Below are 125,408 nucleotides of genomic sequence, written 5' to 3' on the forward strand. Positions count from 1 at the left end.
AAGACAGGTGATGGAAAAGAATCTCCGCAGACACGGTTAAAAGTGTAAATACATCTTTATTTACCAAAACAGTGTCTTATGGGTTCTTAAGGATCCCGTGAGAGAGTGTTCAATTGCGAGCTCAGATCATCTCCTCTTCATGTCTAATAATCTCTCCTCCATGTCAAAAAAAAATCTCTCCTCCACATCTGGCTAGGACCCAATCTATATAGTTCTCTCCTTTCCAAATAAGGCAAACATAGAGGATAGTTTACATTTGCATGTTCTTAAGGGAGGGTGTAAAATTGATAGTTTCCTACCTTCACTGACAGCTTATTCTAAACATTTCTCTCTGTGGAACACAGACATAGAGCATATGGCTGAACATAAAAAAACACTGAACATTCCTTAATACTGCACTTATGAGGCCTTCTGATTTAATATACCTCAATGTCAAAAGAATAAGTGATCAAATATATACTGTTGTGTGTACATGTCATTGAATAAATATGCACTACAACGCGCTCAGCTTTTCATCAGAATCATCTTCTTATCACTGGTAAAGATGCGGCTTTCCCGCAGTTTCACAGTGATTTAAACAGTGAGGACACTGTGCGTCCAGAGTTCAACAGCGAAGCAGCGAAGTGCAGCGAAACGAGACGAGTCATTGGATAAATGCTGGGCTTTGTCCCGCCCATCGGGCGCTCAGCGTCTCTGGGGGTCTATGGGGCAGTGGGCTGGCCTCGGCTGGCCTGGACGCTCAGCTTCTGCATGATGATTGGATGATCAGTCTGAGGCCTCAGCGGATTGACAGCGGAATGAGCGAATCAGCGATCCTTCGGTGTAGAGATCTGTGGGAGCATTACATTTTTATTCTGTTCTGAGTTGAACCGCAGATTTTCTTAATCCTATTAGCGGCATTTTCTTTAAAATGACTAGCGAAAAATCGAGCTTCTATTTCTGGTGGGTTTTTTGTAGCTGCTTGTGTTTGGAGACTGACTTCTATCACTCTTTCTGACTTCTATCGCAGTTTCTGTCCAGCGGGTGCTGCTGAGCCCCTCCACCATCACAAAGCACTCACAGGCGGACACACTTCACATGGGCCAAGGCCGTTTAAGCAGCATAGCTCTGCTGGCCATTGAGAGGACACTAGTCAAGTCCCTGGAAAAGGCACCTTGTTGGTACGACAGGGTCACAGACCATTTTGTTGAAAAGGAACGTAGGGTTGAATTTACGTATAAATAAACCGACACATTTTATGATGTAGGCCGAAATTGAGCTTCCCCTCCTTGAAAGACCAGCATCCGCCACTGTAAAGACTGAAAAGTAAGTTAACGGGCTAACTGATTTTTATGATATTGTAAACATGTGCATGATTGTAGAAATGTACTGTTCATTTTATTTTTAATTAAAACAAGATGCCTCAGGCAAATAAAAGCATTCTAAACAGAAATACAAACCTGCCATCAGTTCCATCTTAAATGGTACAACTGTCCATTCCAACTTAAATTACGCTATATTTATATTTGAGTGTTTTTTCCCCATACTAAATTGAGAATATAGCACAGAGCTTCTTTCCACATTAAAAGGTGATTGATAAAATTCTGCTGCCAACATTCCACCCTAAATCCTTCATGTGCATTTCCTTTGTGCACTAGGAGCTGTTGGAAATGACATGCTTATTAAAAAGGGACCACAGTTTTGTCTCTGTAGCAACCATATTCTCAAAAAACTTTGATTACAATCTTAATCTCACATGAATCTTACAGTTTTACATAAGGCAGACAGAAAAATAATTTATTATATATCTAAGTCTATTTTTGTTTAAACTTTATTTAAATGAGTATACATTAGGAATGTGGTATCCACTTTTTTTCATACTGTCCTTAATCTCTCAAAATATTTAGATGGCATACTGTATTAACAGGGTCTGTGTTTGTGCTAAGTTGCATTGCACACATTGCGCTGAACCCGACACACGCGTTTAACATAAAAACTGGTGTCTGAGATTGCTAATTCCAGTGAAAGGGGTTAGAAGCAAACACTAAGCTAAACAGGCACTTGTGGTTTAGTACAGCGACACAGACCATGTTCCAGAGAACTGAGGCTGAAATCTAGGGCTGGGTATCATTGATTAAACTATAAAAGGCTTTTCCCTAAGCATATTACTTGATGCTGTAAATTTGATAAATTTGTATTCCCCTGGTGCATTTTACAATCTTAGCTTACTGTTATTTGCTTCAGCATTCCAACATTTCTGAATCAAATGTGCAAAAAAGTATAAATATATAAACAATTTATTATTACAATAAGTACCTTATCTTCCCCCTCATATGGGGATTTAGGCTCCTGCTTATACTTCAGTTGGGAGCATTTTCTGATATAATTTGTCTGTATTATAAATAATTTGTCACATTGTCTGTGTTTAAAGTTTGTATTCCTATCCTATCAAAAATTTTATTTGCATTAGCGAAAATATTTCTGATATCAACAATTTCATTTTTCCTAATGGAAACTGAAATTTTGATATCAATAATTACATATTTACAAGTGACATTTGAAATCATACTAGTAAAAATATAAATAGAACTCGTGAAACTTTCAATTGTGATATCAAAAATTATAGTTCTGACTAGTCATATTAGCTTTGCAGATATCTCCAATTATGTTATGGAGCTCTAAAATATAGTTTAGTTATATATAAATATAGTTTATAGTTATAGTCCACAATTCTGATTCTTATTAGTCAGAATTATGTTTTAGAGCTCTGTATTTATGGAGGGATCATTATGAATTTGCATCTTATGCATATTTGTGTCAGTGTTCCTCACAATAATAATAATAATAAAATAAAGTACAAGTTGCTGTACTTTTCACTAGTAAGAACTGAATTGTAGAAATTTCAAACTGCATTTATCACTAGACACAACTTCATTTTTGCTAGTAATAATTATTATTGAAAAAGCAACAATTTCATAACGGAGCTGTAATGTTCATTTTTAGTAAGAATGTAATTGATATCTTTGTTATCTCTTATTACATTAGAGAGCATTAGAGAGTATCATTATTTAACTAGTGAAAATACAGTTTTTACTATTGAGAACTAAATTATAGATATCTATAATTCTCATTTTTACTAGTCAGAATTTCATTTTTACTAGTAACAATTATATTTGAATTAGAATTTTTATCACTGGTGTCATTTTTAGGCTAAAACAGCTTGCCATAGTTGTAAAGTATCTAGCCAAGATTCTCTCGTCTCTGGCAGCACTATCTTGAGACATTTGCTGGGTTAAAAAAAATAAAACATTTGCTGGGACACCTGCAGCTGCTCTCAGACACTCTTTGAAAGTACAGCCAGACTTTCAACCACTTCGACATATTTAACTAACTGTGTGTGCTGCCGGTGTTTCTGTGTGTCAGGGTGCCTGTCGTGGTTTTTTTTTTTTTTTGTGTGTTTTATGCAAAGTCCCTAAAATGGGCACCAAAGGGATGTTTGTTTGTTTATTTTTTTTCCTTCAGAACCCGGACATAATGAGACGTTTTGATATGTGCCTTTTTGGTATCAAATTTCAATTCCCAGACAGACTAAAATCACACCTTTTGAGGGAAAAGCCTCATATCTGTCTGCACAAAGTCCTGTGAAGTGTCTTCAGAGTGTGTTGTCTGTTTTCAGCTTCCTTTCTCTCAATTTCAAGTCAAAATTTGCATTAAACTCATGACTACAGAAGGATACTGGGTTTGTTTTTTATTTCACCACCCATTTTTTAGAGCATGATATCATCAGTTAATGATCTTGCACAGTGCTCCCTCCCTGTGGCACTCTTGCACATGAATGACCCCATTTTACTTTGTATTTACCTAAAGCCTGAGGCAGCGCATCAACTTGAACCCTATGCTGTACCCTAGGCATAGCCTGATACTCACCATTCCAGAATGGTAACTACGCATTGCAACTACTGTGATTGGTCCACGGTCAGATGGACATTGTTCAACTTGAACAGAAAAGGTCCAGAAACATGAACACCTCCACACTACAGAGACTGTAGACAGCAGCAAATTAAATGTGAGTGATTTTTTCTGACATCAATTTTTGACTTCACAGAATGAATAGTGACACAAGGGAAAAGTACAGATGCCTCCAGGAAAAAAAACTACAAGGAGTTGGAATGTGGGGAAAAAGTGCCAGCATTGCATTGGTTTCTTTGTTTATTTAATTGTAATTCATGGGAGTGAGCAGTTAACCAGTGTAGTGATCGTGGGAGCAGGACAATGAAAACGTGTTAAATAATGAATGAAACGCAAATTAATAAATATGTGTGTAAATTATTTTAATCACACGGTAATTATCATGCACAATCAACATAAGACAAAAAAGTTAAATAACCAATAATGAATTAAACTCATTCTAAATATTTGTAAACCAACCAATCACATGGACACAACATGAACTGTGCATTACTGTGTCATTCATCTTCTGTAACTGCTTAATCCTGATGAGGGCCATGGGTGTCTACAATCTACCTAGAACAATCTGGGAACAGAAACCTCTACTGTTCCATTCCCCTTACCTGTTCCTCTTGGCTGTTTATGACCACCAGGTCTCCTGTTCTCATTCTACAGTCTTCTCTGCTCTCACTCCAGCTTTTCTTCTCATTAGAGATGAAGTAGACATGAAAGTTGAAGTATCGCAATCCCTCTTTGTTGAAGTTCTCTTTGAAAGGAAGGGAAAACCAGTTACCTGTGCCCATGTGTCTTTACAAGGTCAAACATATTCAGAGAAATTAAAATGCATTCAGAATATTCAGATCGTTTCACTTAAAATTTGGCGTTGTGTGGAAAAAATAAAAAAAAACGTCGCCCTGTTTTCATTCTATACTCATTACTGCATAATAAGTGAAAACAGAATTTAAGGATTTTTTTTTTAAATTATTATTCAAATATCGCATTGACATAAGTATTTAGACCCTTTATTCAGTACTCAGTTTCGGCAGACATTACAGCCTCCAGTCTTCTTGGGTATGATTCCACAACAGTTGTACACTTGGATTTGTGGATTTTCTACCATTCTTCTCTGAAGATCCACTGAAGCTTTGTCAGGTTGGATGGGGACCATCTGGCTGGGCCAATGAAAGTGTTGTCACAAAGCCAATCCTGTGTTGTTTTGGCTGTATGCTTAGGGTGATTGTCTTGTTGGACGGCACACCTCTGAGGTCCTGAGTGAATCAGGTTTTTATTAAAATTATCTCTGTACTTTCCTCCATTCATCTTTCCCTCAACCCTGACCAGTCTCCCTGTCCCAGCTGCTGAAAACCACCCAACAGCAGTATGCTGCCACCACCATGATTCACTTTAGGAATGGTACTGGGCAGTGCCTGGTTTCTTTCAGGCATGATTCTTAGAATTAAGGCCAAAAAGTTGAATATTGATTTCATCAGACCAGGATGAGTTTGCAGGATGAGTAGGAGTAGGAGTTTGCAAAAAAAGCACCTACAGCACTCTCTGAAGACCTGTCAGGAGGGCGTTGCAATAGTCTAGACGGGAGATTACTAACGTCTGAACGAGGAGCTGTGTTGTATGTTGAGTTAGGTATGGCCTAATCTTCCTTATGTTGAATAGGGAGAAGCGGCACGATCGAGCTACAGCGGTAACGTGATCTGCGAAGGTCAGCTGGTCATCAACCATGACACCTAGGTTTCTTACAACCTTGGTGGGAGCCACTGATAGGGACTCTAGCTTGATGCTGATGTTGTGGAGAATAGCTTGCTTGGCTGGGAGGACCAGTAGTTCAGTTTTGGATAAATTCAATTGGAGGTGATGTTCCTTCATCCATGTAGATATGTCAGAGAGACAGTCAGAGATTCGAGTTGCCACTGAAGTGTCTCCTGGAGGAAAGGATAAATAGAGCTGTGTGTCATCTGCATAGCAGTGATAGGAGAAGCCGTGCGAATGTATGATTGGGCCTAGAGAGGTGGTGTACAAGGCAAAGAGGAGGGGTCCCAGCACTAAGCCTTGGGGCACACCTGTGGTTAGGTGGTGTCGCGCTGATGTTTGTCCAAGCCATGACACACTGAAGGATCGTCCAGTGAGATAAGACTCAAACCAGGAGAGTGCATTGTCCTTGAAGCCCATGTCAGTGAGTTTGTTTAGTAAGATGTGGTGGTTGACCGTATCAAATGATGCTGTTAGGTCGAGCAGAATGAGAACTGAGGACTGACCTGTTGCTTTGGCATCTTTAAGAGCTTCCATTACTGACAGAAGTGCAGTTTCCGTTGAGTGGCCTCTCTTGAAGCCGGATTGGTTCGAGTCAAGAAGGTTATGTTGGGAGAGGAATTTTGTTGCCTGCTTAAAGACAGCTCTTTCAATGATTTTAGACAGGAAGGGGGGGGGAGAGACTGGTCGGTAGTTCTCTACTATAGAAGGAGCAAGAGCAGGTTTTTTGAGTAGAGGTCTTTCTTGAGCTTGCTTGAAGTTTGGAAATGTTCCAGAGGTTAGTGAAGAATTGATTACATGAGTGGCTGCGGACACAATGGACGGGGCTATGGTTTGCAGTAGGGTGGTAGGAATGGGATCCAGTGGACAGGATGTGGGACGGCCACCTCTAAGAAGATTTGATACCTCGTCTTCTGTGAGAGGAGTGAAAGAAGGGAAGGAAGCAGTAGGTTTAGGAGGATTCGAAGGGGGAGCCGGAGGCTGTGTAGAAGGGTCAGAAAACCGGCTGCTGATTGCAGCAACTTTGCTGGTGAAGAAGTCAGCAAAGGCATCAGCGGTGAGGTTGGTTGCAGGGGGTTTAGGTGGAGGGTTCAGTAGAGACTTGAAGGTTGAAAACAGCTTCTGGGTGTCAGTAGCGTTGTTGATTTTGTCTTGGTAGAATTTATTTTTTGCAATGTTGACATTTGTTGAGAAGGCTGAGAGCAGGGATTGTAGTTGTGTCAGGTGTGATAGGTCTTTTGTTTTTCGCCATCTCCTCTCAGCAGCTCTGAGGTTAGTGTGCATTGATCGAAGGGAGTCAGTAAGCCATGGGTGGGGCTGCATGGGTCTTGCCGGTCTGGTAGTCAGAGGGCACAGGTGATCTAAGCAGGAGCTCAGTGTTGTGCAGAGTGACTCTGTGGCGTCATTGACCTCAAGAGATGAGAAGGTGCTGGGGGGTGGAAGAGCAGAAGTCACAAGGGCAGAAAAGTGGGTGGGAGATAGGTTGCGGAGATTGCGCCGGAAGGGGACAGAGGGAGCGGACACAGTGGGTTGCTGAGGGAGACAAGCATAGAGTTGAATAAAGTAATGGTCAGAGAGATGTAGAGGAGTAACATTTACAGAGTTAATTAGGCAGTGTTTGGTGAGAATGAGATCAAGTGCATTACCTGCTTTGTGAGTTGAGGGGGTGCATACCTGCTGTAGGAGAGCTCTGTCAAAGTCAGAGAGAAGAAGTCAGCAGCAGCCGGAGTGTCAAGGTGGATGTTCATGTCACCGAGAATGAGCATGGGACAGTCATGTTCAGGGATGGATGAAAGCAGGGTGTCTAGTTCTTCTAGGAAATCACCCAGTTGCCCTGGGGGACGGTATACAACGACCACATACATTTTTACTGGTGCAGTCATCAGGATGGCATGGAATTCGACCTTGCATCTACAGTTCAATGTAGGCATGGAACATGGCCCATTGGATTTAATGTCTCCAGCTTCCACAAGAATGTAGCCAAAGCTCTGCCGGATGTGGGAGTTAAAGATCATTGGCAGGTTCCTTTGCCAAATGTTCCCAGCAAACTCTTACTACACGTTTGGACCTGCCAAGCCTGTCTGGCATCATCTGGTTCCATCTGATCCAATTCACAACTAGGTGGTATTCAGTTGACAGCTCAACACTTCTCTTCAACAGAGTGTCTAAAAAATATATGGCAGAAATAAGGATGCGACTATGAAGTTGATCACTGAACTGCAGCCTAAGATATCTTGATGCCATATGCATTTATGGAAACCATTATGCTCATTATGGATAAACTGTGATAAGCAAAGAAATCCAATAACCGAACACCATGTATCAGGCAAACCGTTCCTACCAGTCACACCCCTCCAGGTCTCAATTATACACATGAGCTTCGAAATCTCAGAACAATGGAGTCCCCAGAGTGAGTACATTCCAACACACCCTCTAGAGTCACTAATAAGGTCTGGTACTTAGAGGTACCAGATTTTTCAGTGCATAAGCACAAACAACACTCAGAGCCCCTGCTCAAACCTGAAGGCAAAGACAAACTACATTATTGTCCACTGGGGCACAGCCCAATGTACAGGCCCCGAGCCGAGGGTTTAGGAGTAAGCCCTACACCTCTCACCCTGGGTCAAGTGTAATCAAGAGTAAACCCATATCCAGCCCCTATTGAGGTTCCAAAGCCCATGCTAAGTGTTGAGATAAGCCAGACTATATCTAGCCGCTAACTTTCAACCTCGCACATCAGCTAAGGCTCATTTTCCACCATGGAGATTGCATTCCATGCACCAAGGACCAGTTTCATTAACCAAGGATTGGAACACCAGGGTCTCCGCCCTCGGCCAATACTCATTCATAATGTAATAAATATTTAAATGATTGATTTGAAACCATTATTGAATTAGGACACAAAAATGTTAATCTATTCTGAAAAGCATCTGGATCTCTGTAAAAATGAAAGTCCTGGTTTACCAGAATGCAAATTTAAGTAATGAATTGAAACAAAAGAGAACACTGGATTGGGAAATTTATATTCAACTCTTTGAATACATCGCAATGTTATCTGTTATGTTAGCATTTTTACATGGCATTACAGTGGCATTCGAGACTTGTTGTTCTGTGCAAATGGATATACAGCATGAAGAATGCATGATTGTGAAAATTATATTTAAAAATAGGTTCACTACACTGCTTTACATTTTCTTTACAGTTTATTTTGAGACACTATATATATATAGCATATATATTCTATAAATTTAAAAATACTCACTCACCCAGTTCAGATAATTTTTTATGAAGGCCATATTTTTCCTGCTGTAACTGGTCTCTCTCTGCAGTGAGTTTATTCCACAGCACTGGGAACAAAGTCAGCAGGAGAACACACAGCAGCCCCAGGCACACTGTAGACAGTCTGTAACATTTATGTGCTGCCAAATCCACTGCTGAGACATGAAATGAATACAAACTACTGTGTTACACTCGAATATCTGACTAGAATTTTTAGATTAAAATAAATAAATAAATAATAATGCCAGTATTAGGATATAATCTGCAGTCGTATTTTGTACCTGATGTCATGGTTCTGGTCATCTTAGTCCCCTCAGTTTCTTCATTCAGATACAGTTCTTCATATGGATTCTTGTATTTGTTTGATTGGCTTGACCTGTAGTCTTCCATAATTCCTGAATTTTCGTATATTTGCTCACTCACATCCATATGTGCACTTTTCCCAAACAATGCAGGAACAGGTTGAAGCAGTGCTGAAGATTTCAGTCTTGTTTATATAAAAATCCAGTGCTCAAAGAGACTCTGATGGAATATAAAATATAATATTTGTTCTGCTCTCAAAATAAGGAAAGAAAAAGAGGAGGTAAGAGGTAGAGCAACAGTTTCAGTAGGGTGTCGCTATATGTGCTGAGGTTGGTATCAACCACAATCTGTGTTTTGACCAAACAACCATAAAATGTTGCCACCTCTATAGGCTGTGTGTGAGAGTATAGGTGAGAATAAATAACAAAGATGAGATGAGAAAAAGAAACAAGAGGTACCTGTTGTCATAGTTTTTTATGGCAGTGGTTCCCAAAACAGGGGCAGGCACAGAGGCAATGTAAAGGTAATTTTTGACTTTATCTTTTGTTGTTGTTGTTGAAGATGTATCGATTTTGTGTGAATATGTTTTTTGAATAAATTACAGTGATGTCTGGAAGCAAAAGACTTGTGTTGGAGTAGGTGGTGGCTCAAACATATTCACATCTAAAAAACGAAACTGCTGCAGGATAATTTTGGGGAATCACTGCTTTATTGCTTCAAGTCACTCTAGGTCTCCATGACATATTGGCTTACATTTCTTGTGACATCTGTCTGTTATTTGAACCAGCTGATTTCTTCACTGCTGTGTTTGCACAGATATCCTCACTTAGGATACCACCAGCTCTGTTCTCTTCTGTAAATGCATGCTTAACTCTCTCTGTATTTGTGTTAATATTGCATCAGTAAATTGAGGTGGTCGGAAAGCTCCTCACCAAACACCTCCCACACCCATTTTTTTTTTTTTTGCATTTATGACAGCTGAAACTGCAATATGCTTGGACTTTTGGTACCCTTCAGATGCCTCTGGAGTCCCACAAGCCAACTGTGTTTGCTAGGGCTCTATAAATATGTCTACACACTGAATTGTGAACTGAATTTTGTTCAAACAAACTTGGTCTATATTAAAGAGATTAGTGTTATACAGACATGTAGTGCTTGCTACAAACACTCTCAGACATCACTAACGAGTAACTTTGTAAGGGAGCTTTTGCATCAAACACTTTGAATGTCATAAAATACCGGGAGCAAGCCTTTGTATTCTGTGAAGTAGTTTTATCTAGAAAAGTGCAGTCCACATTAAATCACTCTAAATGATTATTAACATCTTAAAAAAAACGGAATCCTGGATAAACTTAAGAGAAATGGTGGAATTCCCATTTAAATGTAAAGTTCTCTCCAATTTAGAACTATCCCTCATAACAAACAGTGTTCTAAGTTCAATATTCAAATAACTAGGGGACACGGTGTAATTCATGTTAAGCACCAAATTGAAGAATACCGGCATTAGACCTTTTTTTAATAGTGCACAAAATCAGACTGGAATGCAGCCAGAAAATACAATAAAAGAACAACTGAACCAGTTACATTCCGAATGTGTTAAAAGTTCTTTGGGCTTCACCTGAGAGAGTGTTACTGGAAGGAGGAAGAAAAAAATAAAATCGTAAGAAAAGTGAGATCACGCAGGCTGATAAAAAAACGATTACAATGGCAGCTGCATGTGTATGGTGTTACTTTAATATTAAGGTATGCACATTTTTCCCGTAACTTGCTTGTCCCGTAGTTTTCATTGCCATCCGAATGCTAGAGCTTTATCACAGAGGATCCATGTAAATATTTTTATTACAGATGTCCCCCTGAAAAACATATCCAATCCAAATGGAGCTTTGCAATAGTTTAATGATATTATAGAAGGTCTACAGTCAAAAACTGTGGACTGTTTATCTGTCAGATCACAGTTTTGCTGGTTTGAGTTGTGGGTTTGGCACAATTATCCTTTACTATTCTGTCCAGCACTTATTACAGACTGCCCTGCAGATTTTCTTTTAATTTTTCGCTGGTTAAAATAAAACAATGTATCGATATAGCTTATAGTCAATAATATTTCATTTACAAATTACATGAAAATGATTTTCATTATTTTAGATTTTGTCCTCAACACGTGTAATGGAAAATCCAATTGATTGTATATACAGAAATCATTCATTCATTTATTGCCTGTAACCAATTATCCATTGCAGGGTCACAGGGTCACACGGCATGAACACACTCTGGAAGGGGGCACCTGTCTTTAACAGGGCAACACAAACTCTCACATTCACACCTACGAACACAAGAGTAACCAATCAATCCACCTGCCAACATTTTTGGACCCTGGGCAGAAACCGAAGCACCTGGAGGAAGCACAAAGCACAGGGAGAACTCACAGACAGTCACCCAGAGTGGGGCTTGAAACCACAACCACAGGACCTTGGAGCTGTGTTACAGTGACACTACCTGTTGCTCTACCTTGTTGCCCCTATATGCAGTATTGTGTAAAATAATTACAATAAACACAAAAGCATAAAGACAGCAGAACTAATGGTTTGGTTTTATCTAAATAAATTGTAGACTGTTGTGAGCGAGTGTGAAGATCAAAGTTTGTCACTACAAGATATTGATTTGTTATTTACTTTGATTGATTGAGTATTTACTAACTGGTAAAACTAGGTGTCAAATACTGGCCACAAGGAAAGATTAAGTAAAAGTTAAACCAAAACATTCACACAGAATATCTCTTCTGTAATAATGATAATTTCATTTTAATATTATTTTATATGTAATATATTGGCTGTAAAACAAAGACATTGTTCAAACCGGATTCCAAAAAAGTTGGGACACTAAACAAATTGTGAATAAAAACTGAATGCAATGATGTGGAGATGGCAAATGGCAATATTTTATTCGTAATAGAACATAGATGACAGATCAAAAGTTTAATCTGAGTAAATGTAACATTTTAAAGGAAAAATATGTTGATTCAAAATTTCACAGTGTCAACAAATCCCAAAAAAGTTGGGACAAGTAGCAATAAGTGCCTGGAAAAAGGAAATTGAACATATAATGAACAGCCGGAAGACCAATTAACACTAAATAGGTCAATTGACAACATGATTGGGTGTAAAAAGAGCTTCTCAGAGTGTCAGTGTCTCTCTGAAGCCAAGATGGTAAGAGGATCACAAATTCCACCATTGTTGCACAGAAAGATAGTGCAGCAATACCAGAATGGTGTTACCCAGCGTAAAATAGCAAAGACTTTTAAGTTATCATCGTCAACCATACATAACATCATCAAAAGATTCAGAGAATCTGGAACAATTGCTGTGCGTAAGGGTCAAGGCCATAAAACTACTGGATGCTCGTGATCTCCGGGCCCTTAAACGTCACTGCACCTCAAACAGGAATGCCACTGTCAAGGAAATAAAAGAATGGGCTCAGGAATACTTCCAGAAAGCATTGTCAGTGAACACAATTACCCATGCCATCCGCTGTTGCCAGCTGAATCTCTACAATGCAAAGAGGAAGCCATTTCTAAGCAAGCTCCACAAGCTCAGACGTTTGCACTGGGCCAGGGGTCTTTTAAAATGGAGTGTGGCAAAATGGAAGACTGTTCTGTGGTCAGATGAGTCACGATCTGAAGTTCTTTATGGAACACTGGGACGCCATGTCATCCGGACTAGAGAGGACAAGGATAACCCAAGTTTTTATCAACGCTCCGTTCAGAAGCCTGCATCACTGATGGTATGGGGTTGCATGAGTGCTTGTGGCATGGGCAGCTTGCATGTCTGGAAAGGCACCATTAATGCAGAGAACTATGTTCAGGTTCTAGAACAACATATGCTCCCATCTAGACGTCATCTCTATCAGGGAAGACCCTGCATTTTTCAATAAGATAATGCCAGACCACATTCTGCAGCAATCACAACATCATGGCTACGTAGAAGAAGGATCCGGGTACTGAAATGGCCAGCCTGCAGTCCAGATCTTTCACCTATAGAGAACATTTGGCGCATCATAAAGAGGAAGGTGCGACAAAGAAGGCCCAAGACGATTGAACAGTTAGAGGCCTGTATTAGACATGAATGGGAGAGCTTGAGAAACTTGAGAAACTGGTCCCCAGACGCCTCTGTCCCCAGACGCCTGTTGAGTGTTGTAAGAAGAAGGGGGGATGCCACACAGTGGTAAAAAATGGCCTTGTCCCAACTTTTTTGGGATTTATTGATCCCATGAAATTTTGAAACAACATATTTTCCCTTAAAATGATACATTCTCTCAGTTTAAACTTTTAATCTGTGATTTGTGTTCTATTCTGAATAAAATATTAGATATTGCCATCTCCACATCATTGTATTCAGTTTTTATTCACAATTTGTTTAGTGTCCCAACTTTTTTGGAATCCGGTTTGAAAATGCAACTGTGATGGGAAGATGCAATCTAACATTGTAATGATATAATAATGATGATAACCCACCAATACACTCTATAATGATTGTTATACACAGATACATCATGATTGGAGTGTAGAAGTATAGAACATATTGTGCTTAAACTCATAACCTTAAAGTGGTTAACAATGCACTTCTGTAGATAGATTAGAGAAGTCTAATGAATATGTTGAACATCCTGAGTGGAAAACTTGACCTAACCATCTGCAAATATTGTGCTGACAAGAGAAAACAAGATAACAGAAATCTGTATAGCATAAGATTTGGGAGTTTGAGAGTGTCTGAGTTTTGAGCAATGAGACGTGATGTAATAATGACCAAATGGTTCACATGACCATTGGTGTACATGGCAAAGATCCTATATATACTGCAACAAATGTTTGAATAAACCAGAGATTTGACTGAATACGTGACTCTGATTTCTCTGATTTCTTCTTGGACCTGAGATCCATTTTGGAACTCGGTCTTCCTTCCTGGTGGCACTTGGACAGTTGCCATAATAGCAACATCTTTCAAAAATAGCAAAACAGGAACAAAATCTATTTTGTTCTCTAAATTGTAAACAAAAAAATGTTAGTTAAAGACATATACGACTTCCTTTAGAACTACAAAAGAATCAGATAGTAAGGAAATATAAATTAATTGGCTTGGATGCCATAATGGGGACTGACTGGTTTCAGAGCACAGCACTAATATAAACAGATAGGAAAATGGACACAGCTCATCTTCTTGCGCTGGAGAACATTTTACAACACTCAGAAACACAGAACCCCACCTGGTATCTTTCAGATGAGTAAAGGGTCGCACAGTGCAATATATGTTGTATTCTTTTTCTTTTTTTTTTTTTTTTTTTTTTTTTTTTTTAAATTGAACCATTTCTTCTTGCAATCACACATTCTCTGACCTAGACAAATCTGGTTAACTTTACAACAGTGCACCAGGAACTCAGATGATGTTGTTTAGGCCTAGGTTGTTTATGGCTTGTTTACGACAGTGATGTGTTAAGAAAGTTTCTCCTGTTTTCAGATCCTGTTTAGTTAATGATCAATCCATTTGTTAGGTTGTAAAATGTGGTATAAAGATTTGTGCCTCTTACAGACATTAGATCAGTCTGAGATTCAGCCTGTGACCAGATCAGTCTGAGATCAGTCTGAGGTTCAACCAGAGCGCTCAATAATCAGCATTATTATCAAGACTGGTCTCCTCTCTTCAATTTGAAACTACGAGAAGACAAGATTACAACATATAATGAGGAAAAAAAGGTAAAATCATTTGGCCACGTTAGCATTTTCATCAATATATTGATTTAGTATCTCAATATATTGACTACGTGTCTCAGAATAATGAAATAGAATCTCAAAATATTGAGATAATAACCTATATGATTTAATAAAAAAAAAAATTGGTGTCTTTTTTATTATAATTTAAGTGGAAACAGGCTTCCATAAGTTGCCCTTTCAAATGAGCATCTATTTATTGTCTGTATGATTAGTTTTATTATCTGAGGTGTACGGTACTTTACGACACTGACACAAACCGACAAACATTTACCAAATGGGTAAGGGATCCAATATCTTTTTTCCAATTTCAGTGTCTAAATTAGGACTACAAACAATAAAATAATTTAAATATCACAATTTCTATTTGAGTTGTGATGATTATAGGTTTCCAGTATGGCTCTCCCCTCACTCGGATGTTGGATTGGCCAGCCTTTGATTTCTGCCTCATGCCTGTTTAACTCACATCCCTACAAAACAAAACAAGTAAAGACTGTAAAAAACTATCAACTGTAAAAAACAGTTTGATAGTTTTGTTGCACCCACACATATATTAACCTCACAAACTGCTTGTATGGGTCCCAGTAATTTCCACAATACATAGAACATTGATGGAATCATAGTAAACAAATAATTGTTTAATATCCATATTTTTCTTTCAGCGCCTGTATTTACTAGAAATCTCAACATCATTCTTTTCCGCTTAATCCAGTCCAGGGTCCTGGTGAGAAATCTCAACATGCTTCTTGTTTTTGTGAATGTACATCACAGCGGAATACAGGTTTTACATATTTCTTCTTCACAGAATGCAAACTCAGGACTCAGGACACTTTGCATTCTTTGCATCTTGCAGAGTTTAACAAGGCTCTGTCAGGTGTAGATGCACACACACTACATTGTTTTTCATGTCCTTAAATGTATTTAGAAAAAGTAAATTCTTTGCATGTACTGTATACATTACAAGGCAAATCAAATTATAAATTTTGATTTATTTTGAGACCAATTATTCACATATACAGTAATGTGTAGAAGTCTTAGGTACCGAAGATAATTATATATATTTAAACTAATGCCTTCTCAGTAAGCATGGTGCTTGTATAAATTATATACAGTGGGTACAGAAAGTATTCAGACCCCTTTAAATTTTTCACTATTTGTTTCATTGCAGCCATTTGCTAAAATAAAAAAACTGAAGTCTGACATGATCATAAATATTCAAGACTAATATTCAATAGTCTTGGGAATGATACAACAAGTTTTTCACACCTGGATTTGGGGATCCTCTGACATTCTTCCTTGCAGATCCTCTCCAGTTCTGTCAGGTTGGATGGTGAACGTTGGTGGACAGTCATTTTCAGGTCTCTCCAGAGATGCTCAATTGGGTTTAGGTCAGGGCTCTGGCTGGGCCAGTCAACAACGGTCACAGTTGTTCCGAAGCCACTCCTTTGTTACATTAGCTGTGTGCTTAGGGTCATTGTCCTGTTGGAAGGTGAGCCTTCAGCCCAGTCTGAGGTCCAGAGGACTCAGGAAGAGGTTTTCGTCCAGGATATCTCTGTACTTGGCCGCATTCATCGTTCTTCAGTTGCAACCAGTTTCCTGTCCCTACAGCTGAAAAACACCCCCATAGCATGATGCTGCCACCACCATGTTTCACTGTTGGGATTGTATTGGGCAGGTGATGAGCAGTGCCTGGTTTTCTTCAGACATAAGGCTTAGAATTAACACCAAGAAGTTCAATCTTCATCTCATCAGACCAGAGAATCTTATTTCTCATAGTCTGGGAGTCCTTCATGTGTTTTTTTGGCAAACTATGTGGGGTTTCCTTGCCTTGCCACAATTCTGTCTCTGAGCTCCTTGGGCCGTTCCTTCGACCTCATGATCCTCATTTGCTCTGACATGCACTATGAGCTGTGAGGTCTTATATAGACAGATGTGTGCCTTTCCTAATCAAGTCCAATCAGTTTAATTAAACACAACTGGACTCCAATGAAGGAGTAGAACTATCTCAAGGAGGATCAGAAGAAATAGACAGCATGTGGGTTAAATATGAGCGTCAGAGCAAAGGATCTGAATACTTTTTTAATACATTTGCAAAAATTTCGACATTTCTGTTTTTTTTTCTGTCAAGATGTGGTAGTGAGTGTACCTTAATGAGAAATAAAATGAACTTTTTTGATTTTAACAAATGGCTGCAATGGAATAAAAAGTGAAATATTTAAAGGGGTCTGAATACTTTCCGTACCCACTGTACAATCACATTATATACAAAATAATATGAAACAAATAAGAAATATAAGATTTTTTTTTCTATAAAGTAGTAGGTGTGAGTGAGTTTGAAGAACAATGTTTTGTTCAGATTATTCTTAAATGCATGAATTTGTTAAATCAACAGCACACATTATTTAAAATAATTATTTATTAATCAGTATACAAGGTATTGGATGATAACCTCAAATAATATGGACTCCACGAGGAGAGATTTGGAAAATATTAAGCCAACACATTCACACACAGAATAATACACTTACTGGAATAATGTTATTTGGTTTTATTCTAATGTTGGGGCGTCATTTGTTGTTTGTTTGTTTGCTTTTTAGCAAATTAACACGTTTGCACAGTACTGTATGTAAGTGGGACCTACCAAGATTTAAATTATAGAATGAATTGGCCATTTGTACATACATTTTTTTATTATTATTTTTTGGTGCATAGTCATCTTTACATGTTCGACTCACTTATTCAAGTTATTGATGTTAAAAATACTCAACCAGTTAAGATGGTTGGACACCTCTTTCCTTCTGTAAACGATCTCTCTCATTTATCACCTCAATGTAACTAGTCTCCAGCTGGTGTTTCTCTATAGACAAGTTGTTGTTTCTTCCCTGTAACTGGTCTCTTTCTACAATCAGAAAGTTGTACTTAATCCACATCACAGTGATGGCAGCCATCAGGAGAACACACAGTACCCCCATACACACTGCTGCCATTTTGTAGCATCTACTTCTTACAGACTTCTTTGTTAAATCTTGAAAGAGTACAAACAACATGCTTAAAGTTATAACATTGAATTTGAATTTTCATAAAAATTGGAAGTATGTACTGTATTAAGATATAATCTGCTGTTATGTGTTTGTACCTGAGGACATGCTTTCCTTATGGCTTCCAGTCACTTCAGCCTCCAGGAAGTCTTCATTCCCATAGATTTCTTCATATGAACTCTTGCTGTTGTTTTGTTGTCTTGGTCTGCTTGCTTGTATAATTTCTGAATTTGCATATATGTCCTCACTCATCTCCATGAGACTTTTTTTTTTTTATATATACATCCGCGTTTGAAGAGAATGTGACCTGGTGATGCACAATATATGTGGTGCCTTCAGAACAGGAAGCTGAAGTGAGAATTTTATCACTCAAACCTGATAACAGCTTCAGAAGGCCATCTCAATATCTGCTCTTTTCCACCCCACCACATTTAAGTTAATGACAATGGAACACACTCTTGGGTTACATTATTAAAGCATTTAGGGACTTTAAGTGTTTGTGGACTTAAAGAGGAGTCTGTCTCTTCACCACATATTTTGCTTGCATTATTGAAACAGCATTAATTTGTTCATTCATTCATTCAATCAATCATTCTAATTAATTCAGGAATGATATATACATTCACTACTTTCCTCTGTTCACTCATTATGTTTGTTCCTGTATTTCAGATCAGTTCATTATATATCCTTGTGCTGACCCTAATGTTAGTAGTCTCAACTAAAAACCACAATGAAAAGGAAGCTGAAAACCACACAATGCATCTGAACTTTGTACGGTTGGTACAGTTGGTCATAAAATTAGAATATCATGAAAATGTTTATTTATTTCAGTAATTCCATTCAAAATGTGAAACTTGTATATTATACTCATTCATAACACACAGATTGATATATTTCAAGTGTTTATTTCTTTTAATTTGATGATTATAACTGACAACTAAAGGAAACTCCAGTATCAAAAATTCAGTATCTTAAAAAATTAGAAAATTACTTAGGGCCAATACAAAAAAAAAAAAAAAAGGATTTTTAGAAATGCTGGTCAACTGAAAAGTATTAACATGAAAAGTATGAGAATGTGCAGCACTCAATACTTAGTTGGGGCTCCCTTTGCCTGAATTACTGCAGAAATGTGGCATGGCATGGAGTCGATCAGTCTGTGGAACTGCTCAGGTGTTATGAGAGCCCAGACACCAGCAAATGATATGGCACCCCAAACCATCACTGACTGTGGAAAATTTACACTGGACCTCAAGCAACATGGATTTTGTGCCTCTCCTCTCTTCCTCCAGACACTGGGGCCTTGATTTCCAAAGGAAATGCAAAATTTACTTGTATCAGGGAACATAACTTTAGACCACTCAGCAGCAGTCCAATCCTTTGTGGAAGCAAGACGCTTCTGACTATCTCTTGTTCAAGAGTGGCGTCACATAAGGAATGCGACAGCTGAAACCCATGTCTTGCACATGTCTGTGCGCGGTGGTTCTTGAGGCACTGACTCCAGCTGCAGTCCAGTCTTTGTGAATCTCCCCCACATTTTTGAATGGGTTTTGTTTCACAATCCCCTCCAGGGGGCGGTTATCCCTATTGCTTGTACACTATTTTCTACCACATCTTATCAGTCATGCTAGGACTAAGCTACAGGTGGTGAACTACCGTCCAGGAAGAGCCAGACATATCGGCTAGACATGCAGAGATCCGACTGCAAACCTGCCATGAGAGGAAATTACATCACCAAGAGAATGGGTGTGTAGCAAGAAAAGAAGGGGACCCAACAGAGACCCTTGAGGGACACCGGTGGTAAGTGTGGTCTGGCAGATAGGAGTCAAACCACTTCCATGCATTGCCAGTAATTCCTAGGTCATATAGGACCAATGTGTGTCACACAAGTGCATCACTTCCCACATTTTGAGGTTGAAGAAAACTGAATGAACCAGCAAGAGATGTGTTTAAGAACTATGCACTGTAATAGCTGAGAAGAGTGTGCCATAACCAGCATATTTACACAGATATGTGTTCATCACTTCACTAAAACATCTACCTATGCAAGAAAAAAGACAAATAAGTGAACAAACAGCATTTCCCTGCATTTACAAGCCTTTACTGTCCAAATCCACATTGAATATTTCGACTAGACAAGGCTGGTGTTACTTATCAATATTCTCTTCCATCATAAATGTTGTTTAGGAGGCAAAAATGTGCTTCTTATTCATAATATTCGTAGTCAAATATTTAGACATTTGAATACTCATTTCCACCTTGAACAGGTATGCGAAGCTAGCACTGGGTTTTTAAAAACAAAGTTCATTTTTAAACACTTCTTATTTCCCATTTAATCCATTTAAAACACACAACCAAATGTATATCATGTCACTAAAACATTTACCTACTAGTGAACACTTATATTTGCTGTGTACTACCAAGCTTGATTTCTCTGTTCCACTTTAAATAGGTGAACGTGCTAGACTTTTCAAACACAATTCTTATTCCTTAATTTGTTTAAAAAACACACACACCATAAAGAAACACACATGAATCTGCATCAATTTCTTTAAAACAAACAATGGTATTTAAACCTTTTAATTATATTGTTATTCATCTTCTTCATATAAAACACACAACACCGTCCTGACACCATTCAAACATCGCTACGCCTCACGTTCTTTATATGAAACACAAAACCTATGGTATTTACGCCTTTTAATCTCTCTCTATATATAGGCATCTGTACTTTATTTGTTTCACAAATGATTTGCTGTTTTCTATTCAGGAGAAAATAAGCCAGCTCTGACTCTGTTCTGTAGTGTTACTGCTTCTAAACAACCTCCACCTTTTAAACACATGGCCAATATTTCCTCTTATTTTACACCATCTCTGGTCATGGAGATTTTAATAGGGTTTTTGGGTCCAGTAAAATATAATTTTAACTCTGCTCATTTGGCCATTTCATGGCTGCAAAGGGAATATACTGCTTCAGCAGTGCTTTAAGAGGCAGCAGTGTTTTAGTTTTGACCATTTCCTTAATCTATGGTCACATACCCTGGATTTATGACTAAGTACAGCAAATATCTTACAGATTGCTCCTTTAAACTCTGATATGTACTCTGAGATGGTAAAAGGCAGATTTTGTTATTGTATTCATTTGGCCATTTAAGTTCAGTTGTGAGTCCAGTATAACGCCAAGATTTCTGACCTGATCTAGTGACCTCAGGACTTTGCTCTTTACTGCCAAAAAAAATCACCTCTGTCTTTTCTTTGTTTAACTGGAATATACTCTATTTAGTTAGAGGATCAACAAGACTATAGTCACCTGGTGACAGAGCTAAATAGATCTGAGTGCCATTTGCATAACTTTATTATTTCAAAGCATTTGTCCAAGTGTAAACATGTTTAGAGTCATTTTTGAGGCAGTTCACATTCGGTTTAAAAGTTAAAGTCTGCTTTAAGAGTGGCTCATTATAGTCCCAAGAATAGATCCTTGTGGGACACTGCCCACTCCTTGTGGGACACGGTCAGAATTGTTCGTATTGATTTGTAGCTACTGATAGCTATAATGTATCCTCCAGATACCATCTAAACCAACTGAGAACTGTTCCAGAAAACCCTGCTGAATTTTGTAGTTTTTCTAAAAGTATGCTTTGATCGATAAGATCAAATGCAGCACTAAGATCAAGAACATAGATATTTTACCGGCTTCTGAGTTCAGACAGATGTTGCTTAGGACCTTTACATGGGTAGTTTCAGTGCTGTGATGTGGATGGAAGCCTGACTGGAAGTCATCATAATAACAATTTACTGGACTGGCTAAAAACTTTCTCAATAAACTTGCCTATGAATAGATGATCTAAATATGTCTGTAGTCATTCAGAGTAGTGCTGTCTAAGTTGCTCTTTTTTAAAGGAAAGGCTCTTCTTTAAAGGAAGGCAACAAAAGACTTTCTTCATAAAGCAAGTTGGCAACACTCTAATATGTATGTATGTATGTATGTGATTTTAGCTGATGGACACTTTCCTCTTGGGTTTTCTGATCAATAGCAGTGAATTCAAACAGGGCGCATTGGTGATTTTTCGGGCTTTCCTGTCATCTAATAATAATCATACACAGGATAAGATGTAAAATATCCTATGCCAGTCAATTAGAGATTCACCCCAGTCTTTTCCTACCTGCGGCCACAGCATTCCTGTAATCTTTGGACATTTAAATCCAAAGGAGATGGTGTGGCTCTGATCAGACCAGCAATTAGCTACACCTAACACCGAAACTTACTCACTGGACCCAGCCCTTGTTTACCCAACACTACATTTGCACATCCCCTTTTCGATGAAAAAAATTACCCATTTACTTTCAGAGTACAACACTATTTCTGACCTATGTGTACACAATTCACTCTGTGACCCATCTCTGCGATGCTGAGAACAGCATGTCAGTGCAGAAACACAGCTTTATTAGATAGAAATAATGTTAGCGCTGTGTCCTGGAGAAACTACCATTCATTCTCCCTCAACACATCTGTGATGACAATAAAGCTGCCTGACCTTTAAAATCAAAGTAATTCTGATCCATAAAAACCACATTAGATAATTTATTTCATGTAAGATTAACAAATCTTACATAACATAGATGTGGTGGGAGCGCAAGGTGTGCACCTGGACCACGTTCCACCTATTTGTGAACACTGGCCTACAGGTTCCATTTCTGCAGCACAGTAATTTATGTATGTCCATGTGATTGGTCGGTTCACAAATATTTAGAATGAGTTTAATCTATTATTGATTATTTAGTTATTTCTTCTGATGTTAATTGTGCATGATGTAGATTTTTTTAGACAATAAAAGTGTTTTTATTCATTTGCGAGATTCTTCTACATGTTTTTGTTGTCCTGCTTTTATGGTCATGGCACTGGTAACCCGCCCGATATTGACATGGGACCCATGAGTCCTGCAGTACTCCTGCAGAAGTGCAGAACTTTACACTGCCGCACTCACGTAATCTGTTCTGTACTTTCTGTTTTGATAAGTACTTGAAGTGGACAAGGTCCAAACTTGGTTTGAAAACAATGCCAGCTGACATTAATAATGTAGCAGCACAGGCCCAAAAAGTATCAATCATTCTGATTACATTAGGTGGCCTCTTCTGTTTGATGCAGGAAGGTGGGTGGTGATCCTGTTGACAATGAGGTTAAGAGCAAAGCTGCCCGTCTGATAGCTATGGAGCTTATCTTTGGAGATTTGTTTAACTCCATCTGTGTGGAGGAGGGGGGTTGCTGTGTCCTCAGGGCAATAGGTAATAGCAGAGGTGAACCTGGGATGATTTTTCACTGCACCTGTGGACTAACTGACAAGGAAAGTGACAGCTTTGTCCCAGCAGATTTGTTTTTGCTGGGAAGTTCAGGTGGGGTGATGATGAGGTAGAGATGGGGGATGGTGCAGATAGCTCTTGCAGATTTGGTGTCTCCAGTAGCTGGTGGGGTAGAGCATGGCTCTCATCCAATAACTCTGTACTGTCAGTAGGGGGAGGTCTTTCTGGAGGGATAGAGTTGTTCTGGAGTGATAGAAAAAAAAAGATGTAAAATGATATAATATATGAACAGTGATATAAGAATTACATTGACAATTTGAATAACAATATTGTGGGAGTTTGAAAATTATAACACAGTGATACAGAGTGCAAACATATTAATAAAATGTATATATATATTTTTACAATTGCTAATAAGTGTTTACCAATGATTTAGATATTTTTTTTTTAAAATAGCAACACAACTACCTCACACAAGTAGCCAAATACTTCATTTTCTGCTCAAAACCATTCATTCATTTATTCATTATCTGTAACCACTTAGTATTTAGTATCACATTTCGTTAATCAAATATCAAGTCTGCATTTCATTTTCAAATAAAACATTCTTTACTTACACTAACCCTATCAAAACATGGCAAACTTGCCTCAATATCGAGTCATTCTTTCAAAACACTTGCACAAGTTTTCTATCCAACACGAACATATAGTTAACATCAGCACAGCACAGCAAAACAATTCTCATAATTCCAGCAGTTGATGGCTTTACAGAAACAGTATCACTTTTCATGTTTTAGTTCTACCACCAAAGAGTAGAAGTTATGACATCCACTGTCTTTTTCCTGGAAACCAACACTTTTGTTTGCTTAAATGTAAAATGTGTGCATTGTGGTAATATACTATCTACAGGTGAATGACTAATATTTACTGTAGAGTAGACAACAAAGAGTTCAAGGCAGACTTAGTGCGGTTAAAGTGTTTACTTCATTACAGTTACATCATTGTCACTACAAAGGTACAAACTTTGTAAATTTTCCGTTTAAAGGTACAACAGAGTTCAGTTGTGTTCCCTAAAGGTACATTACAGTCTCTTCTCCAGAAGGAGAGGTGAATATTTGTAAAAATAATTATCGAACTGTATCAAATAAAAGAACAGTCCGGGAGATGAAATGGGACGTATGAAATCAACAAAACATTAAAATCTACAATAACAGTATTTTACAATCGCTAACATCACTTTGTCCAATCTGTAGTCACATTTTCAAAACTCTAAACAGAATTAGCACAACATCTGTCAGTTGTGAACTATATCAGTGACACAGTCCATGTTGTTTTCACAAAAAATGCAGTAAATTAATATATTTCTAAAATGCTTACATATTCTGCACATACAAGCTTTCCCAAAACTAAAACTATGGCTCTTTCTTGACTCATTTACAGATGCTTGCACACAGCACGACAAAGGTGAAAACCTAATGTTCAAAACCTTAAATACGGTATAAAACACCTTCTTCTGGAACATCAGCAGGTGAAAAGCTTTATTGAAACAACTAATAAACTAAATAATACTGCAAATTAGTAGGAAAATTAAATTTATAGGATATTTATTTAAATATATTCTGAGACCATGAATATTTCAATGAACTATCCATGATTACTCACCTAGTTCAGATAGATTCTTCTGTAACTTGTCTCTCTCTGCAGTGAGTTTGATCCACAGCACTGTGATGGCAGTCAGCAGGAAAACACACAGCAGCCCCAGACACACTGCAGCCGGTCTGTAGCATCTACTTCCTGCAGGACCCACTGTTGAGACTAGGAAGGAGTACAAGCTACATTCTTATAACTTTTCATACAATTTAACGAGACTGAAAAAATATGCCAGTATAGCTGGTATTAGGATTTCATCTGCAATTGCATTGGTACCGGAGGTCATGGTTCCCTTGTGGCTTTTGGTCACTTTAGTCTCTAGGATGTCTTCATTTGCATATACATCTTCATATGAATGGCTGCTTTCATTTGATTGATTTGATATGTTGTCTCCTATAATTCCTGAATTTGCGTATATGTTCTCACTCATATCCATGTCTGTCATTCCAAGTCAAACCAGTAATGAAGATTTCAGTCTTCTTAATACAACTCCAGCTCTCAAATTGTCTCTGACGCAGAAGAATACAACATGTATGTTGCTCTCAGGACAGGAAGTTAGAGTGAGAGTGATGTCATATAAACCTTGCAACAGTTTCAGAAAACCATCTGTGTATCAGCTCTCTTTGCAAACTTTAATTCATTCATTCATTCATTTAAATATGACTGATTCCGTCCACAGTTCACATGTTTGCTGTATATCAGCTCAGTTCAGTATTTATCACTGTGCTGAATTTAGTGTTAGTAACATTAAATGAATACACCTTGAAAAGGAAGCTGAAAACCACAGAACATGTCTGAGCTGTGTTTGTAGGTCTTTGGTCAATACCCTCCCCCTGCTTATTCTCACCCTCTGCTCACATCACAAATAAGCCTGCAAGTGCCCTATTATATTATGTTTATAATATAATGGGTGCTAGTGTCTACTTCGTTCTGAGGTTACACCTCAAATCTACTAGGGCTGAATCACAAATATGTTCCTCATGCAGTTCCATGAATTTAAAACCAAAGTCTGAAGAAATCTCTAACTATGAATTTGCAGCAAACAGGAGTGAACACATTTCTGAACTCCTTTGGTTATCTCTTTTTCATCTGAATGCAGACCAGTTATAATGGTTGCCGTCTTTGTCAACATTTCTGGGGAAGTGGCAGGTAGCATGAGGCATGTTGCAGTCAGATAATATCAAGGTGTAGTTTGTTTGAGGCTCTACATTTAGAACAGTTTAAAGGTGCTTGAATGTTTGTACAAAGTGTTCAGTAAGTCCATTTTTTCCTGAATGAAATGGAGCAGAACACACGTCAAAATCCATTAGCCAGAAAAACATGACTTGTCTCAACTGTGGGCGGTTATCACTCACTTAAAGCTCTGGAATGTCATAGTGACTAAACAACCCCCTTAGCTCCTGAATAGTTTTTGTAGCCATAGTCGAATCCAATTTCTGTGCTTCCGTATACTTCAAGTGTATTTCGTGTCCATGAACACTAAGACCAAAGATGTAGTGGTGAAAGGGTGAGTGATTTTTGTGTAAGCTGGCAGGCTCAGTAGGTTTTGGCCAACTGTTTGATGTCAGCATCTATAACTAACTAAAATCATATAGTTAAATAAAAAAGCTAAACCTATGGTAGTAAGACAGGGTTAATACAAGGTTGTCATAATGTCAAAATAAACCAACTCCTCCTTTCTGTAAATGAAATGTGGGCACTCATTCAACCTCTCATGGACCAGTGGAAGACTCCCTGTAACGGTCATGTCCACCACTTGTGAAAGTGCCAAATCAGATTGCCTATGTTTGTGACAATCGCAGGCGTATCTTTCAAGTGTCTCACATAAAACAAACGGGCGAATACATTTTGAGTTAAACTTTGGTGTAGTTTGACACTACCAACAGTCTTTGTTGAGCCAACATGGAGGAAAAGAATCACTGTAAATATATTTTTAATCTTTTTGATATTTACCTTACTTCATCAAATTAAGTTTTTTTTTTAAGAGTTTTAGTAGGCAGTTGGATAGTTGTTTCAAAGCCAAACTTGACATAAAATAATGAGTTGAAATCAATAGTAATTCTAATCTAATTTAACTTAAAAGGTTAAGGCCTTTTAGGATGTAGACCTAACAAAACTCCACTCTGAAAGCTTATAATGTGAGGCATTTTTGAACTGGATCATATATTCATAAGCTGCCATCAGTAGAGCCCAGTTTTACATATGCAGCTGCCATAGAAGGAATGCATTTTAGCTCAGAATGCATTCAATTCATATATGAGGTAAGTGTATAATGGTCAGTCAAAAGAATACATTTGCAGTACTGCTGAAATATATGTTGTTGTTTTTTTATGGGGAAATAGTAACAAGCTTGTTTAATCTATTTCTGCTTCTGCTGTAGCTTTCAGTGTATAGAAAATCACATGCACCTGACAGAAATGTGGCTGTTGTTACTTTTTCACATATATATCACAATATATTTCTTAATTTCAGTTGATATGATATAATCCAGCCGCACTCCAGATGACTCTTTGTGAGGACTTGGGTGTGTTCTACCCATGTCCTTGTGGGTTTCCTCCCATGGTCCGAAAACACACGTTGGTATGACTCAAAATTGTCCGTAGGTGTGAATGTGTATGTGTGTGTGTGTGTGTGTGTGTGTGTGTGTGTGTGTGTGTGTGCGTGTGTGTGTGCGTGTGTGTGTGTCGCCCTGTGAAGGACTTTACAGTCCTTTAATGTGTTATTCCTCAGTTTTCAGTCACAAACATACGTGCTGGCTGTGGGTTCAAGTCCCACTCCGGGTGACTGTCTGTGAGGAGTTTTGTGTGTTCTCCCTGTGTGCTCCTGCCTTCCACCCAGTGATTCCGGGTAGGCTCGGGACCCACCGTGACCCTTAACTGGATAAATGGTTATAGACAACGAATGAATAAATGAATAAACAGAACTGATTAAACACATCCTAGTCATTAAAAGCAGTTTAAGAATCAAGAATAATAAATAATTTTGTAGCAATTTAATTGGATCATCTTTAAAGAAAATTTAATACATTAAATAGAATAGCTGATACATTCTACATTGAGACACATCGCTTAAACTATACCATTTGTTATTTACTTAAAACTAACATTGCCCTCACAGAGTCCCACTGCAGGGTCAGTGCAGGGGTAATCAACCCTGGTTGATACATTACTGCGTGGAGAAAGCTTGTAGCCATTTCTAGCACAGTCCTCATTTCCGCCATAGTCGCTGGGTTCCTCCTGCCACCAGAAACTGAAACACACAGAGAATCAGTGTCCTCTTGTATATTCAGACTGGAAAGGAAGTGTGAATATTATCATCAGAAATCAGTTTGGCGACCTCTTACCTAATGGTCGTTGTCCACCCATTTCCAGACCCACTCTAATTCACTGTCTGTTAGACCAATCCAAGCTTTTATGACACCAAAATTACTAGCAATAAACTCCTATAAATTATAGGACAACATAAACTTTCAATTTATCTTTTGTATAAAGTAAAATAGTACAAAGACAACAAATTGTATTAAAATGTTTGGGACTGGGAACATAAGACTGGTAAAATGCTACAAAAAACAAATTAGGATACAGGGCAACCGGGCAGTGAGATGACTAGGTTTAAAAGAGTCAGAAATAAAGAAGGGGACAGGTTCGCTCTGTGCATTGGTAAAGAGCAAAACATTTCAGGAATCAGGTTTATCAAATTAAAAACTGTAAAGACCTAGGTTTTTTTTTTTATCTGTACCACATAGTATCATTAAAAGTCTCAGTGAATTGGATCAAATCTTTATATGAAGAGCCTTCAGGCTCTCAGGTGGCACTGCATTAAAAACAGACATGTTTCTGTAGTGGAAATCACAGCAAGGGCTCAGAAAAACCACTGTCTCTAAACACAGTTGCTGCAGCCACAAATGCAAGGTAACCACACTTTGTAAAAGTTTGGGAACGGGTCAGACAAAAAGTGAAATTGCTTTAGGATTTCAGCTGCTCAACAGATCTGACACTCTGTTATAATGTTATTTGATTCATAACGCAGATCTTGATTAGCCCCTGGACTAATTACTAAGGGGCCATGATGTTGTTCTTCATGCAGAATGTGAATTGGCTTTTTCTTACTCAAATAAGCAAAGCCTTCCCTGAAAAAAAGACATTGTCTGCATGGCAGCATGTTGCTCCAAGTCCTGTATATATCAATCAGCTTTTTGATTTGTCAGACCACAGTATAATTCTGGGTCAATGGCAACATTCATTCATTCATTGCCTGAAACCACTTATCCAGTTCAGGGTCACAGTGGGTCCAGAGCCTACCTGGAATCACTGGGCGCAGGGTGACACACACACTCACGCCTATGGACACTTTTATGTCGCTGATCCACATACCTACGTGTGTTTATTTTGGACTGTAGGAGGAAACCGGGGCCCCCGGAGGAAACCCAGGCAAACACGGGGAGAACACACCAAACTCCTCACAGACAGTCACCCGGAGTGGGACTTGAACCCACATCCTCCAGATTGCTGGAGCTTTTTGCACCTCCAGCCCACAAAGACTGATGCATTAGAGAACAATATATGTACTGCTCTCAGGACAGGAAGTTGAGGTCAAACAACCTTGCAACAGTTTCAGAAAACCATCTGTATAGCATTATTTCACTCATTTATAACCTATTAATAAGTGATTGATTCATTCACTCAATTCCACATTTCTCTAAAGCTGAGGTTTGTTCATGCATTTGCTGCATTTCAGATCATTTTAGTATTTATTACTGTGCTGAATTTAGTGTTAGTAGCATGAATAAAAAACACATTGAAAAGGAAGCTGAAAACCACAGAATGTATCTGAGCAGTGTGTGTAGGTTTTAGGTGCATTTATTGGTCACCCACCTTTCCTTGTCTTACTTTCACACTTTGCTCGCAAAAAAGCCTAATAATCTTATTATTATATATATTATATATAATATTATGATATTATGTGTCTGAAAGATATGGTGGCCCTAAAGGGCAAACACACACACAAAAAAAGCAAAACAACTGATGCACAAAAAACCCAGATGCACACAAAATAAGAGATGTGCAGAAAAAAAACCTGATGTACACAAAAAGTAAAAAGTGATGCACAACACTAAAAAACATGCACACAAAACGTTAGAAGAATATATGGTGCATATTAAAATAATAGAGATGCACATGCAAAAAAGAAACATGAAAAAAAGACATACAATCTTTCTGCTGAGATGGGGTGCTGCTTTTCCCAGAAATTTGCTGCTGCCAACAAAAAAGCAACGAAGCTAATTGCTAAAGCCAGCATACAAAGCATTATGGTAGTTATGGAGTTTGTAAAGCCACAACAAATGTGGCCGCCATGACAACACAGGAAATGGAAAATACTCTTGTAAGTATGATTCATTTTGAGCAAGGTATATATATATATATAAGATAAATTATCTGATAATGTTTTCCCTTATGCTAACTATATGCTTTTTAATTAAACTACTGAATCTTAACATTGAGTTAGCTCAGAAGCTCAAAGTTGTATTGCAACTCTTCGCTTCCACCTTAAATTACCTGTCACTGGAATATAACTTACTGCTGAACATAAATCTTGGGCATGATTTAAATGCGTGAAATGTGTGACTATATGCATGAAGCAAGAAACGTATAAAATTTTTGCTTCCACCTTAAGTAATGCAGTAGTAACTTTAACTGCTACTGCCACAGTATTTAATGTGGATTTGAAAATAAGACGTTCGGACAGAAGTAATTTCAGCAGTGCAATCTGGCTCACTGTGGTTAGGTGTATGTCAATTTACTGTCATTATAAATATATCAGAGATAGTAGGAAAGTAAAGTTTGTGAAATATATTTTGTGTTGCCTTGTCAAAGCAGCTAACACTCTTTAAAATATTAACGTTTTTATGGATGTTTTACTTTAGTGTTGTAACTTTAACGTTATAATGCAGAAGGTTGTTTGGTCCAAATGAGGTGCAAATGCCAAAGGTTTTGTTTCTTAATATCTGGCACCAGCTCCTTCCTCCCCAGTGAGGTTGCATTCCACCTGCCAAGAGCTGTCTCTTCCATTGTCCAGACCCCCAACCTTTATCCAGTGGGTATTGCAGCACTAATCTTGTGAGTGATATGTCCACATGATCCTTCCATGTTGCCTTTTTGAGATATGCCTTGCCAAGTTATGCATACTGTCCAGCCACCAGACACTCACCATATGACTGGCTCCAGGATTAGCTCCTAGTACTTTCTCAACGGCAGAGTACACAGAGTACATGTTTGCTATTCTTTGTTAGGGTTTACATACTGCCAGTAAAGGCTGGGACAAACTATATGAACACAATATGCAAGATACTGTAAGACGATGAGATATATTTGTCATGTTTCTATTCTGGATGGAAGTTTGGATGGTGGAATGCTTTAACAACTTTATTCTCAGGCCAAAAATGCAGTAATTGACTTCATAAGACTAACAGCTGAGTTAAGGCTATGAGATGTCCCCAAAGAAGACAGACACAATATTTTGAATGAATTGTGTTGAATTCCATACTAGGAGAGTCACTGGATGGGCAGTATCCATACTTTTCATACAGTCACACCATTTCAAAATATTAACATAATATAAGTTTTTTTTTTACCCAGGTTACAATGTATAAATGAAAATGTTTTGCCCCCACCTGTTTTCAGAGCATGACATCAGCAGACTCCCACAGTGCCCCCTCCTTGTAGCTCTCTTAAATGCACAAGCACAATCTCATTTGGCAATGCACTGACTAGACTGACACAACAGAATCAGTACACACCAGACACATCATTATTTTGGAATTTTGTGAACGTTTTGAGGAACCGTCCTCATTTTTAAATGCTGTTGTATACAGTATTACTGTTATACCATCCAATGGCGTAGATTTGCTGTTGACATAGGTGTGGTGCTGTGTATCTCCCTACACTTAAAGAAAATGTAACACATTAAAAAGGGTACATGATCTGTTCTGTAGACGGAAAAAACTGAGACACAGTTTACAGTAAACAGCACATAACTTAATGGATTCAAACTTCAAAAAAAGTTACAAATATTTGCGTAATGTTTGTGCAAAGCATTGAGGAGATGGACATAGTTTCAGGTAATTATTTAAACAAAAACAAAATAAGGTATAATCAACTGTATACTGATGTGGAGATAATCAAACACATACACAGACAAGACAATGGAACACCTGGGAAGGATAACAAGAAGGCAGAACCACAAAGGAGGCACAGGTGGGAACACTAAAAACAAGGCATGTCAAAGGTAAGGTGAGGCTAAGGCTAAGATACTGAGACAAGGGAGTAGACACATTTAAAAAAAAAAAAAACAAAAACAAAAAAAAAAAAAAAAAAAAAACAAGCAACGTGTTAAATGACATCTAGGAAACTCATAAAAACAGAGCAGGAGACACAAAATAAGGCAAAAGTGTGACAATTTGTTGTTCACTTTAATATAGGTTTTCTCTCACAGAGTCCCACTGCAGGGTTTGTGCAACTGTAATCAACCCAGGTCGATAAATGTTTGGGTGGAGAATAACTGTAGCCAGTTCTAGCACAGTCCTCATTTCCGCCTAAGTTGTTGGGTTCCCCCTGCCACCAGAAACTGAAACACACAGAGAATCAGTGTCCTCTTTTGTCGCTTTTCCACTGCATGTGTCTGGCTCTAATCGCTCTGCATGCTTAAAACTTGTCGCTTTTCCACTGGCAGGTCTCCTCTGCGAAATGGACCCGGTGACATTGCAAAACCCTGTCTTTAACAGGAATGGTTTTCTTTTCAAAACCCACAACAACAGCAGCTGAAAAGTTAGGCACTGTTTACTCATCATGTATTCGCGGGTTGTTTTTGATTTTTGGACTGAACATGGCTCCGTGCTCAGTTCTCATCACTGGAAATTTTCGTCGGCCACCGACTCAAGGAGCATGTAAACCTCTTGAAAACACTTCAAGATAAAGTTATGAGCTGCCGTTGTGAGATAAAAATAAACGTGAAACCTACGTGGTTCCGGGGACCAGATACCAGATTTGGCCAGTGGAAAAGTAAAAGAGCCGTGCAGAGTCGTGTAGGTTCTATGCAGTGTAAAAGCACCATTTGTTTCTTTAGACTGAAAGGAGAAGTGAATCTGAGATCAGTTAAGTGGCCACTTACGCAGTGGTCGATGTTGAATTGTCCACCCATTGCCAGACTCCCTCTGAATCACTGTCTGTTAGACCAATCCAAGCTTCTTTGCCAACAAAATTTCTAGTGATGAACTCCTAAGATAATAGAAAAAGGTGAACATAAAATTGATCTTTTGTATATATACAAACACCATTTCCAGAAAAGTTGGGACACTTGGTAAATAAAAACAGAAAGACAATATTTTAAATGTTGAAACTGGGAATTTTTATTATTTATTTAAAAAAATGATTTGCCCATTTTTGAATTTGAAGCTAGAAACACATTCCAAAAATTTTGTACACAGGGCAAGAATATAGTGGTAAAATTGTGTTAGCTGAAAAGAAACTGCCCAGTGACACCATTATCACTGTTTATGCCATTATCTGACTCTGGTCTCATGTGAGTATCACCAATTATCAAACCAAAACCTCCAAGTGCCGCTATACTTTTTACCACAGAAACGTGTGCCCATGGTTCTTCCTTTGTTCCCGGGGCATAAGGCAAAATCATGCTTAAATTTTTGCATATTTTTGTTGCTTTTTATTTCTTTGAAATAAATTCGTGCTTAACACAAAATTACCTAAAATAATTATTTAATATATATATTTAAATATAGAGAGAATACAAATAATTATAGGCCTAAATTGAATGTTTTAAATAAAATCCTACATTCATGAGAACATATCAAATTTATGGGCAATAAGAGTTTTGAAAGAAATAAAAAAATAAGAGGTCACTTTAATATCAGTTATGTGCTTTAACAGCACATGAAAACAGCGCGGCGGGGGCTTGGGGAAGGAGCTCACAGCAGCTCTCTGCGCTTGTAGCAGTAGGTGAAGGAGGGGCGCTGTGTTAAACCTTGCTTTAGGGCTGTAATGATGCAAAGAACGGCTACGTTTTCCTTCAGCCGAGTGTTTTCTTCTACTTTGTCTTCACGTGTACAGAATTCTCGCTTAATTTCTCTCCAATTTTGCCTTTGGATTTAGTCTTTCTGGCTTCGGTCTGTTTCTTGGGCTTGGCCTTGGCTTGTTTTTCTCATTTTTGCTTTGACCTTTTTATAATAAAGTCCAAATTGCTCATGTTTGTTTTGAGCCTTTGCTTACGTTCAGTAAGCAGCTGAAACTGGGCTTTCTTTACATGGAAAACTTGGGGATCGTGTCCCCTCTCTGGAGAAAATATGGAGGAACAAAGGAACGTCCCTTACAGACATAATCAACTGTATGCGTAGCACGTTGTATTTTTCAGCAACACAAAGTTCATTGGGGCATAATTATGAAAACTGTGAAAGATTATATAATTTACACATTCAAACTTTAGACTTTAGTTATGAATAAATTGCGTGATTAAGTGGTACATTTCTCAAGGGTTTGTGAATCACTGTTGTAACATATCACTTGTCAGTATTAAGAGGACTGAACTCATAATTCCTTTGTTTATTCTTTCTCTAATTTTAAAATTTGACCCACCATTGCATTTAATCAATGAAAATATTTAGAACTTAAAACTGTAATCTACCAGTTTCTCCCCATGGATGCTGAGGGTGTGTATAAAAATGGGGAGGAGGAAAAGTAGCATTTGACATGATACCTCTCATGATGTATCATGTGCTCTGTCTCTTGATTATTCAGGAGGTTTTAATTTGTGAACTATTCTTCACGGTTGTTTAGATGCTTTGTGCTCAATAAATGTGTTAAGTTGGGGTTGCTATTGTCTATTCTCCCCTTTTGTTTTATCCATTATATTGTTTTATATCCCGTGTGGTCATTTGATAACATGTAGAGCTGAGTGTCAACTTTAGGTCAATGTCCATGTCGGTTTGGACTGTAAGAATATTCATTCATTATCTGTGACCGCTTTTGCAGTTCAGGGAAAAGTGGTGGGTCCAGAGGCATTGGGCGCAAGGCACAAGGCCAAGAATACACCCTGGAGGGGGCGTATTGAGTCTTTTGGCGTATTGGGACTTTTGAGTCGCCAGTCCATCTACCAACGTGTGTTTTTGGACAGTGGGAGGAAACCCTCGCGGACACAGGGAGAACACACCAAACTCCTCACAGACAGTCACCTGGAGCGGGACTGTAATCCACAACCTCCAGATCCCTGGAGCTGCGTGACTGCAACACTACCTGCTGCGCCACCGTGCCGCTCTGTAAGAATATTTGAAGTATTAATGAGATTGATCCATGGAGACTGTGCCACTTGTCCAAGTCTTGTATTCCATGGAAATACTACAACAATCGGAATTCTCTACTGAGTTTGCTCATTCATTCGTCTTATGTAACCACTTCATCTTGGTTTAGGGTTAGGGGGCATGTGTGTTTGCAGGCTACCCAGAATCTTCAAACCCAGGGACTAGAAAACCCTACCCTCCATCACCTGTTCCTCTTGGCTGTTTATGACCACCAGGTCTCCACTTCTGTTTTTGCAGTCTTCTCTGCTCTCACTCCAGCTCTTTTTCTCATTAGAGAGGAAGTAGAAATGAAAGTTAAAGTATCTCCACCCATCTTTGTTGGGCTTCTCTTTAAACAGAAAGAAAAACAGCTGTTAGCGATATCCATGTGTCTGATGAAGGTCAAACTGAGAGAAAAAAGAAAAAAAAAGCAATTACACGCCTTTTTGATATTTATGGAAAACAATATTGGCCTCAAAATAGAAATCAAATTGGAAATGTAAAATGGCAATGATCCTATAATTAGCTAATAGCTGTATATAAATATTTTGAATATCCTATGGTGTTTGAAAATTGCCAAAAAAAACACATTTACAGAGAGCAAATGCATATTCTTGCATTTGTATTCATCACTTCATTTCTTTGCTCTTGTTGCTGAAGTTTTTTCACTCGTGTTTTATTTCAGCTTGTAGGAGACTACAAGCGTGAGCCATGTATTTCTTTATCTCATCCTAATGTTTACAGGTAAATAATTTTATCTCAGTCACATAATGTTTTATTGTGTATGTGTCTAAATGCATTCTCTATTTGGGCTTAGTTCTTGTCTAAAAATGTTAAATCTGTGATGTTTCCACACTAAAATAAACCGAGGCCAAATCTCAGATATCTCCATACATACATAATGTGTAGTGCACATTATAAGTCATAAAATAAAGGTTTCTGCACTCATGTAGTGCACTGAATCAGATTATAAAAATATATACTCAGCTATAAGGTTCATGCCTCACATTCAAACTAGTGGACTGTCTGGATGTAGCAGTCGAGCTTTCTGTGAAGTACACTGTGTGTACACTGTGAATAGCAGTGGTGCTATTCGGTATGCAGCTCAAACCTCTACTGACTGAGACGACAAAACAGGGCTCTGTTCACAAATGTGAATCAGATAAATGGGTCATTTGTATTTCTTTCATTTTGACGTCTAAACGAGAACTGAAGGAATAACTGTGTTTAAGCAGCGACCTGTAAAATGAGAACAGAACCTCTGCCACTGCTACTCTGGTCTCAGCACTGTAGAAACAACACTATGTAACTTTTGTATTTTTCCAAGTTAGTTTGACAGTATTAGGTACAATTAGTGTAGAGTTTAATAGATTTCTTTCTTTATTAACATCATTTAAACATAGCTTCACTATTCATGAAAATAAGTAGTATATAAATAGTATATCTGTACTTTCATTTGGTTATTAAAGTCATTATGATGTAAACACACCAGATTAGTATTTTTCTGATATAAAATATAACACCATAAATTATATAAAATCATGAAAATGTTTAAAATGAATTATGCAAAGCACACAGATGTTTTTGTGTGTTCAGCTCGAGTATGTGACTGTGGTTACCGATGCTGAAATTCTAAACATATCTGCTGGTAATGGTGCAACGGCAAGTAAGCTGTAGCTTGGCAAAGGGGCAAAAACAGCGATAAACCGCAGTTCTCTGGCTTCATCACAGCAAGAGCACTTAGGGTAAAGGCTGTGGCTGTAGTTTGAAGTCGTCTTTCATTTAACACCAAAAACCAACTGCACCAGTGAATCTAATCTGTTGAATAATAAACTTAGTTTACTGCAGTGTTTCACCCTGCTGGCTATAGTTTAAATTCTGGTTTGTGTAATAAACAAGTCCTTCACTTTTTTTCTGTGTGTGTTTCTTTCTTTCTCATTTTTTTTTACCATTAAAATGATCATGTTTGTCAAGTGCTTATGTTGACATCCTTCACCATGAGCTTTTCCAGGTCATGTGACTCAGCTCACAGTTGTCTTAGTTTCATGCCTTGTGTCATTTGTGCGCTCATGTCTGTTGGAGCTCTCGTTTTGTTGTGTAGCATTTCTCTTCGTGTCCAATTTATGGAAGTACTAAAACTCCACATGCACACACATGCCTCCGCCTCTTCCTCCAACAGCGTTACAAATATACTCTAATGATATTAGAGCTTATATCATTAAACTATGAATTTATATGAATTTTTGGATTTATGTATTTATGTTTTCAATTAGATTAATTTTTTTCTTTCTCGGTTGGGGTGACCACACTGAGAGCATTCGATAATACCACCTAAACCACAGGCAGGTTCTGTGTGTGTGAAGCTTGACTATATAGCATTCAAAATGGTGACTATTATACAGAGTAAAATCCAATGTTAATGTTAATCAAATAAGTTAAAGCTATGAACTCTTTAAACTGGGAGTCTTTGGGAGTCTTCGATATCTTGTAAAGCATGTGAGTAAATGCAATACTAGTTAACCATAATGCAAATACTGAATTTAAATGTTAGTTTTGAGAATGAAATATTACATCTAACTAGTGAATTTAAATGGAACTCTCAGAATGCATTGCTGTTTTATTTATCAGGTTTTGCCTTTTCATTTTGGGACTCATTCCAAGCATTGTGCAAATGCAAATATTCAAATTTCACTTTAAATATTGAGACTAAAATGCACAAGTGTGAAAATTAAATTCAAGTATAAGGTTATTTAGCCTGTTTGTGTGTTATATTGTCTTTTTAATTTAAGACTCATCAATTAATATACTATATAGATCTCCTGCACATTGCTGAATTATATAAAGGTGAAAATGCTCACTCACCTAGTTCAGATAACTTCTTCTGAAGTCTAGTCCTGTCCTTCTTCAGCTGGTCTCTCTCTGTCATCATCTCTGTGTATCTAGTGTGTAACTGGTCTCTCTCTATAGTCAGGTTAGTATTACTAGTCTGTAACTGGTCTCTCACTGTAGTCAGGTTGGTATTACTAGTCTGTAACTGGTCTCTCTCAGTAGTCAGGTTGGCGTAACTGGTCGCTAACTGATCCCTTTCTACTGTCAGGTTGCTGAACATGATCAAAAGCACAGTGATGGCAGCCAAGAGAAGGACACACAGCAGGCTAAGACACAGTGCAGCCAGTCTGTAGCATCTGCTCCCTGCAGAACCCATGGATAATGTTACATATGAATAGTCTTACATTCAGTAATTTTTATAGATCATTTTTAAATATTAATATTTTAGACTATTTATAAAATAAAAAGCCCTGGATGGCCCATATTTGGATAAGATCTGAAGTCTTGTGATTGTACCTGAGGTCATGGCTCCCTTGTCGCTTCTGCTCATTTTAGTCTCTAGGACGCCTTCAATCGAATAGGCATCTTCATATGGATGGCTGCTTTCGCTTGATTGGTTAGATCCAGTGTCTTCCATCATTTCTGAATTTGCGTATATGTTCTCACTCATCTCCATGTTTGTACTCTTTTCTAATGATATTGGAACAAGTCAAACCAGTGAGGAAGATGCGAGTCTCCAGCTCTCAAACATGCTCTGACGTGGTAGACTTGAAAGTTTTGCCCTCAGAACAGGAAACTGAAGTGACAGCAATATCAAACAAACCTTGCAACAAGTTTCAGAAAACCATCTGTATATCTGCTCTCTTTGCCACCTTCATTAATGAATAAATTAATTAAAATCTGATTAAGAAATTATTGATTCATTTCCACAGCTCATTCAAGCTGAGTTTTTTTTTCATGTGTTTGTTGTATTTCTGATCAGTTCATTATTTACCACTGTGCTAAATGTATTGTTAGTAACATGAATAAAACTCACATTGAAAAAGCAGCTGAAAACTCTGAAAAAAATGAGTCAGAGCTATGTAAAGTAGCGAATATGTTTTTTTTTTTTTTGAAAAGTGAATGCTGAAAAAAATGAGTCAGAGCTATGTAAAGTAGTGTATATGGGTTTTTTTTTTTTTTTTTGGGTGACCCTTACTCTTATGCTCTGCTCAGAAAAAAGCCAAATATTTTATATAATGGAATTTTATAAATGCTGGCCAACTGAAAAGTATGAACATGAAAAGTATGAGCATGTACAGCACACAACACTTAGTTGGGCCTCCTTTTGCCTGAATTACTGCAGCAATGAGGCGCGGCATGGAGTTGACCAGTCTGTGGCACTGCTCAGGTGTTATGAGAGCCCAGGTTGCTCTGATAGTGGCCTTTAGCTCTTCTGCATTGTTGGGTCTGGCGTACTGCATCTTCCTCTTCACAATACCCCATAGATTTTCAGTGGGGTTAAGGTCAGGTGAGTTTGGTGGCCAATTAAGAACAGGGAGACCATGGTCCTTAAACCAGGTACTGGTAGCTTTGGCAGTGTGTGCAGGTGCCAAGTCCTGTTGGAAAATGAAATAAGCATCTCCATAAATTTGGTCAGCAGCAGGAAGCATGAAGTGATCTAAAACATCCTGGTAGACGGCTGTGTTGACCTTGGACCTCAGAAAACACAGTGGACCAACACCAGCAGATGACATGGCACATTTTTTTCGACATGTTTTTTTTTTACTTGTCTCTTGTTCAAGAGTGGCTTTACACAAGGAATGCGACAGCTGAAACCCATGTCTTGCATACGTCTGTGTGTAGAGGTTCTTGAAGCACTGACTCCAGCTGCAGTCCAGTTTTTGTGAACGTCCCCCACATTTTTGAATGAGTTTTGTTTCACAATTCTCTCCAGGGTGGGGTTATCCCTATTGATTGTACACTTTTGTCTACCACATCTTTTCCTTCCCTTCGCCTCTCTTTTAATGTGCTTGGACACAGAGCTCTGTGAACAGCCAGCCTCTTTAGCAATGATGTTTGTGTCTTGCCAGTATTCTTTTGGACTGGAACTAGACTGAGACCATTTAAAGGCCTTTGCAGGTGTTTTGAGTTATTAGCTGATTAGAGTGTGGCACCAGGTGTCTTCAATATTGAACGTTTTCACAGTATTCTAATTTTCTGAGATACTGAATTTGGGGTTTTCTTGAGTTGTCAGTTATAATCATCTAATTAAAAGAAATAAACACTTGAAATATATCAATCTGTGTGTAAGGAATGAGTGTAATATACAATTTTCACTTTTTGAATGGAATTACTAAAATTAATAAACTTTTTTCTGATATTCTAATTTTATGACCAGTACCTGTACAGTGCAGGTACTTAAAAATTGGCCTGTCTCTTTGTCTGAGTCTCTCTAATCACAGTGCTGAACCTGCATTTGTGAGAGTGCAAGGACATGTTAAAACTTAAAAAGCGCAAAATAAACAGGAGCACTGAGAAATAAGAGCACTGTAATGAAGAAAATAAGAGCACAAATGAAGAAAAGGAGAGCAGAGGAAAAAAAACTGTGTGAAAAAAAATGTGTGAAATACAGAGCTTCAGCTTCTCACTCTGAACTGACCTGTGGCTCATTCTCATTTAAAGGAACAGATGCTGAAACAGGTCTTCCAGAAGAGGGCTGTTTAAATGGGGAGAATGCTGCTTTGCGGCTTGATCCTTGTGTTATTTTGAATATGGCAGGCTCACAAAAGTATGACCAAAAAATTAAGACCCCAAAACTGCATTAATTTCTGAAAATAGGGTATAAAATGTCCTCTTTTAGCTCATGGAAATAAAAAGAAAATTTGCAATAAACAATTTTTTCAGTCCTCATAGAGGTGGTGTTTTTCAGCAAAAAAACAGCAAAATATGTTGTGTGTGTGGTGTTTTTCAATGTATATGGCTGCATATCTGTGTATAAATAATATTTTAATTTAAAAAGTTTAAGAAAGTATAAACTAATCCATGCAAATTTAATTTTCAAAATAATACTTATACATGTATGGAACAGTAAGGGCAATATTCCAAAAGCCAGATGTATGGCTTAGTTTTGGGAAAAGTGTGTAACTAATCTCAGAGGCTTATTCAGACAGAGTCATGAAAGCATCTGACTCATTAGTGTACAACTCTGTGCCCATGGATTCTGTGTGCCTTCATGTGCTCTGTCTAAGAATTCTCTGGGAGCTAGGTTTTGACATTATATTTTTCTCTTAGTGTGAGGGCTACACTTGGCACTGATTGTATTTGCTTTACACCCAACAACTCTCCTCTGATTTACAATTGGAGAAGGTTCACAGAACCTTCAAAGGGAAAGCACATTCTAAATTACATGGCTAAATGTTTGTGGACACCTGCTCACCCATTTGTTCATATATATATATATATATATATATATATATATATATATATATATATATATATATATATATATATATAAAAATAAATATAAAAGCATAAAAGCATCTTGCACACTCAAATCTGTAATTGTGGAACAACAAAGCGTTCCTTTATAGTCAGTGAAGCTGAGAGAATAGAGCATAGAAACAAGAACTTGGTCGTAATATTATGGCTGATTTGTGTATGGAATGTGATAAATTTTTCTTAAGTTAAATATGTTAAAAAAAATAAATAAATAAATAAAAATTAATCTTCTATATTATAATAAATTCTTAAACATGCAAAATGAAAATATACATTGATTCCATTTAAGATGATTCCACTTGCCTGGAGCTTCAAACCCTTTCATTTATCTAATCTGTAATGGGATAAAAACAGACACTAAAATGTCCCGAATGCAAAACAATTTTAATATAAAACCTGTTGGACAGATTCATTATTCTTCACCCAAACAACAATGGTTATTAAAAAACTGCCTGTAATTGCCTCCTGTAAAAGCAGACCTACAGGCATGTACACAGTATAAATAGAAACACTCTATAAACTTATGTACAGGGAGGATTTTAATAGCAGCACATTGTAGTTTTCCAACTGTCTGTCCAAAGGGCCTTTTTTAAAAAAAAAAAAAAAGAAAAGAAAAGAAAAGAAAAAAAGAATAATAATAATCTTTCGAATTCTGATCAAAATTTTTCTCAATTTTGGCAGTCTAAAACTCATTACATTTGCATTATCCTGTTTTGGACGCTATTAAAACAGACTTTTAACATTTACCTGCACTGTATGTCCAAAAGTATCCAGACACCCATTATTCTTCATAGAATTACATTAACAAATAAAATAATGCACTTGCCCAAGGGCTTCATGCTCAATGACAAGACTGGTTTGAAGGCTTTTAAAACGTAAAAAATTGGGCTGTGGAACAGTGGAACTGTTCTGTGGAGTGATACAGGTCCATCTAATACATTAGAGATGATCTCACTAAAGTTTCTTTGACTAAATCCTCACAGCAGTGTGAACCCTGGACGGGCAGGTGTCTATGTACTTTTGGACATGTAGTCCATTAGGGATATGTCACGGTGTTGCTGTATTTACAGTACTTGCGTGCTAGAATTAACGAAGACATTTCCTATGCAGTTTTCATTTCAGACAGTCAGAGTAATCAAATCTTTCTAAGTTAAATAAGGACCGTTGTTAGCTTGGTTGCTAACAGTGAATGGAAATACAAAGTACCCTTCAGTTAACATTAGGAATATCATGCTAATCATTAGCCACTTTAGTACATCAGTTTAATGTCCAGAAATGCTAATGTTGTTGACAGTCAATGGAACAACATTCAATTACCATTCAATCATCAACTACTGTCTTTATCTATTTTACTTCAGGTAGAGATGCTAACTTTGCTCATTGTGAATGAAACTGAAAAATCATAAATCAGCATTATGCCTGTTGCTTTTCTCAGTTCCTGGCACCTGTGTGTCATTTGCTATTTTAGCATATTTCCCTAAACTGCTCCTTTTTTTCAGAAAGGAATAATTAAACCAGAAATGCCAATATTGCTAAGCAAGAATAACACGGAACAGTATTGAATGGGTCCATTTACAATTAGCCTAGCTATCAAGCCTCCTGAACCCATTCCTTTTAAAGGAACGGTGTAGTCAGAGAAGTAACAGTAAAATGTTGTATACTCTGCTGTTATTTTAGGAACATTTTAGTCAGAAATACTAATTTTGTAAGAAGTAAATTAAACTGAATTGGTAATAATTAGCATTACACACTGTATGCTAATTGAGAATAGGCGGTTGGCCATATTCAGCCACATTTGCTAGAGTTTATTTAGAGTCAAAGCTACAAGGGAACATGTCGGCAATGTTGGTTTTGGCCAGTAGAGGGAGACAAAGTAAAATTTGAAATTTACTATGACCATTTGCCCTCATCAGACAGACATTCCTGAAGGTATGTACAAACATTCTCTCACTTGCACGCTCTTCCCGCACACGCGCGCACACACGCACACTCTCTCTCCCTCTCTCATTCTCACACACAGCTATCTGCTCCGCTTCCTTTGCTTGATCAGGAAGAGGTTTTCATCTGAGGCTTGGTGGTCGTTGCCTGCTTTCCTGGCCCACTTCTTGATTTTGTTTTTTTTCTTGTTGCTCTTCTCAGACATCCTGCTTGAGCCAAACAACATAGTGGGCGTCTGTCCTCCTTCAAACCGGGGGTTGAAGGCTGCTCTGCTGTGGGGGCTTCTCTGGAAACCTCGGGGAAAGTCGTCGTCCACATCGATGACCACCATGTCGCCATTCTTGATCTTCTTCTTGTTCTTGTTGTTCTTGTTCTTGTTCTTCTTCTTGCCCTCCAGCTGGGGGAGAGGGGTGGTCTTCTTGGTGGGTTTGTTGGAATTCACCTTGGGTGTGGACTGAGGAGGGTGGGGGTGTTTGGGCGAGTGAGCAATACGTTTCTTTGGGGGGCGGCCAGTGGGAGTAAACGGGAACAGTGTACTTTTAGGGTCGTGTTTCTGTTTTTTTCTTGGAGGTTGAGGTGTGTACACTGCGTCCTCTGGCATGTCTAACAAACCGGCCTCTTGTAGACCTGTAGCGTGCACACACACACAAAAAGAGATATTTATGTATAAGGAATAGTTGAAAGTATTTAATCTGAAGTAATCTGATTTGGAAGAGTACTTGCATAGTGACATGGTACATGACCTGCCCGTCCAATCAGAAATGGTTTTACCTTGTGCTTGTTTGTTTATTCGATGCTCTAAACGTCTGAAATCACTCTGATCGTCGTAGCAGGCTACAAAAGGCTGTGTGGGATACGTCCCATTAAACATCCTCTTCTCCATACACTCCTAAACACACCCACACACAGACACACACACAAATATAAGTAACGACACAGCAGAGTACAGCTGTCATAATTCTCAAATTCTGAAAAAATATACACACACATTTAAGGCAAGTATTCAATAATTAAACCCCTCTTCATCTACATAAATTTATATTACATCATGAGAAAACACATGCTGTCGATTCACTGAAACAACAGTTTTGTGTTTTAACTAGTGCTGTCAACCATAATTTAACGTATGTGATTAATCTGGACATGTATATGTTACTTTTTTTTTTAAAACAAATTAATAGTTTTACCAAATTTGGCAAAGTAAACAGTGTCGCTACTGCTGAGTTCAGAAGATATTTTACATTATTTTTATGCTGAAATATGAAGTTAATCTCATAATTAACTCTCACTCTTACGCTCTCTGATTCTCAATGAAACTTTTACTCAGTAAATTAAGAGATTCAAATACAAATATCATAAAAACTACTCTAAAACATTACAATAAAATAAAAAAGAAGTTTGTTGTTGTGCATATTGCTCTAAACATTTAGGGTTTTATTTGCATTCCAAAAAACTACTATTTTAACAGGATGTCATTATGATTAACACGACTACATTTTTTAATCGATTGACACCACTAATTTGATCAGAACGGTATAATACACAGCTTGAACAAATACCATTTTCTATGTTATTTCTCTTAAAAAAAAATGCTAGTTCTCATTTTAAACAAATATATTCCAGTTTTCCATTTGTAGGAATACACACATTTACACGTTGAAGATACAGATGTAAGTTCAGTTTAATTTAGCAACGTATTATTGTTAATTAAACACTTACTGATTTTAAGGTTCATATTCTGTACCTAGATTTGTGTACCAAGGTAAAAGGTAAGGTGTTACTTACATGACCAAAGTGTCCTTGTTTAGAGCAGTTATAGCAGTACGCAGGAGTCCGGCAGGCATTTGGAAGAGGACCTTTAACTGGGGGTCCCACAGTTGTCTGGAGGGAGGGAGGGAGAGGGAGAGAAAGAGAGAAATTAATTGCAAATATTTATTGCTTTGAATACTGAAAAATGTATAAGACTATAAAAGGTTAAATATAGTCACTGTGCAATAACAAGTATCTATGACCTACAAACTTTTAACTGACAAAAATTACAATTTTACGGGGAAAAAATTCCAACAATTTCAGGGTCAAAATAAAAGTTAAGCATTTAAAGATATTTAAATAAATAATCCACTATTTATCAGCACCATTCCACTGTAAATAAGTCAAATAAAGGAGCATGGATTGCAGGCTCAACAAACTTTGGGAGGTATTTAAAAAAAAAACTCTCCACAGAAGAACGCATAAAATGTGTGTGTGGTACATGGTCAAAAAATTTTTTCACCATGTACCACACACAATACTGAAAGATTCGGGTTAACCAGAGAACTCTGTCATGCCAAACCATACTCTTCAGTGTATGCCTGACCATCAAGCCCTCAGACAGCACTTCATGAGGTTGTCATGCTCTTGGGGCTCTGGGGTACTTCAGAAAACCACTGAACACAGTCTGCTGCTGCATTAGATAATGCACCCTGAACTATTACACAAGGAGAACGCCATTCATGAATTCAATGCAGAAACACATTATTCTTGGTCTTCATGCTGTGGTCAAATGACTCCATGTTTCAGCTTGTTTTCTGTAAAAAAAGACATGCCAAACACAAACAAACGGGACCATCCACCCTTTTTCATGACGTGGATGTGGCAGTGAAGCTGAACCTGATAATACACAAGTAACTTGCTCACACTGAACAAATGTTGTTGTCAAGTGAATTAACAGGCCACAGTAGTTCAGCCTCTTCACTTGTCACTTCTATACTTCCTTTATGTGTTGTTTCAAATTAAAAGCCCTCTGTGTTTTCCACAGATCTGTCCAGTGAATCTGACTGATATCTGATGGATGCATCATTAATTAAAAGTGTAATTAAAAGTAAAGGTGATTAAACACAGCGGAAAAAACTTTTGTCTGAACTGACACAACAACATTCTGACACCAGAGTGCAACCGCTGCATCATTTAAGGTGAAATGGACAGGTCCATTAAGAAGCTTGAGTACCAGAAAGTATTTTATGTGCTTATTTATTTTTCAGTTTCAGACATATGCTTTCCCCCCCCCCTAGTGCATCACTGGTTCTTAACTAGTTGACCATAAGCTCTTGTTTATCACACATACTTCTTTGTAGTCTGCCCCCATTCTATCACCCACCAACACGTTGTTCATCTCAGGTGGTCTTCTTTGTGTGTTCAGTCACACCTTCACCCTGCCCTCATTCTATTACCCGTAAACACTTCCCTTTATTCACCTCTCCTACACACACTGAATATGAGAGCTGCTTAGACCTGGTCGTCTCTCCCTCTCCCGCTCTCATTCTTTCATCCCCCTCTCTTCCCTTTCTCATAGACATTCCATTTCTTCTTTCCATTAAGCAGATTGGAGGGAGTGATTACTGAGCCTATCAATGAAGCTCAGTAATACGCTACTGATAACACACTGCCTTTGGAGAAACTTGCTCAGTGTGTGCGTGTGTGTGTGTCCCCATCTGGTCCCGGAGAGCCCAAAGGCGTTTCACGCTCCATCGCCCTCCGTAAATACGCTCTGATAAAGAGAGAGTAAGCTGACTGGTGTGTTTGTGTGTGTGTGTGTGTGTGTGTGTGTGTAGGGTGGGGGAAGAAACTATGCACATATTCTCCTTTAATGTCTCCTCAAGGGGTTTACACACACACACACACACGTCAGTAAGGAAATTCACATGTGATTCTACTACATCATATTTTAAGCATCATTCCCTTTGTGTTTTATGTACTTTCTCTCTCTCATATATATATATAGTTATATATTTTTAAACCACTCAATATGCACTCTACTAGACACACCTACCTCTTTGACCCACCCAACATCATGTAGATGTAAATTCAGGGACGGTAGCTCATCTGTCGCTGCACAGTTTGTGTTGGTCAGTGGACATAGGACTCTGTCTACAATCTTTTTGATTGGTGGATTATTCTGGTGACACTGAGGGTTTAAAAACTCCAGCAGCACTGCTGTGTCTGATCCATTCATACCACCTCAATACACACTAACACACCACCTGAATCACCTCTGGTCCTTTTCTTTGAAGAAATGGTGAAACAAAGGATGCAGAGCAACAGATGGACTACAGTCTTAATTGTAGAACTACAAAGTGCTCCTGTAAGGTTAATGGAGCTGATAAAAAAGACAATGAGTGGAGATACAAGGTAGGTCTTTCCCTGCTCTATACCATTACAATGTGGCCCTTGTCAGATTCATTCATGGTGTTTTCCACTATATGGTGCCAGCTCTACTCGACTCTACTAGCTTGGTCCCTTTGGTTGTGCATTTGCATGTTATTGTTGTTTGGGACTGAACACAGCTCTGCACATCTGTTCAGACAGATCAGTAAAGCTCTTTCCTTGTTCCAGCATCCAGAGCATTGGAACCTCTTCAAAAGTCCACGTCGTAATTGTACGGGCTGCCACTGTGAGTCAAAAAAAACGTGATCCCTGCTGTAGCTTGGAGATTTTACTGATGTCGAGTTTGTGCTTGAGGACTGAATTTCATGGTGATTGACAAAAGCAAAGACGAATTAAATGGACAGAGTAAAAACTGAGAAAACGAGAACAGAGAAGAGAGAGAACTGAGTGAAAAAGGTTAAAATGTTTCTGCTACACACTCCTCACTTCTGTGCGCTCAGGGTTGGGGTGAACTCAAGTGGCTCATTATGATTAAATGGAACTGTCGCTGAAACCGGCCATTCTGAACAGGGCTGTTTAGATAGAAGGAGAATGCTGCTGTGGGGCTTGATCCTTGTGGTATTTTAACCAAGTATGTAACCCATAATCCTGTTTAACAGTTTTAACAAAATCAAAATTGACTTCAAAGGAACAAAATATAAAGCTAACAGAAGGGTGGACCCTACATTGCAGTTATACCTGTTTAACACAGAAATAATTTAGTGCCATTTCATAAGTGTTACACAACAGATTTAACCGCTTTCCTGTGTCTCTTCATTAAAAATGGTGCCAAGAATGGTGCTCACTTGAGGGTTTTACATTTGTCTTTACATTTCATGTCAAATCTTGTCTTACTGGAATTCTGTGAAGCTGCTTTGTGACAACATCAGTTGTGAAAAGCGCTATATAAATAAATTTGATTTGATTTGATTTGAAGAAGCTATTAAAGCATAAACAGTAATATACTGTAATTACATAATACAAACCATTATTTCACAAAGTTATCTGCATTAGGCTTTAATTAGTCAATGTGTCCCTCACCTTCTTTCTTTCCTTCTATAGTGCTACCGCTCATTCCATGTCTTCTTTTTGTCCACCTCTCTCTTAGCCACTCATCTGTTTTCTTTTTTCTTAGCAAGCTATCTGTTCTTATCTTTTCCCTGCTCCTCTCTCTCTCATCTCTCATGCAAATTGGCCTGTGACACACACACACACACCTCCCCCGCTTTCCCTTGACCTTGAGCTCCTGTTATTGGACTTGGCCTCAGAGGTGAAGGAAAAGAGGGTAGAGAGAGAGAGAGAGAGAGAGAGAGAGAGAGAGAGAGAGAACAAAAAAAATCCCTCTGTCTGTCCTTCCTCACTCCCTCCCTCCATCCGGTGCTCCATGCATAAAGCTCTATAGCCCTATTAATTACCGCGCTTTTGTGCGCCTCTATCGGCTCCATCTAAACGGATTAGCCGAGGCCAGAGGGTGGTCTCTGATACGCTTGTGTTACAGGGCCAAGAGTCAGCCGCCGCTTTCAAGGGGTCACAGGACACACACACCCGCCACGCACACACGCACGCACACACACACACACACACACACACACACACAGGGCAAATGCATATCTTAAACTACAAGCTCTACACATCCAGGTTGCACACATGCATACATTAAAAAACAGGAATTCACACAATAATACACCTGAAAACACAGATTTGTAAAAAAAAAAATAATATAAATATAAAATAATTTTTTGTGTGTGTTTATATATATATACACACACAAACACACAAAGAGAAGCACCACAATGTTGTACAAGTTTCAAAACTTGATCAAATGCTAGTGTTGTACCGATGCGCACCTCTGTTGCCACCGATACTGCCACTTAAACACAGTATCTGTATCATCTACAGAGAGCTCCGATACCATAGGTAGGTTTGAAATACTTGTACTCACTATTCCCTACATGTTGTACACAGGACACTTTTTGGGACACACCCCAAGAAGCAGATACAGACGCGCATGCACGCTGCTAGATGCAGCTCGGATTTAAAGTCGGGGCAGATTATAAACAGACTTGTTATTTCACGCTACACGACTGTTTTTGTCAATTTTTACGAAGACTGGAAAAATATCACACACACTACACGACCCCACACTTCCCAACCAAACATGCAATTCGCATTTTCTAGAAGACACTGTCTGTATAGATCCACAAAGAACAAAAATAAATAAAAATGTCTTTGTGTCATGGACGGAAAAACATAGTCAGCATAGTCTCTACACACTGTAACAGGAGATGGAGATTAGTAGAATAGCACATAGTTGTGGCTATGTTCCATCTTAAATGGTTCAGAAATATTAGCGGTCGCTGTATCGCATGCCACATTGTTGCATCATTTAACGTGGAATGGAAAGTTAGAATAAAGTGCAAATGTGTTTTTGGTTCACTATGTTCTACAGTAATATTTCTTATTTTAGTGACATGTGCACTAAAACTAATGCATTGTAGTTTTTCATAGTTTTACCATTTAATCTGTAGAGCTCCACTGCACACGCCTTTACTTTCTGTGCTCTGTTCTCATTGGCTGTTGAAGGGACTCATTCAGCCTAGAGTTGGTGGAGAGTTTGCACTACATGACTATGTTCAAAGTTGGGTCGAAAAAAAATTAAAAATCAAATATTTGATATGCTTTGACTGCTGAAACGCAATTTGGAGGCAAAAAAGTGCTAAAAGTCGTGTAGTGTAACCCCAACTTATGGCATGCCAAAGAACACTGACTTCATTCAAGCAAGCTTATTATATCTTATTAGCAATACAGAACACTGCTTTAACAAAATAAAATCTGTAAGTACAGCAATATAAATATCTGTATTTATAGGCATCTGTCTAGTAGTTAATATAGATAGAGTTGGTATCGGTACTCTGTATCGGCAACCTGAACATGAAATATCGGTATCGGAAGTGTTCTTCTATGGCAGTGGTTCTCTAAAATAACCTAAACTTTTAATGTGTAAATTACATAATGTTTCACAGTTTTCATAAGTATGCCCCAATTAAATTAATTTGTGTTGTAGAAAAATACAACGTGCGACGCATACACCGTAGCTGATTATGTCTGTAAGGGAACAGTGATGGGGGGGACATTGTTCCTCCATATTTTCTCCAGGGAGGGGACACGATCCCCCAGTTTTCCATGTAAAGAAAGCCCAGTTTCAGCTGCTTACTGAACGTAAGCAAAGGCTCAAAACAAACATGAGCAATTTGGACTTTATTATAAAAAGGTCAAAGCAAAAATGAGAAAAACAAGCCGAGGCCAAGCCCAAGAAACAGACCGAAGCCAGAAAGACTAAATCCAAAGGCAAAATTGGAGAGAAATTAAGCGAGAATTCTGTACACGTGAAGACAAAATAGAAGAAAACACTCGGCTGAAGGAAAACGTAGCCGTTCTTTGAATCATTACAGCCCTAAAGCAAGGTTTAACACAGCGCCCCTCCTTCACCTACTGCTACAAGCGCAGAGAGCTGCTGTGAGCTCCTTCCCCAAGCCCCCGCCGCGCTATTTTCACCTGGAGCCTGTTAAAACACAAAAAAACTCTTCTCATTTTTTTATTTCTTTCAAAACCCTTATTGCCCATAAATTTGATATGTTCTCATGAATGTAGGATTATGATTAAAACGTTCATTTTAGGCCTACAGTTATTTGTATTCTCTCCATAATTTTTAGTAATTATTTTAGATAATTGTGTGTTAATCATGCAAATGATTAAACAGAAAGCAACAAAAACAATCAAAAATTGCCCCCAAATTATGCCCCTGAACAGAGGTAAAAATCATAGGTGGTACTTGGAGGTTTTGGCTTGATAATGGGTGGTATTTTTTTCTAAAAACTTTGAGAACCACTGTTCTATGTCATTGCTTAAAGTGTGGATTTAGGTGGAACAAATCACATTTTTCCAATATCAATTCTGATGCTGTAAGTATCGGCCAACACCAGGGTTCTAGCGTCAGAGTGTCAGATACTTTAACAAAGGTTTTCCTTTGAGCAATGCCACAGAAGAAACTCTTCTGGTTCTATAAAGAACCATGTTTGTTTAAAAGATGTGCGAGTGTGAAGAATCTTTTAAAAGGTTTAAAAATCCATTACTCTGTCATAAGGTAAACATATTAGCAAATATCAGCAAAGTTCTTAACGGTTCTCAAAGAGCGTTTTGCAGCGCCTTTATTTCTAAGAGTGCACAAAGCTTTAAAGCTTTAAAATGTACTCATTTTTACTGAAGAACTTCATTTACATTCATGGCTTTGGAAAAAGTTAAGAAAGTTAACAAATATGAGCTCCTTCACACTACAGAAATAAACAAATTTACCAATAAAGATTCTCAGACAGGTTTTCGACATCACAACACAACTTCTTAAAAATTGCAACGAAAAACGAGACCACACGGAAAAAATGTGCTGGCTTTGCATTCGTTTCCTTCCTGTGTTCCTTTACAAAGTGCACCATACTCCCAAAATAGTGCACTTAAAATATTTATCAAATTAATACTATTACACTACTACACAGTGGACTACATATTGTGAAGGAAGATGTGTCAGATTCAGCCCTAGTGGTGTGGCGGTGTAATTGCAGAGTGACACAGACATATAAAACGCTCACTGCAGTAGGCTCTGCACTCGACATAAATCAACCGACAAATAAAAGACTTGACATAAGTCAACCATAACAGTGTTGACTTAACACTGGCAAACTGTAGATATAACACTGACAAATCATTTGAATCATCTGAGCAAAAATGTGAGTCATATGGCACAGTATAGAGCTAATGTAGGGACAAATATTTGCTTAATGAGGAAAAAAAAAACCTGAAAGTTCAAATCTTGAGATTGACCCTTGGAAAATATAACTACGTATTATTATAATGGTTATTATTTTTTTAAACCATAGGGCGATTTCTTGTCAATGTAAATATAATTTGATTAAATTCTGGAATTATTTTGTATAGATTTTTGTTCATGTACATTTTGACATTTGAAGTCTTACATTCTTCAATAGTTTAAGTTTTTTAAATTCCCAAATTCAGATTATCTTTTTTCATTTACAGATCATTTTTCCCCTCACTTATGGATCCTTGTATTTCAGTTTCAGACTTTTGGAGAACAGGATATCAACTGAACGTGGCGTAGGCAGACAGGCGTGAATTGTGATCAAGGCTTTAGGCCACAGGTGGCCAACCTATCAGACACACAAAACAATTAAATAAATAAAATAAAATAAAATTGAAAGGAAAAATAAATGAAATTACATAAAATATATAATAAAATGTAAATAAAAATAAAAATAATAAAAAGGAGCTACAAGCTATGGATTTACACAAATACCATATTATAGCAAACAACATATGTTCATAGCTCTCGCTGTGAACAGAGAAGCTTCTTAGAGGGACCTTTGCAGCTAGCCTCTGAAAATAACAATGGATATTTCAGAGCAGTAGGTGCCCTGTGTTGCAGAATTGTGAGGAAGAAAGAGGCTTTCTTAAGACAAAGATATACACTAAAAAAGGTCCTTCATATGTTCTTTAGTACAGAAAATGGTTTTATACAGGTCCCTGAACACTTGAGCCCTTTGCATGATTAGAGGGTTCTGGGCACTGTGCATGGGGTCTTTAGATTGATAGAGAATGTGCTACAGATGCTTCTCTTTAGCACCTTTTAGAAATGAATTTCCTACTGTAATTATAGAAAAAAACATTTTTGGTGCAATATAGAGCCCTATAGCACAAATTTCCATAAATATATAATTCTATTAAGGCTTACATTTTAAAGTAAAACTGTTTTTCCCCCAAATTCTGCAACACAGCGGCAGATGCTGCAGAAGTTTCGTTTTTCCTCCATGTGTAAAGTGATTTCAGAGTGTGTTTCCAGGGCTGAGAGGCAGAACATAGAGATAAATGGGAAAACATGAAATTGAACACAGATTGAGTCACCCTGACCACAGCCCCAGAAACAGACGGATCATTTTCCTGTTTTAGTGCCTTTCATTTTTTGTTGACAAATAAAAAAACGGGACGTTTCCCATTTTTTATCTCACCATTTGTAAATGAATATCAAATGACCTAAAAGTACATGGACACAACAGCTATATTTTTTATAGTGCAGGAAAAGAGCCGTGGTTTGGCCACCCTTACTTTAGACGAATCTAACCTTAATAGTTATGCTTAGGCTACTCTAGCAATTCTACCACCCACAAAAAGAAAACACACAGTTAACATCACATTACACTGTGAGGGTATGTGCTGTTTCAGTACAGGTTTGTTACACAATTTTATCCATATAAGCAGGACATCAAAAAATTAGCAGGAAATAAAATAACCATTTTAATTCTGTAACAAATCTGTTATGACACAGCATTTATTTATTTACACTTTAGGATGTAGTTGGGTGTCCTTTAATGCAACATGTACAATGATAAAGTCATGATGGTTAAGTATATTTGTGCAGTGTTACATTGAAATGCAATGGACACATACACACACACACAAATACACAGTTACTGGTGAGTGGCTCTTCACATTGGCTACTGGTGGAGACATCAATAATCCCTAAAACCAGACCAAACTCAACTGTTAGCAGTACAAGCAAGCAAGCAAGCACACACACACACACACACACACACACACACACAAAGTAAACAGTCTGTGTGTTTGGCGGATTAGAGGTAGGTGTTGGGATTTGGGGCGAGTTTTGCATACGTTACTGAAAACTCTGGGGGAACCCTGGAGAAAGATTGATCAAACATTGTTTTCTCTCTCTCTCTCTCCCTCTCTCTCTCTCTCTCTCTCTGTGTGTGTGTGTATTTTGCATCCTTCTCAAAAGCACCACAGCTGAAAGCTAAAAAGTTCCACTCCAGACTCTTTGTATAAAAACTCTAATTTTAATGGAGGGATTCACCTCAATCTGTCAATTAAAAGGTAGATGAGAGATGAAGAAAAGACTGAAAGCAGAGGTGGACAAAAGACTAACGTCAGGTAATTCAATCATAAATAAATATGAAGGTAGTTGATGCACTTTATCTTGTGCTAATTAATTATAACTATATAACTTGTGTAAAAAGTGTAAGTGTTGGTTCACTAATATGTTTATAAAGAGATGACAACTGAACTGAAAACTTGTGAAATCTGAGGATAAATGATACCTGAATCATTTTCAGAAAAAAATCATAATCTAAATGAATCATGGTGAAATGAGATTTCATGCCGCACTGAATAAGAGTATTGGTAAGAAATGAAGAATCAAATAGTGACTAAATTTTGTCCAGAACAACAAAATCAAACTGAACCGCACTGTACTGATATTCTACAATGAATTCCAGACTGAATCTTTTTTGAAGAATCATAAATGAGTCGTACAGTAAAGCTGCAATAAAACATGTTGTAATCATGCTAATCATGTTCTGCCGTGACCCCCTGGTCCACTGGAATTTATTTTAAACATTCTCATTCTCACTACACTGCAACTTAGTATTGAACAAAACAACAGAGTGACACATCACTGAGTGGTGACATCACCGTCTAAAGACAAATCGGGACAGTGTTGATGATCCTTGACATTTTCAGAAATAATGGCTCACTGAATCATAATTCAGTCAAAGTACATTTATGACTCACTGAATCATTTCTTAAGGAATTGTAACTGAACTGAATCTTTCCTAGAGGTCAGAGGTTTACACTTGTGTGGCTCAATATTCAATAAGGCAACGGGTGCAGTGAAATGATATGCAGCGCACTTTCACTCATATCCTCCTCATCTCTCTCTCTTGCTCTCTCTCTCTCTTGGATGGGAGGAAGCTAAAAGATAAACCATTCCCCCCCTCATTTCAATGCCAGCTCGCCCTTCCACTCTCTCTCTCTCTCCCTCTCTCTCTCTTTGTAATTCAAATGCAGTGAGAAGAAACTGGCAGCCTACACACACACACACACACACACACAAACACACTCTCACATACACACACACACCTTGTAATTCTATCGACCTCTGTTCGCTCATGCAGTGCCACACAAGCACACACACAGCTGCCATCCGACTGATAACCAGAAACTATCCTCCAAACCAGTAGAGAGAGAGAGAGAGAGAGAGAGAGAGAGAGAGAATAAATGTGTGTGGGTATCTGGATATATGTGCATGGCGTGTGTGTATGAATAGGGGAAAAAATTATATATATATATATATTCACTCACAGAGAGATAAAAAGGTAGTCAGAGAGAGAGAGAAAGAGGGAGAGAGAGAGCATCTGTTCTGAAGTTCAGTTAATCACAGAATCACTGTGATGTAATTCTCTCCAGAATTCAGTTGAAACATGACTCTGCGCAAAAAACAGTCAAACAACAGTCTGCACAATTACACACCTCCATAACATCTTCTCTAGACCACTGAATGAATGACAAAAAGGTGAGAACATGGACAAAGGGCATGAAAGAGAATGAAAGACAGTATGAAAGTGAAGAGAGGAGGGGGGAAAAAATAATTTTTTGGGAGGGGGTATGGGGTGTTGAGAATGAGAGAAAGAACATGAAAGAATGACAAAGTGTTATGGAGTGACATTTCTGCTCATAAGGTCACAATGATGTCATCACGACAGGGGAGAGAGGGAGAGAGAGAGGGAGTGTGTGTGTGAGAGAGAGAGAGAGGGGGATAAAAGTGTTTTCACCTGGGCGTTGTATATTAAGACCCATTTTGTGTTGATATTACTTTGCAGCGAAGGCAACAAAAGGAAGCGCTCAACACATTTGGAATTTAAATCTGCCACAATTAGTAAGGTACACTTAATTACAAACATCATTTGCATGTAAACACACACAGCGGTGTGCACCGTACAATGAGACACACACACTTAACATTGGCCATGCATGGGTGAATGTCAAAGGATTATTTCGGCTACGGGGGAAGAAAAATGCCAGATCCAGAGGATATTCCAGCAGGGGGCGCTCTGTACCCACATCCTACACGCCTAGAGTCCAGTTCAACAGCCACTTAAACAAGAGACTTAACCACAGCTCCTAACACTAACATGAAACTGTCTGTCATACAAGATGCACACAGGGCTGAACGATACACAGAGATGTGAACACTGCAGTTATTTCAGTATCATTACTCTATTTTAAATTGATTGTGTTTATAGAACAAACACCAAAGACTGTTTCCCATGACATTACAACCCTCCCACTGAAGGGAAGACCACCTTAAAGAAATCCGTGTATACTAGATTACAAAACTCTTAAGTCAAATGCATAAGACATACATTTAAAGCAATAAAAATAGTCATTAAAATTACTAGAAAAACCTAAAAACAATGACGTTCCACAGAGGGCCTGCAGTAAGCAGTGGTCTAACACTCTTTCCTAAGAAAACAACACCAAGCAGAAAATTATCCAAACATGCATAATATTTACACATGAATCAATCAATAATTACATTTTATCAATATGTTGTAATGTGACAGATTACATATATTTGACAGGAACTACAATTTTATACCAGAAACATTAAAATCTAAATTTAAAAATAAACCCTCACCTATTAATCACTGGAAACTAATTTGCTAATTATGTTTGTTGTTATTATTACAGCCTGAAAAAGGGGGTTTAATAATACACTGTTTAAAAAAATGAAACTAAAAATTAAATAAATAAAATCAATTTATAAGCTAAAGAAATTTGGCTAATAAACATACATTTAAAAAATGATCTAAGACCACCTCATTAATCTAGCAGTTAATGTTTGGGCTAAAATGAGGTTACATACACTAGAAATAAAAACAGATTTCATGAATGAACATGTTGCAAAATATATGTTCTAATGAAAAAAGCTTTAAATGTATATTACTGTAATATTATACTTTATTCAACAGATTTTTTATTATTTATTTTTGTCAGGAACTCATGTTAGCTGTATTGAAATAGTCTGAATTCAATGTAGGATCAAGTTTTCATCCTACATCACAGTTTTCTCACTTTCTGTGAATGTTTGTGAATTCATTCTAGATTTCATTCTGAGTCCAAACTAGTGAGATTTAACATTTTGGCCATCTTCACACAGTTCATTTGTTGTCAGAACTGTGTGAAACAAAGATCGAAATGGAAAAAAAGAGAAGAAAAGATAAATACAGAGAGAGAGAGAGAGAGAGAGAGAGAGAGAGAGAGAGAGAGAGAGAGAGTGGGAAAGCACAGAACAGCTTTATCTACAAATTTAAGCAGGAGATTCTGACAGGAAACCCTGCTGAGATGATCAATACACACACACACACACAAAAAAAAAACCCAACTAAATGTCAGGGTGCTTCGTCAACTCTCTCACCCTTATCTTCCTTTTCAGACCAATCAGTGTGTGCAGTTTTAACACCCTTGTGGAATGTTTGTGTTTTTGAATATATAATCTAAACATATATAACACACCCTTAAATGTGTACAGAGACCACATTTAATTGTCCGTTTTTATGCCTTTTTTTTATGTTTGTCTTTTCAGCAAAATATATCCAGATGTCCTCCTTCACTTTTGCTGTAATTCCAGTTTAAAACCCTTAGATGGCGCTGTGAGTCCAACTCTCCTCCCTTCATTCCCACACATCGGAAAAAGAAAAGCTCTCTCTTCTTTTAACTGTTTCTCTTCCTTCCTTCCTTCTCCATTCTACTCACCCCTTGCTTCCTCAATCCCCCGTTTTTAATCAAAAGCAACTTGTGACAAAAATTCTAAACTCACTCATTTCTGTAAGAGCCCAAATTAGAATTTCTAAATTTAAAATTTGCCTCTGAATTCAATTACGGCAATCTTCCGTTTTACCGCGCAAGGGATTATTGCGCTAATCAAATTTTAGAGCAGAAGCTGGATTTTGGAAATGCTAATTAGCAGCTAATATCCTCTCAGAAACTCTCACACAGACTCCTTTGGTGTAACACTTTCTGATCACCTCAGTATACTTACAAAATGTGGTCGAGACAGAATTTTTTTTTTTTGACAAAAATAAGAAACAAGTTTCTCTTATTTCCATATTCAATATCTGGACAAATCCATATCCTAGCATTCCTGTAAGAAATGCTGTAATCCACACAAAGTGTAAAAATAAAAGTCCTAGTAAAATTCACCAGGACATTGCGTTTTAAAAGTAGGCAAACCCATAAAAATGCATCTTTCAACTGAGTGTTTAAATCTCTCTCTCTGCCTGTTTATTCTGGGTTAACTAGTTATTCTCTAAAACTGAACCTGCTGTATATGATTCTTTGATGGAACAATATAGAGCCAAATAGAGTTCCACTACAGTTACAAAGGTGAAAGATCCTGTTTTTTGGTCCTTTACAGAGCTAGTATGCTTAAAAAACAGAAATGCACCAAAAAGGTGACAAATCTATAATAAAGATTGTTGTTACCAATTTTTTGAGCTGTTAAATAGACCAGTTTCATATACAAATTGACACAATTTAACAGAGTCTGAAACCGTATAACCAGGTCTAAAATTTGTTGCTAACTGGTGGGTACTGCCTTTTTTGTTAGCTACATTAGCCTTTTAGCTCCAGCCTAACTAAGTAACATGCAAAACTGAAAAAAACTAAAAGAGAAACCTGTAAAGTATAATTGTGGACAAATAATCAATGTAATCTGGCTATGTACACAGTGACACTTGGCTGTAAATCAGCAGCTAATATTAGAGGTTCTACACGTCAATGTTCTTTTGTGTTGGTGATTAATTTTTTATGAATTTCCAAGCATAACATGGACACTGTCAGAATTGTGAATTCTGAAGACATAACAGTCATTTTCTCTTCACGATTCTACCTGATGTTATGACACAGGTTTTATCCTTATGCCTAAACCATGTGGGACCCCACTCTGTGGAGCATAAACTACCAAGTTAAGGTACAACTGGCTTATTGGGTTTTATATAAAAAATAACCTGTGTTTTTTACGATACTGTGCTACCTGATTACACTTTTTTTTCTGAGAAGGTCAGCTTTTCTTTACGTGATTTAGCACCCCATGTTTTGATGCAAAAGTCTGGTAGCCAGCAGCTTTGGTTCTGTCATTTTTCCCCCCTCGTTTTATTCCTCCTTCTCTCGTTCTCTCAGGGGGTGTTGTGGCAGAGGGTCGGAGGAGTTGGGAGGTTGTTTGTTAGTGGAGACAGGTGCGGATAAATAGAGCCAGCAGCAAGGACTCTACTGACAGAATGCCTTTTCACACCTGACTGACCCTAGCACAGGGCCACAGCTCCCCAAAGTAGCACACGCACGCACACACGCATGGTCGTGCGCGCGCACACACACACACACACCTGCACTGTACTTAACTTTGAGCCCTCAAAAGTCTTGGATAGTTTAAAGGCCTTAAACGCCGTCTGTTGAGGGTAAGTCCATTTAAACTTGGTTTACAAACACACACACACACACACACTCTCTCTCTCGCTCTCTCTCTCTCTCTCTCTGTCTCTGTCTCTGTCTCTCTCTCTCTCTCTACAGGGCAGGACCCAAAGGATAATAGTAGCACCACAGCAGATGGGCCAAACCCAGCAGAACCAAAACAGGCTCCATATGAAATTATTATCATCAACTATTACCCTCCATTACAAAGGCAGTCAAAAGCCATTACATATATCATTACACCAGGGCAAGGGCAGTCTCTGTGTGGGTTTGTGTGTCTGTGTGCATGTGTGTGTATGTGTTTGTAAACCTAGTTGTGTGTATGCGTGAGATGTTATGGTTGGGCTATAGCATCATTCATGAAGAGCTAAATTACTAACACCAGAGTATAATGTAGTTATGGTCCGTACTTCTAGTACCATTCCAGTCTATTGTAATTAGGGGTGGATAATGTGGTAAAAACATACATAATGGTACATAATATTCAATATGTTTTTCTGACAATTCAGAACACACTATGACCAAATCCAGTTGATAAATATATTTTACATATTTACAGCATAATCTATTCTAATTATATAATAATTCATTTAATTCATTATCTGTAACAGCTTATCCAATTCAGGGTCGCGGGTGGTCCAGAGCCTATCTGGAATCATTGGGCATTACAGATAATGAATGAATGAATGAATGAATGAGTATCCTCAAAAGAATGCATATTGCTGCAACACCTTGTTTTACTCATTCATGTTTATTGTTTAAAGGAACACTACGTGGTATTTTTACCCTAAAATTACAGCTTATATTGAAAGTTCAAGCTGAAAATATACAATGGTGGACTTGCTATTTACTGATACACCTCTGACAGCTATTAAGCACCTCGACAAAAAACAAAAACTTAATTTGGTTGAAAATTTTAAAAATATATAAAGTTTCCCTACCACTCTCTTTGCACTAACCAATTATATCCATGCATAATTTCCATCCAATGCACCTAGATTCAGGATTTAAAAGTGATCATGGCAGGGCCTCATATATACACATCAACTATTTGAATCAAAAAACCCTCAAATCTTTTGTCCAAGAATTTGAACTCCCTGCAAGAGATTTCTTCAGGTGTTCACAACAGGCATATTCTTAATAAGAATGACAATATCGACAAAATAAAATTACCACCCTCAATAAAATACTATTTTATGAAAATTCAATTATTTGACACACCCTGCAAGGTAATTTCTAATTTATATCCACTTCTTAAATCACCGAAGCTGCATAATTCCTTGTATATTAAATGTAAGTGTGAAACTGGATTAAAGAGATCTCCATAGAAAATTGGAAAGATGTATGTTCTGAATGCCATGTTCTAAATACTTGTTTTAATGATTGGACAGAATTAAATTATAAGCTCTTTGCTAGATATTTTAGAACACCCCCATAATACTGTGAGGATTGGCTCATGTTTGATATTCCTGTTCCTAAAGAGTCTTTGGTATCACTGCTGGGAGCTGTTGCCCATGGCTTTGACAATAGGTCAGATGTATTTCCTTCAGGTTTTAATTGCAGCAGCAATTAATGGTATAACTGTGAACTGGCTCAAAACCACTGCCCCAACTTAAGAATCCTAGATACAGTGCCTATGGGTGATACAATATGAAAAAAGTAACATAGGTAGAGTTGGAGTCCAGCATTGTTAATAATGCTTTGAGAACACTGTATTTGAACCAAACTGTGTATGTTATATCTCTCCTTTCAAGCCATTATATTGTCTTGTATTAGGGTTGGAGTGTAACTGAAACTCTGTGAATGTTCATTTATTTACATGTGAACTGTGGATGTTCTAAGGCCTGACTGTAAATTGGTGACAAAAAAAAAAAAAAAAAAAAATTAATGTCAGTTCTAGAGGAATAGATGTACACGTTTGGATCAATAAAATTCAGTTTTGTTTTATTTTATTTTTATTTAGTATTTTCTCATGTTATAAAAATGTTGAATATGAAGATGATATTTTTGTGACATCACTCTGTGTTGGTTGGTTTTGGCAGGGGGGGTGCAGCATGTTTGTTCATATATATGTGGGACTGGGGGAAATCCTCTTTATAATACAAGGAATTTGGAAAAAAAAGTGCTTTAAAAATGAATAGCCCTGGGCTGAAGAAAAGGAAATTGAAAAATCAATACTTTACGATGTTTCTACTTAGTGTGACATAGACTAGTGCTAAGAGTGTGGCCTTTTCATTAGACAGGCAAACTAATTAGGCTGTGTGTGTGTGTGGTTAGGTGTGTGTGTGTGTGACAGGTCGAGTGACTGCTCGGCTGGCAGCCCATTTCATGCTTTATCACGTCTTTTAATTGACAAACAACCTGCTCTTTTCTCTTAAACTGAGGTCTATATTCCACTACTCTGAATGTCTGTGTGGGAGAGAGAGAGAGAGATAGAGAGAGAGAGAGAATGAGAATGTGTGTGGTTTTGTGTATGTGCAGATGTTTCAGAATGCCCCTTGATGTTTGGCTGTGTGTGTGTGAGACTGTCACATGCCTCCTCAGCCCCATGAATCTTTGGGGAGCCAATGCTTTCTGACTTCGCCAATTACCTACTTTCAGCCTGTTCCTGAACTCAACAAGCACGTGCACACACACACACACACACTTCACAATTTAAACCCTAAAAACCTTGAACCATAAGATAATGTATGAAGTACATGAAATACATTAACTAAACACAGTAAAACATCATATTTTAAAAAGTATGTATATGTGTATTACTCCTGAAAATGTGCTTTAGTATTATCTTCAGCAGAAGAAGAAACACATTTACTGATCCACATAGGGAAAGTTCTCTGCTTTCTCTAGTGAACACACAAACACACACTAGTGAGCAATACTTCACACACTAGGGGCAGTGAACACACACACACACACAACCGGAGCAGGGGGCTGCCAACCACCTTGGTGCCCGGGGAGCAGTTTGGGGGTTAGGTGCCTTGCTCAAGTAGACTTCAGCCTTGAATAAATTTATCCTTGCCGGTACCGCAAATTGAACCGGCGACCCTCTGACTTCAAACTCGCTTCTCTAACCCCAAGCCACCAGCTGCCCCCAGAGGTGCACTGTTCCCAGTCTAACATGTCTAATGTGAATACTTCTAAGTAAATATGTTTCTAAAGTAGTCAAAACACTTACTGAAATTTAATTAGTACTACATACAAAAGGCTTTGTTGGCGATGACAGCTTCAAAACACCTCCTTGTTTGGAGAAACTAGTCACATGCACTGCTAAGGTGTGATTTTGGCCCATTCTTCCACACTAACACTCTTAAAACCCAGAAGGTTCCATGAGCTCCTTGCATGAACTTTAGTTCCTTCCATAGATTTGCAACTGGATTCAGGTCTGGTGATTGGCTGGGCCATTCTAGCAGCTTTTCTTTTTCTTTCTCTGAAACCTTCCTTGGCTTTGTGTTTGGGATCTTCTTCATCCTGGTAGATGATGACAGCAGAGTCTCGGTTCATTAGTCCATTCATTCTTCTTTCAAGTATATGAAGAGTGTCAGTGCCGTATGCTGAACAACAGCCCCACACCATGATGTTCCCACCTCTAAACTTCACTGCAGGTATGGTGTCTTTGGGGTGACATGTAGTGCCTTTTGACCTCCAAACATGGTGTGTGTTATGGCATCCAAAGAGTTCAATATTGGTCTCATTTGACCAGAATATATTCCCCCGGTATTTCACAGGTGTGTCTAAATGTTGTTGAGCAAATTTTAAACAGCAATATTTAGCAATGGGCAATGGAGCCATGCGTGGTGAGCGTGCTTACAGGCCATGGCGGTTGAGTGCATTACTTATAATCTTCTTTGACAACATTCTACCTGCTGATTCCAGGTCTCCACAAGAGGTCCTTGACTCTTGGACAACCTTGTGATAGTTTTTTCCACTCCTCTGTCTGAAATCTTGTGGGGAGCACCTGATTGTGGCCAGTTTATGGTGAAATTATGTTCTTTCCACTTCCGGATTACAGCCCCAACAGTGCTCACTGGAAGGATCTGTAGTGTAGAAATGATTCTATAACCAATGCCATCAGTAGGTTTTGCAGCAGTAAGGTTGCAAAGGTGTTAAGAGAGCTCACTGGTTTTACCCATCATGAGATCAAGTATCTTGTGTGGCACCTTGGTAATGAGACACTTTTATAGGCCATCAGTTGAACAAGCTGATATTAATTTGCAAGATAAAGTGGCAGATTGTTTTGTAATTACTGACAGATTTCAGCCGGTCTCATAATTTCCATGGCTTTTTGCACCTCTCTTTCTTCATGTGTTCAATTCACTGTGTCATTTCTCATTACTACACATACCTTATGGACATCTATGGTTTGATTTCTTTGCATGTGTGGATTGGATGTGCTGTTACCGACATCTGGTGAGAATTTCATGTCAATAGCACCTTTAGAAATATATATAGAGTATTTCCTTCGAAAACTGGTGACGTGTTCAATACTTAATTCCCTCGCTGCATTTCTAAGAGTATAATATCAACTTATTACAACGTAAATCTTTACATATTATACACTCTGATATTGAAGCTGTAAATACATCTCTTACGATCATACTGTATCGTCATAAAGAGACCAAGAGAAAGGCAAAGCCAAACAGTGGAGAAGGCTATGTACTAAAGTGTGTCTTTGTTGAGGTCTGAGAAGCTAATCTACACTCACATACCACTGAGAGTCAGCGGTTTGTATTTACACACTGTCGCACAAAGGCAAAAACCGCTGGGACACTGGCAGACTATACAGCACAACACAATCCCAACTAATAACACTTATGAGGGGTGCGTGTGTGTGTGTGTGTGCTCACTGAACTATAAAATGAATGTAATAGACAATAAATGTCTTACTGTGATGTGGTACTGTCTCCAAATGTCTGGACAGGCCTGTGTAGAGAGAGAAAACACAGAGAATTAATCTAATTGTTAAGGCCTAACTAATGAGATTAACACGCTTTGTTGTATCTAACTAAAGAACAAAAAGTCTCACGGCATCATTTTCCAATCAAATATTATATTGATCCTTGGTGATCCCTATTAATGTTTTTATTAAATGATACTAACAGTGGCATCTAGGCATTACTATCATACCTGAACAGATTTAGTATAACAAACATGATTATTTATAGAACAAATCAGCCGAAACATCCACTTGTCTTTATTTAGGGTTTTATTCTCCTAATTTCCCATTAACCTGTTCCCACTTGCAGACATCATAGCAGCCATGTTTTACGGTGTATTTTAACCATTTCTGATGATATCAGTTCCAGGTAAAACTTGTCAGTGCTTGAGGAAGACAAATCAAATTTATTTATATAGCGCTTTTCACAACTGATGTTGTCACAAAGCAGCTTCACAGAATTCCAGTAAGACAAAGACAGATTCTTATTTAGATGTATATTTTCAGCTACTCAAACTCTGAGTAGTTTTATCTGTATTTATCATTTTCTGCTGCTGCCGGATTTGAAAATAACCATAGTAATCAGTCTGGATTTAGGGTAACACAATTGTAATTCATAATTCAAACATTCCTTCACTCATAACTGTTGTGTTTCATTAAAAATAACAATTATCTTATTATTAAAAAAAAAATAAAATAAAATGTATTACACTAGGAGCAGGTAAAAAAAAAAAATCATACCTAGAATTCCTTTGGTTTTTAGAGGGTTTTTAATTAAATGAAAAATGACAAAGTATCAAAAGAATATTTTAATTTTGAATTATAATTTCATATGGGTTATTGTAAAACAATTTGAATCCTATCTGAATGCCTAGTTGTTCTTCAGGGTGTTGGAAAAGGGAGAAGAGAAAGAGAAAGAGTGAGAGAGGTTTTACAATGTGGTACAAAACTCTTTGCCAAAACTCATAAGTTGTATTTATGATTTATAATGTGTTCTTTGGCAACAGATGAACCCTTTTTAGCTGCTACACAGAACCTGTGTGAATGAGGTTCTTTAAGGCAAAGATATAACAACTAGCAGTGAATAAATGCATTAATGTTTTTTTGTCTGGTTGTATATGTAAATGTAGAACACTAACTACGTTCCTCAGGACTCTGTCTCTTTCTTTCTCTCTTTGTGGGCTTGTTGTGCAATGTGTGTGTGCTTCTTACACACACGCGCGCGCACACACACTCGTAGCCTGTGAAGCGTCTGTCTTAATGAGAGAAGGAGCGACCCAGGGGAAGGACATACACACGAAAACAAGCCCCCGCTGTAACACTTGGCGAGCGACTCTGCACCAAATACAAACGCACAGCGTGACAGGTCTCTCCTGCTTTTTTCCCCTCCTCTTCACCCTCTCCACACTGTGGAACACGTGTTGTGCTGTTACTCACGTCAAAGAAGTGTCCGATCATGCCGCAGCGGTGACAGCGCTTATGCCAGTAAACTTTCTCCAGACAGTCGTCGTACGTGTGTCCAGGCAGAGAGCAGTTGGAGCAGTGGCGATTGGGGCAGGTTTTCACAAAGTGACCCTGGACACCACATAAGGAACAACAAGGCAGCTTCTAAAAAAAGAAAAGAAACAGAGAGAATCAGAATATACTAGCACAAGCTTGAAAGACAGCTTGAAATTCACAAGGGCTTTCCTGAAAAAGACGTTGTATGGATGACAGCATGTTGCTTCCAAGCCTGTGTATGTATGTATATATATATATATATATATATATATATATATATATATATATATATATATATATATATATATATATATATATATCTTTCAGCATTAACTTAACAGCCTTAACAGATGTGCAAGTCACCCATGCCCTGTGCAATAACAAGGAGGATGATCACTCTCCACTCCTCTTCGCCCAGAGGGTGCAGCATCCATGATTTCCAAAAAGAATTTCCAATTTTGATTTGTCAGATCACAGGACACTTTTCCACGTCGCCTCAGTCTTAAATGAGCTCTGGCTCAGAGAAGGCAGCAGCAGTTCTGGATCCTGTTCAAATAAGCTTTTGTGTTTGCTTGTTAAAGCTGTGTTCACAGACAGTGGTTTTGGAAAGTGTTCCCAATCACTGAGCCCATGCAGTGATTTCCACTACAGAAACTCTACAGTCTGTTTTTAACACAGTGTTGTTTGAAGGCCTGAAGGATCTCATTTTTTACTACTGGTTTTAAGTCTTGTCCACTGCAAATCCTCAGAATCTTTTAACTCTAAGTTCTGTAGATGATGACATCAATTCTTTGCTATTTTACATTGGGAAACTTTATTCTTGAACTATTCAAAGAATGCCCCCCCCCCCTTTTCTTTACTTTTTAAAGCCTCTGCCTCACTGAGATGCCCCTTATAAACCCAATCATATTAACCTGATTAGTTGTGAGATGTTCCAGCAGGTAATTGTTCTAGCATTACACAAATGTACCCGTTCTTTTTTAGACACACTTCAAAAGTTTGTATAATTTGTCATTAGCATCAGATTCAACATGGGCAAACATTTAAAACAAACAAATAAACAAAAAAACATTTAAAAAATATCAACATTCATCGGTTTTACATAAATATTCCCAATGTGTCAGCCAGCACTACTAACCAATCAGCAATTCTGAGAATATATCTCAAAATATATCTGATAATATCAAATATCATTTTGTTTTTATTTTACTTCAGAAGAGCAGTATCTTAAGATGCTGGACTGTATGTCTAACATGTCTTTGCATGTTTATTCTTCATCTTACTAAATTTGTAACAATAAAATCAAAAACGGGGCCAGGGTATTCTAGGGAATGTAGTATATGATGTTTACATAAAGCCCACAGCTAAGGAACTATTCAATGTTAGTCCGTTCAAAAGTGATCTAATGTCATGTATAAGATGACTTATTCAGTAGAAATATGGGTTTGTGGGTAATGTAGTACCTTGGGGCTGGGGCAGTTTTTGGAGAGGTGTCCAAGCTTTTTACAACTGCGGCAGGTTATCGTCTTCTCCGTGTAATATCGATTGGACCACCGCCTCTGTCCAGCACCTTTGTTATAAATCTGTGCCTACACACACACAAACACGTATAAATCACACTGCTCCTTATTCCAGGAATAAAAAAGCAAGATGCAAGAGTATCGCCTTTAACAAAAGAATCTACATTAGAAATTTATGTCATTCTGTATCCAGTTATATAAATAAATATATAGTTAAAAAAGAGAAACAAGGCAAACCTATTTTGCTGGATCGCCATTAGCTATATAACCATTATCACACAAGTGTTTGTTAACATGTGTTTTTTAATTATGTGAGTGTGTTCTACAGAATACATGGAGGGCAGGACTAATAAATGCAGAAATGAAAAAAGGAGCACAAAGATTTGTTTCATAATAGATAACACCGCATTCACAGTTTTACTTGTACATTTTATTTAAAAATCAATACTAGATGATCTACCACCAAAGAAGACCAAGTAAATTTTTGTTGATTTTAAGAATTACAATTACTTATTTATTCAATGTAACTGGTTAGATTAAAGCACGTGAAGTTTAAGGTTGCTGTGCGCAGCTATATGGAGTTTTCTAAACACACTAACGCAATAAAACATCTCTCCACCACAAAAACACACATTTACACAAAATAAGACAAATTCATCAGTCCTCCTCTCTCTGTGAGATATAATACATGTGTAAATGTTTCCAAGTCCTGAGCTGTCCTGCTGAGCTTGTGAACAGCGGAAAAAGTAACTAACGCAGAGCCAAACACAGCCCCAGAAACACACACCTGTTTTATTTCCTATTATTTATTCATATGAAATGTTGTAAATGACCCTGTCCAGCTCCACTGGGTGATAACACTGTATTTGAGACTCTGAGCTCTTTACTGAACCTAGACACGCTCACGAACGAAGCCACGATTCGCACTGAATAACCTACTATTTTTTGGTTCCAGCTGGGTACGATTTTTTTTTCTTGTTCGCATACCTGTTTATGTTGATATGTTGAAAAATGATTTATGTTGATAAAAATATCCCGAATGGTGACCGAATTTAGATCATTAACTCATTGGTGGAAAAGCGCTATGTGAAATATGGCTGAACTAACGGCAGAATGCGTAAACACATTCCTACTCATGCATGCGCGTTTCAACATTAGGAGTAAGCGAGTAAACATCAGTCAGTAAGCAAAAATGCCTCTCCTAGGCCGACCCATGTAGGTGGTCCAGCAAATACTGTTTTCTTTCATATCTTGCTTTTACAAAATAAAGTTTACAATACTTTCCATTTCCCCCAATTTAGTCCACATATAGAGTAAAACTGTGAAACATTCTGAATGTATTTTGTGATGTCACAAAAACCAGCCCATTCACAAAGATCTTTGTTAAAAATATGTTTTCTTCTGATTTACTGGTAAGACAGTTTCAGAAATCTACCGACAATGCACTTATGCATGGAGTTTCAAACTGGATGCACTGTAAGCTCATAAATAATATTAATTAAAACACAATATTATAATTATTATTAGTAGTAGTAGTAGCAGTAGTACTATTTCTTTATCTGGGCTTTAGCCAAATGAGAGTTAAGGAATTAATATAAGCATCACTTATCAAGTAAAACAGTGTGTACGGAGAAAGCAAACAGTCATTTATATTTCCAACCTCCTTGTCTTTTTCTGAGACCGCCCAGCTCTGGAGACCCTCTCCAGCTAGCAGAAAATCTACAAAAAAGGGAAGAGAAACACATGATCAGTATAAATGCAAATATTGATTACATTAAACTTTATAGAGAGATAGAGAGAGAGAGAGAGAGAGTTAGTGTGTGTGTGTGTGTGTGTGTGTGTGTGTGTTCAGGAAGCCCCTCTCCCCTGCTTTGACCTTATTTATATACCTTTAACATTCTCTAGAGAGAGTAGACTGTTACACAGCTGCACAACAACATCAGCCATGACTTCAAACTCACACACAGCTGGATTAACCCCCCACCTATCTCAATTAATGTAAACAATACACTAATTGTATGCGAGGCTTTGTATGCAGAAATTTTCTTGAGAATTTTAAAAACAAGATATATTAAACAAAAATATATTAAAAACCATTTCTATTACATGCACCAGCTACATCTGAAAAATTCCTCCAATAATCAGTAAATTGATATGCAGAAGTGTTTCCTACAGACTGTGTAATTATTTTCACATGGATTCTGAACTCAATAATCGTACAATTACAGACTGTAGTCCAGACAGATGCTCCGCATACCTTGCCTCCTTTCCCCCTGTTCTTCAATGGTCAGGACCACCACAGAGCAGGTATGATTCGGGTGGTGGATCATTCTCAGCGTTTCAATGACACTGACGTGGTGGTGTGTTAATGTGGATCAGACACAGCAGGGCTGCTCGAGCTTTTAAAACCTTCAGTGTCACTGTTGGACTGAGAATAGTCCACTAACCAAAAATATTAAGCCAAGAGCATCCTGTGTCCTCTGATGAAGAACTAGAGGATTGCACCGAGCCTGCGCTGAGCCTGCACTGAGCCGCATATCTGTGAGGACAATGTTGAATAAAGGATTTGTAGAGTGCTTGAAATGTGCAGTTTAGCTCAGCACAGCCCGGCATTTCACACCGACATGTGTTTATGATAAAAACCTGTTTCTGAGAGAGTACGTTTCAGCAACAGGTGCTGGAGAAACAGACGAGTATGAAAATAAGTGAAATAAGACCTATAAATAATAAGGATCTACACTGTTTAGAAACACAGCTGGCCAGCTAACAGGCACTTGTGGTTTAGCACACCACAGCAGATGGTTTTCCAGCGAACTGAGGCTCTAAACACACATATTTAGAGGATAAAGCCTCATACTTGTAAGCACAAAGTCAAGTGAAGTGTGTTCTGAGTGTCTTGTTTTTTTTTCAGCTTCCTTCCTCTCTTTTACCTGCTCTTCAATGGTCCCCCACAGAGCAGGCATGATTTGAGTGGTGGATCATTCTCAGAGCTGCAGTGACACTGATGTGGTGGTGGTGTGTTAGTGTGTGTTGTGCTGGTACAGGTGGATCAGACACCGCCATTGCTGCTCTGTTGGACTGAGAATGAGCCACCAGCACATTCATATCTGCTTTGTGGGGGTTCTGACCATTGAAGAGCAGAAGTGAAAATAAAATCAAAGTGAACGATAATTAATAAATAATTGATATAATTTTTATCTTATTTATCATACTTCCAAAATTTCAAGTGTGTGTTAAACTTCGGCTCTTATTTTCCCATTAAATTTGGAGCACAGTGGGATTTCTCATGCAGACTGTGTGTGTGTGTGTGTGTGTCTGGTGCCCCCAAACACATTGTCCAAGAGCCCCCCGAAACACCCCTAAGGAGCCCCACTACAATAGACAGGAAACATTTCCTTTAATCCTGATATCCCCCCATTTCTCCCTGTTTTTCCTCACTCACTCTCTCTCACACACACACACCTCCGTGCTCCTATGTGGGGGAACCGTCTCGTCAGTCACGGGCCAGCAATCACACACAGCGAGGGAGAGGAGGAGCTCAGTATGATAATCCTGCCACGGCTATTCACAATGACACCACACACACACACACACACACACACACACACTAAATCATGGTGTGCCCTGCTCAAGTAACATCAAATAACCTACATATACAGTATAATACACAAAAAATCTAATACACATGGTGAAATATATAGAGGCACATCTTACACACAAACACATACACCTTTGCCACCAGTAGAAGACACCTACCAGTAAGCCTTTTACACACATTCACATACACACACACTCTTATCAATCTACAGTATTTTCTGTGTCCACCATTTGCTGTTATAAGACTGAACAGCTCAGTTCAATCTTAGCAGTTGGCTACATTTTTCTGTTGTTCACAAGTTATGTGACAAAGGCAGCTTTAAAGCTCTTCTGTGTTTGGCCTGATTGATAAGAGTCCTGTATGTTTTAACCATTACTTCAAAAATGCCAGGTTACAAACTATTTTTTTTAAACTTATTTACCTCAGACTTCCACATTTCCTTGTACAAGAAAGGCAATGTTTCAACTGGCAACACCCCCCTCACCCCCAAAGTGCAGTCCTTATCCCCACCAAAGGGGGCACTACAGAAATTAAGTCTGGTTTAGCCTTCAAGGGAAAAGACAGGGAAATTCGAGAGAGAGAGAGAGAGAGAGAGAGAAGACAGGGATGAAGAGTGCGGAGGGAGTTGAGGGAATTGCGACAGATGCTACTTGTCAGTCTCTGAGGTATGCTAATTAATATAGAACCAACAAATAAAAATAAGAGGTGCGAGCTTGTGCGTGTGTGTGTGTGTGTGTGTGTTAATTCCAGCTGACTAATAGTCTGAGAGAGACGAAAGCTGGCGTGTGCCTGGCGACTGTCACTAGGCCCTAAGAGAACAAGGCGGATGTGGCAGAGAGGCTAATTAGCTGAGAACCTGAGAGACAAGCATCTGAATGTGTGTGTGTGTGTGTGTGTGTGTGTGTGTGTGTTTAAAACTGAAAAAGCACTTTCAGTTTTAATCCTCTGGTTACCATCACTACAAATCGAAAACTTGTAGCTAGCACCACAGAAGAACTCACAGACGCACCCTACCCAACCCCTGTCTCAATTCAGCAGTTTCTTCCAACTTTGTGGACACCGGATTATCCAACATTTCTTCTAAAGAGTGTTAATGGATCAATTCTAGAGCTGGACAATAATTCAATATGAAAATCTATTGCAATATAATATTCTTCAATAACAATGATATGATTTTTAAACATCCAAGAGGTTTATGTTTGATTGTGATGTCATGTTCCTGGCCATTTTTCCTGTGGCTTATTTAGTGTTTATATCGCCATTTGAAATATATCATATCGACCAAAATTTAAACAAACATTTTGATATCAATTTTAGTCATAGAGTCCAGCCCTAGTCAAATCTACTCTTGTGGGAGGCTTTACACTAGATTTCTGTGAGGATTTGATGTCATTCAGCCATGAGAGCGTTAGTGAAGTCAGGTACCTGTGTCGAGATGATTCACCAACTCATCCCACAGGTATTGATTGGAGCTTTATCACGGCAGGGAACACAGTCCTACTGTTTCACAGCCCAGGACTGGCTCTGTACATCACTGTACTCTTGTCCTTACCTTTCTCTCCCGCCATCTCTCTTAATGTAACTTGTTAAAAAAATAATAAGATAGCCACTTAATAATCAATACAACACAAATCTATATTAAACCTATGGTTAAAAAAAAAGCAAAGCTTGATTTTTCAGTTATTTTAATTTTATTATTGCTATTTTTTTTACTGGCCCCCAACGCCCTCACAACTAATCTCCCTTCTATACCAACATAGTGTGAAGTGAGAGAACAATGCAGTTACTTAATACAAACCAGAAACCGTCTGTTTTTTGTTTGTTTGTTTGTTTGTTTTAAATTTGAAACATGGAGCTTCTCTCTCTCTCTCTCTCTCTCTCTCTCACACACACACACACACACACACACAAACACACATACACACATACACACATAGAGCCCCTTCTGTCTTTTTGTCTCCCATAACAACCTCCTTCAAGTGTAACTGTGTGGGCTCCTCTTGGAGCCTGGTTCTCTTGTGGGATGGAGGGGGTTAAAGAGGGGGTGGGATTTGTTGGGGGTCTGTGCCCCAACACCAGATCAAAGCCCCTGCCCCCCAACACACACACACACACATAGTCACCACGTTAACCAGTTCTGGGGGTCGGGACACTTTTGTCCCGGGCTGTTGACGTCTGCTATTAAGGCAGTGCGCCGGACAAAAGCAGCGGAAGAGAGGCCGAGAGTCAGATTAATACAACTCTACACAACAATAGAGAGAGCAAGAGAGAGCGAGAGAGAGAGAATGAAAAGTGGCTTTGAACCCTGCAGTGTAGGCCAAGAGATAAGTAACAGGAGAAACTGTATCAGTTCTTAAAAATAATCCCCTCTTCTCTATAACTAAGGTCAAAATATATAGGGTAAATATTTAATTGTGATTTTTTAGAGCAATATTTCAGTTGTGATTTATATTGCATTTATTAAATTATTATTAAATGATTTTGCACAAATGAAGTCAGAACCCAATGCAGTGTTCACTTCCTGTGAAGATTGCTATAACAATTTATTATTGAGCAAAAGATTAATTTATATTTATTTAACAAAGATTTACAAATATTCTGGCTTCATTATACCCAAAAGTAAATGCCTTAAGATTATGGTAAGGCAATATAATAGTTAAGTATTTTGGGGTCATTTTTCATGTTCACAATATGAGAAGTGCCATCAAACCTTCAAACACTCTGATTAAATTTACATGATTGACTTTTTAACTTACATTCCCTAGATTTATTTAGAATGTTGTGTTAATGATTAACTAGTGATACGTGGTGAGACACAAGTGACAATGTGACTATAAATCACTAGCAGCAATTTTAATCAAAAAACACTTTTTAGAAAATTCAGCGGACATTTCCTCACCATTTGCTGCTCTCAAGTCTGTTTGCGCACTGGAAAAACAACTAGTCTCAAACTTTCTCTCTCTGTTTGTGGCAGAGAAACTGCGCAGACAGAGCAGAGACCTCAGAACATTGAAAAGCATTGAAAAGAGTTAAAGGTATTGCTCTATTCCTGCTCCATAGGTGTGTAATATTGACTTATTTTTGTTATTTTGGATTTTTTATGTGGAATTTACTTAGGGAGATCACTGACTGCAAGAAATGTAAACACAGACCAAAAGTGAGGGGAAAACAAAACAACTCAAATTACCAATGAGTTTAGGTGATCATTGAAACAGTCAATAAAAACCTACAGACAAGTTAAACTTCAGTCTTGTACAAACAACATTGATTTACCCTCAAACCGTTCCATCTTAAACTATGTAGAGCTTCTGGAACATAGTACAGCAGTTCGCCATATCAACGTTGACGTATAAAGCCAATCGTAGCTTTCCAAATATCAGCCCTAATACTGAAATCCCTAAATCTCTAAGGCAGCGATAGCAGAGGCATAATCCTCTTCTCAATTTTACAAAACTTAGAGAACAATAACTGTTTCAGCAATTATTTGGACTAACATTGTAAGTAAACGAGAAACTGTCCCTGAAATTTTTACTCAGCAAATTAAGAGATCCAAATTCAAAAATCAAACTTACTATGTACCTCCTTCCCAAAAACACAATAAAGTATTAGTATTTTAACTTGATTGTTTTGATTACATTTTTAAATAATATAGATGCTACTAATACTAATGTACTTATATTGTGTTCATCTTACATTGATTCTTCTGTCTTAAAAGCTTCAGTCTTAAGAAGGGCCAATGTGATTAATCACATTTAACGTCATGAAATTGTGCAATCTAATACATTTATTTATTTTATTTTTATTTTTTTGATCGACAGCACTAGTTTTACATCATAAGTGCAGTAGTGAAGGTATCCATTTTAGACTATGGCCACTCTGATGCACTAGGTGTCAGCTTTTACCCTCTACGCTCAGCAAAGAAAGGAAGAAGTCTAGCTGTTCACTTACAACAGTAAAAACCAGCAGAATTTTTGGATTTAGTGAGTAATGTGCTTTCAGTATTGAAATTAAGGGGAAAAATCAAGTTGAGAAACACATCATACTAAGTGTTTAACCCTTTCTTGTCTATGATTAGTGATATATTCTCAGCTAAAAGTGTGTATGAATGTGTGAGAAAAAGAAAGGCATATCTCAATTGCATTATTGCAGTATGGTACTGCGTCCAACCTGACGTACACACACTCAGACACACAGGGCTTCTTGTAAAGGTTGTGTGTTGGGGTGTGTAAGGGGCACTGAAAGACCCCCAGAGAGGCAGAGACGGGGGTCAGGGGTTTCACAAAGGCCTGACATGGACCACGGAGCAAACGCATTACCCAGCCATTCACCCTGCACAGGGCAGCCTTAATCTAATCAAAGGGTGGTAAACACACACACACACAGAGTCTGGCTCGCTTGCTTGAGCAAAGGCATCTCCTTTTTTCCTCTCTCTGCTTCACTAATATATCTCACGTTCTTCCTTCCCTCCATCACATATCCCTCCTATTTCCACCGTCACTCGACGACCTGTCCACTTCCCTCCTCTTATCCATTCTTTCAACATCAAAACAAAGCGCTCACTGGGGTGGTCCCAAATATATTTTATAACAATAACAAAAACTAAAAGTTGGCAAAGTTTGTTTTCTGAGTGAAAATCAGAAAAATCAGAGAGATCAATTAAATATATGCCCAGTTACGAATATTGGTAAAAACCTAAACACGAAGTATGCCTCAACTTACAAGCAATATATTTTGTGCTGTTTGGGTTTTTTTAATCCAATAAACAGTACTTTTATTCAAATGTGCTTAAGTATTTTTCACAAAATGAACTCTCACAAACATATAAAAAAAAAAGGGCACTGTAATAATCAATGTACCTCAAGTTATGTGAACCAATCAGATGGCTGCATTCAAATGAGCGGTGTGGTGAAATGCATCATGGTCCGTGATCACACCACAGCGAGTTAGGTGAGCAGTGGAGAGTGCGAGTGTGAAAAGCGAACAGTGTGTGACCACACACACACGATACTTCATACGTCATAAATTGAGTGAGAACGAGCAAGAAGGAGACTAACAAGTGTTCTCCCTCTCTCTCTCGGTTTAGTGCTCCCCCCTCTCTCTTAACCTTTTCGCAGAACTGCTAAAAACGCTAACAAGGATTACACTGATAACTCTATCCATTACACACTGCACATACTGTCAACCAACACACACACACAATCTCGCTATGGTCAGTCAAGCTGTGTCCGAGACAAATTTGCCTGTACGTGACAAACTACATCCATTTCAATTGAGTTTATGGCTTTTACAGTTATTGAAATTCTGAACTGAACAAGTACTTTGATGCTACCTCTAAAATCAGTAACGATCATTTCACATATATAATTCATTCACATTTATAATTCACATATGTCTTTGACATATTATGATCTAAATGACATATACTGAAAATTCTGACCCTTACAATGGTCAAAATTGTTGTTGTTGGTGTTTGTTCAAACGAGAAAAATTTCACAAAACTGAGAGCAAAAACACACGTCTGTCATTGAAAACCACAGTTTGAACAGCAGCAGAGTGAAGCTGCTATGTGAAATTATTTTTAATTATCATAATTTGCAACATTAGATGAGTGATTTGTGATTTAAAAATCACTGCTCATATAAAGTATCAACACACTAAATTTGGCTTTTTATTAATTTCATTTTTCCATTCCACCTTAAATGATACAGTAGCTATTCTGTCAGAAGTGATTCAGGTGGCCAGGCACCAGTTAAGCTTAACAATGAGACAGCAGCGATAATACAGAAGATGCAAACAATTTTAAATTGTTTGGGGTCTGTAGCACTGTTTATGAGGAGCTGATAGCCAAAAGCATTGTAAAAAAAAATTCAAACTAACTTTTAAAGTGGATAGTCACACTTATTAACATATCACATGGTTCAAAGACACCTCAGAGCTTTTTTATATTGCACACACACACGCACGCACAAATGTAATTTTGGTCCGTCTTCTTGTTCATGAAAGGGCACTTGATAAGTCATGTAGTTTTTTTCAATAGTCTTTACATGCTTGAATCTTACGCTGTGCTAAGTTGCTACACGGTCAAAGCAGTCAGCATATGGGGATGCCCCAAAAATTCTATGCCCCCAAATTATTTTTTTTAAGCTTTGTGTCTTTATTAATTATATTTTTTAAAAACTGATGGCAAACATTAAGTTAGCACAATTTAGCTATCCAATAACCAGATTATCATTTATTTTGCAATCTTTTGAGATGGAATTTTAAAAATGTGACATTTCAACACAGACAACAAAACAAAACAATTATACATGTAAACAATGGTACAAATATATATATATATATATATATATATATATATATATATATTTTTTTTTTTTTTTTTTAACAGGAGTGTGCGCAGGAGAGTGAGAGGAAAAATAGAAACACACTCCAAGGTGAGAGCTTCTCTATGATTTGTCAGTTAATATTTGTGGTCTCAAGCTCATAGAGATTATTTTCCACACATCATCAAATGCCTAAGAACATAGTGGGATATAATCCTGTGATCTTACACTGTTTAGCACAAAGAACTGTACGTGTGCTGGTATGTGTGTGGGGTTCTGATTAGTGTGGCTAAAGGCCAAATCCTTTATAAAAGATTATAACATTCAATAACAGAAATTTAAATAAACCAGATTGTTTGATGTGAAATGGTTAAATGTAGTGTCTTATATTTCTCTGCAGTGGTAATAGGAACCAGACGTCACAGTATCTATAATACAAATGTAGCCATTTTATTTATTCTGCATAATCACCTGTAAACCTGAATGTTTTATATGGAAAGCTTATATCTGGAAAGAATTCTATGTTTTTTCAAAGCCCTAGATGTATCTCTTATCTCTCCTTAAAAGAATTTTATCCTCAGGGATCAGGCAGGACACTGTTTAGTGTTTGGCATATTTTCACAGTATAAATGCATCAATAAATGATTAATACCCACCTTTTTAACAGGCCAATACAGTTTTAATTGTTAACTAACATTTACACAGCACAGCAGTTTGGAAAATGTTCCATTACTGCACAGTATATTATGCCTAAACAATTCAATTAAGATGAACATAACACTGGTAGTCCGTAATCTTAACCTTGAACCTTCTAAATTTGTGCTTGTGCTAATTGAATATAACATGAAATTTCGTTTTACTGTAACCTGAACCCTTCCCTGTTTGAAGTAAATGATATTCCCCAGTCTACAAGTCTTTGTTTATGTTAAGAGATATTAGCAACATGCTTAAATTCAAGGGGAGAACAAAACCAACTGAAAAAGAGCACTGCCACAGAAAACATTCTTTCTGATGGCTCTGGGTCGAGGCGAGAACGAAGCCAGCTAAGAAAGAGTGCTGCCCACTGTCTAACACTTCTGGGATGAGGCAAGAACAAATATGGACAAAACAGAGGCAAAAACTACAGTTCAACTGCACTTTCTAATAAGTTAATTAATTCCTAAATTTACCTGATTGAATATTTGTGTTAATGCCTAACATTCAGAGTGACTTCATGTAATAACGTTATGGGTTGGAGCTTTTATAGGCATCTACATTATAGTTTCACATATATATTATACTACATTCACATCAAAATCATCAGCCATTTAATTAACAAGGATTATTTAATAAAATAGACTTTGTCTATGATGGCTCTATGTACATTCTCGGTCAGTATGAAAAATGCTTCATAATTGGCAGAGCACCATTCTGCTCATTTTAAAAGAGAAAATAATAATTAATAAAATGTAGCATGGATAAATTTTTAGCACTTTTCTTCAGCCAATAATTTGAAACAAACAAACAAAAAAAAAAACCCATCAGACAATTACAAAAACCTGTCATGTGACTAGGGGCTCCAAACCTTTTGCACCCAGCTGTATGAAGACGTAAAACAAGGGTCATTTGCGGACCCCTGACCAGGAGCTGACAGCGACCCGCTCCTCATTACCGACGCTCCACACGGCTGCCACGTCAAATCAGGGCATGCTGCCAAAATCTGCGCCCTGCTACCCACAATGCCGAGGAGCGCTCTGTGGGTACTTCTGTGACCCCTAGTATTGCAGTGGGTGGGAGAGGGAGGGGGAGGTCTGGGGCAGGTGGCCAAACCTGTCCGTCACCGTGGCGATGCCTTGCGCAGCCGAAGGGGGCCAATTAACGCTCAGCGGGGCGCGGCATGGCTACCGCAAGGCGACCGCATGGCGACCGCACGGCGACCGCTCTCTCCAATCAGAGTGACACACGAGCAAGTGACAGGAGATAACGGGGTGTCACATGGGAGTCTCTCACATACACACACACATTTTGTTGGGCACAACAATGGCAAAAATAAATAAAGAAATATACACACATAGAGTCACATACAAAACATTAGGTACACCATTCAAATACCTTGAGAACATAAAAAAAAAAAAACACTCCCTCCACATTTTTTAAAAAGCTATAGAGGAACTAAGATCCATAACGACCACACAATTATATCTAGGAGAGCTCCAAAATTGTCCCCAAACATTTCTAGCTTTCATCTTTCAGAAACAAGAAAAAAAAAACAAGCTAAACTTTTGCCTCAGATCTGAGCACAACCAAAGGGGACCCTGTCCATTTTTCTACTGTGAGAAGAACAACTCGACACTATGGGAAAGGACATTTTCAAAAGAGAAGTACATTTAAAGCCTTACATTTTCAGATTATTCTGGTAACTCCTACAACTGAACTTTGGAAGCGAGGCTGTAGATTAAGAAGCAAGGTTTCTACACCAACAATAATACGTTATATTTTGTTGATGAGCCTTCAGTGTAACTTCATATTAAATAAATGTTATCACGCTAGATTTTAATAGGGTGGTCTCTGATTTTGCACAATGCTGAATTAAACACACTGGTGTAAGGCAGCTCTAACCACATGATAATCCTTTTTTAACAGTAGAAGTCCAGTTAGTTCGCTGAGAGTCAACAGTGGAAAAGATGCAAATGACCGTGCTAATAATAAAACCAACACGTAAGCCCATATCACTGATAATAACACACTGCCTATCGCACTCTTTCCATCCAACACACACGTGTTGAGAGGGTTTCGTGAGAAGAGGAGGGAGGTGTGTGTGGGTTGTTTGGGGGTGGGGGGGATTGAAATATTTTAATAAAACCGCTGGGTTGCGACTTCAATTTCATTTTGATGAAAATTCTCCTGTGGGAGCGCTTTCCTGTCGGGGGGCTGGGGGGCAGATCGAATTTTCATGATTGTTATTATTGTTATTATATGAACAGAGATAAACAGCACCGTTAATCTGCTACATTTCCTTCCCCTTATCGTCGCGGCTGGAGAAAAGGGGAAGGGTCTTTTCTCTCTTTCTTTTTCTTTCTTTCTTCTGGCCCCATCCACACTGTAATTAGTCTCCCCTATTCATATTCCCTCTTTCTTTTGCCCTCTCTCTCCTCCTCTTCCACACACACACGCGCGTGGGCTGGGTTGGGGGGCCAAGGCCGTGTTCACCAAATTAAAAAAATTTGTCATTAAGTGGAATTTACCATAATGCCATTTTATCTTCCAGCGGTTGGGTGGGGGTTGAGGAGGGCAAGGGAGTTTGTGTGTTTAAAGGGGGGGGGGGCTTCAAGGTGGAGGAGGCGAGGGGTGGGGAGGTCTGTAAATTGAAAAAGCAGAATAATCCTAGCACTCTCTATCACCCTACCCAGTCCCCACACACACACACACACACACACACACACACACACACACACACACACACACACACACACACACACACACACACACACACACACACACACACACACACACACACACACACACACACGGCCCAAATCCACAGCCGTTGGGGTAATTAAATAATAGCGCTTTAAGATTTTAATTTGCCTTTTTCCTAGAGACTGTAGCTGCCGTGGTGACTATTGTGAGGACTGCTATTATAATTATGGGATGGTGAGGAAACAGGTGGGAGAAGGTGGACAGCTGAAACCCAATTCAATACAGGGTGGGCAAAAGTTTGGGCACCCTTGAGTGCAATTTTTTTTTATCCCCCACAATTTATTGTCATTTGCCCAGTTTAATATATTGAAGAGCATAGGCCATGCTTTGCATATTTATTCATCAATTCTATAAATAAACAGTAAAAAGTCTATTTAAAAAAAATCAATAAATATGGAGCTGGAATCATTAAAACCAGATGCTGAGTCCAAAAACAATAGAACTTTTATAGGAACCTCCAAGTGAAGGTTGAAAGGGATTTTTCTTATGGTAGAAGGGAGGCTGGGTGTGTTGTGGTGGTAGGGGTGGTAGGGGTGGTAGGGGTGGTGGCGGGGGGTATCCACCAGTTTTGGTTCAGCTTGGACAGCCTGGAGTAGAATAGAAGATGAGTTTGGTGGGGTTTGGGTGGGGTCGCAGTGCTGCTAGCCTGCAGCAATGTATCTGGGCTGATTATGGAAAGCATGCATGATTCTGAAAGAAAAGAAACATCCTCGCATTGATATCCCTGATGGCCTGTGATGGACACAGTTGATGCACGTAGTTTAAAGGTCCGGAGACGGAATGTATCCATATATGAATGATAATGCTTTGCTTTATTCCCAGTGGCATTCTTCAGGAAAAACACTACCGGCCCCAAAGCACTGAAAAGAGACTGGCTTTAAGACTGCACCGCATTTATATGACAGGAAGCATCAGAGAGAGACAGTATACACTTTTTTATGAATGAATGTAAACACACTGTGTTTGTACTGGGATTAACACTAGCAAAGGCAAAATTGGGCTGAACATTAGATAGATGTGAATGGAGCAAGGTTTTTTTTTTTTTTGTTCCAAAAAATTTTCAATCATTTCTATTGGTCCATTTCCCATAAAATTTGTACAAAACGTCAAGGGTAACAGGAGTTACTTGAAAACAAAAGTAACTTCCAAAAGTGAACAGTTCTGTTGTGTTAATGAAACCTCTACGAAATGCTTTGGTCAAAATACCACAAGGATCACAGGAGTGTAGCTGTGGTGTTTTGAAGAGGTTCAAACGCTCCTTTGATCAGTGGCAGACAAAAAACTCCAGGGAGAGCCAGACGCTGCAAGAAGGACAATTCTGCTGTGAGAACTGGGGTGCAGAGCCATGTTCAGTCCCAAAAACAACACACACACGGTAAATTCCGTCTAATGTTAACACCGCTGTTATTGTGGTTTTCTGAAGTTCCTATTAGAGGTGGCGTTTGGCAACATCACCGGTTACATTTTGTGAGGGAACTGTGCTAGTGGAAAAACCACCAGGGCAAAGCACGTTGACCAACACCAAGTCAAGCCAATGCCATGTAGTGGAAAAGCACCAAATTTATACCAACATATAAAACACGTAACACAAAATTATAACATAAATTCACCACAGCGCAGATGGTGTTCAAGCAAAATGAGGGCAAAATAAAACACTTTTAGAGGATAAAGCCTCATATTTGTGAACATGAATTGAACAGTATTCTGAGTGTTTCTGTCTGTCTTCAGCTGTGATCCACTTGATATTTGCTCCAGAACTATATACTAAAGTCACAAATACAGTGGGCCCCCACCTCCATCACCAGTGAGCTCTGGTATTAAAAAAGCCTCTCTGTGGCTCTCTAAAATACACCTGAAATAACATGATTTTGGTATGTAGTAACCAAACAGAAAAAGTAAAGGGACACACCACACATGCCATTTTATGAAATGCAGGCCTCGTTTGCAGATACCATCCACATTTTCAGTATGTAAACATTATTAAAGTTATCCCACTATGTTAATAACGACAACTTAGTTGAACTGATTAATTGGGACAGCTCTATAAATCTACCAAGCTGACAAACACTTTAATTTGAACCCAGGCTAAAACAGTGGATGCTGGTTTCATGTTGAGCAGTGTTCGGAATTCCTTCGATGGAAGGGATGACAGGGGAACAGCAGAAAGTATATAGGGTGGACAGGAGAAGACGGACAGATGGTGGGGCTAGAGCTGGTAAGGAGGGGTAGAGTGTGAGAGGAAGAGGTGGGATGAGAGAAGGGGGTAGGGGGCTAAAGGAGGTGTAACAAGATGGCCTGTTCTTATTTCTCCAACTCTTCCCCTAGGGCAATCCCTCATTTTCTCTTCGTCCATTCTCCCTCCTAATTTTCCTTTATCGACTGCTGTTATTGTGTTAGCCCTTGTTTATTCATTAGACTGCTACTTTAGACTACATCGCTTTTCCTGCAGCTGAAGCAGTCAAATGAACAGAGGCTGTTTTTTCCCCTCCTGCTGGATTTCAAATTTGTCTTTAACATTCGAAACAAAGCCTTCGAATGCTCCTCACAAACCCACAATGAATTCATCATGAATTACTTTAAATATTAATTAAGTATAATAATAATTGAATTAAAAAGGATTTTAAAAAGTCGCAATGTCAGTGCGTCTAACATGTTTTGATGCTAATTTAAAATAAAATGTGTGGTCTGACGACATGCTTTGATAGCTTTTTAGGTTAAAAAAAGACTAAAACATATTTTAGAGAAGAGAATCTGAAAATATAAAATCTGAGAATATAAAAAATAAATAACTTAAAATTGCAAATATCACTATCACATTTGACCCTCAGTTCTTAATAAAGCTGCAGTTCATTGCTCCCTAGCAGCTCAACAGTGATTGTGTCTTGGTTAATCTGATAACATAATAATATATTTAATAAAATGCACTTTCAATTTTCAAATTATTATTATTTTTTTTACAGAATTGTCAAGAGAGAGACTGCAGAAAGATGAAAAAAATATCCAAACACTTACAAGGAACAGAGTACAGAAGGCCCATTTTGATTTCGAGTTGACTTAAAAGTATTAAATTTTTGGGCGTATTTTTTTTTTGCTAATGTAGTGTATATATATATATATATATATATATATATATATATATATATATATATATACACACACACACACACACACCCCATTTCTAAGGCCTGGGTTAATATATGCGCTATGGAAACAGTGCACAAGGTTGAAGTTTTATGGACTGGATTAAAACAGATTACAATGATCACAAATTTTAAACAAAACAAGTGTCAGCACAGCCCAAACATAATCTTGTATCATTCAGATTGTCACTTTACAGGAGAAGAAAAACATAAGTGCAATCTGATCCGAGCAGGAACATTTAAGGGAAAAATGTATTGCTCATAGGTTGCTCTGTAATGGCTCAGTAGCCATAAGGGTGACTCCCCTAAAATTCCTTAGGAGAAAAAAAAAATGAGAAAAAAGGAGGAGAGAGAGAGATAAAGGAGAGAGTAGGGTTTAGTTCATCTGGCAAATCTAAGCACCGAGATCTCCACTAAAAATCGAGGATGCACGTGAGATTACTGAGGACTGAGGGTGCTAAACATTCTTATTTTTCCATCTGATCTCATTGTTCTCACTGAGACAACAACCTATTTTGACTTTTTTCTCTGGGGTAGTCCATTCAAAGAGGAAAATAATATTTACATTCAAACAGAGGCTAATACAAACATTCTTCCACTTTTGTAAATGACAACAGATTTTTGTTTTGTTGCAACACAGAACTTATCGGTCAATATTATTGCTCAGGAAAAGAGAATCCGATTCTGACGTCTGCGTATAACTTCATCTAACCTCAGGCATCCATCTGGAAGTGTCATGTTCCAAAATATGTTGCCAAAGAAAAGGCCACTTTTGTGTGTGGTGAAGGGCCCTTGTGGAGTGAGGGGATGTAGGAGACCCATGCTTTTTGCCACACTCGTGCGAAATCCCATTACATCCTCGAGGATCAGCAAATTGAATTGACGTATTTCTATGAACAACAGGAGGTTTTTTAATACACCTTAACGTATGCCTAATGCCCTCGCTAATGCCCTCTCCATTTGAATGTAGTCACTTTGCGCCGGGCCTTTACGGGAAGAAAGCCGTTAAATACGCCATCAAAGAATACCTGCGGTTTAGCCCCAAAAGGATTACTCTCTCGCATACTCCCCCCCATCCCTCTCTCTCTCTCTCTCTCTCTTTTTCTCCACTCCCTCGCACTCTCGCTCTGGTGCATGACAGAGACAGAAGGGAAAGAGAAGAGAGAAATAAGAAAGGCTATATGAAAAAAAAACAGGAAAAATGGAAGTGAGGAAGATTTTTAGATTAAAGGTAATGCTGAATAAATATAGGGAGATTATGAAAGAAAAAAGTCAGTCATGCTCGGCACCTCGTAAACACACTCCATTTTCTCCTTTTTTCCTCTCCGTCTGCCCGTCCGGCAGGTCACTAATCCGACTGGCCACCTCAGACCCAATTACTATTGATCACGAACACACTTAGAAATGAGGAGTGGGGGGGGCACAAAGATGTTAAAGAACGCAATGAGGAAGTATCTTTGGAAAAATACAGCTTCTCTGTGGTTACATTTGTGTTTGTGATGGAGAAAACATGAGAATGTATCCATTTACAAATTTGCTATCTCAGCAATCTTCATTCATTCTCTATAACTGCTTCATTCATTTCAGGGAGAAGGTGGGTCCTTAAAAAATAAAAAAAATCTGTAAAGCTTAAAAATCTAAGCAGCTACTAGAGTCTCAAAATTCTGCATTCAATAGGAGGGGAAAAAGAAAAAAATAGATAGGAAATATAGGAGGACAAAAATTGTATTTTAGTAAATTCTTGAGCCAAAGGAAAAAAAAAATTCTACATTGAAATAAAGGAAAATATCAATTTAAAGCAGGCATTTCATTAAAAGAAAACTTTAAAATATAAATAAATAAAAATTAGGCTAATAGTGAATATTCTAGCCAGGGAGTATTCTAGAAACATGCCTAGTGTTAGCAGGCTCAAAAGAATTGTTTTTAAGCATCACATTGAAAAAGTTAAATTAAAGTTATATATTCATATATACGTCTATACACATCTGCTTTACTTGGGTAGATCCACAATAAAAATAGATTTCAAAACCATATTGGCATTTATAGTATGACATCGCTTGTGGGGAGAAAACCCCCCCCACACATTATGGACTTATGTGGAATATTCCAGAAAGAAACAGGACAGGCATAATGTCAACAAACCACAGAAATTACGACGCCTTGCACTGAAGTACATAACCAAGAACGTATTCATTTGAAGCAGCAGAAAGAGAAAATACAGTACTGCCAAAAAATATATAGTCATGTCTGATACAAATTAGTAAGTTCCTAAAGGAAAATAAGAGAATGTAGGAACATAAAGAAGAAATCAGCGCTAAAAACCTATACAAAAAACAAAGATGCTCGGTGTATGGATTCAGAAACATCCTAGAAAGAATCTGGTCAACCTTAATCTGGAGCTCCAAATTATAAACAGAAGTAAAAATAGCAATGTTGTGATCTTAGGTAAATTTATATGGGGGAAAAGAAACAAAGAAGGATTTTTGTCCTGGAAATACACAGTAAAAAAGTGTGTAAAAATGACGGGATAAATCAATCTGAAATAGCACTTAATGTGAGGAAAAAAGTAAAAGCTAAGAAGCTAACTGTAAAGGGGCTCAGCCATAAAGGAAGGAAGGAACACATACTAGAGCTAAAAATACTAAAAATGTGTATTTTTTCAATGTATATAAGCAGTTATTGCAAAAAAAAACCTTAAAATAATTTAAATTTTTTAAAAAAAGGCACAATTTAAAAGCCCCAACAGAAAAGAAAGCTCACTTGAATCTAACTGAAAAGTGAAAATATGGCACTTTATCAATATAAAGTATAATTTGCTGTTCAAAAGCATATATAAATAAAAGGCTAAAAAGCTAACTTCTAAATTCTACAATCAATCAATCAATCAATAAATAAATAAATTAATAAAAGTCAGGCCTAGTGTTAACAGCCAGAACAGAAAAGGACGGTATTGAATTGACATGTATTAACCTGTATTGAAGCTTTGCTATGAAAAGATGAGGGGAAACTATCAGAATGTTTCAATCTGAGCATTTGCAGCTCATAAAATTCAAAGAAATAAGAAGCTAAGATGCTAACTGTACAGCTCAAGCTAATTCTACAAAGGCCTAGTGTTGACAGTCACAACAGAAAAGGAGGATGAGTTGTATGGAAGCTCCACAATGCATTAGAGATGATTTCATCACATCATTTATTTTCCCAAATGCTTGTGCTATTTTCTCCTCCATAAAAGGACGCTGAGCTGAATTCATACCGGTACATTTTGCCATTTATGGAAAATATTTCAGGGCTGCCATCACATAATGGCATCGTATAGCAAACCTGGCCCTGTCGTATGATAATGTGGAGAATGGCAGGCTAAAACATTATTTGCCTAGGGAGATAAGAGGAAAAGGCTGCTGGGGGAACACTGCAATCAGGCAGACGGTAAATGGCGGGTAGACTGCTACGATGGGCAGGAAAGAGAGACCGGGTTTTTGCTCAAATATATATATATATATATATATATATATATATATATATATATATATATATATATATATATATATATAGGCATCATCCCACTGGAGTTAATGTATATAGAGCGAGTTTTCCAGTTCTCAAAGGCCACAACATGGCCTAATACTTCAGTCATTCTAGGGATGGACTAAACTGAAAAGCCAGACACATACCTGTATATGTATTATATAAGTCCATACAGATTAAAAGAGATTACTTTAATATATTTAATTGACAAATTGAAGTAAGATTAGATATGTGAGGAGATATGTCATTTTAAATTTAAAATATCGCTCTAAATGAAGCAGATCCAACTGCTAAAGTATTAAATGTAATGTGGTATTTACCTCAGCTACTCTGGTTGAAAATCAACAGTGCATCATTGCCCACTGTTGAAAAGCGATTAAAGCTAAGGCACTGATTTAAGGGACTCAAAAAGTTAGAATTAAAGGCAGGGATTAAGGCTAGACTAATGTTGATTTCACCACTGAAAAGAATGGCACACCTGGTGAAAGCTTAACCTACACACAAAGTTGACAAATCTTGATAAACCCCCGTTGAAACTTTCTGAATGAGCATATTTTAATAGTTATATTAAAGGATAGTTTAAAATCTTAGGTGTCATTTAGAGGTGAGCGATATGGCTCTATATTAATATTGCAATACTCTTGGTGAAATCATGCTATTGCAACCAAATAATTGTTAAATTTATACTAAAATAAAATGAGTACAAAAAACCCTGTAAATATCTGTTGACTTGCAAACAACAGTAACTTATCAGGATCCTGATTTTTTTTTTTTAAGAAAAAAAAAGAAATTGCTGAAAATTTAGTGCATCACAAACAGCAAAATAATCCAAACAATACCCTTAAAAATCACAGTAAAAGAAAAAAAAAAAGTCAAATACAAAATATATACAATGTTGAGTCTGTGTGGTCAGTCTGTACATATTGCTGTGGTTTGTTGTACATCTAGTATTTAGTAACTAAATCACCTACACACAACTGAGGTCGCTGCCCTTATAGACATTCTTCCACCGCAAAAACACTTTCAATCGTGCTTGTTGCTGTGCCTAAATGACTCATGTAATGAACATAATGCAATATTTTGAAAACAAGTCAGATTATTGCCATTATCACAATATGGATTTTTCTATCCTTTTAATTTTTAAATCAATTTTACCGTGCACAATAAGATATGGCACATCCCTAAAATCATTTAGGGAACTAAATTAGTAGTTATTTCGTTACAGTTGTCAGTCAGACACTAACGATATAAACATATATTGCTTCTTAACTCATTGCAGTAATACAGGTCTTTAACTAAAATGTACAGGTGTAAAGCTCAATGTACGGGTCTTACATTAAAAGCACACTGTGGCACATGACTTTTTACGGATCATGCTATTGACCAAACACTTTTTCTCTTTCTTATTGGACAGCTTTCCCTTCTTACTGATTTCTCTCCATTTTCTGCTGCTTCTATCTGTTCCACCTCACTCTATGCCTCACTGCCCTCTTACTGAACAAGTAAAAGTTGTTTTTGCTACACCTTCAGTTTAACAGTCTCCACAACCTTTTACAGCCACATTACACACACTCTCCCTCTCCCTTACACACATGCACACATTTACACTGCAGTTCCTTGAATATGTAAAGGAGCCACTAATAATAGCGAGGTGCCGTTTTCTGGAAGGTCCCACAGGGAGTTAAAAAAAAGCCTGAGAGATTACCAACAGTGAGACACACACAAACATGATGTCTCTGGGGTTTAAAATTTTTTTTTAAATTAAAATAATAAAAACCACCGTCTCTGGCATGAGTTTATGAGGACAATGTAAATGTCCTTCGGAGGGGGGAGAAGAGAGAAAAAAAAAAAAGCATGTACACATCTCCAAATTATTTACTATATTTTATAGTATAAGCGCAAGATCAGTTTTCTATGTACAGGTCAAGATTTAAAATGTAATAACTGTAGACTACTTATAATGGTATATTCAAAAGCAGAACATTTGACATTCTATAGTGGACTGGCTTTGTTCCATTCTTTTTTTGCTTAAATCTAAATATCCATGTAAACAAACACTGAAATTCCTCAGTTCTGTGTCTTCCGAGTTGCAACTTTCATAGCAGTCACAAAGTAGAATAATAGCAGCTACGAAACTGTTCAGAGTAGCTAACAAAATATTCATAGCATTTCCTGGATCATTTATAGTAGTTTCAAAAATATCATATTTGTTGATGCTTATAGTTGTTATTTAAAAATCAGTTAACCAGTTATTAAAAGTAAACACTAATTAATTTGTAGTAGACACTGAATAATTCATAGTAGCCATGAATCATGGATGCTTTTTAATAATAGTAATGAATAAAGTATTCATAATAGATTCTAGGGGTGGGCGATATGGCAAAAATACATATCACGATTTTTAATTTTTTTTTGCAGGATCACAATCTCGATTTTATCACGATTCTTTTTCATGCTGGTTTTTAATCTCTTAACACTCTAGGTATTTTTTCCATTTTCCGCCTGAAATTACATACCCAAAATCCAGTGAATAAACTAGAGGCAATTTTATGAAGTAATATTACTGAAAAGCCTTCAGAATTTGTGAATCTTCAGGTGGTGAAAATATGACCAAACAACAAGGCATGTTAGGCACTTTTCTAAATTTAATTTGGAATCTTCTTTGAAATCTTCAAAGACCCCAAACTCTCCTTAAGGAAAATTAATTAATTACTGCTTACAACTTAAAATTGTATTATCTAAGCTTAATGGCTACATTTTATCTTCCTTGACAAACTAATCTCATGCGCCTCTCCAAACGGCTTTTTACCCTCACCAAACAGGAAAAAAGTTCTGACTCACCTAGATTTATTCGGATATTGAGTCTTGTTTCTAACCCAGTATCCTTCCCCTTTAAGGCCAGACGGGTTGGAAGGAGGAAGCTTTCCCCGATTGGGTGTAGACTGAGGCAGCCTCCCTCACTCCCCTCCTATGTTTAATTGGTCTCAGTAGGGAATGGGCAGACAGTGAAAGGGATTTAAGCTTTGAAAACTTATATATTGTTTTGATTGTTGTTTATTTTGATTGCTGTTGCCATATAAAACTGCGTCGTTTAAGCGCCAAAGCATGGTTGCTTCCCCACCTCCTTGGTTGAGCATCACCTCTGATTGGTCTACAGACTTTGACATGTTGTTAAAGCTGAGTGCCCAAGCTACACGGCCATAGCAGACATCCATGGGGAACATATTTAAACATGAGGATTACTAACAAGCAGTTTGACGGAAAGACTGAAATTTGGTCTTGTTTTGAAGGGGAAAACCTACATAACACTGGTATGTATGTGTGTGTGAATCGCTTGTGGGAGGAATAGATCTGATGTATGGAGTAAAATTCTTTTGGTTTTAATTTGGTACTCATACATTTTAGAGTACTGACTTACATTATCTGTGTCCCAAGAGTCTGCCCATTCGACTGATATGTAATATGTACACAGTATGAAAACAATTTATAAGAACTACAGCGGACTGAAATGTACATTAGCACAATCCAACAATCTCCCTGTGATGGTGTATTGTGGACAAATTTTTATCTTTCACAATTTGATATCATTATATCGCACACACCTAGTAGATACAGAACAATTAATCGATGAACCAACATATCAATCTGGCCCAAGTACTTACAGAATAATATGCCTGAGCGTTAAAATTACAGCAGTATGTATCAATAGACATGTCATCGTTAACCTTAAGGAAAATATTAAATCAGATCTTTCAATACCTTCACTTAGATGTGTTAAATGTGAACTGGTAGGAAAGCACACAAAGAATACACAATGTTTAAATGAATAAACCCAGCCCTTGCTCTTAATAGTGGATAAAAACAAACACTTTATAAAAGGACTGGCCAGCTTGACAGTTAGTCAATTCATATCATAACGTGCACTGTCCCAACCAAGAGTGGGAATATAGTGCTTTAAGTGTTGGTCACTGCCAAAGTTGAGCATAGCTGAGTGATTGTGAGTTCAGCTGGAGTAGCCAAAATGCTAACTAGCTGACTAGTATGAGCCAACTACAAACAGATTTAAATATGATTATACACTCACCTGGTCTCCTCACAGACAGCTTTAAAATGATATCTGTTGATTTACAGATAGTGAGGAAAAAGTGGTAATGAAATGGTTCTGCTTGTGTTTAGACTGAGATAAATTTAGCATTTTTAGTCTCTGTAGCAGAGCTAGCACTGAACAGTTTGTTTATTCAGATGCTAATATATTGCAGTGTGTCCGTTTTTAAAACTGACAATTTTACAAAATTTTACAATTAGTCCCAATAATTATCAATATACATCAGTATACAAAAATGTATCGTGATTTTTGTTCACCAGGCCTATGTGTATCAAAGTTAAAGAAAGAAAGAAAGAAAGAAAGAAAGAGAAAGAAAGAAACACATGAAAAATAAGTTTAAGATCAATAACTGAATAACCAATCTGCTGCTTAACTAACTGTTCAGTCATTTTCTTCACCGACTCCTCTTCACATTACGAAACTTTCGTTATACTGACATCTAATGGACTGATGGACTGCACATTTTAGCTATTTTAAATACAGTCACCCTTGTGTGGGGGACCCATTCTACAGAGCATAAACTGGTTCATTCAAGGACTACAACACACTTTGATTCTTAATCTCATGTGAGTTCTTTAAGTCATAAATATTGTTTGCTACATTTTTGGTTGTAAGAATCAATACTTGCTCCTTTAAGAAACTATATAAAGCAACAGTTAACCCTTTCATGGTATATCCAGATCCTGATCTGTTTTTCTGGGAGTGAAGCAATGCAATTTTTCTTTTAAATGGGATGCCAGGTGTCAGCTTGCTCTCGAGCGGCTGAGGAGGGTTGCCATTCAAACTGCCGTTATTACCCGGAATCCCCCTCAATCTGGAGACCCCCCTTTAATCCTACCCCCACCCCTCCTCAAAACCTCAGTCTTATTGAAATAATATTAATATTTATCATCCCAGCCCCCACCTAGACCCTGAAGAGCATGCACCTTTGGGCTAACTGTTAATAAAGGCCTTACCTCCTAAATCCACACCCCAGCCTGAATGAAAGAAAGGGAAAAAGAGTGGGAGAGTGAGAGAGAGAGAGAGAGGAGGCTTTAAAGAAACTTAACTGTGATGTAGAGGTGAAGGATAGAGAGAGAGAGAGAGAGAGAAAAGAGAGGAAAAAAAATTAATCATGTCTCATGAGGGTGCCTCTTTCCTCTGTCGCCAGGACAATAATTTGATTTGATATTAAATGACTGCTTAATTATAATGGATTTTATTGGTAATTGTAATTGACGTTTTTTCGCTACCCTCCACTCGTCCTTTTTCCCCCTTCTATTGCTAAGCATAAATGATGAGGGACATTGCAAAAACAGAGGATGGAAAAAAAAAAATAGCCCAGCCTTGGCAATCTCAGCTAATAATGAATAAATGAATAACTATTATGTTCGGAGAATACAGTCATAAACATCAGCTCATTATCTCTCTCCTTTTCTGATAGATGGAAAATAAAGAAATAAAGACTTTCTCTGATTTTAACACTGAAATTACTGTTATAAAGACTTACATTTTTGATTATTATAATGGTTATTATGATGCAACTTGTTTTTATTTTTGGGCAAACTTAATGTATATACTGTACTATACACAATATCAGAACACAACAATGAAATGATTTGACACTATTTAGCACATGCATCTCTGTGCATCACCCCTTGCATATGAAAAATAAGTGTCAAAATACGCTTTAGAGAACATGGTTCGGCACATTTTACCACAGAATTGTTATTCGTTTGCTGAATTTAACTTATTGAAGGAAAAAAATATAACATAAAATAGGGCCAGTGTTGAAAACACAGGACTTTTCATATGTTACATCCTTATTTCCCCCCCAACATGTTAAACTAAAATAAACATAATAAAAATCGGAAAAAGGGCCATATTTAAAGGCTTTTATATAGGAGGTATTCTCTTATAATCACTTAAACTCACTTAGCAACACTATCTATCTATATTTCTATCTCTCTCTCATATATATATATATATATATAAGTTTAGATAGATAGTGCTACGTTTCTTTGATTTTCTGAAAAGTTGTCTTTTCTCTCACTTTTGTACCGTCACAGTTTTAAAGCACAATGCTTACTTGAGTACTAACTTTTTTGAAAAAATTGAGTAAAATTCTAACATGATTCATAATTGTTGCAGGAATTATACTTTGTACTTTAAAGGATGTACACTTTTACGTAGAAAATATAACAACACAGAGTACAAGCCAAATATCATTTGACTTTTGCACACTATGGCAGTAAACTAATATAGCGATATACAATATTTGTTCTAAAAATCGGGCAACTGCATCAAAATGTAATGGCACAGGAAATCATATATATAAATATACACACACAAACTATATACCCATGACACAAACACACAAGATGAAAAAAACGTAAAATTCGCCATACTTGCACATGCTAAATTTAATGTGGTCTCCTTAGATGATTTTATCCTATTTTCTTTTTGGGGAAAAAAAAACAAACAAAAAAAACAAAAACCACAAAAAATCTATAAATGATGCAATTTGACCAGAGATGTGTCAAGTCTTTGCATGTAACTGTACAGAGCACAAGGCCGTCCTCAAACTGCATTACATTACTCAGTTGTTGCGAAAAAAGAAAGTGGCCCAGAAAGTAATCAGACATGGCAGAAAGTTTCTTAAAGTTCAGACCGCGGTCTTAAAAATCACACAGTCACAGTCGGACGCACCAGGGGGGTCACCAACAAGCGTACTCTCATTTCCCGCTTCTCGAGAAAAAAAAAAAAATACAGAGAGAGAGAGAGAGAGAGAGAGAGAGCCTTGACTCATTATCGCATTTAAATAATTAGTTCTCACTTATAGAACGCAAACAACTTCCTGTGGAATTGGTCTCAAGGAGGAAGGCCATGGGTGGGGGGATTTTTTTTTTGTTGTTTTTGCCCTTTTTTTTTCTTTTCTTTAATCAGAAAACAACCCACACAAATATTCTATATCGAACAAACGTTCACCCCAAACCAAATGAGCACCTGCAAAAAAACAAACACAGATGTTGCATTTGAGGTTTTCCGGGACGTCTCAGCTTCAGCTTGCTCGGATTTACCCGTGGCAGCCAGCTTGGTAGACTAATGTAAACACAGCCCAAAAAAAATACAAATTTAATAAGTGAACTTACTTCTACAGTAAAAAATAAACTCAAATAACTTGCTACCATTAGGTCAGGGGTTAGAGCTTAAGACATGAACGTTTCTATTATATTATGTTACAATGTAATATACTCCATTACATGACATTTTATGTTTTTGTCCAATGTGTTATTAACACAGTGATTGTGTTTTAAAAGATGTCCTCTGTGGTGGACGTGTTTTCAAACCCCTCAAAATCTGATTATTGAACCCCACTAACATTTCACCTTCACACGATTCTAACATTAACATTGCAGTAATAGGACAGTTTATAGTGACATAAGAATAACTGACATAACTGAATCATAAGCAGATTAGGGGCAAAACAGACTGTTGTTTGTGACAGTCCGCAATACAGTAAAAAAAAAAAAAAAAAAAACCTAGAACTTTTACTTTAAAGTCCTACTTGAAAACAGCCTTTACTTCTGTAACAGAAATATTATATATATATATATATATATATATATATATATATACACATACATACATACACACATTTCTCTTGTGAACTTTGCATATTTTTCATTGAACAGCAGAAATATACAGAAACATTACTCTTATGCTGTCACTACCTACTATCACCTTGCTACAGATACCAAACTTTTCCCTACAAATGTGCTTTTTTTTTTTTTACTGTAAAACTCCAGTGCTAGGCCCAGTGGAGAGGACTAAAACTGAGCTGCTGGTGGGATAGGTTCCTGCAGCGTGCCTCCTCTAATCAAACCCGCAGTGGAACCATTTCAGTATGAAATTGGGATGGAAGCCTGCCATCACGCCCCCCCAACCCCAAAATCTACTGCATAACGTGATTAAGGATACCTGCTGTCCCATGCAAAAGCCCACCCAAAAAGCCAGGCCTTAAAGGCAGACACACACAGAAACAGGATTTACTCGGCCCACGCTCTTTCCTTGGATCACCAAAGGCCCCTTTGCCCATCGAAACGGGTTGCTCTTAAGGTGGACGGAAAATCAACAGCATTTCAAAAGCACTTGGACAACCTGAGAATATTTCGAAAGGCTGTATATCTTTTTGTCCACCTTAAGAGGTTATTCAAAAGAAACGTTAACAGTAATCCAGCACGGATATATCAACAAATTCAATTTGAACTGTCAGATAAAAGCATCTATTCCCCTTTAACCACAGTCCAGTCAGAAACCTCCCCAGCTCCCCATTAAAACAGTGAGTAAATTATGATCTTTTACTACAGTTTATAAAAGATCTAATAAAGGAATTCAGGGCCTAATATCCCATAATAATCATGAACATATCAACCAATGGTAATACATCAAAACCCAATAGCACCAAAAATGACTCATAAATAAACAAATATTATTATTTTTAATCCAAATATTTATTCAATAAATATTCTAATGCATCCTTTTGAAGCACAACAGACACATCATCAAAAACGGACACATCTGTGTGCTGTCCATACTTTTATCTGATTAAATACCAGACCATGTCAACAGAACGAGGGTGGCATCGTTGATCCTTGCTCTCTAAACCTCTACAGACATAGCTGAAGCTGCTTAATGAAGAACTATACTTAAAAACATGCCTTTACCCTCTGTCAAACCACATAGATGTGTTTGTGTGTTTTACTACAACATTTGAACACAGCAGTTGTCCTTCACACTGTTTGAAATTTTAATGACGAATTGATGAATAGAAATGCTCCAAAATCAAAAGTCATCTTACATTGAAAATTATGAAGATATACATATTTTTTTCCAAAAAAAGTCTGTTTTGGAGATACATGTCTTGTTGTTGTACATGTCTTGATGATACCCACCCATATAATATATACAAATACATACAAAATTTCAAACATTTTGATAATGATTCTGCTACTCAGACTTTTTTCTATTTTATATGTTCAATACTCTTTTCTCATCTTTAAACATTGACATTTTAATCTTTATTACTAAATCCAATTGAAGGGAGCTTCCCCAAATAACTTTTATGAACTAAGACCCAAAATACAAACATAGTGTTAATGACACACAAATCAAAGCGGTAAATTACAGAGCAGGCTTTGTATTCATCTCCAGCTCTTACAAACAAAACAATGCACAATTCTGACAAACAACAAACAAGAGGCAAAATGTCTTCGCTCTGATTAAAAAAACCCTCTTCGCCAAAAAACAGGATATTGAACAAACACCTCTCACACTCAAGTGATTTTGCAGCAAGCGTGTATGTGTGTGTGTGTGTGTGTGTGTGGCGTCTGTTCAAACACACAGAGTGGAGAAATGGGTGTGGTGTTTCAGCTGAAGTGGCACTGCTGTGCCCAGATAAGGCCTGATGCCTATACCCCCCCCCCCCCCCCCCAAACACACACACACAAAAGTTACACTAGCACAAGTCTACACACAAACGCGCACACACACACACACAGATGATGCCCACATAGAGAAGATCAACACTCCTCTCTGCGCGCGCACACAATATTTCTGCTTGGCTCTGGTCCTGCATCTTTCCTCACCTATCCAACCTTTCCAAACCCCCCGCACCCCAACACACCACCACACACACACACACATTGCTCTGTCATATATTCAGATACATTAACAAAGATGCTACACAGTGTTGTCCTATAAGACACACAAAACCCCAATATCAGTTTCTGTTTTTACAGGATGGTCAGTCTACCAGACTGTACCGTGTATAACTTATGAACAATGTCCATTATTGACTATGCCTTTGAAGACGTTCTTAAAAACCATATTTTCACTGCTAGGAAAATGTTTATAATTAGACTATAACACGAACTATGTTTCCCTGTTTCGTTGTTTTTGTGTTTTTATTTTCTGACCTTATCTGAATACAGTTCTTTACACTATGTGAACATTTCATGATAAAAGTAGAAAAAGAGAAACATTATAAAAGGCCTTATAATAAGACTTAATCAATTTGAACATTAATGTATCATTGCTATCATTAACATTGTTACCACACTGGGGATATGAAATTTTGGTTCAGCAGAGATGATACATCTCTCTCTGCGGTCTGTGAATAAGTTCTTTTTTATGCATTTTTAAGGTCTATAATTATTTTATTTTCATTTATTTTTCTTTAATGAAAAAAAATACAACCCACTGAATACAGAGAAAGAGGAAAGACTATAAAAAATGACTGATTAAATGAATAACTGAATAAGATGCTGTAATGTCACTTAATGTTTCACTGTCAGAAGAAGTGCTTTATCCAGTTTCGTCCAATTCCTGATTTTGAAGCTTTACTGTTTATTTATTTGAGTAGTTTTTACTATTATACGTCATGTAATATAATTAGTATTAAACTGTATTGTTTGTATCACAATAACAGTGTCCTATTGCCCAGCATTATCCGCACGATGCACACATCCTCATGAACTTACAACACACTTACATCCTTCACACACATGTATACGAGTGCCCATTATCACACTATACACACGGTCACACACACACAAACACACTCTTTCCTCAGAAAATGCAATATGCATGTATGCAAATAGGTGGAAACACACAGACACAGACTCAGGCACACACACACACAACAAACGTGAGCCAATCCTACATCCATCACATTCTAATGAGTGGAAGTTTGGAGCTGGAGCATTTCCATTGTAAATGCAGCCCTTTTGCTTTCTTTGAAACAAGCCGCTGTAGCGTGAATCTCCAAGAGGGCTAGCTCACGCTCTCTCTCTCAAAATGGCAAGGCTCTGTGAAACAACACTGCCTCACATAACAAGGCCATGATTCCCAGCAAAATGGCTGCCCTTGAGCTCCAGAAACGCATCCACAGTAAACAAACAAACAAGTGTAATGATTTCCGCTAGAAAAGCATGCGTCTCGTCATGATGCCTAGGAACGTACATATAACCTGACCTCTCTATTCCACAAAACCAAGCCTGCGTCCCAAACGGTCTGCACTTATTGCACAACACAGTAATAATATTAGCTCAGTTGCCCATGTACTCTATAATCTATATGTCACTGTGAGCAGTCTATCATTCACAAGTGCACTATGTATTGTACAGGTACATCACTGTCACTAAAGGTACAAACAGTGTAAATTTAGCTTTAAAAGGTACAACATTTGTTTGAAGTACAGTTGTGTCCTTGCTACAATACGCACTCTGCTACAGAGAGAGTTCAATATTTGGAAATGTCCTGGAGATGAAATGGAGTATACAAAACCAATGCAATCTACTATTAATATAGAATATTGCACAATTATGTTCCCTAACTATAGGTACTGAATATGTAGCCTTGAGGGTACCACCACGGGGACTGTGAAAATTCTTCTTAAAAGGTGGTAACCAACACTTATCCAAAAATGATCTAGCATTAAGTAGGTGGGTGTAGAGAGGTAGAGAGAGATGGACAGCTGTCAATCATATTTTGGGAGAAGCAGAGGCCTTAAAGGCCTTAAGTACAGAAGAACAGAGAAAGAAAGAGAGGGAAGGAAAGCCTTGTTTGTAATCATGTTTATGCATTTTCTTAGTGTTAATTTTGTTATTATAACTTAGATTTATTCCTCCCTTTTCCCCACAAAAAATGTACCTTAGTACAAATAATAGACAAATCAATGGTCCTGCAGAATACCTGATTTGGCTTTATTAGACTGTTATTTGTTGTCCTTATTAATAAAATTAAATTGCACATTGTTAATTCTCAAATGTTCTTAGTGTTGTGTGTATCTTTCTGCATAAATACTTTGACAAAACTGTATCTGAATAGAGCTAAGCCAACAAAGCAAGAGAGAAATACAGAAGGAATGAAGGGAACAACAAAAGGAAACAGAAAAGGAGCAGAAAAAGAAAGAATGAAACAAAATTAAGAAACAGAAACTGAGAACAAGAAAGTTGTAATTTCCTTCTTGTCAGCAAAGTTTCAGTAGAACTCACCTTAAGCCATCATTCATGAGGCTAGATGAGACCTACACCAGCTTCTCCTGACTCAATCCATCCTCCATTTAACATCAGTGCACAAAATTATATAATTCTCCGTTTAATGTCTTTGTTCATGTTTATGTAGGTTTAGGTCAGTTGTAATGAAAGCTTATGAAAACGATATGTAGCCTTACGAAGGTGGGCCTACATTAGGGTCGGGCAATTAATCAAAAATGAATCAAAATAAAAATTCTGAATTTCTAACTGATGTAATTGTTGCCTATGTTGATTATATTACAGTTTCTGTTAATTCCATCCTAATTCTGTAAATGTGCCCACTGTGTGTGGCAGAAAAGCTCCCAACAAAAGAGAAGAGGGGAGAAAAAAAAGCTTCAATACTTAAATACAACATGTCTTAGTTTCACAAAACACTGTTAACAGTTAGAAATAGAAATATTGAAATCATTGAAGACTGCAATATGCAAATCAGCTCTCTAAACCAATCACAGTGTTTTATAGTATGCAGTATAACTCTGACCAAACACTGCTCAAGATGTGTCTTTTGAGACATATTTGGTCGACATTAATGCAGATTTATCAGTCTGTAAATAGGTCATAAAAAAGGTATAATTTATAAAATATATATTTATTATATATATATATATATATATATATATATATATATATATATATATATATATATATATATATATATATATATATATAAATATAAATCAATCACATCTCGATGCTGTCAGCTAATTACATTCACCATGAGCTGTGATTTTACATCCTAATTTGCACTATGTAGTACCTTAAGCCCAATATTAATACAATATTAGCCTATATTGTTCTCAAGTAAGCTCTATACGTCATAAACCAAAACAAACTAATGGAAATTTAGTCTTACCTTCATTTCAGAGACATAAAAAAACATACCTCACCACCATAAAAACCACACTTTCTCTCACACACTTGCTGTTTGGATTCACTCAGACTAGGAACAAAGTTTGGTGATCAAGGGGAGTCACTGAAGAGTGCAAAAAAAAAATTTGGGGATTTGGGGGGGGGGGGGGGGTGCAGGGAGGAAAAGGAGGAAATGAGAAGCTCAGCCAAGAAGAGAATAAAGAGAGAAATGGGGGAGAAAAAAAAAGTGTGACCAGTGAAGAAGGTCCGGAAAGTCAAGTTTAAGAGGCCGTCCTCCTTTTCTCTCTCAAACTTTCTTTAAGGATGCGCTTATTGCAGTGAACTGCTGGCCCTCCCCCTCCCCTGGAAAAAGAGTCTGACAGGTGGGTGTGCGTTTGGGCCGATGCCCTCTCCACTGGACTGGAAGGACAAATAGGATATCCAGGAAGGATTTGGGAATGTTTCTTTTTTTATTCCCTTCTTTTTTTCACCCTCTTCTCCCCATTTCCTCTCGTTCACCACCCACCTGCCTGGCTACTTGTCACAGCAGCAGTGACGGATAACTGACATGAGGGAGAGTCTATGTGCGTGTGTGTGGAGAGTTTGGGATACCCCCTCCTTTTGAGCACACAATACAAAAATTATGAATTGAAACCATGGATTTTGCATGGATTTCAAAATGACTAGCTTGCTTTTAAACGTTAAAGTTGCGTAAAGTCAAATCGTATTAACACATAAGTGTGTGCAATTTTGAACATCATAAATATCATATTGTTGTGGCTAGGGAGAGAAGACCGCAGACGAGCTAAATTCATTATTAATGTGAAATGGCTGAGGGTTTTTATATATATATATATATATATATATATATATATATATATATATATAGTACCAGTGGCACTGAGTGAGGGTGGTATGAATGTGCAGTGCTGGGTAAAGCATAGCATGTAAAGCCCTTATAGATCTACTGCCACTGAGCATGCATTAATGGTGCCAGTGGGGCTGGATACAGTCAAATCTTGTTGGTCAAGGAAATTGAGGCCCTTTGTTGCCCCACATTTGGGTAAACTTGCAAGTGTCTGCACAACCACAGCACAATGGATGACCCTCACCTTGACTGAACCACCTCTGTGGTCAGAGTAAAGCCCATGTCTGGCAAATTCGATGTGGTACAGTGTATATTTCAGGACCTTCTCATACTATTGTCTGGATGCAGACACTGCAGACAAACCAGTTTCAGGTTCTTTTTTACATGCCACTTGACCAACAAATTCTGCAACTCCAAAGACAAACTGGACCCCTGCTGATGTGTCCAGAAAGATCAGCTACAGTTTCAAATGATATTGAAAAATAAAATTTTTCGAGTAGTTTGTAGACAACCCCTAACTCTGAAGTGGACGCAGAAGTGATCGCAGACAGCATGTGAGGTAAAGCCTAAATGGTCTTAAGGAAAGGTTTAATTTGGCCAAACACTATAACAAATCTAATATGCAAGTATGTCACTGTAGTTACAGACGGAGGAAATCATGCCTATAGCCATTTAGCTTAGATTACACAAGACTTGAGACATGCCAATGTGTTTCCTGTGAGACCTAAAACTGTTCTGTCTGATGTCTGAAACTAGACATTGTGGGATGAGGAGGTCCTGAAATACACATTGTACCATGTAGGTGACCTTTTGTGCAGACACGATAGCCACCTGCAGTACAGTGTTCAACCAGCTCCACTCAACAGCCAGGTTTCAACAACAGTTCTAAACAGGGGAATACAGTAGTGTTTTAGCACAGAAATTAAAACAAAATTAAATATTTGTGAGGGCTTGTTTTTACATGTTTGAGAGGCTTCAGATTTTCTCACATGGATAGAAGTATTTCACATTTAGTCATATTGTGAGGACATTTTGAAGAAGCTCATACCTGCTATTTTTTTCTTAAATCAAATTTTTTACAAGAATGTGAAAAACTAAAAGAGTGAAATTATTTACTTTTAACTACTGATGTTAATATTTAGGTTAGGTGTAATGTTAATTAGCAACATCATTATCATTGATTTCAGTGGACATCCTCAAGTATAGCAGACCAGTGTGTGTGTGTGTGGAAAATACCTAATACCATATGCATCAATATGTGGCAGTGTATATAGCATTTAGCTACAGTGTAGCGGCCAGTTTTAGCATTGATCTGTCAACTCTCTCACGCTCACTTGCTCTTTCTTGCCCATGCACACGCTAGAGGTGGACGATATGGCCCTAAAATAATATCACAATATTTCAAGGTATTTTAGTGGTAACGATATTCTAGGCAATTTGAACAAAACACTGAAACTACTTTCATTGGTTTCAAGAAAACATGACTGCTATAAACTATATGTTATATTAATATTAATTTAAATATATTCCTATATAACACCATGGTTTATTGTACATCTGATATTTTGTAACCAAACCACCTCCACACGAGCAAATTACTTCACCTCAGAGCCACTTTCCGCTGTAATTCACTGTGCCTAAACTCATGTGAAGAATGTATGCCATATTGTTTAACTGCATGATGCAGAACAAGTCAGAGTATCACTGTTATCACAATATAGACATTTTGTTATCGTTTTAAAAATGATGACATTATTGTGAATGATACGATATGGCACAGCCCTAGCTTGCGCACACACACACACTTTGTCACCAGAAAGACAATTGGATTTGAGTCTGTCCCTGCATCGGTGTTCAGCTTTTATCTGCCAAATGAAATTAGTCACTGTTGTCTGAAAATCTTTGCTTGCGTGTCAAAAATGGTAACAACATTGTTGTGAACTCTCTCTCTTACTCACTCACTCACGCACACACGCACACAGGTTTGAGGTGTACACCAATAGGGGCACTTACAATACTTCTACTACAAAAGGGGGAAAAACAATCATGTGTGGGATAATTTAATAACTATTTAATAATTTATATGCCATCTCCAAAACCACAACCATGAACAAACAAACAAACAAACAAAAACACACACACACAGTTCTGACTGTCTTTTGATTTATGCTTATGCTGAGTACTTTGTTCTCTCTAGGTCTAGGTTTTGAGTAAAACAATACATAATTCCCAGCTTGCGTATTCTCCTCTGAAGCGCATGATATGGGATGAATGGAGAACATCTGTAATTGCGACTCTGGGCTTAGCACTATAGAAACTGCACTACCTACGTTTTGGACGAGGGGATTAAACCATTCCCCTCCCCTCCTCCCTGATTTAGTATAGTGCTATAAAAAAAAAGTATAATAGAAACAAAAAAAAACCCTAATCTTACCCATTTTGGTCATTCTTTACATTAGAGTCATTTAGGCACACTGAAGTAATATGGAAAGTGTCTCTGAATGATTGAAGTTATATTTGTAGTAAAATACATTTTTTTAATAAATAAAACCATGTAATATTTTATATATTATATATATTTAATATAATTAATAACATAACATTTTTTGCAATAGTGTGTTCTAAAAAATTAATAAAAGTATTTTTTATTGTTTCATCATATCGTCAAGGATATCGTTATCATGAAAATACCCTAAAATACCGTGATATTGTTTTAGGGCCATATCGTCCAACCCTATTCTCCAGTCTGTTTACATGCTGTGAGTTTGTGAAATCATCTACAGGTGTGTGTGTATGTGTATAATCATCCACAGGTGAGTGAGCGAGTGAGTGCGTGTGACACCTCTATGAGACCGAATGGGATTTCTGGCATTGTCCGTAAAGCTTGTCCAATCTAGCAACACTAACTATGGATGAAGGTGTGGTAGGAGGTCCATTGTGGAAATATGACTTTCAACCAGTCTAACAGATCCTTGTATTCAATTCCCAATAACACAAATCTCACACACCCCAACTGCCCCCCCAACCCCTCCATACACACACACACACACGTTACTTCCTAAGCCCTCTCCAATGTGAGTGACTCCCAAAACAGGGTCAAACCGCAGAGATCAGAGAGTGTGAGAAGAGAAAGCGGGAGAGAGCAAAGAGGAAAAAGTGGGGGAGAGAGAGAGAGAGAGAGAGAGAGAGAGAGACCCCTTTTGCCCCCTCTCAAATCCATCTGCGTGTGTGTGGTTGGGGGGGCACACAAAAGCAGTCCAGACTACAGGCCCCCCTCTTTACCCCCTTCTCTACACATGAGTGTGAGAGGCTTGAGCAGCAGAGCAGAAACAGCAGGCCCACCGAGCCACCGTGAGCTCAGCCCATTCAAATGAGAGGCAGAGGGAGTGAGATGATGATGAGAGAGAGAGAGAGTGCATGACAGTGAGAGACAGAGACGAGGCAAGAGTGAGATGATGAGAGCGAGAAAGTGAGCGAGAGATAGAGATGGGGCAAGGGTGAGATGATGAGAGCAAGAAAGTGAGTGAGTGAGTGAGAGAGCAAGAGAGAGTGTGTGAGTGAGAGATAGACAGGCAACAGCAAGAAAGAGAGTGAGACAGATTGGAAGAGGGAGAGAAAGAAGAAAAAAGAATGAGAAAGAGAGGGAGAGTGAGAAGGGGAAGTGAGAGAGGGGGGGGGACAGAGACACTGGGAAATAGAGAGATGGAAAGAGAGAGAAATGGGAAGGAAAAGATCAAGAGAGAGAGATTTGCTGAGGTTTGCAGGTCAGGTTAATGCACCGATCTTGAGAGATTTGCAAAGGCGTTTTTATTCATCTATGATTAAAAGTCTCTCGCTCTTTTTCTCTCTCTCTGACAAGGGGCTTGCTTTGTTTGTTTGTTTGTTTCTTCCTTCCAGCACATACAGGAAGATTCCCCTCATTGACTCTCCTGCATGTAAACACATGCATGCAGATTAGGTTTACAACACACACACACCACACTTCATGTTCTGTAATATTTACCAAGATATTACACATAAACACACAATTGTTTCACAAAAATCACAGCATAGCAGAATCGGAGGGAGACACAACCTGCATGGGTTTACACAAAATGTGCACATGCACATACAAACCAGGTACCATGCCAAAAGACTTGTCCATGTGAGGGTACACAGTCTTATATTGAAGCCTTGGAGACACTAGATCAGCAGTCGCCAAGACCATGGAAATCGATCTCAATAAATCATGGCTGCTTCAGTTATGGCATTTAAGTTACTATTGCTGCATCATTCTTTATTCGCAAGCTACTTAAGCAGGGACATATAAAGCTGGGGTCACACAGGGTTTGTGTCCGCGAATACTGACACGCAAATTTGCGTCCCTGACCAGTAAGGTTGGGCGGTATAACCGTATACCACGGTATTTAAAAATGTAGACAGTATCTTAAAATGGGGGCGGTATTTATGACGTGTGTGTGGTGTGTCAAGTTTCGGTTGTGTCTTTAAAAGTCGGCTAAAAATGTTCATGTGCATTTAAGAGAGCCACAGGGAGGGGGCGCTGTTGGAGCTCAACGACTGCTAATGTCACGGTGTGAAAACGGGAGGAGAAAAGCATAAGCCCAGTAGCCCACCGCAGTTGTAAGTTTAGCGCTGAGTTTTGGTTAAAAGAGAAAGGAATTAAGCTGTTAAAAGAATTTTCAGAAAATCCTTCACTCGACTTTGTGTTCACAGGTATATGGCTTTATCCTCTAAATAGTTGTTTTGAGCCTCAATTTGCTGAAAAATCTGCGGTGGTGTGCTAAACCACAAGTGCCCGTTAGCGCTAGCTGTGCTTCTAAACAGCGTACACGGTCTTATTTCGCTTATTTTCAAACATTTCTGTTCCTTCAGCACCAGTTGCTGAAAATTGCTCTCTCCCAGAAACAGTTTTTTATCGTCAAGATGTGTGTTGGTGAGCACTGGCGGACTGTGTTCAAAATTCAGTCGACTTTGTGCTCAAAGATATAAGGCCCAGTGCAGTCTGACTGAGCACCCCCTCCCTACGGTAATACCGTATACCGAGATAATATTTTGAGATGGTATTACGGTATGAAAAATGTGGATACCACCCATCCCTACAGACCAGTAGTGCCACTGCTCTGTCTCTGCTCTCTCTAAGCAGACACGTCGGCAGCGCAGACAGTTTCTGTTTCAAAACGGGAGATATTACACAAATATTTCATGCGGATTACATATTACAACACAGCAAGAGTCACAGTATGCTCCAGTGTTCTGTCGAGTTGTGCTACCCTGTGAGCACCCATATTGTGCTTAGTAGAAAAGGTAGGATATTTGGATAGGCTAAAAGAAGTTTATCAGAAAATGCTCCCAACAGAAGGAAGAGATATGCATAGTCTAAATTCCCTTATGAGGGCAAAGATAAGGTAACTGAAGGTAATTTCAGTGATAATACGTTGATTCTAAATGTATTAATTTTTCAACATTTGTTTCAGCTGGTACGGTTTTGGAACGCTGAAGCAAAAAACAGTAAGCTAAGATTGTATAATGCACCAGAGAAAAAAAATGGAAGATTTCCCATAAAAAACACATGAAAACAAAAAATTGTGGGTCTGAGCATGTGCAGAGCTGCTGTAGGGTAGTTATTAATAGGAAGCACAACATGTCAGAACACCTGTTTAGCTCTTAAAGACAGCCTTAGGCACTACCACTACAGCCAACACTGCTGTACATTAATGAAACAAGTAATTTATGTTATTGGAGGCGATGGGGACGTACACAGCTTTGTTTTTTTAAGCAGCCTAAGCCTGGCATTTACGCTGGTAGATCTTTCATTTGTTCAGCTTGCAAAAGTGATTTTGTACGTAAAATGTTTGATGACCACTGCACAAATTTATAAACAGACTGGGTATTTCACATTACACAACTGTTTTTGCCAGAGACTGGAATAATGTCAGGCACACACTACACGACCGGGGATAATTCACTACACGACCCCAAACTCCTAACCTAAACATGATATTTAGGTTTCCTAGTAGACATAGATTAACACAGATGTACAACTCACTGCGGTAACTGTTTGTGCTGCTATTTGTTTAGATCCACAAAGAACTGGAAAAAAAAACGTAAAAAATGTACTTGGGTCGTGGATGGTTCAGAAACATTAGCGGTAGCAGTGGCATGCCACAGTGCTGTATCTTTAAAGGTGGAATGGAAAATTTCAATAAATTAACGATTTAATCTGTACTTCACCCAAGAGCTCCTCTGCATGCACCTGTGTTTACTTTCCGTGCTCTGTTCTCATTGGCTGTTGACGGGACTCGTTCAGACTTCAGTTGGTGAAGAGTTTACACTACGAGACCATGTCCATGTCAAGTTGAATATATTAAACTTATGTTGTGGCTGGCCAGAAAACCCCTTGCAAATTACCTGACATTCCCACCACCACCCCATCCTGCTGGGGGTCTGCATTTCTTTATGATCAACAATTCCCTCTGGCCAATCAGGTCTTTGCAATGTTTGCACACCACGTTTAGTCCTACTGGGTTCACTAGGAATCACAAGAGAGAAGATAATAAAAGACCTGTTTGCCGGTATGAGGTACCAAATTTGTCAAATGGAAAAGCAAAAAAGCAGAGTAGAGCCAAGCCAAGCTGAGTAGGACCTATGCAGTGGAAAAGCAACATTTGTAATGGCACAGCTTTACAATGAAGCTAAAGGGAACTGGGGCTTATAAAGTGACCAGTGAGTGGCAGCATAACATGTGTGTTTTCAATACAATGGCCAGTTAACGAAAGCAGAAGGTAGGGGTTCCCATTAAAAGCTCCAGGAAGTATAAATCTACACACACACAAACACACATTTGTACCTTGCTGTCCACTGCTGTGTTTCCCAGACACGTTCAGCTGGATGTCCTGGTCTCCTTCCTCCCTTCCTCTGCCTAGAATCATCCAGCTCTCCAGGCCGTCCGAATCCGAGTCCGAGTCGAAATCAGCCACAAAAGGAAGAATGGATTCTGAGTCGTCCGAGCTGTCGCCCGATTCCACAATGACCACTTCCACTGGGGCTTTCCTCTGAGGAGGACACATCAGAGAGTGGTGTCCCAGTTTTTTACCGCTCCTCTGGTTGCGGTCCCGTGACTTCTGCCCTTTAGTGGTACATACGCTTTCCTCTGTCTCAGGGGCATCTGAGATCAAGATGGCATCTGAGTCAATCACAATGACCTCGGGAATGGTTGGGTCTCTCTGTGCAGACTCGGCTGTTGCCTTCTGTGGTCTCTCTTGAGAAGAGCCTAGGGTGGAACAATATGTACATTATGTCTGTTACTGACAATAGTAAACAAAAGTAAAAAGTAGTGCTGTTGATTGATTAAAAAAACCATTCAACAAATTCATCGCACAATTTGCTTCAATTAATCATAGTGTTAAATCAATATAAAATCAACACAATGGAAATACACTGAACAACGGAAATAAACGCTGGATTAGGAACACCTACCTTGTATCTACACACACAGTGACCACACAGGAGTGCATTGTAGTTCTACAATTACAGACTATAGTCCACCTCTTTCTCTGCTTACTGTCTTATCCCCATTTCACCCTGCTCTTCAATGGTCAGGACCACCACATAGCAGGTATGATTTGGATGGTGGATAACTCTCAGTGCTGGAGTGACACTGACGTGGATTTGGTGTATTATTGCATGTTGTGCAGGTAAGAGCGGATCAGTCACAGCAGTGCTGCTGGAGTTTTTAAACCCCTCAGTGTCACTGATTGACTAACAATAGTCAGCCAACCAAAAACATCCAGCCGACAGCACCGTGTCTCCACTGATTTAGGACTAGAGGACGACCAACACAGATTGTAAAGCAACACATGAGCTACTGTCTCTCACTTTACATCTACAAGGTGAGCCAATGAGGTGAGTGAACAGTAAGTGGACACAGTCGGTCTGTCCCAAAACCTAGTGAGCTGTCTACATAGAAAGCATTTTACGTCATAGTGTGAGCGCACCCAACATGTAAGCTATATCAGTTCTTAGATAACTTAGAAATGCTGCCTACTGAGGTACCTTAATCTGGCCAAATTTACAGGATAGGAAAACCTATGGCGCTGACTCTGAGGTGGTGACAGTCACCAACGTAGGTAAACACCGGCTGCATGCATTGGGCAGGAATGACCCTGACGCTATCCCTCTCCAACTAGAGTGCCTCAATAATCTGCCTCATGAAGACAGACGTCTGTTAGAGCGCCGCTTACTTAAAACAGCTGCCTACAGAGTCACTGCCTACTTAGGCAGCTCACTAGGTGTTGGGCCAGACAGTTTATAAACTCCCAAAGCAACTGCCACACCACCACCACCACATCAGTGTCACTGCAGCATTGAGTATGATTCACCACCCAAATCATATCTGCTCTGTGGTGGTCCTGACCATTGAAGAGCAGTTTGAAAGTCGGCAATCAAAGTATGTAGAACAACAAGTTGCTGCTGATAGTCAGTGGAGCTGATAAAATGGACACTGAGTGGAGGTGGTCATGATACTCAAATATGATCCTACCAGGGTCAGCATGTTCCTCCTGGTCCTCTGCACTGTAGTGGAGCTGGGAATAGAGCTGAAACTCCAGCTCACTGTCAGGCTCGGACAGGCTGGAGATGTCCTCATCTTCCTCACAGTACAGTTGATCTTCGTACTCCTCCCGCTCCTGGTACCCCGAGAACATCTCAAGGAAACCCCTAAAGAAAGACACCCACAAACCCAACATCAGCTTTCTTAGGTCCCCCTCAAACAGACAAGACACAAGCAAAAAGAAATGATAACCTTGGTTTCAGCTTCAGTAAGGTTTGCTTTAAAATCATATACATTACACTGTTCTATTTCTCCTCAGGCCCATTGACCCCACTAACTGGACTCAAAGGTGCCCCCTCTACCATACCCAGTACATCACTGCCACCACCTCTCCCCTCTGTCCACTGAGATGTGACCTCATGCCATCAAACCACGGGTCAGCAGCTGACGAAACCAACAACAAACAAGAACTGGAAAGGTGTGTTAGGACCCGAATCAAACCCTTTCGTGTTCAACTTGTCCCAGACAGTAAACCTGGATGGCAAGAAAGTAAGGACACGGTAGCCAAATCAATGACCCATACATCATATACAACAGTCCCCAGGTTCTATGATAGCAAGACAAAATCTATGTGAATAAGTTGCTTTTTGCTGTGGTGATTCACTGAATTAATATCTGTTAACAGCACCATTCATTTTCCTTTTTAGTATAATACAGATATGTTTAATGTCTTTATTCATCCACTGGAACTTGCCTAATTATAAAAATGTCTCTGCCATGCTATCTGTCTGCAGCACCAAAAAATGTTCAACGAGCTCAGATCAACAGTTACATTTACAGAGAAATCCTGTCCATGTTAGCTATTTAAAAGCTACCTTCACATGTGGTAATTCTAGAGACGTGTAGCAGCTAGAAATATGTCAATAGATGGAACAATGCTCTTAAAACTGGTGTAAAGGTTAACATATTAATCTATAAGAAGGCATAGGTAGTCAAATCTTGGTCATTTAAAAGATACACAAACTATGGACTCACAGAACCAATCACATTTTGATGTTAACCCAGCCAACAGACAGCAAGGTCCATACTGGTTGACCATGGGTTAGCTGTGTTCATGATGGACATGGGCACTGGGTGAGTAGGGACATATGGGGTTTTTCCACTGCATGGAACCTACATGACTCAGCACAGCTCTTTTGCTTTTCCACTGGCCAAATCTGGTACCTGGTTCCTGGCACCTGGTAGGTTTTCAGTCCCAGTTCACTCTGGGTTCCAACCGTGCCGAGTAGGTCCTAAATGGTGATGTGTAAACCCTGCAGAGCGCTGACTGTCCAGGGAGCCATGTAAATCACCAAGAAATGCAGAGCTCATTCAAATCCAGCACAAACTCACCACTTGTAAAATCTCTTAAGTTACAGCAGAACTTAAGACAAACCTAGTTTGGATCCTTTGGCTCTAGTTAACTTCCAGCCTGTTTCTAATCTTCCTGTCCTGGCTAAAGTCCTCAAACGTACTGTTGCTAGTCAACATTATATCTAACTTGAAACACTCAGTCTTTTGAACCATTCCATTCTGGATTACGTCCCTTCCGCAGCACTGAAACCGTCTTTGTAAATGTACTAAATAGTCTCCTTTTAGATGTGGACTCTGGCACTCTCTGTAGCCTTTCCCTACTAGATCTTACCGCAGCTGTTGACACAGTAAGTCACCCTCTCCTTCTGTAGAGGCTGAGGGATTAATTGTTTCACCCTGGACTGGTTCACATTGAATCTAACTCACAGAAAAGTTTGTTAGTTTTCTGGTCATATTTCTTCCATTTCTATTACTCAAGGATCAGTCCTTGGGCCCCTTCTCTTCATTGTATACATATCTTGCATCATTTTAATATGGACTTTTATTGCTATGTGAATGACATCCAGATTTATTTTAGAACTAAATCCATTAAAAACACACCTCTTGACCAGTTAGAAACCTGTTTATCAGAAATCAGAATATGGATGAATCACAATTTTCTCATGTTAAATAGTGACAAGACTGAATTCATGCTAACCTGTTCTGTATCAATTTTCAAAAAACTGGTTCCCTTTCTCTCTTTATTGATTATTTAAGTGCATCTCCTTCTTCCCTGGTTCGTAATCTAGGTTTAATCCCCAACTCTTTCACTTAGTGCACGCATCAGTTCTATAATCAACATATCATATTTACATGTGTGTAATATTGCCAAAATTAGGCACTCTCTTTCTCAATCTGCTGCTGAAATCCTTATTCATGCCTTCATCTCCACCTGCTTGGACTGCTCCAACTCTCTCCTCTATGGCATCAGCTCTTCTTCTGTCCACAGACTTCAGATTGCTAAAAACACTGCTTCCAGCCTTCTCATCCACACACACACCAAATCTTCCAAGTCCGTTCTCCAAAATCTTCACTGGATTCCCATAAAGTACTGGATTCGATTCAAAATATTCCTTCTGACTAACAAAGCTCTAAATAACCTTGCTCCTGTCTGCTCTTCTTCAAACTTACAAATCCACTGGCACACTTAGGTCTTCCTCAGCCAGGCTTAATGTCCCATCTTCCAGCATCCACAGCTATGATGACTGTGCTTCTCTAGGTCTATTTCGCAACTCTGGAACTCTCTTCCCCCTCTGGTCCAACAGTTTCCAACTCTCTCTATATTCAAATCCAACCTCAAAAAACATATTTTCTCCCTTGAGTATAAAATATTCCTTTAAAATTAATCTATTCCTGCTCGTTGTGTACTGCTAGTTAATGTTTTTATACAAATGATTTGTACGTCTTTCAATGTTTATGTATGGAAAATTGTAAGCGTCTGAGTTCTTGAAAAGCAAAATATAATGTATTATTATGATTAAAATTAAAAACAAGTTCCACTGAATATATCCAAGCAGACACAGGGAGAAGAGAAGAGAGCAAAACCACATGTAAGTCAGACAAATCTTGCTGATACACAACTGGGTTGCCCATTTTGTCCCCACATGGATGTGTAGGCTGAGAGAACAGCAAAAATTCTCAGACAGTAACCCAGCTTATATTTAACACATGCCAAGAACAGTTTAATATTGAAATATATATGGTGATAAGGATATCAGTCAGCCCTACTGTTCAATGTAGACTCTTGTACATTGACAATATGTTGAAAATGGAGGCTTAAATCAACAGACTACACATATTCAGAACCAAATTTACAAAGGCCAAACCAAGAACCTGCATTTTCCTCTCTATAGCTTTATACGCTTTATGGATATAAAAAATCTTAGTTATTCTCATTTGTTCGCACATAGAATCCACATGACACTATTTAAAAATACATTATGAAGTCCACCGATTAAGCTTCGTTTGGTGTAAAAAACCATGTAAATGTTGCTTTAGTTACATTTCCAGAAGAGAAAAAAAGAGAAAACCACGTTACAGTCCCTCTGCTACACAAGCTAATGTTAAGCTAAACTATAAAACATTAAAGCTCCTTACAGGCTTTCGTTCATTTAAACTCTTAATTGTCACCTTTTACAGTCAAGCATATTTTGTATTGGCCTTAAAAGAGGTCAAATTGGAGAAAATGTTCATTTAAGGTCTATGTCTCAGGGACCTTTAAGTTTAAAACGTTTAGCGTAGTAGATGTTAGGCCTTCAGGAAAGATAGGGTCGTGTTCCAAATGGCTCATTGATCCCTGTGAGTGTGCGATGTGTGTTGTACATTTTTAGCTTTTCCACCAAAGTGGGTCACTGTTTGTCCATGTACTATGTCATAAATTCAAAACTACTCTTTGAAATATATTATTGTGCACTGTTTTGGGCACAGTAGACACTAATACCTCAAGCTTTATGTTGTACACTATGTAGGGCGCAAGGAGCAAATTGGGACTCAGCTAAAAGGCAGTCGAGTTTGTTTTTGTCCAAACAAATAAAGAATCGCCTCTCATGTCGATTTGAAACAATAAACATAAACATTAGAAGTCATAGTAGGCTGTAAGTGACTGTAAAACGCTTGTAAATGCGATATTAAAAGACATTTAAGTGTATTTATTACTATTAGAGGCACTAGTATCCACGTGTGTTGCTACGAATGAGCGAGGAGCCGGTTGTTTATAAGCCAACCGAACCGTTTAAGTGTGTTAAAAATAGATACGACTAGAACATGAACGAGTAACCGATTTTACAAACATAAAGATGATTAAATGTTTATTTGATGTGCGAATTCTAACCTGCTCAGTTTGTTCCAGTATTTTGAAGCGCAGTTGTCGGTGTCCGCCGCTACGTGCAGAATCGTGTTGGCCAACAGTGAACTATCGCGGGGACAGAGCGCCTGGAGCCGGCATCGGAGCTAAGGGGTTATTGATCGGAAACCCCAATGATGGTGTGTCAAAACCCTGGAAAACATGCGCTTTTACTGAGAGAAAATCGCGGTGTCTCGGTCTGTGGACCTTTCTTCTGAATGAACATGGCTTTAGTGTTACAGCAACAGAGATGTATCCTGAGACACAAAGTGTAGAGCAAGGTCTAGTGAGGATTTAAAGTCTAAACAATTTTTAAAACTATGTAAGCTCGTTTCACTATTTTGAATAGAGCAACTTAATACGGGTTTTCTCAAGTACAATTTTATAAAAGTATATATTTTTAAATGTATTATGAATGCATAAATATGTATGTTATTGTTTATGAATAAGTAGTCATATCAGAATATTTAAATCTTGTTTCTGTACTCACTGTCCATTCTCTCAGCTCCACTGACCATACAGTTGCACTTTGGAGCTCTACTACAAATCCATCTGTTGCTCTGCATACTTTGCCCTTTTTCATCCCGTTCTTCAATGATCAGGACCTCCACAGAGCCGGTCAGATTTGGGTGGTATGTCATTCTGAGTGCTGCAGTGACACTGACATAATGGCTTGTGTTCTGCTGGTTTGAGTGGATCAGACACAGCAGTTGCTACTAGAGTTTTTGTAGCTCTTGTGTCACTGATGGACTGACAATATTCACCAACCAGAAATATCCAGCCAACAGCAGCCTGTAGGCGTCGTCCTGTGTCCACTAATGAAGGACTAGAGGATGACCAACAGATGAGTTACTGTATCTGACTTTACATCTACAAGGTGGACTAACAAGGTAGGGGTGTCTAAGAGAACTGACAGTCAGTGGACACAGTGTTAAAAACATTCAGCAGCACTGCTGTGTCTAATCCACTCATTCCAGCACAACACACACCAACACACCACAACCATGTCAGAGTCATTGCAGCACTGAAAATGACCCACCACCCAAAGCATACTTGCTCTGTAGGGGTCCTGACCACTGACAAACAGGGTGAAAGGGTGCAGACAAAGTATGCAGAGCAACCGATGGATTTGGATGGACCTCCTTTAGGGTCATTGTAGCTGAGAGAATGGACTGAGAATGTAATTCATGGGGCGACACACATTCACACCTAAGGTGTCTTTTGAGTTGCCAATCTACCTACCAACGTCTGTTTTTGGAGCATGGGAGGAAACTGGAGCACCCGGAGGAAACCCACGCAGACACATAGAGAACACACCAAACTCCTCACAGACAGTTACCTGGAGCAGGACTCACATCCACAACCTCCAGGTCCCTGGAGCTGTGTGACTGCGACACTACCTGTTGCGCCACCGTGCTGCCTCTACATTTACTTATTTATTTTTTTAGAACTAAGTCAGCTTCAACTCACTGCATCAACAGAGCCATTCCAAGTGGATCCCATCATACCCACATAGTGCAAGTTGTTTAAAGTTATTGTCTTATTTTGCCTTAGGTCAATTACTGTTGTGTTAACACTTGTGGTTTTGTGAACAGAGTCAATTGTTGTGTGCTTTGAGGGATATCAATATCCCCGTCTTATCCTAAATGGTGGGTGGCATGGTGGTGCAGCAGGTAGTGTCGCAGTCACACAGCTCCAGGGGCCTGGAGGTTGTGGGCTCGATTCCTGCTCCGGGTGACTGTCTGTGAGGAGTTGGTGTGTTCTCCCCGTGTCCGCGTGGGTTTCCTCCGGGTGCTCCAAACATGTTGTGCTCTGGGCTGAGCCTTTGTAAAAGCTGATGGTGGTTCACCAATTCAATAAAGAACATTAACCCATTAGGTGCTGGCTGTCATTGCCCCTTCTTTATCCCTGGTGCTAGCGTATTATACAATATTAGGGAGTTTTGTGTATTATTGAACAGCATGTTAGGATGTTATAGTATAATAAAAATATATTCATGTTTGAATTAGGATATTATTGAAGTTCGAAATAGATATAGAAATATGTTTAAAATTCTTCAAAAGCATTGCTCCACTGACCTGTAATAGGGAGAATGTCATTGCTATTCTGAGCTCTGCACTGAACAAACTGCACTATGTAACCCTGCACTTTTCTCCTCTTCCTTGATTACACTTGCAACTGTAGGGGGAGACCAAGAGCAAAATATAAAATCTTTCCTAATGTTCATTTCAGTCATTGGGACAGTATTAAATGTCATGGGACACATGTAAACATGTCCATAAATAAGGCAGAACTGTTTATATCAGGACCTAAACCTGATAAACTATTGAGAAGTTTTTCATTTTGAATGGAGTGTTTATTTTTACTGGTGTAATTTTTCTTGTCATTACTGTACAGGTTTAATGGTACAGCCAATCAGATGCATTGTACATATTACACATGACACTACTCAGCCAATCAGATCTGTGTATTATGAGGATCGCTGCCACTCCATTGAATGAGACACACTGAGACACTTCTGTCCTGGGACCAGTAGAAATAGCCAATGGGATGAAATAAAAGTTTTTTGGGACACTTTTGGGACAACCGTGTTGTGTAAAGCATTTATAAACCTTTATTAATGTAGTCTTATTCTAAAGTGCTACCAACATGATGTTCTGGACCTTGGCTTGAGGATTTTTTCTCTAATTGGACCTTAATTAAATACTCCTGTTATAAAGCATTGCTCATCGGATAGGTGTAAAACAATATGGAACATATTTATTAGGCGTTATTGGACAGCATGTTAGATAATATTTCACAATGTGTTAAAAAACGAGAAAGTTTGTGCTAGTAAATAAAAATTGTTAAAATGATTGAGTATTAACATCAAGGTATATAGGCCAATTTAAGGTCGTATGGAACACTCTAATTAAGTATTATGGCACAGTATTTTATAAGGTGCCCCTCATGTTGCTAGGCCCAAAATGGCTCACTGTGGATTGTAGCTAAGCTCGCTAATAAAATAGAGTGGAGAATCTCAGTGTAAGCTAATCAGAGTGAGGTGTTAAAGGTGAACATTGCTGTGAATAAATATCATTCATAAACTTATCTATAAATATTTCTTAGAAATGCGTGTGCTCTTTCACACAGGCCTGTGTGTGTGCTCGTGTTTCTATGTATCAGATCCACAGTGACAGATGGAAGCTCCATGTTTGAATGCCATCTGATTTTCCGAGGACGTTTTCATGCGTATCAATGGCTAAAAAAAAAAAGAGAAAAAAGAAAGGGGAAAAAAGGCCATCAAAGCAGTGGATTGTTGTCCTCAGAAAGGTTACATCTCCCCAAATGAAGGCCCAAAACAGTCACCTTTATCTCTGGCTGGAAAACTGAGTGAGCAGGCGGCTAACTGTAACTGCACTAGAGCCAAGGCGCAGTCGGCATTGTTTTAAAGGGAGAGCGGAAATCCGGACAGATCCAAGCCCAGTGGGGTGGAGAAGATGGAGTGAAGGCACCGCAAGCTCCTTCCAATCTCGCATTCCGCGAGGATGTTCTGCATGAGGAAGATTTTTCATTTGGGAAATCAACTCAAATGGCCACCGTTCTCCCCCTCCCCCGCTTGCCCTGATGCTGCTGTGGACGCCTGGATCTTAGTCAAGTGTAACATTGACCCTCACTGGGCTCTGATCGACTATTTGGGCATACGATTATCATGAAAGTGATAGTTATATGTCTATTTCGATGCTATATACCGTCTTAATAGCTATACCGTGGCATGTAGATGGAGGGGGGTGGTTTACTCAGAATGGAAAGAGAGACGTGTCTGAGGGACACACTTCAACAGACAGTGAAACTATCACTGAACAATGCATTGCCAAACAAACATATCAGCAGAAAATGCACACTTTAAACCTTATGCCAACTGTATTGTCCATTTTCCGAGTGAGACTACATGATTATGTCAGTGAAAGTGTTGCTAGAGAAATGTCCGTCTTGAAGAGGTAAAGAAAATAAATGCAATGTTTCCTTACCCTGATGTCAAAATGACACTTATTTACCTGACCTTGAATATAAAATGCCAATGCTGCTAACTACATGAAAATATCATCATTCTAGGTTTGCTAGTATTTTGCTAGCATTTTGCTATCAAACTTAGAATCCTCAACTACCAAATTAGACAACCTTTGCAGTTCCACCCTGGCCCTTAGACATTATGTAGCTCAACAAAAGATTTATTTAAAATTGTAACTTATTTTGTAAGCTAATAAAGATAATTTCATGCTAAAATCATCACACACCACAGGTTTCCCAAAATTTGGCTTATAGTTTTTTCCCTTCAACCAACAAATTACCAAAAAGACTTTTAAAAACAGCAAAGCAATGTTAGCTGCATTAGTCTTCTAGTTCTACTACAAAATTAACTACTAACTTCAGAAGCCAAACATGTCTTGACAAATGAACAATATATAAATTGTGGTGAATTTGATTTCAGTTAAAAATGAATGATTGAATGAATGAATGAATGAATGAATGAATGAATGAATAAAATACCATGGGAGAAGAATCTAGAACCTAGCATAGCTGCTAATTTCTGGCTAATAGGGCTTCCTTGTGTTGAAAACAGTTCCAAATGCAGCTCTCCAGTTCAATATGTAACATTTTCTCCACGTCCAGAATGAGACTGCATGCTTATTTGTCAGTGAAAGCGCCGTTGGTGAAATGTTTGGGTCTCTTGCAGAGGCCCAGTTTGACCCCTGCATGTCACTACACGTCACATGGGGCTCAGCAACAAAAACCCTTGCTGCGAAACCTCATGTCCTCTTTTGTTTGGCCTGGTGCTGCGCCAAATGTTTACACCCAGGTTTACAGCCGTCTCCCCTCACACACTCCATTCAATTTCACACAGCTCATTATTTGCAAGAGCCTGTTTTATGAAACCCGTTTTATAGACAAGGACCTGTTCTGTGGACAAAAGGCCAATTAATATCCATTCATCTCCCCATTCTCTGTAATCCTAATTGATTTAAGCCTGTTTCTCTGTTTATAAATTTAGTTATTTGTTTGTTCAACTAAATATTTTTTTCTAGACATTCTAGACATAGAACTGGAATATAAAGAACTTTGCTAAACCCACTGAAAGATTGTTATAAAATAACAATTTTTAAAAGCTGTGTGGGATTTAATGGTTCTTGACATCACTCAAAGCATCTTGTGCGGCTTCTTTTTAAAGGAAAAAAAAGAAAGACATTTTTTAAAATAGTTCCATTTCAAAAGTGCTTCAAATGTTTTAAAGTTGTAGAATAAGCTTTTTTGTGTGTGCTTTGTAGAACCATTTTTGATTAACCATATACAACAGTCTACCTCAGAAAAACCATTTAGTGTTCACGGTTCTATAAAGAACACTTGTTTGTACTAAAGAACCCATAAAAAATAATTTTGAACAAAACAGATTCCTGACCCCACTCAGAGAACCATTTTAGTTCACTACAAACTTAAAAACACTTCCTAAAGGGTTTATTTTTTCAAAGACAATGCTTCTACACAGGACTCCGCATACCCAAAGAACCACTTTGTTAAAAATCTTCAGAGCTATTTTTTTAACATAAATATTTACTTTATTTTAAACATTACAAATATTTTTGCTAAGTGATAGAATAGTAATTACTATTCTATTTTGATAGAATAATAATTAATCATCTTTATTTTTCACCCTAATTTTGCTGCTACCATTTAGAACCATTTAAAGTTGGTTCAACCTTTTAAAAAAGGTGCCAAATGTTAAAACATTTCTAGGCATAAACTTTTGGCAATTCCAATTTCCAGTGAGAGTGGAAAGTCTAAAGTTACTAACATTAAGAAAAGGGTTCTAATTTTTAATAATTCATATTACTTGATATTAATTACTCTATTTGGATGTTTGGAGACTTTATGTGGATGTGATGTACATTTTGATTTTATTTAATAAATTAACCCATAAAGATTCTGTTACCACATTAAAGGGTTAAAGTGGTCCTCAGTTTCCTTCCTGAAGCTAAACACAGTGAAACCCAGGGCAGGGCTCATTAATGTTTGTTTATTCTTCTTTTTTGTCTCTTTCCTGTTTATTTGTTTACTTATTGTTTTAATTGTCCGCTTTGCTTCCTGCGTCTCGCTCTAACGCAATTATTTCCGGTTCCGCCCGGGCAGCGCGGCCAATAAGGCACGCGCCGTAATTACATTATTAATGCAATTAAGAAAATAAATAAATAAACAAACAAACACACAAATAAACAACCACCGAGTCTTCAGGCAACACACCGAGCAGTGAAATTGGTCTGAGCTGAGATTTTTTTTTGTTGCTGTTTTGTTTCCATCACAAAATGGAGGGCTTTTGTTTTTTAGAAGATTTTGAAAGAATAAATTCTATATTTATTTATTTATTAATATATAAATAAATCCTCCATATATTTATTTACCTACACAAATACAAAATCTAGAAATATATATATACAGATTGACAGATAGATTTTGTATTTGTGTAGGTAAATAAATATATGGAGTACTTATATTAATATAGAATATTTTATAATGGAATTTCTGAAAAACATGTTGATGTTATTATTATTATTGTTTTAAGATAATATTTTTTCCGAAAACAAAAATAAAAAAAGACATTTATGTAAAATTAATAAAAAAGGCTAAAATATTGAAATTAAAAACAACATAGACCAAGGACTAATGTGCGAAATGTTTGCGTTTCACGAAAAATGCAGGCAGCTCATGTAGTGACTGCACCTCAGGACAATCAATATCATTCTTTTATCAAATCCATCTGAAACATCCACTCATCCTGAATCACACAGTCAGAGTTCATGTTATCCCCAGCACCAATGTGATATAGATCTAAAAGCTCTCATATGCTCAACAGAAGCCTCTGAAAATGTTGAGAAGAATGTGGGAGTGTTGACTTGTCCACTGCTTTGAGAAAAAAATGTGAGAAATAAAATGGCCCCTTTTTAACGCCCAATGCCGATGGGGCTTAACAGAGCTTACAGGGAACTGAAAGAGCTGGAGGAGAGCAGTTAAAGGGTCCCAGTTTTAGAGGGTGGGGGTAGAGAGGAGGATGAGTATGGATATTTTTGTAGCTTTAATATAAGACATGCTACGGCTTTGCAAAGAAGATCTGTAGGTATTACCACATCTGGGACTAACTTCACATCCAATTTCACCACTGTCTACATTCTCTGGAGCCACTGTAGTTTTGAATAAGCTGAATATGTTGTTTACAGTATACCCACCAAAGATGGTCCATTTAGTCTGTGTAACCTTGGACCCCACTGTCACATCTTCTACTTCAATACTGGACCACTGTTATATCTTTTTTTCAGTTTTTGTATCAAGTTCCTCCATCTTAATCTGGACCACCAGCAGAGCGATGATACCACCAGGCCAGTGTCAACTTTCCAACCTGATCCCAACAACGATTACTCCAAACCAGGCTTATCTTCCAAATCTGAGGTAGGACCATCACTTACCACCACTTCAACCCAAATGACCTGACCACGTATCTAACAATGTATATCCGACTCACAATCTAAATGGGTTACAATCACAGTCAGGACCACCATTTTACTCTGGTACCACTCTCACAACCCAGAAGCACCTTCACAGTTTGGTGTCACAACCAACCAGCCTCATGATCCAGGGGTGCGTTTCCCATACAACAACAGAGCCTAGCATTGAACTAACATGGTATGATGAGTACTTTGATAGTACCACAGTAGTATGAACCATGTTGGTTTAAACCACTGTAGTCCAAACTAAAATGATTCCACATATGTTTGGTCTAACTTCCACAGCAGGAAACTTGCAAGAATTCATATGTAAAATATGAGAGTTGTGACCCAAATAATTCATAATGCAATCATATACCATCAGCTGCAAAAAGAATAATGTTACTTGAATAAAAAAAAAATATATATATATATATATATATATATATATATATATATATATATATATATATATATAAATAAAATAAATAATAGTAATAATTAGGCAAAAAAAATTTCTAAAAAATAAAAAATAAAGAATAATTAAGCACATATATTATTATAAAAATACATATATTAAGTATACTGGAAAAGTTTATGTCAAGATGGCCAATGATCTTCATCAGTGTTACTCAGTGGTGCAGTGGGCTACAGTTGTGAAAACTATGCCTTTCTATATCACACAGAGATTGGTTCAAAACCTGAGTGTGTTCACTTTATCTTTTTTTATAATGGCAGCAGAAGCTCTCAGTGATGAAGAATTGATTCACTAAAATACTGTATTCTATGCTGCGTCTTCTGATACATATTTGTTGTATATACCAACTTGATAACATCTTTTTGATAGGCATTAATACATATACACATACATACACATAGAGGGTACATTTAAAGTGCCAGTTATACCCTGTCTTTTTTCATGCTTTGTTGAACTTTTTACATCTGAGTGAGTCCTGTAGTAATTAAAAAGTTTAGAGCAATCTGTGAGAAAACAACTGCTATATGTTTGAAATGATGGTTCTACAAGGGTCCATTAGTAAAGGGAATGGTTCTATATAGAACCATGAACACTTTAAAGAACCTTTACATGATTAAAGGTTTCTTCAGATTGATGTAGAATGGGCTGTAGATGGGTCTATAGAGCACCTGGTAGAAAAGGCTTCTGTAATCGGTTTCTCTATTGTTACAAGCTTGAAACCGTAATAATAGAAGAACCTTTTTTGGTGCCATATAGAATCCTTTTGTAAAAGTTGCTATATAGTGCCGGGGGCTGCGCTCTCCCCTGGACCCCAGAATCCCCTCAGTCTGGGAACTCATCTGCTTATCCTGCTGCCTCCACACAGAGGCCCTCGCACACACAGACCCATCTCTAAGCTCACACAATGTATTTCATAATGGTCATTCATAGTTCAAAAACATTAGGTATAAAAACAGGGTTTTTTTAAATATATTTTTCAAACATTTTCAAGGATCCGTATCTGCTACTGATACAAGGTCAGGCACAGAATCAAGCAACAAATCAGGACCAGGACCAAGATAAGGATCAGGATCAGCATCAGGATTACCTTTCTAGATCAGGATCAAAACTGGTGGTCAGGATCAGGACCAGAATCAAAATGTGGATCCTATCAAAATTAGGATCAGGATACGCTACAGATGTTAGATCAGGGTCAAAACCAAGGTTAGGGATCAGACATTGAATCAGGATCAGGACCAGGACCAAGATGAGGAGGATCAGAATCAGGACCAGAAGCAAGGTATAGATCAAGCTCAGTTCCAGCTACTGATTCTCGATCATGGTCAAAACCAAGGATCAGGATCAGGAGCAGAATCGATTGACGTGAATCAAGAACAAAACCAGGATCAGCTACAGATTCAAGGCAAGGATCAAAATCAAGAGTCAGGATCAGACACAGATTCAGGATTGAACCAGGACCAAGTTAAGGATCAAAATCAGAAGATGTGGATACAAATCAGATGCAGAATCAGGGTCAGTATTAAGATCAGGACCAGCTACAGATTCTAAATCACGACCAGGGCCAAAATAAGGTTAAGCATCAGGACTAGGACAAAGACCAGGATTAGGATCAGCTACTGATTCAAAGTCAGGTTCAAGACCAATGGTCAGTTTCAGACACTAAGACAGAATCAAGCTAAGATCAGGACCAGGATCAGTTACAGATGATTCAAGGTCATGACCAAGGATAGGACCCTCAAACGAATCAGAATCAATTGCAATATCAGAACTTGGTTGAGGACTAGAATGAGCTACAGATTATGATCAAGATCAGGACCAGGACATTAATCAAAATCAGAATCAGAACCTGGACGAAGACAAGGATCTGGATCAGGATTATGATCGTAATCAGAACCAGGATTAGTATCATGACCAAATTTGGGATCTTGATCCTGGTAGTCTTGTCATGCGGATTAGAATCAAGACCAAAATTAGAACCAAATTCAGAATCAGGATTAGTTTCAGAACACTGACACGGTGCGGCTAAATTCATTCCTGATGTGATTCCTCCCCCCTCCTCTTCCTACTCCGAGCTCGTGCCTCGTTCAGTTCCTGCATTTAACGCGCTGTAATTAAAGACGTGACCCGGGGCTCGTGTTTATGATCCGCTGTGTAGCGCGCGCCGTTGAAAGCGGAAATAATCTGCAGCTTCATTATCTTCATTATTGTGCCTTTGAGCCGCGGTGAATGGAGCAGCACGCTGAGAGGCGCCCGATCAGAGGGGGCCACAACTAACCCTTTTACTCCTGCGTGCGCCCAGGACAGAGGTCAGGGCAAAGGAGGGCGCGCGCGCGCGCACATCGCACACAGGCACACACACACACACACACACACACACACACACAAACACACAAACAAACACACAAACAAATTTTCCAATATCACATAAAAACATAGATACTGTAGCTATAGCTCCACCCACAACAAAATCTACTGATACACTGACTCCGCCTCTAAAGTAAACGCTATCAAAGACACACCCATCTATTTCACTCTTTATATACTGTAGTTGTAGCTCCGCC

General features: G+C 38.1%; 2 protein-coding genes across 2 annotated transcripts; both read right to left on the reverse strand.

Annotated features, from left to right (window-relative positions):
- Positions 1-19,699: 19,699 nt before the first annotated feature.
- LOC136676843 (C-type lectin domain family 4 member K-like) lies at positions 19,700-38,864 on the reverse strand. The gene is made up of 8 exons (XM_066654105.1): positions 38,705-38,864; positions 38,222-38,551; positions 35,566-35,708; positions 33,181-33,287; positions 32,482-32,637; positions 28,119-28,263; positions 23,406-23,607; positions 19,700-19,776 (listed from the first exon to the last, which is right to left on the reverse strand). The coding sequence occupies exons 1-8, from the start codon at positions 38,862-38,864 to the stop codon at positions 19,700-19,702; spliced, it is 1,320 nt and encodes a 439-aa protein (XP_066510202.1).
- Positions 38,865-42,042: 3,178 nt separating this feature from the next.
- zcchc7 (zinc finger, CCHC domain containing 7) lies at positions 42,043-115,110 on the reverse strand. The gene is made up of 10 exons (XM_066659651.1): positions 114,847-115,110; positions 110,616-110,791; positions 108,924-109,346; positions 69,792-69,850; positions 68,075-68,200; positions 66,549-66,719; positions 65,063-65,098; positions 45,392-45,487; positions 44,378-44,495; positions 42,043-44,233 (listed from the first exon to the last, which is right to left on the reverse strand). Exons 2-10 carry the CDS (start codon positions 110,776-110,778, stop codon positions 43,689-43,691), a joined length of 1,737 nt encoding a protein of 578 aa, XP_066515748.1. The 5' UTR covers positions 110,779-110,791; positions 114,847-115,110; the 3' UTR covers positions 42,043-43,688.
- Between the last annotated feature and the right edge of the window lie 10,298 nt (positions 115,111-125,408).

Source organism: Hoplias malabaricus, chromosome 2 (genome assembly GCF_029633855.1).
Source record: "Hoplias malabaricus isolate fHopMal1 chromosome 2, fHopMal1.hap1, whole genome shotgun sequence".
Taxonomy (NCBI): domain Eukaryota; kingdom Metazoa; phylum Chordata; class Actinopteri; order Characiformes; family Erythrinidae; genus Hoplias; species Hoplias malabaricus.

Bases quoted from the DNA above. Each gene is read 5' to 3' on its own strand.
- LOC136676843 (XM_066654105.1), bottom strand. From the start codon at position 38,864: ATGGAGATGAGTGAGAACATATACGCAAATTCAGAAATGATGGAAGAC. The intron at 28,264-32,481 runs GTGAACAACAAA...TGTGTGTTTCAG, and splicing joins GAGAGAAAACCTATATTAAA to TTTCTGGTGGCAGGAGGAAC. The intron at 19,777-23,405 runs GTCAGTTAGTCC...CTCTCATGGCAG, and splicing joins ACAAAGCTGTCACTTTCCTT to GTTTGCAGTCGGATCTCTGC.
- zcchc7 (XM_066659651.1), bottom strand. From the start codon at position 110,778: ATGTTCTCGGGGTACCAGGAGCGGGAGGAGTACGAAGATCAACTGTAC. The intron at 66,720-68,074 runs GTACTACATTAC...TTCTTTTTTTAG, and splicing joins AAAACTGCCCCAGCCCCAAG to AAGCTGCCTTGTTGTTCCTT. The intron at 45,488-65,062 runs GTAAGACATTTA...CCCTCCCTCCAG, and splicing joins GGAGACAGTACCACATCACA to ACAACTGTGGGACCCCCAGT.